The sequence below is a fragment of the Budorcas taxicolor genome, chromosome 16 (assembly GCF_023091745.1).
Source record: "Budorcas taxicolor isolate Tak-1 chromosome 16, Takin1.1, whole genome shotgun sequence".
Lineage (NCBI taxonomy): Eukaryota > Metazoa > Chordata > Mammalia > Artiodactyla > Bovidae > Budorcas > Budorcas taxicolor.
In genome coordinates, this window is record NC_068925.1 from 52089869 (window position 1) to 52200741 (window position 110873).

General features: G+C 58.7%; 8 protein-coding genes across 9 annotated transcripts; 5 read left to right on the top strand and 3 right to left on the bottom strand.

Moving 5' to 3' along the window:
- Window positions 1-626: 626 nt before the first annotated feature.
- On the bottom strand, window positions 627-5810 carry SCNN1D (sodium channel epithelial 1 subunit delta). The gene is made up of 11 exons (XM_052654085.1): window positions 5775-5810; window positions 3764-4143; window positions 3027-3234; window positions 2770-2951; window positions 2281-2605; window positions 2076-2174; window positions 1725-1842; window positions 1544-1622; window positions 1410-1467; window positions 1005-1247; window positions 627-923 (listed from the first exon to the last, which is right to left on the bottom strand). The coding sequence occupies exons 1-11, from the start codon at window positions 5808-5810 to the stop codon at window positions 627-629; spliced, it is 2025 nt and encodes a 674-aa protein (XP_052510045.1).
- A 3592-nt stretch (window positions 5811-9402) lies between these two features.
- On the top strand, window positions 9403-21224 carry UBE2J2 (ubiquitin conjugating enzyme E2 J2). The gene is made up of 7 exons (XM_052653720.1): window positions 9403-9545; window positions 13341-13471; window positions 15920-15960; window positions 19282-19384; window positions 19464-19602; window positions 19884-19964; window positions 20573-21224. The coding sequence occupies exons 2-7, from the start codon at window positions 13341-13343 to the stop codon at window positions 20855-20857; spliced, it is 780 nt and encodes a 259-aa protein (XP_052509680.1). The 5' UTR covers window positions 9403-9545; the 3' UTR covers window positions 20858-21224.
- Window positions 21225-24168: 2944 nt separating this feature from the next.
- Window positions 24169-27906, top strand: C1QTNF12 (C1q and TNF related 12). Its single transcript, XM_052654238.1, has 8 exons — window positions 24169-24336; window positions 26074-26190; window positions 26271-26355; window positions 26442-26593; window positions 26905-27013; window positions 27261-27351; window positions 27555-27633; window positions 27808-27906. The coding sequence occupies exons 1-8, from the start codon at window positions 24169-24171 to the stop codon at window positions 27904-27906; spliced, it is 900 nt and encodes a 299-aa protein (XP_052510198.1).
- An 8248-nt stretch (window positions 27907-36154) lies between these two features.
- On the bottom strand, window positions 36155-38507 carry B3GALT6 (beta-1,3-galactosyltransferase 6). The gene has a single exon (XM_052653928.1). The coding sequence runs from the start codon at window positions 38505-38507 to the stop codon at window positions 37518-37520; it is 990 nt and encodes a 329-aa protein (XP_052509888.1). The 3' UTR covers window positions 36155-37517.
- A 188-nt stretch (window positions 38508-38695) lies between these two features.
- On the top strand, window positions 38696-51767 carry SDF4 (stromal cell derived factor 4). Of its 2 annotated transcripts, none has more exons than XM_052653732.1 (7): window positions 38696-38802; window positions 41663-42015; window positions 43949-44085; window positions 44380-44493; window positions 49960-50118; window positions 50319-50494; window positions 51226-51767. In XM_052653732.1, exons 2-7 carry the CDS (start codon window positions 41711-41713, stop codon window positions 51400-51402), a joined length of 1068 nt encoding a protein of 355 aa, XP_052509692.1. In that variant the 5' UTR covers window positions 38696-38802; window positions 41663-41710; the 3' UTR covers window positions 51403-51767. The 2 variants fall into 2 exon arrangements, with proteins under 2 accessions (XP_052509692.1, XP_052509694.1); XM_052653734.1 differs by having other exon boundaries at window positions 38763-38784.
- A 2880-nt stretch (window positions 51768-54647) lies between these two features.
- TNFRSF4 (TNF receptor superfamily member 4) lies at window positions 54648-57234 on the top strand. The gene is made up of 7 exons (XM_052653735.1): window positions 54648-54789; window positions 55045-55167; window positions 55579-55686; window positions 55941-56007; window positions 56577-56773; window positions 56943-57071; window positions 57164-57234. Exons 1-7 carry the CDS (start codon window positions 54648-54650, stop codon window positions 57232-57234), a joined length of 837 nt encoding a protein of 278 aa, XP_052509695.1.
- Window positions 57235-62190: 4956 nt separating this feature from the next.
- Window positions 62191-64886, top strand: TNFRSF18 (TNF receptor superfamily member 18). Its single transcript, XM_052654191.1, has 5 exons — window positions 62191-62344; window positions 63213-63335; window positions 64237-64324; window positions 64496-64698; window positions 64762-64886. Exons 1-5 carry the CDS (start codon window positions 62191-62193, stop codon window positions 64884-64886), a joined length of 693 nt encoding a protein of 230 aa, XP_052510151.1.
- Window positions 64887-70460: 5574 nt separating this feature from the next.
- TTLL10 (tubulin tyrosine ligase like 10) lies at window positions 70461-85144 on the bottom strand. The gene is given in 11 exon segments (XM_052654122.1): window positions 70461-71144; window positions 71511-71627; window positions 79820-79960; window positions 80495-80666; window positions 81577-81748; window positions 82090-82175; window positions 83339-83468; window positions 83549-83667; window positions 83773-83905; window positions 83985-84065; window positions 84571-85144. Coding segments are annotated over 11 exon segments (2409 nt in total).
- Between the last annotated feature and the right edge of the window lie 25729 nt (window positions 85145-110873).

A 110873-nucleotide genomic window follows, 5' to 3' on the forward strand; every position in this document is an offset into this window, starting at 1 on the left:
GGGGAGGGCAGCAGAAAACACCCTAGCCACCAGGTGAAATCATTTTATTGCAAAGTGGCCCCAGGTCACTGAGTGCCTGGCCCTGGCCCTGCCCTTCCTCCCATTGGCCCCAAGCTGAGTGAGGCTCTGCCTGATGCCTGCACACACCTACATGTAGGTGCAGACAGACCTGCTGACACAGAAACATGCGGACATATGACACTGGCACCAAATAGACACACTCCCATGTGGAGCGCCCCGCCACACATGGGCACATACTCCTCCACTTGGGCAGATGCTCCATCACAACCAGAACACGGGAATCCAGAGTGGTGGGGATGCTCCCTTATTCCCCGCCTGCCCTGCACCTCCTTGAGACCTGTGAGGCCACCGCTGGGCAGGGCAGGGTGGCTTGGCTAACGAGAAGCCCTTCTGTGCCCTGTGCTTGGCGGTGAGCACCCCTGAGCTCTGGTGCTGCTGCTTCCTGGGCCCCAGGTTTGGCTTGGTTGGCCCAGGAAGCCCCATGGGGCTTGACCGGCCCGCCCTAGGCAGTCAGGAGAGCCCACCGCTGTCACTGCTCCCAGGATCAGGCCAGGTTCAGACTGGTTCAGGTGTCAGGGGTCTCTGGGGCCCATGCTTGGCTGAACTCAGCCGAGACTCCTGCTGAAGTCCCGGCAGCATCGTGGGAGGTGAAGGCAGCTGGGCCCCAGGGCATTCGACGTTGTGCCTGCAGCCACTGGTCCACTGGCTGGCCTCTGGCTTGGAGGGGGCACCCTTGTGGCCGCCCTGGGCTGGCCCTGAGACCCGCGGAGCCAGCGGCAGCACAGCAGTAGGGCGAGGGCCATGGCGTCCAGCAGCAGCTCTAGCACCTCCACGACCGAGAGGACCGAGGAGCCGAACCACAGGCTCCAGAGGCTGCCCATGGCTGAGAGCAGCTGTGGCACCTGCAGGTATAGGCAGTGGTGAGCAGAGGCCTGGGTGCTGGCCCTGCCCCTCTCCCGGCCCTGGCCCAGGAGGCAGCTCACCGAGTAGACCGGCGTCTCATCCACCGTGCGGTAGTTGAGCTCCTGATAGAAAATGTTCACCTTGGCCAGGCTGATCCTGGGGCAGGGTGCAGGTGAGAGGGGCTGAGCCCCAGACCTGCGGGTGGGGCCCTCTGTGCAGGCCCTGGAGGGCGAGGGCAGGGACAGCGGCCAGGATTTGATAGAGGCAGAAGGTGGCCATGGGTTCCATCGGCTCGGCTCACCCAGCACAGCCAGGACCCAGTCCTGCACACACAAAACTTGCTGTGGCCGCGGCTCCTCCTGGCCCTCGGGCGCTGCAGGGTGGTGTGAGGGCAGGACTGTGGGGACAGAGGCCAGTCCCGGGAGGGCTATCTGCCCACGATCTCCCTACTTGTCCATCCCTCACCTCCCCCTTTGGAGACTCACGGCTGATGTGGAGGAAGGCCATCTGGAGGTCCCGGCAGAAAGCTTGTACGAAGACTCTCTGGGAGAGACAGCCCCGTCACATCCCTGTGTGCTGGCCCCGGGCAGACCAAACGGAGCCCAGCACATCCCCTCACCTGCAAGGCCGCGGGCATCGGGTGGTGCAGGGAAGCTGGTGGGTCTTCAGTTTCTGGTAGAGGCGATGGAAGCAGTGACCTGGGGAGACAGTCACGGGTGAACCTATGAGAAGCGACCCATGGGCGGTGGGGAGGTCTGCTGTTGTCCAAACAGGCTGGTAGGGCAGGGTGGGGAGCTCACCCCAGGCTGGGTGCCGCATGTAGCTGCAGTACTCGGCCCCCACCGGCAGAGGGTAGAAGAAGTAGCCGCAGGAGCAGGTCTCCACCATCAGATGCTGAAAGCAGGAGGCCAGACATGCCTAGGGGGACAGTGGGGGCCGAAGCTGGGGGTCTGGCGCAGCCGCCCCTCTCCCTGGCCTGCCTGCCTCCCCTCCTTCCCACTGGCCGGTTCCCCCACCCACTGCCAGCGTCCCTTGGGGTCTCCTTGCCTTAGCCTCCCCACCCACTCCCCAGCCCCCTCTCTGGGCCCCTGCCCCGCCTCCCCACCCTCCACGCCCAGACTCGCCTCCCCACCCTCCACGCCCAGACTCACCTGCCTGGTGTAGGAGGTGTTGTACAGTAGCTGCACGTCCATGCTGCCTGTACTGTCCATGCACTGCCCATAGGGGCTCCCGAGCCGGTGCACCTCGTCCTGGGGGAAGGGGGGGCTACTCAGTCCTGCTGCCTCGAGCTGGAGGTCCTGCATGCCCCCAGGGTTGGAAACAGAGGCCGAGAGCCTGGAGGCAGGGACGGCCCACCTCACGGATGTCAATGGTGGTCTCCGTCCCTGGCCGGATGCTGAAGCCCTGGTGCTCCAGGAAGGGTGTGTGGTCTTGTGGGTGGATCATGACCTTGATGCCGGCCTTCGTGGACAGCAGAGGGAGGTGGTCCTGCTGCTCAGCCCTGAGGACCAGGCTGATCCCTGGGGGAGGCCAGGGGTGAGGCCAGGTCGGCCTGGACACCCCACCCGCACCCAGTCCCGGCTGGCACTCACTGTGGGTGACGCCCGGCCGTTGTGCGGCCCAGACACCGTTGAAGGTGTAGCAGCTGCCGTAGGTGGGGTGGTGGGATGTCTGGAAGTGCCTGGAACCAGGGGCCATGCTCAGACAAGCACACACCCTCCACCCATCACCCTGGGGTTGGGTGTGTGGCCTGGGGTTGTGGGGAGGGGAGCACAGCTGGAGGAAGCCACGGGGCCGGCAGACCACTGGGTGGGGTGGGGGGAGCAGACACTGGTCTGTACTCACCGGGCATGGCAGTCCCGGTCGTCGTAGCGGCAGGAGAAGACAAAGTGGCTGCCGTGGCTGTCCTCGTGAGCAGCGGGCAGCAGGGCCAGGATGTTTATGTAGTGGAAGCGGTACCACTCCTGGGCGGCCACCACACCGGAGGAGAAGGCCCGCTGAACACAGTCGCCGCCAGTGCTGTTACACTGTGGGGCATGGGGTCAGTGTGGGTGCAACTGGCCTGCCCGAGTCCCAGGCAGACCCCCGGGCTGGACACTCACCAGTTCGAAGCCCACTCTGTTCTGGCCGTCCAAGGGCCTCAGCCTCTGGAGGTGGATCCTACGGTCCAGCTGGAAGGCAGGCTCTGGACCTGGGACCTCGGCCCCCGGGGCATCCCTGCTGTCGCTAAAGTTGAACCGATACAGGGAGTAGATGTTCTCCCGGGCAAAGTCATCCAGAACCCGCAGATGGTGGCGGGCTAAGTGTGGCCTGGGGGCAGGGCGAGGGGGCTCAGAGTCAGAGCCAGGCCCCCTTAGCACAGGCACTTTGGAGAGAGTCAAGCTGGCCCCAGGCACTGACCCCGAAGTTGCAGACAGGATAGGAGCCCCCCACCCCCTGCCATCCTCAGAAGCCTAGTAGGCGGTTCTGAATACAGAGCTGGGGCTGCAGAGGGAAGTCAGACCCCTGGCCTGGCCTGCCTCCCACCCCCAGGACCCCATCCTCCTCTGGCTCACTCACAGCCCTTCCCTGTCTTTGCTCCGCTGACTCCACACTGCAGTGTTACCCTGCTTCCGTCTCCTGGGCACCTGCTCTCCTGGAAAGCCTCTGGCTCTCCTCCCCTCCCCTTCCTGGGCTGCCTAACTCCTGAAGGTCCTTCCAGCCTGGCACTGGTCACAGTAACACTCAGCTTATTCTTCTTGTCCTTTAGCCCTGCCTCTGGGGCACAGAGCAGAAAGAGGTGGGTTGTCCTGCTGTGACCGCACCAGGGGAGGGGCCCCCAGGCTGGACCAGCCCTCACCGGTGTGGGTTCATGTCACACAGAGTGACCGATGGGAAGAGCTTGCGCTCCGAGTGCACGGACACCGTCATGATGACCGGGTAACGCCAGTACTGCTCGAAGAGGAGTGCGAACTGCCAGTAGAGCACGCCCAGGGCTCCTGCCAGCAGCAGCCCCCAGGAGGCTGTCTTGAGGCGGTTCTGGCTGGAGCAAACAAGGCGGATGGTGCCGTGGATAGTGGAGTTGGTGCAGAAGAAGGTGACCAGCTCCCTGAAGGAGGTGTGCAGTTCTACCAGCCTCTCTCCATGTTCCTCCTCAGGCAGTGTCGGTGGGGATGCCTGGGGGCACGTCCAGGTTCCTGGCCCCTCTCCCACTGTTTGGCCCGTGCCTTCAGCCTGCATCTGAGAAGCGAGACTCAGTGGGGCTCCAGCCCGCCACCTGGCCTGACCCCACCCAGGTCTCCCCACCCGGGCCATCAGCCTTCCATTCTCCATGACTGGGAATTCCCGGAATTGTCACATCCCTCAGCCACCAGTGGCCTAGCCTGGCTTGCTGACACTTGAGAAAAACCCAATCAGAAGCTGGTCCATAACTTGGGACCAACTCTGTTGCCCCCACTCCCATGGCAACAAGCGGGACACCAGGCAGCCTCCACAGGCGTGTCTCATGGCCAGAGCCGAGCCTGGGTGGCGGCGCAGGGACAGCAGGGGACATAGGCTCTAGGCTGCGCCAGGCCTTGTTTGAAGGTGGCTCGAGGCTGGAGGCTTGGGTGGGTCTCTGCTGCCATCTGCCAAGTGGGGCAGGGGCCTCTGGTGAGGGACAACCAGGTGACCTGCTCTGAGTGGGCCTAGGGCCCAGCATTGGGGGTTGACTGAACCCTGGGCCCCAACAGCTTCCAACAACCCTCCGTGGCCAGCATGGCCATGCTGGATTGGGGCCAATGGAGCCACACAAGTCCAGCCACATCTGAGCCAAGGCTCAGGCTTGTAGCCTGTTGGGCACTGTGGGCCTGTGTGGGGGTGTTGTCCACGGAGCTGAGTCTGGGGATGCTCCGTTTGTGGGCCTTGGGCTCCCAGAAAGTAGGCAGCAGTCTGGCCAGACATGGTGGGGACCTGAGGCCTGCCTGGCCCTACTCCCACCTGGAGGCTCTAGCATCCTGGGACCTTGGTCCCTCAGTGCACAGGGCCGTGGGGCCCTGACCAGGTCAGGCAGGCTGGCTGGCCCGGGACATGCACTGAGTCACTGCCTGGGCTTCCTACAGACTTTCCAGAGTGTCCCCATCTTGGTCTGAATCATTAGGCCTCTCGCACCTGGGGTGTAGCCTCCTGGGTTCTGGCCCCTCTAGGCAACTGGGCCTGGGCCGATGCCTGGGGAGGGCCTGAGCCAAGAAAGGGCCTGGTGTGTCTCAGCCAGCACATGCTGGCCTGGACCCCCAGTGCCCACCAGCTGCCTGGGGCCCAGGTAGGAGGTGGGGGTGGTCAGCCCAGGCCTCAGGTTTGTGGAGGCGGCCAGGCCAGGAGAATGTGCCAGCATGGGTGCTGCTGGTGGGCCCCCTGTGGCACAGAGTGCTGCCCACACAGGTGTCCTGTGACCACATGGAACCCTCACAGGGCAGCAGGACCTTCAGCTTCGTGATACAGGCGAGGGAAAAGGGTGTCCAGAAGGTTCTTTCCAACTCCAGTAACCATGTTTCCAGACTGGCCACCTCCCACCCTGGCTGGGACTGCCAGGCAGGAGGAGGGTGGCTTCCTGAGATGGGGGGGGGGTTCCCTGACACCTGAGAGCCACGGCAGGAGTGGGGGTGCACCACTCCTTCACGCAGTACACGCACGCACACAGCTGTGCACAGACACACACACTCCTCCTCTCACACACAGCAAGCCCTCTGTCAGTGGGGGTGCATGACAAAGGCATGGATGGGAGCCTCTGCCCTTGCCCCACCTGTGCCTGTGCTCCAGACGACATGGGGGACACGGCCCCTCCACCTCAAGCCAGGGAGACCCCGGTGATGGCCCGCCCTGATGCCCGGTACCTCGAGGCTGCACCCTCCCTGTGCGTGGGCATCCATCCTCTGGTGCTGGCAGCTGCAACAGCGGTGACTGTGGCAGTTCTAGCCCGTGACAAAGTGGGCTGTGGCCCGAGGCTGGCCAAGCAGCCTCCTGTTTATAACAGGCTGGGCGTGGGGCGAGGTAGTGGGGTGGAGCCTGCCAGGGAAAGCCACATCTGCTCTGGTCCCGGAAGGGGAAGCCTTTGGGGCAGGGATGGGGGTCCTTCACCTCAGTGAGGCTCTCTTGCCCACGTTCCTGGAAGTGAGGTCTGGGGGCCTGGCCCTGGCAGCGGTTGAGGGGCTCCAGGTTTCTGGAAGGTGAGGAGGGACCCCACTCTGGTAGACCCTGGGGTGCCTGGGCCCCCTCCCCTGTCCACTCTCCTCCTGCCTGGCCTGGGAGAATGCTTGCTCCCCTCCACCTGCCCAGCTCTAACCACAGGTGTTTGTGGCCAGGGGTCCCTGGGCAGGGACCTCCACTCCCAGAATACGGGTGTCCCCTGGTGCTGGCTGCCCAGCCCCTGGGACAGGCACCTACTGTGGGAGTGAGTGCCTCTCCCGGGAGGCACAGAGACCCTGCGCCAGCCACACACCACACTCAGGGTCCAAGTCCACCACCTCATGGCTGAAATCCTCTGCCCCAGAGTGGTTGCCTGAGGCCAGACAGTGTGTGAAAGGCTGGAGAGCCCCCATGAGGAATCCAACAGGGCTCCATGAGGCCAGAGGCCTCGGCATCCCAAATGACCAGACCTTCCGCTTGGCCCTCTGCCCCTCCCACACAGGCTCTGGGTTCCTGACGGCCCACCCCAAATGGGTGCTGAGATGAGGGAGGAAGCCCCCACCCTCGCTAGGCTCTTCTGGTGGGGGCTTGGCTCTGAGGAGGGGTGAGGTCATCAGCCTCCTGCCTTTTGAAGGGGCAGATGGCAGCCGGGGACCTCTGGGAGAGGGAAGTCACGCTCAGGGAAGAGCTGGCCCTGGACTCATCTAGGTGTGAGTGCGAATCACAGCTTCCTCAGTCATAGGCTGTATGACGTTGAACAAATTACTCAACCTCTCTGAGCCCGTTTCCTCAAGCACAAAGTGAGGCTGAGTTTCCTCTTGAGGCTCGAGACTCAAAGGTGAGTCCAACCGATGCCATGGGGCCAGCGTCAGAGCCCCATCTTCCTGCTTCTGAGGAGGCTGCCCCAAAACCCACCTTTGGGAGGCCAGAGACACAGAGACTGTGTCCAGCGGCAGCAAGGCCAGCAGCCCCCTCCTCCCTTCCCTGCCTGACCCCTCTCCTGCCTCCCCAGGCTCTTCCAGTGACTGGAGGAACAGAAGGCACTGTCTGGGACCAGACAGGGCATCTCCAGCTCCTCACACAACAGGGGCTCATGTGGCTGCTCCTTAACAGCTGTGTGTTGAGAGAATTAGAGAAATTATTTAGGGCCCTATGTCCCCCACCCTCTCTCCAGAGGGATGGCTGGCCCCAGCCTGCTGAGCATGGCCCCATTGAGGCTTCAAGCGGCGGCTTTCCCTGAAGCTGGACCTAGGGATATCAATGTGCCTCCTTCCAGACTGTGGGCACTCAGCACTTCATGGGACCCCTGGGCTCCACTTTCACACCCATGGTTGTCTCCACCCTGAGAGACAGCTAAGAGTTGTTCCTGGAAGGATTCTGGTGCAGCAGCCATGAAGTCTGAGCCAATGGGCTCTGCATGTGTGCCAGATTCTGGGGGCCAGGAGCATCCTCCCCAGCCTGGGGGGCTGGACCATCTGGAGTCCCTGCCCACGGGCAAGTAGGAGGCCTCCTCGGTGCTATTGCAGCGCCTCCCTGTCCCCCAGGTGCTGACTGCAGTGTCAAGCAGGGATTCCGGCCACCACGGAGGGGGCTTCTTGAGGTACTGGCCACTGGAGATGGGCCGAGTGTGAGATGTTGCCCATGTGGGGCTCAGGGTCTGGTCTTGTGTCTATCTCACACCTGTGCTTGAAACACCCAGCGCCTCAGGGCAGCCTCCCTTACATAACTCTCCTCGAGCTAAAAACAGCTGGGCCCGCCCTGCGTGGGGATGGCAGAGCCCGGAGGAGGCAGAGGAGAGAAGGAAGCTTGAGATGTTTTCTGGGTGTGGCAGCAGGAGGTGGGGCCTGGGACTGTCAGCCTCCTCATGAGGAAGGAGGGCCAGGGCCAGCGAAGCTCACTCGCGGCAGGAGGAGGTAGCAGGCTGCTTCCCCCTGGCTGGCTGGCCTGGTGCTGGCCTGAGGGGCGATGGGCACTTCTGTTTCTGCCCCTGGGCCTGCGCCAACACTGCAGTGACTGCTAATATCTTGTCTGAGGTGCCCCGGGTGGGCCAGATTCAGTGGCGATCATGGCCCCCTGTCTGCCCTCTGCCAGTGGCCATGGCTGGACCCGTCGGAGCTTGGAGTCCACTGTCAATCGTCATGTGGTTAGTAACCCCACTGACTGGTGGTGTATACTGAGAGGCAGTCAGGGTTGTGGTCAAGGGTGAGACTTTGGGGTTTGAACCCCAGATCTGCCTAGCGACAGCCTCTCTGGATTAGTCCCAGCTGACGACCAAGGCCTGTCTCACAGTCAGTGCAGCGTCTGCCCTGGCACAGCCCTGTGGGGGCACACCCCAGACCCCACTCACCAGGAAGGGTAGTGAGGAGAGTGCTGGCCCGCCCGCTGCCCAGCCCTCCCTTACCCAGACCCCCACCCGAATGCCATCCTCACCTGCTCCGAAGTGTTCCCCCAGTGCTGTCCCAGAGACTCTGTGCTCCCCAGTGACTTCCCTGGGCTCCCCACCTCCCTGCTCTGCCTCCCCCTCCCCCAGGGCCTGGGAGGGGACCGTGGGAGCAGAAAGTGAGCCTCAGTGCAGCGGCCACTGCTGCATAATGACCCTATTCATGGGCTAGGCGGAAAATTCAGCCGGGAAACAGTGCAACTCTTTTTATGAGGACAGCTCTCCCCCTGGGCAGGGGCTGGGCAGGATTCCTACGCCGGACCCCACCTGGCACAGGTTCCAGTGGGGCTCCTGGCTCCACAATCACTGCGGTCACACAAGGTCACCCAGGATTCGATTCTCAGGAACCCGGGTGGTTCGGTCACCGGGGACGCGGACTGCCTCCAGCGCTTCCCTGTTGAGTGGGCATAAGAACTGGGTCCTCCAGGCGGGACTGGGCCGATTCTTTGGAAGGGGGCGGTGGGAGGGTCAAGGTACCAGGGAACTTGGGCGGGGCTCATCCCGGCACCTCGGGGGTTACCCTCTAACTGGGCCTGTTTTCCCGCGGAAGGCAGGGGATCATGAGGAGGGGAACGTGCAAGGTGGGGGGACCGGGAGCTCTGCGGCCGCTGACAGCGATGTGGCCGAGGGACCAACAGGAGGGCCAGCCGTGGCTGATTGGACCAAAAACCTGCCTGAGCTCGTTCTCCGCCCCTCGAAGCTGTCTGTCAGTGCGCATGCGCCGACTGCTTCTGCCTCCCGGGAAGGGAGGCGACAGCGAGATGCAGGCAACCTCCGCCTGGCCGTCTAGAGCGGCCGCCTCAGCTAACCGCGCCCCGGAACTGGAAGCGCGACTTGCCCCGCCCCGTGGGCGGCCATCTTGGAAGCTGAGGCGGCAGCCGAAGCGGTGGCGGCGGCGGCGGTAGCGGCTGCGGTCGGGTGGGCTCGCTCCCGGCGCGGTGCAGCTCTGCGGCGCGGGCCGCACTCTCCGCTCCCTGCTCCGGCCTCGACCACGGCGAGCCTGAGCGCGGCGGCGGCCCACGCGCGGCGACGGGGAGAGGTGAGCGTGCGCCGCGGGCCTCCGCCGGGGCCTCTTCCTCGCGTCCGCCCCGCCGGAGCCGGCCCGAGCGGGGACCGCGGGGCCGCCGCACGGCCCGTCCTCGCCGCGTCCGCGCTCGCGAGGCCTGGCCTGGAGCTTCTATGCGCGGAACCCGAGGTCGGTTACAGCGGGACGCCCGGGGCTCCGGGCCGGGTCGTCCCCCCTCCGGCCAACTTGGGGATTCGGGTGGCCACACGGCTGACGTCCCATGGAAAGGCTCCCGTTAGTGGCACACTTGCGGGCGCCGCCAGGACGAGCCGGCGTAGAGCTTGGTTTGTAAACGTATCTTGGGAATCGGTGTCGGGGTGGGCTGGCTGCCGTTGAGCCCGCCGCCGCCGCCGCCGCTTCATCTCGATCAGTTAGGACCACAGACCGCCTCTTAAGTCCCCCGAGCCATGAACATCTGGGGTGGAAACAAAATTCGGGCGGTCAGACTGGGAAGCTCCATGCTGGGTGGCTGGAGAGGGCCCTGGGCCGGCTTCTCGCCTATGCCTGCCTGCTCTCCCCGTCTGCCAGTTACCTGTCCCGATCCACTCCTGGCCAGGTGTACGCTTCTCGCCCCCTTCCCAGTTAACACCACTTATCTGGACTATGTTTAGTTCACATCCATTCTCAAACTCACGCCGGGCCCAGCCTGAAAATGCTTAAGAGAGGTCCCCGGGCAGCCCCCGGGGAGTTAATGAGGGCCTGAGAGTTCTCTGGGCAGTGGTCAGGGTTCTGTTCTCTCTGGGTGAGGGGCCCTCGGTGTAACTTTAGGGTCTTGCTTACTTGAAAAGCCCAGCCTCTCTGCAGGTACTGTTGGATGCCAGTGCCTAGAGCTAGCACTCTGTCATCTGCACACCTTAGCCGAGCCGAACTCTGTGCAGGTGCGGGAGTGGCACGTGCGGTGGCCCCCGACAGCTGCGGGCCTCCATCCAGCCTGTGAAGCAATCCCACTGGTGAAGGGAGAGACTTCCGTGGGAGTCCTGGGCACAGGGGTGTCACGTGCGCTCTGGTGGGTCAGACCAAGGTCTCTGGGCGGAGAGAAAGGAGCCAGAGGAGCCGGGCGGGCAGTGCTGGATGAGGGGCGAGTCTGTGTCCACGTGGTACTGAAGGGACTCTTGCTGGGATGTTGGTTCAGGCTACTGGCCTTCAGGCTGTCTGCCCTGAAATTTTGTATGTGGACTGTGCTTCTTGTTTTGTTTTTGAGTGTCTCCTGTGACACTTGTCCTCTGTCTGTGGGGACATGGCCTGAAGGGACCTTGAGATGCACTTTGGGGTCTGTGGAGGCACCCGATATGCACCCTGTGTGCTTGGGGAAGACGGAGAAACTGACTCACCTGTCATCCGGAGGGCCCTGAGGGCACTGCTCTGAGTGAGGCTGAGAGAACCCTTTCCTTTAATAAACGGAGCAGTTGAATTGTAAGTGGGCTTCTAAAGATTATGACTTCGAAAGCAAAAGGGAGAGGAAAGTTCATTTGTGAGGAGCCAGGCAGAATCTATTTTGTTTTGTGTGGCTGTCCTCTAACTTTCGTGAAGCATTGAAGTCGGCCACTTAATTGAGTTCAAGCACAAGTGTGTTTGAATTTGCCGGTGAATTGGTATGTGTGTGGCAGAATGTCAGACTTAAGGTGCACAGTTAAAGGAAACAAGTCCTGGGTGATGGTCTTGCCTTTGACTTGTCATGGTGTTTGTTACTAGATGTTGTCCATGGCGAACCACCTTGGCCCCCTTGCCGTCTCTGGCTGGAGCTTAGGGGTGGTGCCAGGGGAGCACTCCCCTCTCAGGCTAGACCCTAACCACCCGCAGTGGGCACCCCAGCCAGCAGTGTCTGCTGGGGCCTGGTGGCACCTGTGCGATATGCAGCTGGGTGGCAGGAAGGCCAGCAAAGGGCAGAATGTGGAGGCACTTGACCAGGGGAGTCAGGCACTGGGCTGGGCAGGGGTGTGGCCACGTGGTTGGGGCTCTGAGGAGGGGTTGGCTCAGGCTGTGGGAGTGTCGGGGCCTGTGGAGTCCGAATCGGGATAGAGGGCGGCCTGGGGCTGAGGACTTGGCAGGTGGCAGAGGGGTTGACATATATTTGTTCAGTTCTGGGTGAGTCCTGAAGGTTGTGATCTGAACTGTGTGATGAGAAGGGTCAGTTGACTTCAGTGAACAGGATGGACTGAAATGGGGGGAGACTGGAAGCCAGAGGCTGGTCGGACGTCTCGTGATAACTGATGGGCAGTGTAGTGGGCCCTGCATCGGGGGTGTGTGGTGGGATGGAGAGAGTGGGAGCATATGGGTATCTAAGGTTTAGAGACCCCAGAGCAGGAAGCAAGGCTGGGCATGTGGAGGGACTACTGCTGCACCCTGGGGGTGCAGAGTGAGACAGCAAGCCCTGGTCGTCATCTGGCTGGGTGGGTGCTCTGAGGCGGATCCCATGGGAACAGGGCAGGAGTCCATAGCCTCTAATGAGGCACCGTGGGCAGAGACTGATGGGAGGAAAGGTGCAAGTGAGGTGAGGAGGGTCCAGCCTGGTGCAGGGAGCAGTGCCAAGTGGGTACTGGCTGGGAGGTCTGCGTGGAGGTTTGGCTGCTAATATCCTGTGCTGTGGTGGGACAGGTTGGGAACACAGGTTGGGCAGAGTGATTCCTCACTTGCTGCCCTCTCTAGTCAGCCTCCCCCCTCTTCTTTCCATCCTTTGCTGCATACGCTGTGTAGCCTCCATCTCCACCGTGTTTTACACCAGTGGCTTTCTTGCTTTATTTTTAGCAGCAAAACTTTTTTGCTTATGCACCTAATTTCCATCTATGAGGTGTTCTAGTTTCTTAAGTAGATGGAGCTGGAGCTGTTCTGGTGCCCCTGAGAGTGGGGAGCCCGTCTTCCACTTCCCCATCCCGCCCTCCTACCTCTGGAGCAGAGCTGAGGTGTCCCAGGTCCCCTGATCAGGCCAGGTCTCATCTCTTGAATGATGGCTGCTCCCTGCCTCCCATCCCAGCCTTCAGTACTGTCCTGTGCCATCCTGTCCCTCTTGTGCCATCTTGTCTGTCCTAGTCTGTCCCAGTCATCCTCTGCTGGGCCTCCAGAGTGCCCTTTCTGATCGAAGATCTGATTTGACTTAATACTTGGGCTTAAAAACTTTCTGGGGTGCCGCCTGATGGCCTGGCCTCGAGTCCCTGGTCGGCCTCGTCAGCTGCCATTCACAGTGCTTCGGCTCCTGCTGTGGCCCAGTGTTGTGCCCTGGACACAGCACACTTCCTTACCTTTGCCTGTCCAGCTGCTCCTGCTTCCTCTTCTGTACTGGATGTGTGTCTGGGTCTCTCCGGGGTCCCCTCGCTCTCTCCAGTCCCAGAAAGAGGCTCTTCCTCTATTCCCTTGTTCTCCCACCCACCTGTGGTCAGTGGTAAACGTGCTGGAAAATGTTTAACAAGGAGTTCTGGGAGGGGCATGGCACCCAGTGCAGTGCTGGGGGAGACACGCACATGGCTGGTGGTTGGGGCTGGCTTTAGCTCGCCTCCACTCAAGACCGGCGAATTCAAGGGCTCTCTCCCTCTGAAGCTTCTTCAAGGACACAGGTGAGTCTGCAGGGTCTCTCTTAACCTTTGTATCTGACGAAAGTCACATTGGCGAAGGACCTGCTGGGACAGGCGGGAAAGGAGACTCTGCAAGGCTCATGAGTGTCTGAGAGGGTGGGCAAGTTGGAGCGGCCCAGGGGCCTTGATTCCGGGTGACAGAGGTGTGGGCAATGGGGGTTGCCTTGCTCTGTCCCGTGTCAGTGTAGACTTGTCTCCACAGATGAGCAGCAACAGTGGTAAGAGAGCACCGACGACAGCGACCCAGCGCCTGAAGCAGGACTATCTCCGGATTAAGAAAGACCCTGTGCCTTACATCTGTGCCGAGCCCCTCCCTTCCAACATCCTTGAGTGGTAAGGCTCTGCCGCCCCCTTCCCTGCACCACCTGCCACCTGGCTTCTCCCTGATGGGCTTAGGGCCAGAGGGGCCCTCTTAGTGTGGGAAGGGGGTTCCTGTACGCTCGTCAGGCGTGAGTGGACCATGAAGCCTGCAGATCCTCTCTGGTTGTCTTCACAATGGATAGCAACCCGGGATGTGGCAGGCTGTCTTTGAGCTCTGCACACGGGCCAGAGAGAGGATCCTTCCTAGGGGTGACTTTGGGGCCTGCAGACTCACGCCTGTTGGAGAAGCTGCTTGTCTTGACTCTCCTTCTCTGCTCTTTGCTTCTTGATGCTGTGAGGTGGCCTGTCCTACGTTGGCAAGTTTGTGATGGGGGATGATGGGTCCTGAACCCCGCTGTGTGCCTGTGGACGTGCGTTTCATGGGAACTTGCCACGCCACAGAAGTGCTGCCCTTATCAGGTGTGCTGGTGATTTTGTGAGAAACAGTGTAGGGCTGAAACATTAAGGAGCATTTTCTCTGTTTGGAAGGTATTTAATGTTTTATGTTTTGATCTTAAATACTGTAAAAAAATTTTTTAGATCTAGAAGAAAGAGATCTGAGTTAAAGAAAAGTCTTTTCCAGATTGGACAGGTGTTCAAGGATTTTGGATCCACATTCCTTGGCTTGCAGAGAAGGGTCAGCGCTGGCAGGTGGGCAGAAGGTCTCAGGGAGTCCAGCCTTGGTGTATAGGGGAGACATCAGTGTCACAACTCGCCCTGCCCCCAGGATGTAGCTAGCAAATGGACAAACGGGCTCTGTGGCAGTCTAGGGGACATCCTGGTCGTGTGGGGGCCCCTCCTGAGTGGGGGTCAGGTCCCAGGTCTACTGTTAACTAGGAAGACCCACTGCAGAGGGAGAGGTGTGAGGCAGCGTCCATTGGAGGCCAGACACAGGCTCCCCTCCTCGCCACAAGCTGCGACAAGCTGTATGCTGGCGGGTTGTCCTTAGGGAAGCTCCTTTGGGACTGAGCACCAGAGATTTCAAGGGGAGTGGGTCACAGGAACCTCTGCCTGGAGCCCCCCAGTATTCCAGACTCCCAGAAGGACAGCAGGCTTTCTTTCAGCACTGACCACATTTTTGCCCAAACAGTCGAGGTGCCGTTAAGGTTATGAGACCCCCTGGCATCCACTTCCAGACACCAGCTGAGGACGGCCGTGTTGGGCCTGCTGTGTGGGCTCTTCCCAGCCAGGGTGTCTGTCCCCGCCACTGGAGAAGAGAGTAGTCTTCTGGAGAGGTCTGTACTCTAGGCCTTCCTCACTCTGCTGCCCTGGGGCTGTCAGGCACTCTCAGAGCACTGCTTGCCCAGCCCTTCCTGATGTCCTCAGATTGGACACAGAAATTGGGAGCAGTGACAGATTAAGGCCACGTTCCCCAATTTAAGGCTACCTTTCCCAGTTTGTTCCTGGTCTGCTGACATAGGATGATGATATTTTTTGGCTCTGACCTATCAGCCAGTAGAGAGCAGGGGTTGTCAGTGTCCTGGTGGGAAGTAGTGTTTGGAGAGGTGATACTCGTGTGTGCACAGTTGTGTCTGGTCTTGTGTTTCTGGTTAGTTCTATATTCTTCTTTGTGCTTTTCTGTTTTCTTTGAAAATTTATAAGTTCAGGGCTTCTTTGGTGGTCCAGTGGTTAGGACTCAGCTCTCACTGCCAAGGGCCTTGATTTCATCCCTGGTCAGGGAACTAAGATCCCATCAACCACACAGAGCAGCCAAAAAAAAAAAAAATCGAGCAGTTCCAATGCTTCTTGCCATAGAGATGAAGTGTTGTTTATTTGTGTGGAGAGCAGAGTCCATGGGGCTGTGGCCCTCTGTGTGAGGCCTTTGGTGACCATCACGAACTGTCCCTGTCCCTCCTGCGGGAAGATAGCTGCTCTCGAGGTCACGTCTGAGTCTTCCAGGGTGGCAGGGCCAGGGCACAGTCTCTGCGGGTCTCCAGCTATTCCTGGTGAGCTACTGCATGATATTTGGGCACACTGAAAAGCATCAGATTTCAAGTATGTCTCAACTATAAATTGTGAATCTTTGTTTTTTTGTTTGTTTTTTTCCTCCACACTGCATGACATGTGGGATTTTAGTTCCCTAACCAGGGATTGAAACCTGCACCCCCTACATTGGAAGTGCCGAGTCTTAACCTCTGGACCTCCAGGGGAGTGAAGTGAATTTTTAAATTGTCAGTTGATGTTAATGGTCAAAGAGGGTTAGCTTTTTGCGTACTGTGTTGTGGATTCAGAGGCACTTTGCAGAAAACTTGGAGGGCACGGCCTCTCTGATCCTGTTGGAGAGGCAGGGAGCTGTGTAGCTGGTCAAGTTTAGTCACCTGCTGAATGTCTATGAGTGTATTAGTTTCGGGTGGGCCCTAAAAACCCCAGCCTTGGAGTGATGCCATCCCCAAAGCCAACTCATTTTCTCTCCTCCCTCAGGCACTATGTGGTCCGAGGCCCTGAGATGACTCCCTATGAAGGTAAGTCTTTGCTCTGAGTTAGATGAACAAGAGGCAGCGTCTGTGTTCCAAAGAGACCTTACCCGAGAAACTCCGTCCGTTTGTCAGTAATGCTCTTTCTGGTTTGGGGAGGTAGACTGCGCACATTTGGAGCTTGTTCTGGTTTCCTCCAAGTCCTAGATGTGTTTGCTCAGCGTTTGGTTTTGCTGATACGTCTCCAGCTTCAGGTTCAATCCCTGGGTTGGGAAGATCCCCTGGAGAAAGGAAAGGATACGCACTCCAGTATTGTGGCCTGGAGAATTCCATGGACTGTGTGGTCCATGGGGTTGCAGAGTCAGACACGACTGAGCGACTTTCACTTCACTTCACTTCACCTCTCTGTCTTCAGGGACTGCTAAAGTATCAAGTTTGCTCAGCCTCCTATCTCAGTGGAGTCAGACCTGGGAGAACAGACAGGGAAGAGGAAGACCAGAGTGTGTGTCGTTGAGGGAAAGGAAGTCATTTCCCGAGTGCTCGCTCTGTGCGGTGTCCTCTGAGCTCCGGAGCGGCACATTGTGTTGGTGGGGCACAAAACGTGGGGGCCCGCAGGGCTTGCCAAGGGCGGGTGCTGCCACCCAGTGGCCTCCGGTGTTTGTGAATAGACCTTGGAGCTGTCAGTCAGTCTCCAGGTGAAGCCAGAGCCCAGGGGAGAACTGTGGCCAGACAGGCCACTCTCTAGGCCTGGGTCCTGACTTTTGGTTGCTGGAGCAGCCCGCTTGCTTCTTCCTGCCATGGGGTTCTGTGTGCGATTTCCCTAGAGGGTTTGTGCTGCTGGGAGGAAGGGTGGGGTGACCCACAAGCCACTCATGAGCCTTATGGGTAGGCTGGCAGAAATGTCAGTAGCCTCATGGGACTCTGCTGGCTTGGGAATCCCCTGTCCTGAGGAAATAGTGTAGAAGGCACTTGGGTGGCATGTCATTTTTGCCACAGGGTATCAGGCTTGGTGATGGCTTTGCGTGGGGTTCCAGACCACAGGGCAGAAGATGGGCTGCAGGACAGCCTGTGTGGATCGTACTTATCAAATACATGCTGTGTTTTTAACAAACTTGAAGAGACACTAAGAACGAGCAGTGTTCTTTCGCAAGTAGGGCTATGCCTGGTTTTAAAGGTTTTTTATTTTTTGTGGGTTTAGTGTTTTCCATATAAGAGGGGTGAGGGGCTGGACTGCAGGAACCTCCCCATCCCCCAGCCTCTCTGACCGATGATAACAGTCTCTTCTTCCCCAGCCCAGCCCCATGACTCTGCTCGCCTGGGTCTGGTCTGCTCTCCTGTGTGTCCTGCTGTTCCTGGTCCTCGGGCTGGGACAGTCCACCTCCTTGGGAGGGTTCCTTCAGAGACCAGGGCTTTTTCTGCTGCCCACCTTGCCACTACCCCCCCCCACCACTTCCCCTTAGCACTTGTTGCTGTGCCCCTCCTGATGCCTGTCCCCGCCTCAGCTCAGGGCCCTGCTGCCCACAGTGCCACCCTCCAATGACTGCTCCATCAGGGTCTCCCAGGGACCCTCAGCTGCCGCACCTGGTGGACGGCTCTTGGGCCTCAGTGTCTGGGCCTGTGTGGATTCTGATGCGTAGACTCTGGCTCCCTCCTCGTTTGCTCCTCTGACTTGTGGGTGTTCTGACCCTTCCCTCGCAGTCTCCTTAGCCACTCTCCCACGTCCACATCTATCTGGTTCCATGTCGGCTGCCCGCTGACCCCATCTTTGCTCTGAGCTCTGTCAGTGCTGCTCCAGACCTGCGAGGCTCACAGTTCAAGTGGGCTTCCTGACACACGAGTGTTGATTTGTGTCTAGAGGTTTTATTTTATTCCTTTAAAACCCTAGGAGAGTGTTCTATAGACGTACACAGGCTTATTCTAAAAATTGGTTCTAAAACTTACATGAAAAGTGAGGGACTCAGAGAAGCTTAAATGGTTTTTTAAAATCATAAAGTGGAAGCAGTCGCTGTGCCTGGTTCTGAGACTTGTGGTGGTGTCGCGTTGACTGGACGGTGTGCTGGCCCTGGAGGGAGGTGCGGTTCAGCTCCCCGACAGTGGGTTGGGGGCAGCACTGCCGTGGCTCCCAGTGTGCTTCTCCTAGGCCTCCCTCCTCTGGAGCCAGGCGCTCTCAGTGGTGTCTGTCCTAGGGCTTGGCCGGGACATTTGGAATGAAGCCAGAGGAGAGACCCCTCCCTCCCGCTGCCCCCCACCCCCACCCCCAGCCTCTCACACCCTCAGATGCACTACCCCCCAGGCCTGTGACAGATGCTCTGCGGTAGAGAGCGGGCATCTGGGTCCCAGGGAAACTGCAGGCCCTGCTCGTGGCTCTGCCTCAGCCCCTCAGTGTGTGTGACTGCGTGCGGAGGCCTTCCTGCCGGGGACCAGCGGCTGCAGGTGCTGCTGACGGTCCTCTCTGGATTGGCCAGGCAGGTTGGCCACCCTGCGCACACCCCGCACCGCCCCTCCACTAAGTGGCCTCCACTAATGTGTGTGGGTGCTCCTGCTCCTCTGGGCCGAGCCCCTGTTTCCATCTCCTGCGCTTTTTCCAGTTTGGCTTTTCTCAGTGCTTGTGGTGCAGGCGTGCTCCAGCGTCATCTCTAGAGTTAATCCCTCGCTGGCTGACTTGTCTACATGCAGAGGTGGCCTCAGGTGGCACTTGCCCGTCACCGCCCCCCCCCCTTACTCTTCTGCCTCCATCACTCCTTCACCATGGGAGACTGGCCCAGGCAGTCAGAGAGTTGGGCAGAGACCTGTGGGGCTGGAGGCCAGCAGGGAGCCCAGTGGAAAGATGGCAGCTCTGTCAAGCCTCATTGTACATGCACACACTTACACAGACACGTGCATGTCGCTGGAAGTCCTGTCAAGTAACGTTCTTCTGCCTTGCCAGTCTGGGTGGGCCTGAGGTTCTCCAGAGGAGGGAGCAGCTCACAGGGCTTGGTGGGGATAGGGGTCAGCGTTGCATTGTTTACTCATTTTTAGTGGGGGAATGATAGCGATTCACCTGTTGCTGGGTGTGGTTTGGTGGAGAATGGGAGGCAAGACGTGCAGGAATGAGGGGACCAGAATATGGGGGTAGGGCCAGTGAGGAGCCTGTGCAGATTCTGTCTTGATGCTCTGCTATCGGGAAGAGAGGTGTGCAATGAGGGAAGAGGGGCTTGGGGTCGGCATGGGGTGAGGTGGGTGGTAAGGCCTCTCTAGGTTGGTGGTGTGAGCCGCAGTGAGATGGCCAGCATGACGTGTGCATTCCAGGGCTTGTAGGCAGGAGCCTGAAGGCTGTGAGGGCTGCGCCCACTGTGGCGATGACAAGGCTGCTTCTCTCTTCTGTTGCAGGTGGCTATTATCACGGAAAACTAATTTTTCCCAGAGAATTTCCTTTTAAACCTCCTAGTATTTATATGATAACTCCCAATGGAAGATTTAAGTGCAATACAAGGTAAGGTGTCCCTGTGCGCTTGGATGCGGGACTGGAGTCCTGAGGAACCTGTGCCCCGTTGACTGGGTCCTTTTTTCAGGTTGTGTCTTTCTATCACGGATTTCCACCCAGACACGTGGAACCCGGCCTGGTCCGTCTCCACCATCCTGACGGGGCTCCTGAGCTTTATGGTGGAGAAGGGCCCCACCCTGGGCAGCATCGAGACATCGGACTTCACGGTGAGCTTGGGGGTAGTGAGGAGGATGCTTGGTCTCCCCAGCCCAGTTAGGACAGGGACTTCTCCGTTATCAGTTGGCATCAGGTCTAAGATCAGTTGATGATAAAGAAAGGTAAACGGCCTTTGGAGACCCCATGTCAGTCTTTCCTGAGGAGCATGCCTGTGGGCTGCTTTCCACAACACAAAGACACCAGTCGTTCAGCTGTCACTTAGTCTGTTTCTGGAACATGAAGGAACTGAAAGTAGCCATCAGGCTGACATTTTCCTTCTTTTTCTTTCTAGAAAAGACAACTGGCTGCACAAAGTTTAGTGTTTAATTTAAAAGACAAAGTGTTTTGTGAATTATTTCCTGAAGTTGTGGAGGTAAGAAAGTGAAAGTTTGCCATCGGTTTTGCTTTCCCCAAGTCAGGAACACTTTGATTCTGTTTTTCCCAAGAGAATGTATACCTGTGTGTTCTTGTGCTACAAACATGGAGAGGGAAACTGAGGTGCAGACAGGCAGGTGCTGCAGACCTGCCCCTCTCCTCAGGGCACCTCGGGGCTGGAGGGTGAGTCGGAGATGGGGGCAGGTCAGGGAAAGGGTGGTGGGCTTGCTGAGTTCGCAGGTGGCCAGGAGTGAGGGGCGGGCATACTCCCTGGTCTTGGTGCTGGAGCAGAGAATGTGGCTGTGAGCAGGGGAGGCTGGGCCTCATGGAGGCTGGGGCCCTGGTGGGTCAGAGCAGATCGGACCTGGCTCAGTCCCGGTCCCTGAGGCACAGGCATGGTGGTTCTGACTGTTCCCACAGGCCCTTGCGTCTGTTACATAGGATTAGCAGCAGCTCAGCCTTCACAGGCAGTTGTTAGGATGAAATGTGTGCAGCTGGTGACCACTGACCCTGCGGGGTCTCCGTGGTATACCACAACCCCCTCCTAGGCCCTGAAGGAACTGGCTTGTTTAAACCAACCCTTGTTTCCTGCTGTTTTTCTCTTAGGAAATTAAGCAAAAACAGAAAGCACAAGACGAACTCAGTAGCAGACCCCAGGCTCTCCCCTTACCGGACGTGGTTCCAGACGGGGAGACGCACCACGGCCAGCACGGGCTCCCGCTCCTCAATGGGCACGCGCCGGGGGCCGGGCCGCACCTGGCGGGGCTCCAGCAGGCCAACCGGCACCATGGACTCCTGGGCGGGGCCCTGGCGAACTTGTTTGTTATAGTTGGGTTTGCGGCCTTCGCCTACACGGTCAAGTACGTGCTGAGGAGCATAGCGCAGGAGTGAGCTGCCACCACGACCAGCAGAGGGGTCGGACACACAGGATGCTGGGCCTGAGCTCGACGTGGGCTGGCTGGACGTGCTGCTGAGCACGCGGGCCTGGCTGACTCCTGGGGTTAGCTTTTTAAAAACCTTTAAAAGGAAAACAAGAACCAAAGCATGTAGTTTGGATTTGGAGGAAACGTGAGATCCCCAGCCCCCATGCTCGCCCTGGGATCTGGCAGGGGCTGAGGGGCTCCATGTCCACGAGGAGGCCTCACGCTTTGGTTTTATAGCTTATCTCCCATATTGTCTTTTGGACCTGTTTTAGTAACCTGTTTTTCATTTTATTAGATTTGGTCACTTAAAAATATAAAACTCGATGCCTATCCAACACTCTGCGTGTGTTCTTAGTGCAGAACTCTGACCCGGCAGGCAGGGCCGGGGCCTGGCAGGTGGCCAGGGGTGGGTCGGGGGTGTGGGCTCTGTCTGGCCTTAGTGTTTAAGACATGCTTTTGTTCACTAGAAACGAGCAGGTTTCTCTTGGGGAGCACACGGGCTCTTGTGCTGAAGTTGAAAATCTGCTTTCTCATTGAGGCTGAGCTCTGTGTGTTGCCTGGTCACACTGCCCGCTTCCCTTCACGCCTGCAGCCTTCCCTGTGCTGCGCTGGTGGCAGGAGGAAACCCTCAGCGGCTCCCTGGGTCCCACCTGCTCCACAGCCTCCGCATTTGTGGTCCAGACCTTTGTTTGCCCTGGAGACAGGCTCCCAAAGATCCTTTCACAGCAGATCCATGTCTGGTTCCTAGAGGCTGGCTGTCTGGGAAGGAGGGATGGACGGCTGGGTTCGGGGCAGGGCTGGTGGGCGCCCTCTCAGGCTTGGGATCTGTGACTCCCTGGATCGCCAGTGTCTTCCTCCTCTGTGTCTCTGCTTACGTCGCCTGCACAGTGTTTAGTGTTTGGAAGGTGCTGTGCCTGGGGGCTACCAGACAGCAGCTGATGACTTCACTGCGTGCAGGCAGGCATTGATGCGTCTTCAGCGTTCTTTGTTTTTTGATCAACTTAAAATTGCTTTTTGATTTACCACTTCTGTGTATTTGACCCACTCCTGTGAAAAAAATCCTTTTGTCTTCGTTCCTAAATTTTGTGCTCTTGGTGTCTGTGAACCACAAGTCCATCTCCACCCAGTGCTGAGGTAGCCTGTGGGGCCAGAGCTGCCGCGTGTGCCGAGGAGCTGGGCGTCCTGTGACCAACAGTGGACCTGTTGCCTGTGCTCACTGCAGAGCCTGGCCGCTGGCGTGTGTGGCTCTGCTGGGCCTCCCTCCATCCACTGCCAGCACGAGGACGTGTCTGTGGAGGTCTTTACCCCTTCCAGGTGTGCCATGTTGCCTGAGGGCCTCAGGAGGCAGAACGTTTAGCAGATGCATCTTTTCTGTGTGTGAAATCTTAACTTTGAAAATCCCTCAGCCAACGGTGGGAACAGGTCCATGCTGTACAGACTCCCCAGCGCCCATGGCAGCTTGCTGTCTGATGTGACCCTGAATTAAAGATGACTTTGTCCTCTCATTGGTTTGAGAGGGTGGGACACCTCCCCTGGGCAGTGGGTGGGCAACCCGATGGGGGCTGTAATGGGGGCTCCCAAGGTCCTGTCCTGTGTGGAGTTGTGTCCACTGTTGGGTCAAGGTCAGCTGACCTGAGCCTCTTCCAGGGGGCAGTTGGTGGCTGTGGCCAGGAGGCGTGGACAACTCAAGAGCAGGCTCCCTCTGGTCTGGCCTCAGCCAGGAGGGCTGGGGCCTGTGGGGACTGCCAGAGGCTGGCACAGCTGGCGCGTCCACATGTTCCGGGCCAGCAGGACGCAGGTGCTCAGCCTAGAGAGGAGGAGTCTGTCTGGCAGTCCCTTCCTGCTGGGCCTTGGCCAAGGGCACATGGAGGCTTTAACTGGGCAGGTGCAGAGGGGCTTCTGTGGCGTGACCTCCTTGAGACCGGGCTCGCCAGCTGGACACTTGAGAGAGCTAAGGCCCCACTGGCGAGCTCAGGATTCACTGAGACTGGCTGCTGTTGTCTTGGGAGGTGAACACCTCTACCTGAGTAAGGAGCAGGACAGGTGTCCTTGGGTGGACACTCCTCACATCGTCCCCACCCAGCTTGTCTCTGAGGTGGTTTCTGCCTGAAGCTGCCAACCCTGCATGTGGCCCAGAGCTGGCTGTCTCCTGCCCACATTGTTCGTGCTGGACTTCTGCCAGCGGGTGCGGGGCGGGGCGAGGTCTGGAGGGGTCTTCCGTACTGCCCCTGGGACAGGGAACCCCACCCTTTTCAAGTCTGGGTTGCAAGCAGCAGATTAGCCACAGCTCTGGCCACACTCAGCCCCAGGCGGCACTAGCCAAGGGGCAGCTGGTGAAGGGGGATGGTCCTGGCTTAGGTGTTGAGCCCCCACCAGGGCCTTGTCGACACCACTTGGCCACAACTTCATGCTGCCTGCAGCTCATAGGAAGGTAAGGAGGGACCCCAGCTCTCCCTGGGGACCTGCCCACTGTCACTTACTCTCCACTGCCAGAGTGGCTCGTCTGGCAGGGTACCGCCACTGGGGGCTCAGCTTTCTGCTGACCTCCATTGGGGGGATAGGCCTGGAGACTGGAGGGCCCAAGGGGCACAGCTGGGTGAAGGCAACCCCTCAGTGAGGGTTGGGCAGGCCCAAGAGGAGGGGCAGATGTGGGCCATGCCTTTGCTTAGAGGTTGACTGGTCTCTTCCGTGCTACCCCCACTGGTCCTTGGTGGAGGAACCCCCAGGGTTACCTAGGCTGGGACCAGCTGGGAGCCCTCCCACGAGCAGGGCCACGGCCTAGGGCAGCAGGGCCGGAGGGACAAGGCTGTGAGGTCATAGGAAGGGGCTATGAACCCCGACGGAGTGTGTCCCCGCCTGGGGTCACTGGGCCCCACCCTGAAGTGGCTGGGTTGGGGAGTGCACAACCTCTGCCCTTGGGCAGCAGCTGTGCGGGGAAGTGGGTGGTCTGTTGGTGGGGTTCCGCCCCCATCCACGCCCCCTGGCCAGCCCTGAAGCCTGGGAGGCTGAGGTTCTTCCCTTGTGAGCCCGCCCCCTTGGAGCCCGCCAGCCTTGAGGAGGAGGGGAGCGCGGGCGGGCAGGGCACCGCTCACAAGGGAGTCTGCAGGGTCGGGGGCGCGTCCCTCACTAGCCCAGCTCATCCTGTGCAGACATGCACCAGTGGCAGTCAGGCGTCCCTCGGGGCTGCGCCCCCACGCTCAGACTCTGAGTGCCTCTGGTTGCCTGGGCTCAGCAGCATTGAGCCGCTGCGGGCTCCGGACCCGGCAGCTAGCAGCCAACATGCGCTGGGCCTGGGTGGCGGCCACAGTCCTCCTCTGGCCACAGCTCGCGTTCCTCGGGGGCAGCGGGGCCCGGCGGGAGCCCAAGAGGCCTCGGCAGTCCAGCCAGCGCCCCATAGCCCCCAGCGCCACCACACTGGGCAGCGAGGGGCTACTGGGCTTCCCCAAGGTATGCATGATCTGTTACGGGCCCACGTGGGCCATCCTCCAGCCCGCCTCCCCTGTCAGAGTCGGGTGGGACTTTGGGCAGGAACCATAACAGTATGGATCAGGGGACCCTCTCTGGGCCTGGGGAAGGAGTAGGGGGTAGAGGGGCTTCTGTGGGGGCTACATTGAACCCACATAAGCCTAAGGACTGTCATGCCCTGAGTAACCTGCTGCCCTGAGGTGAGACTGCAAACTGGGGAGGTGCTTTGGGCAGCTGGCTCAGACCGCCTGGTGGGATCTGGTGCTCCAACTCTGGCTTCTGGGGTGGCCAAGGCTAGCCCTGCCCTGACCCACTGCTGAGTACCCAGCACCCCTAATGGCCTCTGGCACGGGGAGGGAGACCAGGTCCTGGCTCCAGCCTACCCCCTGGCATCCCCTCTAAGAGAGCCTCTCATACCTACTTCAGCCTTCAGTCTCCACCCTCTTGGGCTGGGGCTCCCTGAGGGGGTCTCGGAGCTGACCCCATCAGCAAGGGCCTGATGGCTGCTGGACTTGAAGTGAAGCAGCGGTTGCTAGCCCAGGCCCCCTGCCAGCCCTTGAGCCTTTGATCCTGGCCTTCGCCTCCCTCGGGCGTCTCTATGGCAGCCAGCCCGGCTCCTCTCGGCCTACGCGCCCCATTGGAGCCTAAGGCCCCATATTCCGGCTGGGCAGGCTGAGGAGAGCAAGTACTCTGGCCCTGTTGCCAGGGGAATGGGCTGCCAACAAGCTCTGGGAGAGCTGCTTGGGGAAGGATCCTTGGGGGCAGTTCCTGCTCTGCCTTGCCCCACCTGCCTGGGCTGCCCCTCCGGAGCCATGGCAAGGCAGTCGGGGGACAGACAAGGGCTGTCCCTGACCATGGCACCCCCACCCCAGGACAGCCTTCCGCAGGCATCAGGAGATCCGCTCTTCCTGCTGAGAGTGGGCTCCTGCTCCACCTGCCCCCCAGGTCACCCACCATGGCTCAGGTCTAAGGTGACCGGAGGAACAGGTGGACTGCAGAAGGGAGAAACCCTGGCCCTCCCAGCCCCCCACACCTGGTCACGACCCCTTGGCCTGTCTGCCTGGACAGCTGGCTCTCCAGGAGTGGCCGGGGCTCCACTGGCCTCGTGGCAGTAGCTCTCCCCTGCCAGACCAGTATCTGTTGCGCTCCTGGTCACTTTGTGGACCTCCCGTGTGAGACCTGGATACAGAGAGGGACCAACCCCCAGCTCGCACCCCCTCACTCAGCCCTGACTTTGGGGCTGGGTGTGCTCCTATCCCTCCCACTGCCCTGGTGCAGAAATGGTGTATGAGAAATGTCTGGAGGGTCTGATCCTGGGCCGCCAGCTTGCACACCCAGCGCCCACTCTCCCCAGCCTCGCACGACTCTGGAAGACACTCCTGTCCACCATTGCCTGCCTCAGCCAGGCCGGACCTCTGTCGGGACAGGCAGGGCTGGCTCCATGTGCACACAGCTGTGCCCGTCTGCCTGGGCACAGGAAGCAGCAGGAGGGGCCATGTGGGTCCCAACACAGCAGCAGACCGCAGGCTTCTGGACATGGGTCCCTGGCCTGAGCCCCAGGGGAGCCCTGCGGTGCCCCGTTGCCATATTTCCTGTGTCTGCACTGAGTCCCACCCCAGCAGCCTGGGCCCTAAGATTCCTGTTGTTCTCTGAGGGTAGTGGGGCAGGACCCAGCAGGGCCTGGTGGTCAGTGTACAGCCTTGTCCTCTGACTCTTCAGCTGCCCGAGGCCTCAGGGCCTGAGTTCACAGATGCCCATGTGACATGGCTGAACTTTGTCCGGCGCCCTGATCATGGGCCCTCAAAGAAGCGGTGCCGAGGCCAGGACAAGAAATCGGTGAGCCCCAGGATCCGAGCCCAGGTTGGGGTGGCTATGAGTGCCCCCTCGGGAGCCTCATTTTCTCCTGCCTCCCCCAGCGAGGCCTCTCTGGCCCCCCCGGCCACCCCGGTGTGGAGATCCCCCAGGAGTCTGCACTGCGGGAGTTCCAGGACATGCTGAAGGGTAGGCCCCCTCCACGCCCTCTCCTCCTGGGTTTGAGAGAGAGCCCCATGCTGCCGCGAGCCACACCTGCACCGTTGTCCCCACAGAGGCCACCGAGCATCGGTCCTTGGGGCTGCTGGGCCCTGTGTTGCCTGAGGGGATAGGCAGGCAGCTGGTGGCCGAGGCCTTCCACTGTCGGCTGAGGGGCCCGGTGCTGGTGGACAAGAAGACGCTGGTGGAACTGCAGGGCTTCCAGGCCGTGAGTGGGCATGGCGGGCGGGCCCCACAGGACAGCAGGCCACAGTGGCCCCGGGGCAACCCTGGGCCTCCACACAGCGCCGAGGCTTGGGGTAGGGTGCGAGGAAGCCAGGGCAGAGGTGCCTTCCCTTGTGGGGCTTCTTGGGGCCCAGAGTCCTGGTGGGGACAGATGCACGGGTCACCCTTCTGTCCCGCCCACCTGGGGTCTGCTTGAGCTGAGGGCTGTTGGTTGTAGGCGCCCCCCTGCCCCAGGCTGGGTGTGGGATGTGAGGCTCCAGACTGCAGCTGCGTCCCCCTGCTGTCCCACTCCAGCCTGCGGCCCAGGGTGCCTTCCTGCGGGGGTCTGGCCTGAGCCTGGCCTCCGGTCGGTTCACAGCCCCGGTGACTGCCATCTTCCAGTTTTCCGCCAGCCTGCATGTGGGTGAGTGGATCTGGCCAGGGTGTGGGTGGTGGGGAGGGGCTGGCCCTCCAGGTGGGCCCCAATGTCACAGACCTCAGGCCTCAGTCCCATTGCAGGGACACCTCCTGTCTCAACCCTGCACCCACTGGGGACTGGACAGCCCTCATGCCCACCCTCCCCAGCCCACAGTGTGCCCCGAAGGCCCCCAGCCCCCTCCCCTCTGCTCCGTCCTCCTTGTGGGCACTGCAGACCCGGCCTGTCTCCCCAGATCCCAGGGAGCTGCAGGGCAGGGTCCGGCTGAGGGCCCAGGACACAGTGCGGGTGCTGGTCTGCATTGAGTCCCTGTGCCATCGCTACATGTGAGTGGGCCCCCCGGGGGTCACTGGGGTGTCCTGAGGGGCAGGGGACTGCCTCCTGCCTTGCCCACAGAGCGGGGCTGCCCCGAACACAAAGTACTGTGGTGAGCCCTGAGGAGGGAGCATGCAGGTCTCTGGGCATCGACAGGGGTGCTCCCCCCACGGCCACTGTGTCCTGGCCCCTCATCCCTGGACCCCACGTTCAGGTCCCTGGAGGCCATCTCCAGCCTGGAGAGCAGTGGCAGTGTCTTCTCGATGCATGTGCAGGGGCTGCTGCAGCTGCAGGTGAGGCGGGGCCACTGGGGCGGGGGTCAGAGGACCATGGGCTGTGGGGTCCTGGACCTCTAAGCCTCAGCCTGGGCACTGCAAGTCCTGGGGAGGGGCCACCTGGTGGGCTGGGTGTCGACCGGAGAGCGGCTGGGCACCATGGGTGGTGACGTCCACTGTGGGTGTCTACAGGCTGGACAGTACACCTCCGTCTTCGTGGACAATGGCTCTGGGGCAGCTCTCACTGTGCAGAGCAGCTCCAGCTTCTCTGGCTTGCTCCTGGGCCCATGAGGGATGGACAGGGCCTCAGAGAAGTCATCCTGCCACCCCCACCCCTCTGCCCGCTGGTAGACCTGTGATCATAGCAATAAATAAAGGTCCCCCAGCCCCCACCGTCGCCTGGTCACTGGGACATCATGGGGAAGAGGCAGGGGACGGGGGGCAGAGTGGCCATGGGTATGGGTGAGGGCTTGGCCAGGGAGGTGGAGGCTCTGGCTATTCACCCTGGCAGCATGGGTGTGGCCCCCACAGCCCCTGCTTCTGTTAAGGGCCACGTTTACTCTGAGGACAAGGACAGTTGTCCATTCAAGCCGCCACTTGGCCCTGCCCATGACCTGGGGCTGCCCCTCAGCCAGCCCGGGCCAGTCCCACCTCAGAGGGCAGCAGTCTGTGGACATTCGCAGGGCCATGGAGGACTCAAGGTTGGGGTGCAGGATGGTGCATGTCGGGGCATGCAGGGTGAGGCAAGGTGCTCCAGGGGGGCCTGGGGGCCTGTGGGTGAACAGGGCCGCCAGCCCCCCATATGAACCCCAGGGTCCTCAAATCCCCTCATTCCCTAAGAGAGCTGACTTCTCACCACCTTCTTGGCGGCTGCCACCCTGAGGTCTGGCCCCCACCACTCACGGCCCCAGCAAACTCAGACTGAAGAATGTAAATTGTAGTGAGTCATTCAGGCCTCTACAGAGCTACTGAGATACCATCTCTGCTTGGGCCCTGGGCCCCCAGCGGGTGGCCCCACGTGACCCGTCTGTATAAGCCTGGAGGGTGGGGGTGAGGGGGTGCTCAGCTCTGGAGTAGTGGGGCCCAGAGACCCATTTCCAAGGCTGCAGGGAAGAGTAGGGGCTCAGGGGCAGGGGTGGGGGGTGGGAGGATAGTGGGCAGGTTACCAGCTGCTCCCCCGACCCTCCTGCCGCCCGCTGGGTAATGAGGCAGGAAAGCTCTGGTGCCGGGCAGGCGCCAGTCCCTGCAGCCATGGGCTTGGCCTCTGACCTGTCCCCCCGCCTCCCACCCAGTGGCAACAGGAGCCAGGGGTCTGGGGGTGGTTATCAGCCTCATGGTGGCATGATCTGAGACGAGTGTATCCACCCCTGCAAGGGGGATGCGTGAGTGCCAAGCTGGGGTCTCTCTGCTGGGCGGGGGAGGAAAAGGGGGGAGGCCAGGACCACTGCTCCACATCACTGAGGGCCTGTGTGGGCTCCAGAGCCCAGGCTTCCTGCGGCTGCCATCCGTCTGGAGTTCGGCTTGGCTGCAAGAACAGTCAGTGTTGCTGCCTGTGTACGGGGGACACTGAGGCTGTGCCTGGCAGGATGCACGGCCAGACTCCTCCCTGTTCCCAGGGCTCTGCTGATAGTCCTTTGGCAGCAAGCTGCCCTTGACCATCCTGCCTGGCCCTGAGGCTCAGGCTGTCCCTAAGTTTCTGGGGACCGGCATGTCTCCCAGTCAGATTAGAGCCTGCTCCCTGCACCCTCCACTGTTATCTGGTTGGAGTGCAGACAGGAGATGGGCCTCTGGCTCCGGAGGCCTCTCAGATCCCTCACCCGACCTGGCCTGAGAGGGGGCAGGAATCGCCTCCTCACTTGGTCCTGTCATGGAGTTGTGACGACAAGGGTCGGCCCAGGCTCCGCTGGGGTGACAGGTGGGAGACAGGAGATGAAGAGAAGAGAGACAGACAAGACAGATGAGCCAGCTGCCCGGGCTCCCTTGGGCAGGTGGCCAGGGCTGGCGCCCGACTCCACCGCCTCCCGGTCTGTCTCGTCTTCCTCCCGGCTTCTGCCCCTAATGGGAGGTCATTAACCACTTAGCTGTAATTCCCCCGGAATGTGCGGTCTCCAGCTGAGCCCCCAGCATGGCGCTGGGGGTGCAGGAGCAAAGAAATGGGGGGCTGGTGTGGGCAGCAGTGGCTGTTATAGGCGGGTCTAGGCGCCTGAATGCGGAGGCAGGGGGTTCAGGCCCGCACTGGCACTTAAGGACGTACGCTGACCCCCCAGTGCAGATAAGGGGCCAGTTCAGGGTAAAGCCCCCATGAGACTCCACCCTGGACCCAGCTGCATCATCTGGTCTCAGCTCCACCATCTCCTGGAGCCAGACCCAAACTGGGGTGTTTGCTAAGCCTCCGAGCCTTGAAGGGGTTTGCAGGACCCTGGGCCCTGGGCCCTTTGGGTCACACCCACCCAGCCTGAACAGGGGCTCCTCAGGTGTGTTGCAGGAGCTGTTGCTACTCAGGGTAGGGGGCTCACTGGGGTCTAGGGTCTGGGGTGGGGGGCCGGGGGACAGGGCTCGTTTCTGGCCCAGACTGTGGTTTCCAAGCTGGGCTTTGGGATGGCCAGCACTGCACTGGGCAGCCTCAGCTTGAGCCCTGATCAAGCCCTGATCTAGAGCTGCAGGAGGTGCTGGGCTGACCTTGCTGGCCTTTCTAGGGCTCACTGCCCTCAATCTCCGCTGATCTGCCTGCAGCCAGAGCTGGGGACTGGCCTTGCCAGGCTCCTGGGAGGGAGGACACTCCCTGAGCCCTGGGCCTAGGGCTGTAGCCAGCTTCCCTTGACCATCCCTCCTGGCCCTGAGGCTGAGGCTGTCCCTGAGGTTCTGGGGGCCAGTATGTCTCCCAGTCGGGTCAGAGCCTGCTCCCAGCACCCTCTGCTGTTATCTATCTGGCTGGAGAGCAGACAGGAAATGGGCCTCTGGCTTAGTCAAGTAGCAAGTTCTCTTGGGGGCTGGGAATAGTTGTGGCAGGAACTGGGAAAGACAGGGGTGGGCAGGCTAAGTGTTCCAGGCCCCACCCTCATGGTCCCCTCTGGGGGCTGCAGATGGGCCAGGGTAGGGGTGAGGCCTGTCCAAGAGCCGCCCAACTGCCCGGGCCAGGGCTCCAGGCAGGGTGTGGCCCTTAGGGTGCAGCCAGGACACACTGGCCCCTTGGGGCTCTTTGTGGCCAGGGGCCCACCATGGGTATGACATCTTCCCCTCAGGTTGGGCCTGGGCTGGGAGGGGGGCCTGTTCCAAGGGCCTCTTGGACTGCCTCTCCTGACCAGGGCTCCCGTCCTCAGCCAGACTGGACCGCTGACTCCTGTGACCCCGGCCAAGGATCCAGAGTGCCCTGAGGGTGTGGGGGAGCTTCTTGGGGCCTGGGTGGATGTGTCCTCTGGGGAGCCCTGAACTTCCTCCTGGCCTGTGTGTACCTCGGCCTCCCAGGTTGACCCCAAATGTCCCAGTGCTGATCGTGACGGTGACTCTGTGGTCGAAGTGGAGCCCTGCCAAAGTCCCTGGTGTCTTTGTGGTGTGTCTGGGGGTCTCTGTGTGTCCCTCATCTCCGCTCAGGGTCCCCAATGTCTTTGTGGTGTGTCTGGGGGTCTCTGTGTGTCCCCCATCTCTGCCCAGGGTCCCCGCTGTCTGTGTGGTGTGTCTGGAGGTCTCTGTGTGTCCCCCATCTCCGCCCAGGGTCCCCGCTGTCTGTGTGGTGTGTCTGGGGGTCTCTGTGTGTCCTATATCTCTGCCCTGGGGCTTAGGCTTTCTTGCCTGAGCTGGAATCACTGGGCCCCCAGGGGTGAATGCAGAGTTGGTATCCAGGCGCCGGTGGCCTGAGCCCCTGGCCAGGCAGTCCCTGGGCTCAGGTCGTCGGTGCAGTCCCTGGGCTCAGGTCGTTGGTACAGTCAGGGTTCTTGGCACTGGGAGAACTACTGGCATTGTCCAGCTCTGGAGGCTGTTGTTCTGACACTTGGGCTGGTGACCACACCATCATTGATCCCGGGTGGGGAGGGATCAGTTTCCTGGAACCTGAACCTGGACTCCCTGGATGAATAGGGACTCTGGGTGAAGGGAGAGGGGTTCCAGACCCCCAACCTGGGGCAGAAGCTCTTCAGGGGCTGTAGGGAGCCTTATCTCATCTGAGGTCCCAAGCTGGCACTCAGTGGTCTGACCTGGGACCTGGCTGTGCCCCCAGGCCCTTGCTCAGTGGGTGCTGGGGGGCTGTGTTCACTGACTGGGCTTGGCCACGTGCCTTCTGGGCTCCACGTTCAGGCCACTCCAACCCCACCCTAGGTCCTGGAGGTGCTCAGTCTTGACCTGACTGATCCAGGAGCTGATACAGAAGCTGAGGCCTCCAGCAGCCTGGGGTCTCCCCCAGTTCAGCCCTTGGAGCTGGGTCAAGATAGGCTGGGGAGCCCACCTGGCTGGCTACTGGGCACACCCTCCCCCTTGACCCATGTCCACGTCTATGCCCACCACCTCGATCAGCATGCCTGCCCCTTGGTGCATCTGAGGGTGTGTCAGATAGCGCCCATGGTGTTGGGGCTGGGGGCTGAGGGCCTCTGAGGGTGCGTCTGATGGTGCACACAATGTATGGGGGGATGGGAGGGTGGGGGCACGGGGACAAAAGACCTTTGTTCTGGAGGATTTGGATGCAACCTGCTCTAAGGCAGTGACTCACAGGCTCTTCTGGTGTGACAACATTGGTATTGCAACAGCTGGCATGTCACACACACGTGGGGTGGTGGCCAGGCCAGCCTAGATGGCCACCTGTGCCCACACCCCTCCAAGGGCCTGGGTGTGTGAGATCAGAACTGAACAGGAATGGGTGCTACCTGAAGCGAAGTGGCCCTGCTCCAGGCCCTGCAGCGGGATCAGCCTGGCCTTCACTCTGGAGGCTGCCGGTCCCTCCTCTGGGGCCTGAGGGGCAGACTGGGATCTGTCTGGGACTCTGCGAGGCACCACATGGGCAGTGGTGGCAGGGGTGCAGCAGCCCCTTGGGGATTGGGCTGCTGAGACCCTCAGACGCCACTGGAGGGAGGGGCAGAGCTCAGGTTTCTTTCTTCTTGGATCACCAGGCTGGGTCAGGCCCTGGGTCAGCAGGAGGTGGGCGCTGGACCGAGACCTGCCCTGGCGCCCGTCCTGTGGGCAGGGCCATAGAGGTTTAGTGTTTAAGGGACAGAGTCAACCCCCGTCTAGGCTCCCACGGCCACCATGGCTCCGGGTTCCTCCCCAGCCTTGAGCATCGCCCAGCAGAGCCCTGTCTGGTGGACACTGCCAACCCCAGGGGCTGTGGGCAGGGGAAGTGCCAGGACCTGGGGTCAGGGGCGATGGGGCACCAGCTGTGAGCCCAGGGCACGGTGTGGTGAGGAGGGTCCCTCTGCCCCTCAGCCAAGGCTGGCTCTCCTGGGGGCAGCAAGGGCAAATCTCGTGAGTCAGTGGGGCTCAGTGGACCCGGCCATGCCTGCCAGTGCTTGGACTGGGGGGTGTACCTATGTGCAGTCTTCTGACCTGGGTGACTAAGGCTGACATCCAGAGGGAGGTCGGGCCCTAGCCCAGGTCGGAGTGTCCTTGGGGTCCCTGCCCCAGCCTCATAGGAACTGTTTACCTTTCCTGATTTCACTCATTCCCTGAGTCCTGTTCAGGGACCCCAGCAGCTGGGAGGGGCATCAGTGGAGATTCAGCTATTGGCTGATTTCCGCCAGAGCTGGGCCCTGGGCAGAGCTGGTGCTACAGCCACGGTTCATGGGATGGGCATGAGGCCACGAGCAGGGTCTCACTGGTCACTGTGGCCTGAGCAGGGGCCTGGGCTGGCAGTCTCCCCCTCGCCTCCCGCTCTCTTCCCGTCACCCTTCTGGTGGGCTCCACGACTGGGGAGGCTCAGGGTCATCAGTAAGGGTGGGGAAAGTTCCAGGGATCCCTGGCAGAGGAGGGAACCTGGGGACCCCAGTCGGGGGGTGGCCGGCGTCAGGGCTGACGAGGGGTCTCCTGGCTGCAGTGTGGCGGTGGTGAGTAGTACCTCCTCTGCTGGGGGTAAGGCTCTGTAAGGGTGGGAGCGTCTGGGCGGGTGGGGAGTGGAGGGCTTGGAGCCAGTACTGTCATCCACAAATGGAGGAGGGTGCTGGGGGCCAGTTGGGGGAGGGGACAGGGAGAGCTGGGGGGCGTGGAGGGGGGGTTGATGCACACTTTCTGTGAGAGCAGAACAGAGGGTGCGGTCTGGGGGGCCCAGGCTGGCCTTGGTGGGTGCCTGCAGAGGCCAGGTGATAGGTGAGCAGTCTTCCAGCTCCCAGGGCTGTGGGGACCGTGACCCCCAGGGGAGACCCAGGCCTAGGAGGCGGGGTGGATGGTGGCTTTTCACCTGCTTCTTGGACTCAGAGTGGAAGAGAGATGTCGGCTTAGCCCAGAGTGTGTTTCTCAGGAGGGAAACCAGCCCACACCCCTCGTCATGCCCCTGGACCAGAGTGCAAGCATCAAGCAGCAACTGGATGCGGTCTTGACTCTGGGTTCTCTGATGTTGGAGGCCCCTTGGGGGACTGGGAACCTGCTGCGCTTTAGGCCTGTCTGCAGCAGCTGCTGTGGGCTCCCTGGGCCCTGGATAGGCAAGAGTCAGTGGTTTCATGATGTGAATGTGTGCTTGGGGTGGAGGGCCTGAGACAAGGGTTGGCTGCCCCTGTGAGACCTGTAGATACTGGGTAGGGGACCAAGGGATGCAGGGAATGTGGGCCCAGGCAGAAGAGGCGCAGTCCATGGGGACCCCAGTGTGGTTGCCGTAGGCCACGTGCTCCCACCCTGGAGCCTGGATGTTGGAAGCCTGCCCCCAGATGGCTGGGTCTGTGCTGAGCCCTGGGAGGTGGTGAGATTGGGCCCAGCCAGCAGCTGAGCGGTCTCAGGTGTCTGTCCTGGAGTGCGCAGATGAAATCCAGGGCTCAGCAGACTCTGCGACTAGCGGTGGCGCTCCTGGCAGCCTCCTTGGACTCTGCCTTCTCCTCCCGGAGCCTCTGCTTCCTCTTCCTATGAGGACACAGTTGTTCTGCAGTAGGCCCCCTGCCGCCCTCACCTTGGTTACACTTGCCAAGACCCTACTTCCCACTCAGGCCACTCCCAGGTCCTTGGGCTGGGACCTGAACCCATCTTCTGCGAATGCAGTGCAGCCAAGCGTGGGATCATCCCCCCGCCACCCACCACACACTGAAGCGGACGGGTGAAGGTCTGAGGGGGCGGGACACATCCTAGGAAGACCACTGGGGAGGCCAGGGTATCCACCCAGGCCCCTCCCAAGGACCCAGCGTGCCCGGCAGCACCAGCTCTGCCTCTCTGCTGATGTCTTTCGAACAGTAGGGCCCAGCACACAGTAGGTGAAGAGCTCCTGGTTCCCAGGATGGCTCACTCCTGGGACAGCTCACTCCCAGGATGGCCAGGGAAGGCTTGAGACCAGTGGGAGCAGTTGTTGGTGGTCTCGACAGCAACCCTCACCCGGCCCCAACCGAGGATGAGGAAGTGACATTCAAGTGAACCAGGGCTGGCGGGGGCTTGGGGCAGGAGTGAGCCTGGTGTGGAGGGTGGAGGAGGCTGCAGCCAGGAGCCCAGGAAAGGGGCCTGAGTGTGGGGTTGCTGAGGGACAGGCAGCAGGGCCAAGCACAGCCCTGATGTGCTAGCTCAGGCTGCAGGGCAGTGGCCGTGGGTCCCCAGGTGCCCTGCTGGCTTCTCCTATCACAGATTTTTTTTTCCACTTGCTGGGTGCACAGCACAGTGTGCAGGATCTTAGTTTCCCTACTGGTGGTGGAACCTGAGCCCCCTGCAGTGGAAGCGCAGTCTTAACACTGGACCAGGGAAGTCCCAGTGCTGGCTTCTCCTACTCCAAGTGCAGGCTGGGCTGGTCCTACACTCTGGACAGGCCCCCGGCAGCCCCACAGCCCAGTGGCTGGCTGGAGATGGTGAAGTGGGGGGAGGACCCCCACCCCACACAATGTCAGCATCTTGGGGTTGGCTGCATTGCCCCCTCCCCACATCTCCCTCCCAGGCTTCCAGCAAGGGGGCACAGACTTCCAGGGTTGCAGCTCTTGAACCAGGGATCTTTGAATCTATTTTCATCATGTGCACACGAGACTGAGGGACGTTCCCAAGGCCAGAGCTTACTGGCTACTCCTGGTATATCCAGCAACACTGGGATGAGTCAGGGGCTAGCCAAGCTCACCGCAGAAAGAAAGCGTCACCAGAACCTGACCATGCTGGCACCCGATTGCAGAATCCCAGCCTTCAGAGCCATGAGACAGCCACCCACACTGTGTGCTGCCTGGGCCAAGACACACTTAAAATCCACAGCCTGAGAATGGCAGCCAAGAGGCGTGTCAGAGGCATGTGCCTTCTCTCCAGTCCCCAGTGCCCCAGAGTAGGTTGCAGGTAGGGGGCAGCAGGGTCCGGTTACCAGACAGAAAATGCAGAATCCAGCCAGCTGGGGAGGGGCCTCCATTGCCACTTTATTTGACTTCGGCCATGACTATAGAGCTCACTCTCCATGTTTAAGGAGGAACAGAGCTGACTCATTGGAAAAGACCCTGATGCTGGGAAAGATTGAAGGCGGGAGAAGAAAGGGATGACAGAGGATGAGATGGTTGGATGGCATCGCCAGCTCGATGGACATGGGTTTGAGCAAGCTTTGGGAGTTGGTGATGGAGATGGAAGCCTGGCATGCAGCAGTCCACAGGGTCGCAAAGTCAGATACAACTGAGCAACTGCAAAACAACCTTCAGGTATATGCAAAGGGGCTGCGAACACCTGCTGCCCTCAAGGGGATGTACCCCAGCAGGGCTGTGTCAAGACTGACTTTGGGAAACCCTGTCAGTGCTTCCAGAAACACCTGTCCTGTGCAGCCACGAGGAAGGCTGAAAGAGAAGTGTTTTTAGAGAGAGGCAGTGGGGTCACCTTCCATGAAAACGGAAGAGAGATAGATACTTTTGAATTCTTCCATGTTTCAACACTCAAGCAGCAAGGGGTCTACAACTCAAGCTGGAAAAATAGATTAATCCATAAATTCCAAGTTCTGATAGAAAAGTCTTTTCTTAAATAACTTAAAACATACAGACACCCATACACTCCCAACTTAAAACTATTCAAAAGTTACAAAATTTATAAATAAATCACAGGCAAGCTCTGCCCTACACATACCACGAATTCACTCCAGAGACAGACCAAGATACCATGAAAGCTGATTCACACGCGACGGACTTAAATACTAGATGACACGTGACCGACAATACCAGCAGGAGATGCAAGCGATGACCTAACCGCACAAGGTGAAGTAACTTCGATAAAAACTGTTGGGTTGCATCACACTTTGAGTCTCCAAGTGCCAGGGCCCAGTTTATGCGGTCTTGGCCCTTGGTGCAGGTGGACGGTCAGTACAGTGGCTTCAGGACATAACACTGTCCACTGCCCCAACGGGTTTGGGAAGTTTTCTTTGGAGTCAGGTCCTCCAAGTCCTTCCAGCTCCACCCTCTGGCTCCTTGGCCCCAGCTTGGGAGAGGAAGGTAAGTGAATAGGCCCCATGGGGCTGCCTGATGAGGACGCCCTCATCTGACCAAATACTTGAATCGAGAAACAGGACATTTCTGCCCGGACACGACGCTGGTTCCAGACCCAGAACAAGATGCTCTCGGGTGGGCATGGACTGGTTCCTGGGCTTAGGAGTCATCCACCGCTGCGAGGCATCTGCTCGGAAGCCCGTTGTCACCAGATAAACTGGGTCCTCTCGAGGGCCAGCCTCATGCTAAGAACCATGCAGAAGCTGTCAGCTTTGCTAGAGGAAGGCCGACGGGAGGCCTTGCAGCACCGCCTTGCGCGGTTGAGACCCTGGCGTCCTGTGGGCACGCGGGCCGGCTCGGCCATCAGGGGATGCCCTCTTTCCTCTGACAGCACTGTGAGGGCGGTGCCGACCAGTCATAGACGTAGGACAAGCGCAGCTGCACCTCGCGCTTGCACAGGCGGCCCTCGTGCGTCAGCGTCCGGTGTTTCTCCAGCATGTCCTCCAGGCTCTGCTTGTGTGTCACCAGGTACTGGTTGTTGCAGCCACGGGACTTGTACTCAGTGTCAAAGCGCGGGTCGTGCTCTCGCTGCACGTCCACTGGCGCCAGCCAGGCGCCCAACGACACGTCTTCGCTGTGCCAGGCACGCAGGTACTCGCGGCTGAGGCGCAGGTAGCGCACCAGGTCGGCAGAGAGAACGTAGCCGCCGCCAAGCGCGTAGGGTAGGTAGTAGTCGCACAGCTGCCAGGCGGCCTCACGCCAGCGGCCCCCGGGCCGGACACGGCCACGGCCAGAGAAGAAGCCCCAGTAGAGGCGGCGGCGGCGGGCAGGGTCACGGGCGCGCAGTTCGGCTAGTACCGCGTCCAGGCGTGCGAACGAGTCGTCGTCCGCCTTGAGCACGAACTCGAAGGCCACGTGCTCGTCTAGCCAGGCCAGCATGGCCAGCACCTTGGCCGTGAGGTTCTCGTACGCGTCACGCAGCCCAGGCAGCAGCAGCAGGTCGCCGTGCTGAGCCTGCTCCCGTTCCAGGGCACGCCGTTCCTCGTCGCCCAGCCCGCTGGTGCCCACGGCGAAGCGCGCCCACACGTCCCCGGGGCCGCCGCGCCGCGCCGCCAGCCACGTGCTGCGGACCACGCTGCGCCTCTCGGCCGCCCGCGGCGCGCTGGCCACCAGCACGGCCAGGAAGGCGGCGGCGCGCGCCGGGCGGACGGGCGCCGGTGCTGCGGGGCCGGAGAGCGCGGAGTCGGGAGGCGCGGCGCAGCGCGCCAGGTAGAGCAGCGCGACGCCGCCCAGTGCCAGGCCGCCCAGGCCCAGCGCCGTCCGGTGCCGCCACGCGCGCCGCAGCAGCTTCATTGCTCGGGGAGCGCCGCGGACAGAGGCCGCGCGTGGGGCCGCGCCGCGCCGCCGGGCAACGTGGATCCCCGCGCTGTTCTCATTGGCTGCCCCGGAGAGCTGTGAGGCCACTTCCGCCCAGGGAAAAGGTGGCTGCGCCGGCGTCGGCGTGGGGAGGTCGCGCCGCTCGCACCGCCCCCCACCCGACCCGCCTCTTCCCGGAAGAAAGATGGCTGCGGCCTAAACGGAGGCCCGTTGGAGGCGTAGCGGGCGCTCAGGCCGCGCTCGCGGATCCTGGGTGAGGGGAGGGAGGCCGGTGAGTGAGGGCCGCGGGGCGTGACAGCCCCCGCCCGGCCCCGGGGCGGCGGGAAGGGGGCGCGCAGGCCGACTGGGCCTCGGACGGCCCACAGCTACCGCCGACCGGGCCCCTCGGATGCCTGGGTCGGGGGGGTCGGTGGAGCGAGGTTAGGGGTCGCGCCCCCGCCGTGCTGGGGGTGGGGAGCATCCGATCCGCCTGAAGCCTGGGACACCCGGCTCGGCCTGGGCCAGTCGTTGCCAACGCCGTGTGCGACTCCTGAGGCCGGGGACGGATCTATTAAAAAACCGTTTGCGTTTTAACGACGATGGTCTTACCTGTTTCACAGAGTGGGCCCCAGGGGTGTTCAGGAACCCAGGGTGGGTCCCGCAGTCTGTAGGGCAGCCCCTGCTCTGAAATGCCTTCACCTGGGGCGGGAGAGAAGTGAGCGACTGACTCCTGTGCTCAACAAGGTGCAAAACAGGGTGTTGTGAACCAAGAGGAGGACGTCTACCTAATCTCCTGATGCCTATCTGGTCATTTACGCTTTGTGCAAAATATCAAGTAAATAACACCCCTTGTACGACCATCAAGACAAGTAGAGTCTGGGACTGACCGTTCTTTCCAGAAGTGAAGTCCAGTCAGTTTGGACAGGACACCTGTGTGTTTATGGCCATGAGTCACGAGGGCGGTGTTTAGGTCAGGAGGAAGTTGTCTTGGTTTGCTCGGGAATTCCGGAAATGTACAGATGGTGGTGGAGTGGAAAAGCCTGCTGCGTGGACAGTGCTCTCAGACGGGGACAAACCGGAGTTCCAGAAGACGTGGTGGAGGGGGTGGTGGCAGCACAGAGTGCATAGCTGGTAGGTTCTGCTGAGGAGGGTGCAGTTCCTCTCAAACATGGAAAGAAGGACGTAGGCTGCCTGTCCGTGAGACAGGTTCCCCTCCAAGGAATGAGCCAGCTGAGCCAGGAGAGCAGGATCTTGTCCAGGGATAACATGAAACCGACAGACACATCTTTAGTAAGTGGAGGTTCTTCTATCTGGCGCAGAAAGAATTCAGTAATCCCCAGGGTGACAGGTGAGGAAAGAGTTTATAGTGTAAGACGTTTATGAGAGATACAAGCAGGTAGGCAAGGGGACTCTGCCCCGAGAATTAAGCTACTACATTTTTATAGCCAAAGGACAGTGGGGAGGGAGAGGAAGACCATCTTTTTCCTCGTTCTTGAGTAGACGCCACTCCTCCACCATCAGCTCCTCCTCCATGTTGGGCGGGGACCTCCTTGTTCCTAGCTGGCGAAACTGTCTTATCCCTCCCTGTGTGGTTACGCTGTCCTGTCCCTGCATGGTCAAGCTGCCCTGTCCCCCATGGTCACGCTACCCTGTCCCCACATGTCAAACTGGGGCTGTCCTGGTGCAATGGGACTGAGTAAAAAGGTGGTAACTTAAATATGGCAAATCATCTCAGGTTTCAGTATAATGTGACCTTTTCCTTATATTTTTGTTTATAGTGAGCACAGAGGAGCTTGTCCTAGGAACCATTAACTTCTTGACTTTGCCAGGCAGGATGTGGGCCTTATTCCACCATTGTTTTATTGTTTTCAGGCATGTCTTGTGCTTCTGTTGCACGGTTTTGTTGCTGAGCAAGACTGCTTGGTTTTGTGGTTAGGCAGACCTGTTCTCTTGAGTGATCATTAACTTACAGGGGTCTCCCATACTTTTTCGTTTACTTATGATACCTTAGTGGGATTAACTATTCAATTACCTGCTTTATCTCTTTATTCTGTCCTCACCAGAGTGACGTGCAGAGGTGTCCCCCTGCCAGGGGAGATGTTAGCCAGGAGCACATAGGACAGAAAAGAGGCATCAGAGAATCAAGTGTCTGCCATGGGCCACAGGCTCTCCCTGGCCTCCGTCATGCTGAGGCCAGCACAGGGGTCTCCTTGATCTGGTGATGAGCACCGTGGTTCAGGAACCCTTTGTGCCTCAGCTTGGCTGCCAACGGCACCCTGGTTTGGGGAGCTTCCCTATGCTGCTCCCTTGCAGGCCTGCTGGAAGGGGCCTCTGAGGCACCTGGAAGGGCCAGAAGGTGTTTGCTTGGTGGACAGGCTCCAAGAGGAACACATTGAGGGGCATGGAGTCCTGCGGTGGGAGGGACCCTGGAGCAAGGACCTGTGTGTATTATGTGTGCGTATGAGCACATGTGGGTCTATGTGTGTAGGTATGTATATGTGTGCACATGTGTATATGGTCACAAGTGCACTTGTGCACGTCTCATGTGCATGCACATGCTGTGTTTACGTGTGAACGTGTGTGTACACGGAGATGGTGAGTGGGAGGGGCGGCTCTCTGCCTGGTGATTTGGGTTCTGTTGGCCCCAGGTGTCACAGAGCCTTGGGGCAGGAGCCTGAGGCTGAGGAGCTCTGGTGCCTTAGTTCTGGTCCCGGGGCTGGAGTGCTGAGCTGGCATCTGCAGTGTGAGTTGTGACTCTGGGGTCAGCTTCTTTGCCAGCAAGTTGAGACTGAGTGTGCTGGGCACTGAGCTGTAGGCCCGAGGAGGGAGAGGGCTAGCGATGCAGAGTGTACCTCGGGGAGGGAGTAGGAACTGAAGAAAAGGGAAAACAGGATATCCAGCACAGTCCCTGGAAATTGAGGACTTGTATTTCATGTTACCAAGTAAGCACCTCTTTAGCCAAGCATTTGCCGGGACGGGCTCTGGATCCTCCTGTAAACCTTTAAGGGATAGTCGGGGCCCGGCTGCCTCAGCCTGTTGGCTGCGGGCAGCTGTGCTGGACGAGCCGCAGGGCCTCCTGCAGTGCCTGACGTGGTAGGTGGCTGTGGTCACCACCTCCCCGCTTCCTCACCCACCCGCCTCTCTCTCTGCAGCTCCTGGCCACATTTGCAGCCTGTCCCGCACCGCAGACCCTGGCGGCCATGGCCTCCAGGCAGGCTCCCCTCTGTGGCCTGGCTCCTTGCTGCCTCTGGCTCCTGGGTGTTGTCCTTCTGATGAATGCATCCGCCCGGCCTGCCAACCACTCATCTGCTCGAGAGAGAGCAGGTAATAGGGAGGAAAACGAGATCCTGCCTCCGGACCACCTGAACGGGGTGAAGCTGGAGATGGATGGGCACCTCAACAAAGATTTCCACCAGGAGGTCTTCCTGGGCAAGGACATGGATGACTTTGAGGAGGACGCAGAGCCTCGGAAGAGCCGGAGGAAGCTGATGGTCATCTTCTCCAAGTAGGTGTCACTGGGAGCTGTGGGGGGCATGGGAGTGGCTGGCCTCCGCCCCTCTGTTGGTCCTGCCCTGGTTTTGCACCAAGTCCCCGCTTGGTGCCATGTTGTGGAGGTGGAGCCCTAACACGTGCTCTTGGGAAGTTGGCAGCATTTCAACCATGGATGTGCAGCCCTGAGCTGCGCACTGTGCCCACTCAGGGGTGGGAGTGGGGTTCAGGTCATGGGGAACCCCCCCAGGTTGTGGGGAAATGCAGAAACTAGCCTCCAAGGGACTGGATGTCCTGGGGCTGACCAGATGTGCTCCAGCCCCGCCCATCCACACTGTACATTTTTGTTATACATCCTGTGTCTGGCAGGGTTGTTGTGGGGCAAGGGGGTGTTTAGCCTGCATTTACCTTCTTGCTGACTCCCCACACACCCGTCTCTCCCACGTGGGGCCCCATGTTTTTGCCACATGTGAACTGCTGTTTCCTTGCCTGCCCCGCCCGGACCAGAGCAAACAAGAAGCCTCAGGACATAGTTTCGAGCAAGCAGAAGTAATGTTGCCACAGCACTTCTTAAGCGAGGTTTTTATTTTGGGAGCAGTTTTAGATTTACAGAAAAGTTGCAAACCGAGGCACATTTGTGGAAACTAAAACATGGTAGCGCTCCGTTACTGTTCCCGCTACTCCAGGCTTCAGGTCACATGCTGCCCTAGCGTCCTCTTTCTGCCCTGGATCCCATCCAGGATCCTACCTTTTCGTGGCCTTGACAGCTACGAGGAGGACTCCTCAGGTGTTTTTAGCGTGTTCCTGATTTGGGGTTTGTCTGCCGTGTTTTCTCCTGGTTGGACAGGGGTTGTGGGTTTTTGGAAAGAAGACCCCAGAAGTGAGGTGGCCCTCTTGTCACATCACATCAGGGCACCTGATGTTTGCATGACATCATGGGGGCTGTATGCCTGGTCACATGGCTCAGGTGGTGTCTGCCAAGGAGAGCTGCAGTCTCTTTGGCAGTCTCCAGTCTTTGGCAGCCACTCAGGGAGAGGCAGCCCACCCTGCTGGGGGTGGGAGCTAAGCTCAGGGAAGACCCACCGTGTAGTCTGGAATTCCATGAGTTGGACGGACTTGTGGGTGTGTGTCTGCACTCTGGACGGGACCCAGCTCTGTGCTGTTTGTCTGGCTACTTCCCTGTTCCAGCCTTGGCTGTTCATCCGTTCCCATCCTTGGCCACCAGGACATCATCAACCCCCAGCTCCTTGTTTTAAGCACTTCTTCCCTTCCTCGCACTGCCAGCCACTCCAGCTTCACTTTCTCATGTAATGTTCCTGCCGCAGTTCTCCAAGAAGCGCTAGTTTATTTCATTGGAGAGTGAGATTTAGAGATGAAGAACCAGGCAGTGGGTGTGGGCATTGCTGCTGGGGTGTCATTGCTTGTAGTCCTCTCCATGGACTTGATAACATATCTGCATGCTAACCTGTGTGTACATTTGTGTGCACCAAGTCACACATGCGTGTGTGTTCTGACCCACATCCATGGGTGTGCATTAGCCATGTACACACTCACATGGGCACACCTCTCAACACACCTGCATCTACAGCTGTTTCTTTGTCTTGCTGGCTGTATTTGTGTGTCAACTTGCCTTTCCCCTGGTGTCTGAAATCCAGTCCTGTTAATGGGGCTCATTGGGCTTGCGTCCCAAGTGTGTGGTCCGAAGAACTGGGTTGATGATGCACCCCATCCTGTAGCAAGGTGGTCCCAAGACTGATGGTGTAGGGCCAGGCACACTGCCCAGCGTGCTCCCTGATTCCCCCGTATCTACTCAGCTTTTCCTGTGTGCCCTTCGGGTGGGATGTGTTACTGTTGGTGGTGGTTTCATTCTTCCTGTGGAGCCCCTTTGGCCATCCTTCTGTCTGTCGGGGTCCTGGAGGCCTCGTCTGACACAGCCTGTGGGCCCACAGGGTGGATTTGAACACCGACAGGAGGATCAGCGCCAAGGAGATGCAGAAATGGATCATGCAGAAAACAGCTGAGCACTTCCAGGAGGCTGTTGCAGAGAGCAGGGCACACTTCCGAGCTGTGGACCCCGATGGTGACGGTATGGCCAGCCCATGACCTGACCCTGAGGGGCCTGAGGCTGCCGGCAGAGGACAGCTCATGGGCAGGAGTAGGGCTCCAGGATGAGGGAGGGTGGGGGGTGCCACTGGCTGTGCAGATGAGGATCTGCACGGCTGGGCTCAGGGATGAAACTTGAAGCTGGTGCTTTGCTGCTTCTGCCTCTATAGCTGCCCGTGGCACAAAGATTTTTGACCGATGGCTTAAAATAACTAAAATTCTCTTTTTAAAAAAGGTTCCTTGTTAAAGCTCCTAACAGGTTGGTCTGCTCTTTTAGGCCACGTGTCTTGGGATGAGTACAAGGTGAAGTTTTTGGCAACCAAAGGCCACAATGAGAGAGAAGTTGCTGAAAAGATAAAGAATAAGTGGGACCTGAACATCGATGAGGAGAGTGAGTGCTTGGCTCCCACGGCTGGCATAGCGCCGAGACAGTGCAGGTGCCGGGCGGGGCATGAGTGAGACGTGGCCACAGCCTGTGTTCCTGCAGGCCCTTGAGACAGAGCCTCCAGGACCCTCAGGCACGTTGCAGGGGAGGCGCAGGGACAAACGGCAGCCTCTAGTGGCTTGAGCTCTGGGGAGGAGGTGGCAGATGGTACCAGAGCACTGGGAAGCGGGTCTCGGCTGGGACTGGTCCTCAACCCTGGACGAGGTCTGATCCTGAGAGTCAGTGAGGTTGTGGGGGCGCTTGCCGAAGGTGCCTGGCGACCGTGCTACTGAGTGTGGCGACAGATGTAATTCTCCCCTTAGCTTTTCAGAGAAGTTCCTCTAAAAACCTGTCTCACTGATACACAATTTGATGCCTGTTAGCTGAGTTCTGAAGCATCACTGAAGCGTTGTTAGGACGTTTAGTGATTGCTGTCTTCAGCTCTGCCCTCCCATCCCTCCCTCGGGGTTTGTTCTCAGGCCAGGTGTGGGGTTCGGCTCGATGGGCATTGTCAGAGCGTAGCACGCCATCTGTGGTCTTCCGTTCGGTCTTTCCTTGGCATGTCATCCCCGCCGTTGTCATCAGTGTGTTGTCATCTCTTGATGGACTTGCTCCAGCTGTTCCTGAGGCATTCCCCGTTTGTCTCGTGCCCGCCTGGCCATCGGGATTGAGTGCATCGTGGCCTCCTGCGGGTGCCCATGGCCCTGCCTGCCTCTGCGTTGGGAGGGCCAGTGCTGCTGTATTCGGTATTTGTAGATGCACTGTGGGCACCACTGTTCTTTGTCGGGGTTGGTGTTTCTAGGACTGGACTCCCTTCTTTGCCACTGAGTGTGTGATCCATGCCTTCTTTCTGTTTGCACTTGCTCTTTTTTTTTTTTTTTTAAAGGTTTATCGTTATTATTTTAAAATACTTATTTGGCTGTGCTGGGTCTTGGTTGCAGCACATGGGGGTCTTTGATCTTTGCTGTGACTTGCAAGATCTTTTGTTGTAGCATCTGGGATCTGGTTCCCCCACCAGAGATCAATCCCAGGCCCCCTGCATTGGGAACACAGAGCTGTAGCCACTGGACCAGGGAAGTTCCTCTTTAGCTTCTAATTCCCAGTTCCACTTGTTCTTGCTGGTGTGCAGGAAAGTGACTGGCTTCTCTATGTCTGCCTTCTATCCTGCAGCCTTGCTATACTTGCTCAGTGGTTCCAGGAGTTTCTTGTCTATTTTGGGGGGTTTTCTTCACAGGCAGTTGTAACATTGTTGAACAAAGATAGTGTATTTCCTCTTTGCCAATCATTGTCCCTTTTATTCCTTTTCTTGTCCTAATGCATCAGGACTTCCAGTACAATGTTGAAAAGCAGTGGTGAGAAGAACCATCCTTGCCTTAAATCTGATTTTAGTGGGAAAGCTTTGAGTTTCTCACCATCAATTATTAGTATGATCTTAGCTGTGGAGTTTTTGTGGATGTTCTTTATGAAGGTGATGAGTCCCCTCTGTTCCTAGTCTACTGAGAGTGTTCATGAATGGATTTTGTCAGATGCTTTTTGCATTGTCATTGTTGTTCAGTTGCTAAGTCGTGTCTGACTCTTTGCGACCCCATAGATTGGTGCACACCAGGCTTCCCTGTGCTTCGCTATCTCCCAGAGCTTGCTTAAACTCATGTCCATAGGGTCCATGACGCCATCCAACCAACTCATCCTCTGTCACCCTCCTTCTTCTCTTGCCCTCAGTCTTTCCCAGCATTAGGGTCTTTCCCAATGTGTCAGCTCTTTGCATCAAGTGGCCAAAGTATTGGAGCTTCAGCATCAGTCCTTCCAGTGAATTTTGAGGGTTAATATCCTTTAGGATTGACTGGTTTGATCTGCTTGCTGTCCAAGGGACTGTCAAGAGTCTTCTCCAACACCATAATTCAAAAGCATCAATTCTTTGGCGCTCAGCCTTCTTTATGGTCCAGCTCTCACATCCATACATGACTACTGGAAAAACCATAGCTTTGACTATACGGACCTTTGTTGGCAAAGTAATGTTTCTGCTTTTTAATATGCTGTCTAGGTTTGTCATAGTTTTTCTTCCAAGGAGCAAGCGTCTTTTAATTTTGTGGCTACAGTCACTGTCCACAGTGATTTTGGACTCCAGGAAAACAAAATCTGCCACTGTTTCCACTTTTTCCCCAGCTATTTGCCATGAAGTGATGGGACTGGATGCCAGGATCTTAGCTTTTTGAATGTTGACTTTTAAGCCAGTTTTTTCACTCTCCTCTTTCACTCTCCCCAAGAGGCTCTTCAGTTCCTTTTTACTTTCTGCCCTTAGAGTGGTATCATCTGCATATCAGAGGTTGTTGATATTTCTTTTGGCAGTCTTGATTCCAGCTTGTGATTCATCCAGCCTGGCATTTCTCATGATGTATCTTGCATAGAAGTTAAATAAGCAGGGTGACAATATACAGCCTTGACGTACTCCTTTCCCAATTTGGAACCAGTCTGTTGTTCCATGTCCGGTTCTAACTGTTGGTTTTTGATATGTGTACAGGTTTCTCAGCAGTCAGGTAAGGTGGTCTGGTATTCCCATCTTTATAAGAATTTTCCAGTTTATTGTGATCCACATAGTCAAAGGCTTTGGTGTAGTCAGTGAAGCAGAAGTAGATATAGCTCTGGAATTCTTTTGGTTTTTCTATGATCCAGCGGCTGTTGGCAATTTGATCTCTGGTTCTTTTGCCTTTTTAAAATTTAGCTTGTACACCTGGAAGTTCTTAGTTCACATACTGTTGAAGCCTAGCTTGAAGGATTGCGAGCATTACATTGCTAGCATGTGAAATGAGTGTAATTGTGCAGTAGTTTGAACACTCTTTGGCATTGCCCTTCATTGGGATTGGAATGGAAACTGACCTTTTCCAGTCCTGTGGCCACTGCTGAGTTTTCCAAATTTGCTGGCATCTATTGATAGGATCCGGAGAAGGCAATGGCATCCCACTCCAGTACTCTTGCCTGGAAAATCCCGTGGATGGAGGAGCCTGGTGGGCTGCAGTCCATGGGGTCGCTAAGAGTTGGACACGACTGAGTGAATTCACTTTCACTTTTCACTTTCATGCATTGGAGAAGGAAATGGCAACCCACTCCAGTGTTCTTGCCTGGAGAATCCCAGGGACGGGGGAGCCTGGTCTATGGGGTCGCACAGAGTCAGACACGACTGAAGTGACTTAGCAGCAGCAGCAGCATTGATAGGATCGGAGAAGGCAATGGCAACCCACTCCAGTACTCTTGCCTGGAAAATCCCGTGGACAGAGGAGCCTGGTAGGCTGCAGTTCATGGGATCACTAAGAGTCGGATACGACTGAGTGACTTCACTTTCACTTTTCACTTTCCTGCATTGGAGAAGGAAATGGCAACCTACTCTAGTGTTCTTGCCTGGAGAATCCCAGGGACGGGGGAGCCTGGTGGGCTGCTGTCTTTGGGATCACACAGAGTCAGACACAACTGAAGCGACTTAGCAGCAGCAGCAGCATTGATAGGATCATGTGATTTTTCTTCATTAGCCTGTTGATGTGAATATTGAGTTTCAGATGTTGAACCAACCTTGCCTATCTGGGATAAATCCAACTGGGATTGTAATCTTTGTGTATGTTGTGTGGTTTGATCTGCTAATATTTTGTTGAGTGTTTTGCATTTGTATTGATGTGAAATCTGGTCTGTAGATTTCTTTTCTTGTTGTGTGCTTTCTACATTTGTTGTTAGGACCTCATAGAGTGAATCAAGAAGTGTTCCCTCTGCTCTCTTTTGGAAGAGGTTGTGGAGATTGATGTGGCCTCCTCCTCACATGTTTTGTAGAATTCACCTGTGAACTGCCCTTGAGGCTTGGTCTTTCCAAAGCATTTTATTATTTCATGGGCTACATGAAGTTTAGCTTTATTTTGTGAGCCAGTCTGTCTTTGTAATACATGAGATAAGCTCATTACTGTTTCTGTTTCTTTTTTTCCCTTTCATCTTTCCCTCTGCTGATGTGGGGTTTAGAGACCTCGCTTTCCTTTTCTCAGCGGTCACATGACCCCACATGGCTGCCTGACAGGTGTGAAGAAGGTGCCCGGCTTTGCAGGTGTGCCCATGAGGGCTGCTTGTTGTGGGCAGGGGTTTGTATCTTATAGCTTTACTTTTTCCTGTTCATATGGATGACACCCGTTTAACTTAACAGAGTACAAGTTGAGAGCGTTTCAGTCTGTTCCTGGGCGGAATAGATGCCCCCTTCCTGTGCAGGTGATGCCACCCAGGGTTTTGGTTCTGCTGTTTTTTTAAACCTATTTTCTTCCTATTTTTATATGTTTCCATTTTGTGTTTCCATTGTTTTCCTGTGGTTCAGACAGTCCCCTGAAGGTGTCCTGCAGAGGTGGCTGGGGGCCTGGTTCTCCTGTTAGCATTGGAGATTTGGTGCTGGCTTCTCAGGCAGCTGCCAGTCATCTCTGCCTGGTTGTCTTCAGCGCCCTTTCCCTGAGGTGTGTGTGGGTCAGGATGTGTCCTTCCTGTATCTAGAGGTTGTGGAGTCTCTGTCTGCACAGCCCTCAGCTGACTCCTCTGTGCTTGTGCATCTGGGCGGGGGTGTGCAGATTTGGGGATCAGAAGTGAAGAGCAGTGTCGGGGTGCCCAGAGACCCTAGAGTGCATCGGGGGAGGGCTGGCTGGTGAGCCCCTGTGGGTACCCAAGGCCGCTGTCCCAGTGTACCCAGACAGGCTCCCTCCAGGCCTCTAGCCGGTGCTGCCAGGTCCCCGCTCCTGGCCACTGCGCTCCAGTCTCTGTCTCCTGCACGAGGATACCTGAGCTGAGGGCCCACCTGAATCCCAGTGGTCTCACCTTAAGACCTTTCACCAATTATATCGGGAAAGACCTTTCCAAATCAGGTCTCGTTTGCAGGCTTTGGGTGTACTGCGCTTGCTTTTCCCCCTCCCCCGCTGGACACGCAGATCATTGCCGACCACTGGCCTCCAGGGTCCCCGCTCCCTGCATTGGGCCTTCTCATGGCAGGGGGAGTGAGTGTCACGTGGGGGACACATGACTCATCTCTGGAGACTGGGTTTTCCTTCAGAGCACTGCCCAGTGAACGGGAGGAAACAGGAAGGAATCAAGCTGTGCCTTGGTTCCTGCAGAGCTGGTGGCCTGCCGCAGTTTTCCCACTGCCCAGGAGCGAGTAGGGGTGGGGCTGCATTGGGGTGGAGGGGTCTGTGTCTGAAGGGGTCTATGTCCGGGTTGGGGGCCTCTTTAGTTGAGAGTTTGCGTCTGCGTCTTGGGGGCCTGGGCATCTGTTCTCTGGGGGCTGAGTTCCCCTCTGAGGGCCGAGTCCTTGTCCCGGCACCTCTGTGTCCCGACCTGCCCCCTTCTCTTGGGCTGTGCGTCTCAAAACTTTCCAGATGTCTGCAGTGGTCCTGTGTGCCTGGGTCCTCACGGACACACCTCTCTCAGCACAGGAAGTCCTGGAGAACCTCAAAGACCGCTGGTATCAGGCGGACAATCCGCCCCCGGACCTGCTGCTGACAGAGAGCGAGTTCCTATCATTCCTGCACCCTGAGCACAGCCGCGGCATGCTGCAGTTCATGGTCAAGGAGATCATCCGGGACCTGGGTGAGGCCTGGCCGCGGAGGTCAGCCTGGGCTGGTCCTAGACTGGGTGGCTTGGGGGACTGTGTGCTCGCTGCTCTCAGTCACACTGAGACCACACAGATTGAAAACCTGATGGCAAAGCCCCATTGGCTGAGTTTCTCCCGAGTGGCCTTGGTGGTCCTGTGCCCACTGGATTCTGACATCTGCCCTCCTGTCCCACAGACCAGGATGGTGACAAGAAGCTCTCGCTGTCTGAGTTCATCTCTCTGCCCGTGGGCACCGTGGAGAACCAGCAGGGCCAGGATGTTGATGACGGCTGGGTGCGGGACAGGAAGAGAGAGTTCGAGGAGCTGATTGACGCCAACCACGATGGGATTGTGACCATGGCAGAGCTGGAGGTGGGTGTGGGGCCATCCTGTGCTGGGAGGCAGAGTTGATCTGGCTGTGGCTGGGCACTGGTCAGGGGAACTGGAGCCTCCGAGCTGGGCCGTGTAGCTGATGTCATGGGCTCCCCTTCTTGGGCCCAGGTGTGCTGTCCCCCATGGGCAGTCTGGCCAGACTCTGGGGCGGGAGGGCTGTGCACAGGCTGGACCCACTTCCTGCCTGTCAGTGTCTTCCCTGGCGTCGTGTGTAGGTGCTGCATGGCCTTGTTTCCTCCCGTGGCTGGATGAGTCATTGCATTTTATTCCAGAATCCCCTGACCCCTGCTCATAGCTGGCAGGATGTCTGGTTTGGGAACTCCTGCCTGTCAGCACTGCCGTCCTGGCAGTTGGTGTGCATGTGCCCCGCTTTGGGGCCTCCCTTCGCCCTGCCCTTCTGTGGCTGGACACCCTGATATGAGCAGGGAGGTGCCCACACAGGTGGAGGCTGCCTGGCCCTGAGCCACTTCCAGCCTGGTGCCCGCCTTCCAGAACAGGCCCACCTCCTGGCTCCACAGCTTCTGTCCTACCAGCCGATGGGTATTACAGACCAGGCTCCACCTGCTGTAGCCAAGGCGTAGGTGCCCCATGAGTGCAGGGTGTCCTCAGGGGGGTCTTGGTTGCATAGCTGGGTGTGGCCTGAACCTGAGGAGATGCCCCTGGCCCAGAGGGGTTTGGGGTGCGTCGGGGCTGAGCCGCTGCCCTTGCAGGACTACATGGACCCCATGAATGAGTTCAGCGCCCTCAATGAGGCCAAGCAGATGATTGCTATCGCTGACGAGAACCAGAATCACTACCTGGAGCCCGAGGAGGTGCTCAAGTACAGTGAGTTCTTCACGGGCAGCAAGCTGGTGGACTACGCCCGCAGCGTGCATGAGGAGTTCTGAGCCGCCACCGCACCCCCGCCCCCTTCCTGCCCCCGCAGCACCCCGCGGGCTGCCCGCACCCTGATTCCAGTGTAATCGCTGCATCTCGCTTCTGAGAACTCAGAGCCCCGCTGCCGGAGGCACTGACCACATCAGGGCGGTGGGCTCCCCCACCGTGGGAAACGACGAAGCTCCTGCCATTCCCTTGAAAACTGAAAGGTGAAACTTTGCTGGAAACCGGCAGCCAGTGGCCGGGGTGGGGCAGGGTGCTGGGTGGGGCTGTGAGAGCCACCGGCCCGTGGCCGTCAGTCTCTGAGGAGCATGAATATTGGTGACAGGAATCACATTAATTTACTTCAAAATATAGTTGCCTTTTTCTCTCAGCTTCATTGTTCTGGTGGGGAAAAAAACCACGTAGACGATTACTTGGGATGTTTGTGGCCAGGCGGCTTCCCCTTGAAGTTTTGCGGTGGGCGGTTTGGTTAGAACCCGGGGCTTCCTAGCGTTGACATTCACCTGTGATCGGGTGGGGCCTCAGCTGCCAATTTAAAGTCAGGAGCGAGAGTCCAGGCCTGGGTGAGGCCACCTGGGAGGGACCAGGAGGAAATGGGACTTTAGGACGGAGGGGAGCTCTGAGGATGAGCGCTCCCAGGGATGGGGGTAGAGAACTAGGGGCACTCACAGAGTTTGGAAAGCACAGGAGTCCTGGCCTGGGGCTCCTTGCCAGAGATGGGGAGGAGCAGTCCCGGGGTCTGTGGTGAGGCTGGGGAGTTGGGAGCCTGCAGTGGGGGAGATGAGGCGACAGGTCCTCTACTGGCTCCTTCCCAGGGTCTGCTGTGCCTGGTGCGTGGCTGGCGTGTGGGGTGGAGGAGATAACACACTGGGGGTCAGATGACTGAGGGAGGGTCACCCATCAAGCTCGCTGCCTCCCAGCTGGCCCCTGCCGGGCACTGTCGGAGGCCTGAGCCCACGAGGCCTCAGTGGATGGCTCACCTGGCCAGATGGTGTATGTGGGCCTTGGCTGGGGCGGGGGCTCTGGCCGAGTGGGCATCGGGGCCAGCCTGAGCTGCCCACGTGACCTGCTTCCGAGCAGTGTGGGGAGGGGCTGCCCCAGAGGAGCAGGGCGCGGCGACAGAGCTGGTTTCCAGACAAACAAGAGGAAAGAATGTTTTCAGAACTGAGACAGAATGCGGGGCCATGGCGGTGGCTGAGGCTGAGCGTGTAGGCGGGCAGCCGCCAGCAGGTGTAACTTAGCTGGGACAGAGATATCAGTCAGCCAGGTCCATGGGTTGCCACATGTGGACCCTGTGTGCGGCAGGTGTTAGGGCTTCGGGCAGAGGGCGGGGTGGTCCTATAAGGAGTAGGGTGCTGCCAGGCCCGGAGTTACTGCTATCTCAGAAGCTATAGTTCGTCTTAAAAATGTTTTTCTTACCTTCAGTGGGAGAGGTGTACAATACTTGCATGCACACGTGTGTATAGCAGACTGCCTAGGTGCTCTACCCCTCCCATGTGGACCCTCCCTCTCTGGAGGGCTGGGGCAGGGACCTGCGGTGGCCCCTGCCTGCGGGCAGAGCCAACTGGTGGAATTTCCTGCAGGTGGGGAGGGAGCCCCACTTCTTACCTGTGCCCGTCACCACCAGGAGGAGGGGGATTTCCAGCCCCTGCGGGAGGCTCCCCGCCCAAAGCTTCAGGTTAGCTGTTAAGCAGAGAATCCTGTCTCTTGGTTCAGATTTTAAAGGCACCGAAGACACAGAACAGCCTCTGCCTTGGGGCACCAGGATGAGAGCTCTGTGTGGGAGGAAGCATGTGCACATGTGTGCACGCGTGCCCGTGCTCGTCTCCCCTCACGCCCCACAGTGCCGGCATACCAGCTGTCCTTCTGTCCCAGGGGCCCCCGGGGCTTGTCTTTCTTGTCTCCCCCAAACCCGGGTGGCTGTGGGGTCAGGGAGAGCCTGGCACGGCCTCCAGAGTGTTGGGAGAGGCAGTGCTCGTCCAGCCAGGGGGCAGAGCAGAGGGGCTGTCCTCATGGGCCACCCCTTCTAGACACAAGCCCAGGGCTTCACGAGGGCAGCACACACATGTCCAGGCACGTGGGGCTAGCACCACACATGCGTGCCACACATGTGGCTGACACACGCTCCCGGGCACACATCACACCCAGGACACCTGGGTGCTTGACCAGCAGTGCATGTTGGGTCTGCGTGGGTGGCTCATCCTCTTCCAGTCCTGGAGGCTGGACATCGGAGACCCAGGTGTGGGCATGGCCAGTGTTGCTGTGTAGACAGCTGTTTTCTCTGGGTCCTCATGTGGTCAGCTTCTGTGCATGTCTGTGCCCTGACCACCTCTTATGTGGGCACAAGGCACACGGGATCAGGCCCACCTGTGACCCCACCCCGCCATCATTGCCCCCTAAGAGGCCCCTTCTTCCAGCATAGCCGCATGAGGGTCGGGCTTCCATGTGTGGGTCGTGGCTCTAATGTAAATTCAGCCCCTGGCGCCTCCTGCTGTGCTCAGGGACATGCAGCTGCTTTCTCACACCTGCACACGCCTGCATACACTTGCCCAGGCTGGCACTCACTGTGGGCACTGGTCAGGAGGTGCCCAATCCACCAGAACTGCTGGCATTGGTCTGGGCTACTTTTGGACACTTGGGCCAGTGACCGTGCTCCGGAGCCCCCAGTACCACCTCCCCTCCCCCATAGTGGATGCCTGACTCTGTGTGCTGCCCTAGCTCACCCAGTGACTCTGGGCACCCTTTGGCGGAGCGGAGGGGAGGATTGGCATCAGTGCAGCTCCCCCATTTCTTCTGAGGGTTCAGCCCTGCAGAGAGAGTGGGAGTCTAGAAGCAGCGAGCCAGGTGAAGGTGTCCCAAGACCATTCTGGTCAGGGCAGCCAAGATGCCTGGCCGAAGGGGCTCCGGCTCTACTTCACCGTGAGACAGGAGTGGGAGTGTCCTGTGGTGGGTGCAGACCAGCTGGGCTGGAGATCTGGCCTGGCCCTAGTAGGGCTGGGGGAGCTGCGGGTCCCCCCTCGGGCCCTGGGTCTGCCGGCTGGGCTGAGCTGAGGCCTGTGGGCCCCGGGCCAGAAGAGAAGGCTGGGAGTAGGCTTCCCAGACTAGCTGCCTTCCAGCACTTCCTGGGGCCCTCCTAGTCCCCTCCTGGTCCCCTCCTCCTGCCCTCCCCACCCCTCCCCCGCAGCCCTTATAGCCACATCCTGCAAGGAAAAACCCCAGACTCCCAGAGCCTCGGAGCTGAGAGGAGCTGAGAATGTGCGTGGGGACCCAGCCGCCCAGGGCACCGGGCTCAGCCCTCCTGCTCCTTGGGCTCGTGCTGAGTGCTGCGGCCCAGCCCCACTGTACTGGGGACACCTACCCCAGTGGCAACAGGTGCTGCAAAGAGTGCCAGCCAGGTGAGTGGCCTGGACATGGAGTGGGGGAGGGGTGCCTGCAGGGACCTAGGACCAGGAGACAGGGTCGGAGGACACAGATGGGGCGGCAGGGACCTGCAGATGGGGTCACGCACTGCAGGTGTCATGAGGCAAGTGGAGTTGGGTTAGTGGGTGATCTGGAGCCACGCCTGGGATGACGGGCCAGCCAGAGGTCGGGTGGGGCTCCTGGGGGAGCGCTGGGCTGTGCAGGGCTCTGACCCCGGCCTCCCTCAGCAGGTTATGGGATGGAAAGCCGCTGTATCCACAACCGGGACACAGTGTGCAGCCCGTGTAAGCCCGGCTACTACAACGAGGCCGTCAACTATGAGCCCTGCAAGCCCTGCACCCAGTGCAGCCAGAGTGAGCACCACGGGTGCCCGGCACCCACGTCAAGACTCGACCGTGGCGGGGGCCTGCCCTGCCCCCCGGGGCCCCACAGCCAGCTGAAACAACCCACAGGGCACCTCCCCTTCCTAGGGGCCTAGGACCACGTGGCTTTTGCGGGGTGGCGGGGTGAGACCCAGAGTCAAGGGCTGCAGATGGTCCTGAGCAGACTGGAGGGTGTTAGAAGGGTGGTCAGAGCTGCCGCGGGTGACCCTTGGGGCCGTGTGACCAGGAGGGATGTGGCGTGCGTGGTGAGAGAGAACCAGAAGCTGCCCAGCTGTGAGGGGCTGCTGGTCGGGAAGGTGGCTGTGGACCCTTGACCCCCATCCTCAGCCTGCTCTGCCGCTCTGGCCTCCCCACTGACCACCCACCCCACCCAACCCCCAGGAAGTGGGAGTGAACCCAAGCAGAGATGCACACCCACCAGAGACACGGTCTGTGGCTGCAGGCCGGGCAGCCAGCCCCAGGACAGCTACGGCTACAAACGTGGAGTTGGTGAGGGGGCCTTGGGAGCTATGTGGAAGGAGCATGTCCCTCACACGCTGTCACTGCTCCTCCCAGAGCCCCCACCCCAGCCCCAGCTGAATGCCCCTTTCTCAGCAGATCACACTAAGATGGGGGTGGGGGTCTCCCAGGTCAGGGCCCATGGGTGGCATGCACATGGGGAGGGGCTCTCGGAGACCCTGGGGAATGAGTCTCTGGGCACCCCAGGGGTGGCAGATGGGCAGAGCCTGCTGACTCTGTTGCAGACTGTGCCCCGTGCCCACCAGGACATTTCTCCCCGGGCAATGACCAGGCCTGCCAGCCCTGGACCAAGTGAGTGTCCCTGTGGCCGGAGGGGTTGGGTGGCCTGGAGTCTGGGAGCCAGGGGTCAGTTCTGGGAGTAGGAAGCTGCTGGTTGGGAGCTCCTGGGCCTGAATCCCTGTAACCCTTGCCCCGCCCCACTCCGTGATGGTCCGTGCCCCCCCCATAACCCCTGCTCAGCCCTGGCCCAGCCTCCCACTGGCCTTCCTGCTGGGTCAGAATAGGGAGCCTGTGAGACCCCAGCCCAGGCCCTGGGAGTGTGAGAGCCTCACTCACTCACAGCGGAAAGGTTCCTTTCCTTGTCGGGGTGAGCCAGAGCAAGCAGGAAGAGAGTAGACGGGGGTTTGGGAGAGGAAAGTGCAAGTGGGAGCAGGCTAAGCGCAGGAGGGCCCGGCAGAGTCTGCGGCCCCTCTCCTCGCCACCTTTGGCCTGGACTCTGATGCTGCCTGAGTGACCCCTGCCAGTGTGGACCCCTGTTGCTTCCCACATCTCCCTGGTACTGCCCCAGTTCTGGGTTCATCCCACTGATGGGGGAGGAGAAGGGGGACTCTGGCCTGATCAACACCCTTGCCTGCCCTCAGCTGCACCTTGTTAGGAAAGCGAACATTGCGGGCGGCCAATAGCAGCTCGGACGCCATCTGTGAGGACAGGAGCCCCCCGGCCACACCACCGTGGGAGACCCAAGGCCCTCCAGTCCAGTCCACTACTGCCAAGCCCACCACCTCCTGGTCTAAGGCCTCACAGGGGTCCTCCATGCCCCACACAGAGCCCCCCAAGGGTAAGGGGACCTGGCCTTGCCCCAGCAGGGCCCTCCCCCCAGCCCAAAAGGGGAGTGCAGTGGGTGGGGAGGATAGGAGTAGAGACTCCCTCTGGGCTCGGTGGGGCCCTCCCTACTGTGGGTCCCTTCCCCTGGCAGACCCCACCCAGCAGGCCCTGCCTCCTTGCAGCCCCTGAGCTGTCCGCTGTCCTGGGCCTCGGCTTGGGCCTGGGCCTCCTTGCCCCTGTGGCTGCCATGCTGGCCCTGCTCCTCCACCACAGGGCCTGGAGGCTGCTGACCAACACCCCCAAACCCCCAGGTGAGTGCTTGTGGCGGGCCCCAGACCAGAGGGCCTCCCAAGGTGCAGGACCCCTGCCCACCTCTCACCTCTTGCCCATACCTCCTCCCCAGGGGGAAACAGCTTCCGGACCCCTATCCAAGAGGAGCACACTGATGCCAACTCCAGCCTGGCCAAGATCTGAACAACGTCTGCTGGGGTGGGAGCCGGTGACCCCTCCCCAGGATGGGGCCCCCGAGGGGCAGGGGGGCCCCCAGGTGCAGGTTGCCCCCCTGTCACCCCTGTGCGTGGCACCCTGACCCCTGCCCTGTGCCGTTTTAGGTGCTCCTGGGCTGGCCCTGGGCTCTGCTACGTATGCTGTGCATACTCCCCGCCCAGGGTGGGCCCCCAATAAATGACGTTGGCAGATGTGGGCCTCTGACTGGGCTGCCTAGGGCTGGGGGGTGGGCAGGGGCTCCCCTGGATCCCTCACAGATCCCAGGGCTGCTGTCCTGTTCCCTGGGCACATCCCACCACCTGTAGGGGGTTGGGGAGCCAAAATAAGTGCCCTGGGGAGTCAGTGCTGCACCTGTCAGCCACATGAGACCCTGACCCGGGGACCTTCCCTGGGCCACTTGGGAGGGGCTGGCAGGAGCTGGCCCCAAAGGTCATCCAGGACCACTCCTTGGGTTGCTGGGGCTCCTCCCAGGAGAGGGCACAAGTGTCTGTTTCTTCTCAAACCCCATGCCCTGCTAGACCCAAGTGTATGGTGACCCTATGACCCCCATGACACCTGCAGGGCCCCCGAGTCCCCTGAGACCAGATCCATGCCCTCGGGGAAACTGGGTGCTTCTGACAGGGCTGACCCTTCATCCACCCTGGGCGGGAACAGAACGGGCACCGTTATGCGAAAAGGTTCCCAGGTGGGAAACTTGTGTCCATGGACAGCAGAATGGGCTGTAAAAGCCCGCATGGTCAGACCATCCTGCTGGTCAGCACTGGGGGCGGCCCTGGCTTGGGCAGAGGTGTGGACTTGGGGTGAGTGGCCAAGGGCTTACTCGAGGTGTGCAGGTTAAACAGCTCAGGGAGCCCAGGTCAGTGTGGAAATGCTCTGCAGCCGATAGACATTTGTGCCCCGGGTGTTCAGGCAGATTGCAGAGCTACACTGAACCGAAATAAAAGACTCCCAAGCTGCTGTTGGGGGGGGGGGGGGTGTGGAGCAGAGAAAATCCGGGCAAAAGCCCAAGGCCTCACCTGGTGCACTTGGCAAATGAGCGCCTGGCTTGCTCTCACACCTTTCCCCGCCTGGTGGCCAGGACCCAGGCATCGCTGCACCAAGAGGGACCTCCAGCAGCTGAAGATCCTCCTGCCACATGTGTCAGGCTGCCTTCCTGCCCCCTGCCCCAAGTTTCTTGGGCTGGCTTTCTCCCCAGAGCTGTCCTGGAGGCCCATCCATCTCTCCTCAAACCTCTGACCTCTGGTGGCCTCTTGGGGAAAAGGAACAATGGGACCATCATATGTTCTTGGAAGGCTCTCAGGATGCAGCAGTGAATACACACAGCCTGTGCCCTTAGAACGGGCAGCAAATTGGCACCACCGGTCAGGGGCCTGTGGCCCCTGGGCAGTGCAGAGACTGTGCAGAGAGGCTACGGAACAAGCCAGAGGGGCCTAAGGGAGAGCCCAGGGCCTTAGGGCCTGAAGGTCGAAGGTCAAGGGAAGGGGCTTCCTCCCCAAACCTCCCAGCTGCTTCTCAGCCATGAGCCCCCCACCTGACCCCTTGCCTGGCGGCTCCACCTCTGAACAGCTGACAGATGGACGGACAGAGGTTGATCACTTTCAGTTTGCTTTCATGTGGCCGCTAAGCACACTCTCCACTCCTGTCTCTGCTGACAAGCCTCCTAAACCCTGTTGAGCTACCCCCTGGGCCCACAGACACCCACCCTGATATGCCCACACTGGGCCCTCCCCGCTCCAGGGCCCCCACCTGGCTCCCCATCCTCCTCCCTCAGCCCTCCTGATTAACACCTGGACCCCGTGTGGGACCCTCTGCCCCATGAATGAGCATCACTTGTGTGAGCTGAGACAAATGAAAAATGTGATGAGCTGCTCAAAAAGTATTGGAAAATACAGCTGGCAGATAGAGATCTCCCCCGCAGTGCCAGGTCACAGAAACTCCGCAGCTTGCAGCTGCGTGGGAGGGCCCTTCCGGAGCCTTGGGGACCAGAGGGCGACACAGGTCCCCACCCCCAACGTCAGTCTTGCTTCTTGTCACACACGACCCTCCCTCTGGTTTCCTGCTGCTGCAGGTGGCAGTCCCCTTTGCACAGACAGCTGCCCCCTGGTGCCTGCTGTGCTGGTCAGCTTCCAGAAGGGCCAATAGAGAGAACCTGGTTGAACAAGCATCATTTTAGGGGATTTATCATTTTTTCTTAGGCTCTTACCAGAATTGGGGTGACACCAACCTGGTACAGACCTAACTGTTCAGGCCTTTAAAATGAGCAGTGGCAGAAGGTCCAGAACTGCCCAGTTTTCCATTCCGCACCTTGCCCTGGGATCCAGCGATTGCTCAGACCATCCTCCAGTCTAGGAGCTGAGCTGTAATCTGGTGATCCAGAGAGAGGGCCAGTCCTAGGGGCCTCACCTTGCCCTCTAGGAACCAGAGCCACAGCCCCCGCAGAGACCCTCCCTTTTCTGCAGGGCCCAATTGCTTCTCTGAGGAGGGCCTTGCACATGCTGGGACCTGAGTCACAAACCCTCTCATTCTCAAACCAAGTTTCATGGGTCTGCCCTGGTCACCAGGTCATGACCCTCAACATACCTATGGGTGCCACCAAAATCACACTCCTGGGACCCCCACTGCCCACCCTACAGCATTCCCAGGGATCTCTGCCCATTTCCCCTGTATCAAGCTTCCACTGGAGGGCCAAGCAATCTGGGGAGGCTTCTTGAAGGAGGCAGGGCCCCAGAAACTAAGGTGAAGAAACTAAGGTTCATAGAGACAAGGGACAGTCTCATGGCGAACTGTAGCCTGGACAGCCCCTCCTCCCCACTTCAGGGTTCACTTGCTGTTTCTGGAGGCTGAGTTCTCAGCCTGAAGAGTTCAAGTGCTCCATCAGGGACCAGCACATCCACGGGCTGATGGGATTCCTGTGGAGAGAGCTAGGTTGAAGTCTGCAGGGCAGTCAGGGCTGCAGCCTGGAAAGCCCCTCCTCTCAACTCTGCAGGGTTCAGCCAATGATTGGTCTCTCCTTTCTGGCTCCTCCTCTCAGGTGTCAGCACAGCTGTAGCCTCCAGTGTATGTGATGTCTGGAGCCTGGCCAGGCCCACTTGGCCAAGCTGAGGAGCGGGGGGAGACTTGTCCTAATTTCCCAAAGTGGGGGGCTTGTTCTAATCCTCAGAAAGCAGGGACTTGTTCTGATCCCTGGATGGGTTCTGAGGCTGCTCAGTGCTGGCAATCCAGGACTTCTGGGAGGTTGTGGGGTCCCTGGCCTGGAGGCTTCAGAGGATGAGGGATTTCATCCCACCCGCTCTGGGTATTGGAGGGGCCTCACAGCGCCCCCCTGGGGAAGCTGGAGGTGGAGAGGGGGTCAGCCAGGAGCCAAGGGGCACAGTGAGGAAGCAGTCTTTGTTGAGGGTTGTCCCACCCCTAATGACTCAGGATGCTGTCTGCCACCCTGCATCCGGCGCCCACCCACACTCCAGTTCCTTCAGGCCTGGTGGCCTCAGGTTTTACATAGAAAACATTTCTGACCACCCCCCGCCCGCCCTCCTGTGATGTGGCTGGGGGTACGTGTGGTGTTTCCCCTGACAAGGCACACACATTTAGGTCACATTTAGTTCCCGGAAAAGAATTCCTGGCCCAAAGGGCAAGATCACTTAGGAATCCCCCAAGGTCACCTTCACACAGGGGTCTTTCAGGTGTTTGGTCCTCTGCGGTCAGTTGCTCTGCAGCCTACGATGGGACCTGCTCTCTTGGGGTCCCTTTGGGACGACCCCTTGAATTGTTTTTTTCTTTCTTTCGGTTGCACACAACTTGTGAGATCGTAGTTCCCTGATCAGAGATTGAACCCTAACCCTAACCCTGCCTAAGGCAGTGAAAGTACTGAGTCCTATTAACTGGACTTCCAGGGAATTCCCATCCCTTGAATTTTTTTTTGTTTTTTAAACTATTTTTTATAGCAGTTTTAGGTTCTCAGCAAGTGAGGGGGAACCTTCCCCTCATCAATACCCCCTCTTCGCTCAGTTGTGTCTGACTTTTTGTGACCCTGTGGCCTGCAGCACGCCTGGCTTCCCTATCCATCACCAACTCCTGGAGCTTGCTCAAACTAATGTCCATGGTTGGTGTGGCCATCCAACTATCTCATCCTCCGTCATCCCCTTCTCCTGTCGTCAATCTTTCCCAGTATTAGTGTCTTTTCCAATGAATCAGCTCTTCACATCAAAGTACTGGAGCTTCAGCTTCAGCATCAGTCCTTCCAATGAACATTCAGGGTTGATTTCCTTTAGGATGGACTGGTTGGATCTCCTTGCAGTCCAAGGGACTCTAAAGAGCCTTCTACAACACCACTGTTCGAAAGCATCAATTCTTCAGTGCTCAGCTTTCTTCATGGTCCAACTCTCACATCCATACGTGACTACTGGAAAAACCATAGCTTTGGGGGCTAAGATGGACCTTTATCAGCAAAGTAATGTCTCTGCTTTTTAATATACCGTCTAGGTTTGTCATAGCTTTTCTTCCAAGGAGCAAGCTCTATATCAGCAAAAACAAGACAGGGAGCTGACTGTGGCTCAGATCATGAACTCCTTATTGCAAAATTCAATAACCCTGAGGACAGTGCATTTGTTACAAAAGACAAACCTGCACTGACAATTCATCCTAACCCAGAGTCGGTAGGTCACGTCCGGTGGCTCGTCCTGTGCTCTGGACAGACGTGTGATGACGCGTCCTCGCCGCTGAAGTTTCCAGAGCAGCCTCACTGCCCCAAACCTCGGCCCACGCCTTGGATTTTGAGTCGCAGGGTCTCGGGGGTCCCGCATGGAAACAGTCCCTCGGGCCTCTTTGGGGCGTGGCCGAGGCGGAGCCGCACGCGGGGCGGGATCTGGGCGTGTCCGGGAGGGGCCTGCTTCCTAAAACCGCCGGGCGCGCGGCCAGGGGGACGCCATGGGGGCGAGGGGCGCGCGAGTGGCCCTGTGTGGTGTCGCGCTGCTCTGCGCGCTGGGCCTGGGCCAGCGCCCCCTCGGCGATCTGAGCTGCAGCCCTGGCCAAGTTCTGCATGGGACGGGGACAGACGCACGCTGCTGCCGCTGCGCCCCAGGTAAGGCAGGCGGGAGCCCCGGCGCGGAGGGCAGCAGCGCGGCGAGCCTCCCCGTGCTCAGGGCAAGCTTTCTGGGTCCAAAGCCCTGATCCCAGCGCAACCCGGGGGAGGCAGAAGTGGCTTGGGGATTAGGGATTGGGGGTTGGGGGATGGTGGTCGGGAGGTGGGGCAGGGGCAGGGGCAGGGGGTGTGGGAACCTTCCCCAAGCCAGGTCAGGGGTCCCAGTGTAGAGGAGGGCTGCCCCTGTTCCTTCTGAGTGGGTAGTGAGTGAGCCCTTGGCCATCACTCAGGCTCAGTTTGGGGTTGCACCCCTCTTTCTGCCAGCTCCCTGCCTCGGACCTGCATATCTGGGTGGGAGGAAAGTGGAATGGGTCAGTTTGGGGACAAATATTCTGGGGAAAACACCCAGGGTGTCACCCTGCCAGGACCTGGGGGGTGATAAGGGGCTCTTAGAGTTTAGGTCTCAGTGTCGTGGACACTGTGGACAGCAGTCGGGGAGGGATGGGCAGGCTGCCTGGAGGGTCCTGGCAGCTGAGGGCCATGCAGGATGGAGAGGGGGCCGGGAGTAGATCTCCCAGGTGACCCCCTTGTCTGTTGGGATGGCTCCGAGTCACATTGAGTCATGGTTACCCTGGGTGAGAACAACTTCAGGGCAATGGGGGATGCAACCAGGCCAGGTGGGTGAAGGAGCTGGGTGCCCAGGAGGGAGGGGCACAGCTGGACCAAGCCAGGATCCTGCCTCCCAGACAGTACTCTGCCCAGCTGAGGTAGCCCTGCCCTGCCCCCCATTCCCCTGGGGGGCAAGAGGGGGTGCCCTGGGGAGGGGACTCCCCCCAGCTGCTGAGAGAGCTGCTTGTTCCCTACCCAGATAAGGGGACCTGTCCTGAACCGGACTGCCAGTGTATCCAGCCTGAGTTCCACTGTGGAGACCCACAGTGTAAGAGCTGCAAGTACCACTCCTGTCCGCCTGGCCAGGGAGTGCAGCCTGAAGGTAAGTGGTTGGTGGGGGTGGCCCATGCAGGCCAGGGGCATTGACAGGGCCCAGCCAGAGCTCATAGCAGCTGGTGTGGAAGAAAGCTTGCTTGCAAGTAGGGGTACAGACACCCTCTGGGCAGATGGGTGCCAGTGTGGGGTCCTATGGAACCCTGGTGGGCAGGCAGTTCTCTTGTTCTGGCATCTCAGCCCTTGCTGGAGGCACAGCATCTGCTGTGTGTGTGGCTCTCTTGGCCTAGGTGTCTTCGTCCAGAAATGATGCCCTTAGGGCTGGTTGTGAGGAACAGAGGGGTGTCCAGGACTGTCTGGCCCTTAGGCCCTGGCTCAGACTATGTCCAGGTCTATACCCACCCTGACCCTCCAGGTAGAGCCCAGTCTGGAGTTCAGCCCCTTATCTGGAAGGAGCCTCTCATCCTCTTAGGGAGCTCTTTACCTGGGGGGCGGGGCCTGCCTGAGCACGTGGGGCCTGGGGGAGTGAGGGCAACAGGGGGCTGTGTGAGGTTTTGGGGCAGGGAAGCCTAGGGTGACTGGGACACAGCCTTACCCCAATCTCCAGGGCCCTCACCAGCCTTCCGCCCCCCAGCCTCCTGGAGCAAGCAAAGGCCCAAGCTGGCTCTTGCCAGGCTTTAACCCCGCCCCGCTCCATCATTTGCAAGCAGATACCTCCCCTCCCCCATATCCCTTCAGGGACCCTCCACTCAGTCCTGAGTCACAGCCTGCCCTGGAAAGGGGCACACTGGGGACCTGATTTATCCCAGGCCCAGGTCCTGTAGGCACCAGAGGCTCCTGTCAAATGGATGAGGTACGGGGAGGGGGGTGTCCTTCTGCTGGGGACCTGGACACCAGCAGGATCCCACCCCAGCCACCCCTGCAGCCACTGTATGTTTGTCTGTCTCCAGGCAACTTCAAATTCGGCTTTGAGTGTGTTGACTGTGCCGTGGGGACCTTCTCTGGGGGCCACGAGGGTCGCTGCAAACCTTGGGCAGAGTGAGTGCTGGTGGGGCCTTCTGGTGGCTGGGCGGTCCAGGCAGGCTTGAAGGTGGGGCCTCTGCTGTCCTTTCTGGTGCAGTGACCCCCAACAGCTCAGAGGACTGCAGCAGTGCGGAGGAGTGCTCGGGTCGCCGAGGGCTTACCGAGGGCTCTGTCCGTGTGTCCCAGCTGCATCCAGCTTGGGTTTCCCACCCTGTTTCCTGGAAACAAGACGCACAATGCTGTGTGCAGCCTGGGGCTGCCGCCCACTGAACCACCCAGCCCGCTGACCATCGTCATCCTTGCCCTGGCTGCCTGCATCCTGGCCCTGACTGTGACCCAGCTAAGCCTGCACATCTGGCAGCTGAGGCGGCAAAGAGTGTGGCCCCCAGGTCAGTTGTGCCTTGGGGAGGGGGGGGTCCCCTGCCTGCCTGCTGATCGCAGCCCCTCTGCAGAGACCCAGCTCCTGGAGGCCCCGCCACCCCAACCCGAGGACGCCTGCAGTTGCCAGTTCCCTGAGGAGGAGCGGGGTGAGCGGCTGTCAGAGAACAAGGGCCGCCAGGAGGACCTTTGGGTGTGAAGTGCAGAGGGCCCATGCCAGGCCCTCCCTGGAGCTGGCCCAGGCTGGCCCTCAGGAGCAAGGGCTCTGGGTCCCGCGGTGGGGCCCCAGCTCTGGGCCCGGCCCTGCTCCCCTCGATGGTGGAAGCAGGTGAGGGGTGATGACAGTGACCAGTGCCCTGGATCATGCTGAAGAGGCGGCAGCTATGGCTGGACCCCATGGAAGACACAGACGCACAGTGGCTGCCTCCCTCTCTTGCTGCCCCACTGGGGCCGCATCTGTGGGCCCCTGGTTCCCAGGACAGGAGGCCAAGGACCTGACTACAGGCAGCACTCAATAAACGCTTGTGCAGTGACCTAAGTGGATGTGTGCAGGGGGAGAAGGGACAGGTTCTGGATTCTTCCCCTGCCAATGCTCACAGTCCCTTCCTAGCCAAGGTGGGAGTGGGGGTAGGGCTGAAGTGGGACCATTACAGTCCTCAGCACAAGCCCTCAGCTGGGACCACAGGGGAGGCATGTTTTGCTGGACCCCTGCCCTCTGTGCCTCTTGGCTGCCCTGTCCAAATCCATTCTCCAGTGGTTGGCCAGGCAGTTGCTCGGGCAGCCGGGTCCTTGGTGTGTGTCCTTGGTCTCTGTGTCATGGGTGCTCCAGACTCTGGTTCTGGGCTGGCTGCACATCCTGCTGCTCCCTGTGGGGCACCTGCCCTTGAGTCATTGGGCCCCAATCTGGGGCAAGGTAAGTTTCCACCCACACTTCCTGGTGGATGTGGGCAGCCTCAGAGTGGCCTGGTTCTAGCCCTCTGTCCAAGCCCTTCTGTTGGCCTCCACCACCTCACAGGGCCCTCGCTCCTGGGGCACTGTCCTGGGGTCTTACCCAGCGAAGGCGAGCAGTGTTTTTCAGCCTCTTGACAGCACAACCCCTGGGGAGTCTGATAAGGTCTCCCAGGCATCCAGGGCGCGGCTGGCGGGCTAGTGGAGACCGGTCTTGGCAGCGGCCCTCTCCAGCTGTCTCCACCTGGCCCCCCTGCTGTCTGTGGCCCCAAGTGTTCTAGCCCCGTCCCCTTCTCCCCTGCTCACCGTGCCCTCACCCCACACCTGCACGAGGCCCAGGAGAGCCCCTTGATTCACTGGTCCCCACCCCCACTTAGTTCCAGGGAGGCAGGTGGACCCAGCTCAGAGCAGGAAGTGGAGGGGAGAGGGGCTCTGCACCCTGCATTCCATCCCTTGTGGGGCACAGCCTGCTTCCGCCTGGAAAGAGGGGCATGGCCGGCTCTTGACCATTCACACAGGGAGAACAATCCCCTCAGCTGCTTCTCTCTGCCTGCCCCTCGGGTCCTAGCTCTGGGGGCCCAGGAGCCAACCAGCTGCCACACCCTTAGGCTCCTCCTCTGCCCCCAAGCCAGATCTCCTGTCCCCGGCCAACCCTCGCCCACCCACCTCCAGGAAGGCCCTCCTCATCTCCGTCACCTGGGTCCCTTGACTGCCCCTCCCCCACCTGTGGGGAAGGGGTCCCCACCCTGGCTCAGCCCCTTGCTGATGCCAGGAGTCAGGTCCTAGACAGCCTCGAGGGCAGGAGCGCGTTCCGCTGACTCAGTGCGGAAAGTCCTCGCGGGCGGCTGGCGTGGGAGGAGTGCCCGGAAAGTCAGCCCGTGGGCGGTGGAGTGACGCCAGGTTGGGTGACGTGGAGCAAGCGGGGGATTCCTGCTCCACAGCAGGCAGGGGACAGGGGGACTTGCCCAGCCCAGCACAGGGACTGGAAGAGGGAGGCCAGTCTTTTTTTGGGGGGGTGGGCAGTGAGGATGACTCAGGGAGCTCCTGCCACTGGACTGGGCCCTCCCTCCATGCTCCCCTCCTCCCTGCAGAGCGCCTCTGCCCCACCAGGCCTGCCCACTACTGGTCACCCCAGCTCCCTCTGCTCACTCCCTGTTCTCCCCACTCCTGGACTCACGTCCCTCCCTGGCAGCCTCCTGGGAGCTGATAGCAAGCTGGACCTGAGCTGAACTGAGGCGCCCCAGCTGAAATCCCACAGAGCAAGAAGGGGCATGGAGGGGCTAGGTTGAGAGGAGGTAGGAGGCTCAGGTGGGTTGTCCAGGGCCGGGTGTGCACGGGCTCCCGCTAGTCAGAGCCCAGTCACTTTCCAAGGGAAGCCTGAGCAAGTCCAAGTTGGGAGGAGGGAGGCCCTGGGTGGGCCTGGGATGCAGAGCTCAGGGTAGTGGGAGGCACAGGAGACTCAAGAGTGCTGATATGTGGGGAACGGAGGGGGCTGGTATGTTGAGGGGCTCCCACCCACTCCCACTCAGCCCAGTGTGCTGGGATGGGCACAGGTATAGGTCACGGAGCCCAAGAATGACCCGAAGATGAGATTCTGCCCAGGCCAGCTCCAGCCCCTTGCTGCTCCGCACCGCCCCCCCCACCCTAGCCCCCACAGGGGAACTCCCCAACCCCAACCAGAGAGGCTCTCCAGCTGCTTAGCTCCTTCCCGCTCCTCCTCCCCGTCAGGCTCCAGGGTGTGTTCAGCCTGATAAGGGCCCAGAGGCCATCCTCTGTTCCCAGAAGTGCTTCCAGCCACAGCAGCGTCCCACCCAGCCATAGCACCTCACCTTGCTTGAAAAGGCCCCTGACCCCCGCTTCACTGAGGTCTGGTCTCAGCCAATGTGGGACACCCTCCCAAGCGGACAGACACGCCCATAGTGGGCATAGGAAGGGAACTCTCCCTAGACAGAACCAGATGTCTGCCCTCCCCCAGCCCCAGCCCTAGGGCAGCTTCAGGGGGCTGTCCAAAGGCAGGTGGCCCCTGCCTGCCCCCTCACCAATCAGATAGGTCCGTGGTGCTAAGTCTGGCCATTCAAGGGCCCTGACCAGGAATCGGGGCCATCACTCCCCCAAGTCCCACGATGGTTTCAGCACCATGGCCACTTCTCTGCAACTGGGCTGAGCTCTAGCTCTGCAGTGGTTTTCAGGGCCCCAAACCCCCACTTCCCAATAAGAAGTGGCCATGCCTTGTGGAGAGGAGTCTTTCCAGAGACACTGATTTGGGCCATGGCTGTTCCGACCCCTCTATTTGGAGACACATTGCAGGGAAGAAGGGTTTGAGGGGGGTCCTCTGAGTCCTGTGGGCCCTTTAATGGAAACAGACTCCTGACTGCCAGGGACTGTAGGAGGATCCAGATGGGGGGCAAGGGTGCGGCCATCACCTCTGGGGATGAACGAGCAGCAGGAGAACCTCCTTTATTGTTACCCAGTTTCTCCAAGTACCAGGGGCCCAAGAGCTACAGACAGTCCAGGGTTTGGGGTTGCCCAGGGATGGGGGCCTAGTCAGGATGTGCACGTCTCATCCCACCGTGGTCCCTGGCGGCCACTGCACCCACTTGGGGCCCAGGGACAATGGAGGCCTCAGACCAGCTTCCCCTCGAGTGTTGGGTCACCTCTGCAGATACTGCCTTGACCAGCTGGGGATCAGTCTTGCTGGAGGAGAGCTGGAGCATCCAGGGGCACCACTGTTCTACCATGGGCCAATTCATGAGCCCCAGGACAGCGTGGGCGAAGGCCCTGTGGGCAGGATGTGAGGAAGGGGCAGGAGAGGCCTGGAGGCTGAGACATGGGGTGTAGAGGCCCCTGAGGGGCGACCAGGAGCTGAGCCTGTGGTGACATGGCTGTGCAGTGACCTTTACCCCAGTCAGGAAAGACTGGTAGAGACCCTGAAGACACTGATGTGGGTGCACTCTGCCCACCCAGGGGACCACCTCTCCCTGATGGAGACTGGTTTTCACCCTCCCCAGCGTCCGGGTGCAGAGCTGGCCATCAGGCTGCAGAAGTGGCAGTGCTGAGCTTGATGCCTCATGGAGAGCCCACCAGACACGCTGGTTGGGGGGAGGTGCACTCAGGGCTCCTGGACCCTTGTCATACGGTGACAAGTGTGCTTCTGGCCTGGTGACCCTACACTCCTTGCCACAGCAGCAGGACGAGGAGGGAGTGCAGTGGTGGGGATGCGTGGGTGAGGGTGGGGATGCAGATGGTGGGGATGTGGTCCTGGCTTGGGCCCTCACTGGCTCTGTGACCTGGGAGGACTGTCTCTATCTCTCTGAGCCCCAGGTTTCATTTGGCTCTTCTCTCCCTGACTCCCTGCCTGACTGCACATCTCCGTGGACTGGCCAGTGGCTCCGCGGCCCATGCTGCCCTCTAGTGTGCTCTGGCCCTTGCACCCCTGGGAAAGGAGAGGGAGGGGAATGGGGGAGGGGAAGACAAGCCCCATTGCCCCTTAGGTCCCACCTGCACTCGGAGAAGACAATGGCACCCCACTCCAGTACTCTTGCCTGGAAAATCCCATGGATGGAGGAGCCTGGTAGGCTGCAGTCCATGGGGTCACTAAGAGTCGGACACGACTGGGCGACTTCACCTTCACTTTTCACTTTCCTGCATTGGAGAAGGAAATGGCAACCCACTCCAGTGTTCTTGCCTGGAGAATCCCACAGATGGGGGAGCCTGGTGGGCTGCCATCTATGGGATCGCACAGAGTCGGACACAACTGAAGTGACTTAGCAGCAGCAGCAGCACTCCAATGCAGAGCAGAACAAGGGTCCCAGCAGCCCCTCCCACCTGTGGTGGAGCCTGCTGGGGTCATGAGGGAGGGTTGGCAGGACAAGAGGAGGGCATGTGACTTGGTGGTAACTGATGGGAGAGGTGAGGGTGGGGTATGTGAAAGGCAGTGCAGGAGGAGGGGTGCCAGCTGCAGTGGGCCTAGGGGTGGGTCTGGACTGGGGTTGGTGTGGGATGGTGGGTGTGGAGAGGGGATTATGGCTGGTCCAGGATGCTTGGTGGTAGTGGGTTTCTCCCAACAGCCTCGGGGTTGGGGTCAGAAGGAATATGGGGACATGCTGGCTCGGCACACCCCTCAGGGCTCCGTCCTGCATGACCATGCACCTGTTGCCCACAGCCTGGGTCCTTGGGGCCTCGCAATGCTCTGCCTGCTGTATAGCTCCCACCGTGGCACCGTTGGGGAGCTCAGGGCCGTGGTGCTCTGAAGCCCCAGAAAGGAGCTGAGCCTGGGCAGGGTGGGGCCTGGTGTAAAGAACCACTCCTGTGGGGATCTGGAGGGGGCTGTGGGGACCCACACCCTTGCCTGGGAGACACTGGCTGCCTTTCCCAGGGACCGCAGACTAGGCAGCCGGGGTAGGTGACCTGTGAGGCTGCAGCGACCCAGGGTCCTGATGGAGGCAGGCTATAGGTGATGCGTGGGGGCCCAGAAACTGGAGAGCTTCACCGGATAGAAGCAGCCCATGATGGGCAAAGTCAGGGGTTCGGATTCCGCGGCTCAACCCTAGACCCCCATGTTCCCCCAAGAATGGGTCCCAGCAGTGAAGTAGCGGCTCGCAGGGTTCAGGGAGGCTGCCAGCGGGGGTCTTGGGGCCGGGTATGCGGGGCAGAGGCCGCGCTTGTAACAAAGTAGCTTTTATAGGTCCCTGGGAGAGAGACGGCTAGGAGCCTCGATGGCCCGCGTTCTTGCGCTCCTCTTCTGCCGGCCCCGGGGAAAGCTCCCGTGCCCGGTCCGCGTCGCCCGCTCGTGGCTGCCCACCTTCCTGGGCCTCGGGGTCTCCACTCAGGGCGCCGTCCGGGGCGGGGACGGGAGGCCGGGGGCGCCGGTGCGCGGAGGAGGGCCGCACTGGCGCGCCGCCGAGGCCCCGGTGTGGCACGGGCCTGCGCGCGCCCGGCCGGTCGGTGGCGCGGAGCAGGGATGGCTCGAGGGGCGCGGCGTCGCAGGTGAGCCGAAGTGGGGGCAGCGGCGGGCGGGGGACGTTGCGGGAGCCCCCCAGGCACGGCCACAGGTCCGTCTCGCCGTTGTGCAGGAGCACGAAGCGGCGCTGGGACAGCAGCGGTAGCATCTTCTCGCTGCGCAGGCTCTTTTGGAAGGTCTCCAGCGCCAGGTCTGGGGAGGAGTCGTGGGTGAACTGGACGCGGAGCGGGGAAGGGCGGTGCGGGGGGAGGGGGACCTCCCACCCCGTCTGGAGGTGACAGGGTGGTGAGGGGTGGGATGGCACCACGCTGGCAGGGAGGTGGGGGCATGAGCAGAGGCTGGGGTTGCCACGCAGCCCTCGGGGTGCTGGAGAACTGGGTTTGTGGGCGTCTGAACTTACAGAGAGCATGTGCAGGCAGAGGGGGGCAGTTTGAGGGTCCTGGGGGGTGGCTCACCCAGGGTCTCCATGACCACGCCGGGAATCACTTCTTTCAGGACTTCACAGTTGGTGTGCAGGGCGGGGTTGGAGTTCATTTCCAGCAGCCACACCTGGGCCCAACACTGCTCAGCATCCCACCCCACCTACCACTTGGCCAGGAGAAGGTTGAGACTCTGGCCCCCATTAAGCCACGTGACCATCAGGTCACTTCTTTTCCATGACCTCACTCCCCCAATTGCCCAAGGGGCTGAGACTCTTGAGGGTCTGAGAGTCTGGCCTTAGGAGCCACCCCAGCGGTAGGAGTGAAACCTTATGGACACATCACCTCCAGGGCTAGGGAGGGCGCCTGACTGCCCACCCCAGGGGCCTGCCTGAGTGGTCAGGTGTGCACGGAGGGCCACTGCCTCCTGCACCTGCCTGCCAGCAGCCCCCCCCCCCCCCCCCCACCGCCCCCTGCCAGAAAGCCTCATCAGCACCTTGAAATTTTCATCGATCAAGAAGTCACAGCCGATGAGGTCAAAGTAGCCCAGCTTGCACTCCAGCTTGGCTTTGACGGCCAGGAAGCAGTGGGCCATGATCTGCTGCATCCGCTTCTGTGGGCAGGGCGGGGTAGGGGAGACAGGACGTCAACTGTGGGCCTTGATTACACCCTCCAGGCCTGAGCAGCCACAGCCCATCCCTCACCTGTGCTCCCACCGTGACCATACTGTCACATTTTCAGGGTCACAGGCTCACAGCCAGAAACTCCTTCACTCTCATTTTATTCATCCAACAAATGTATGGCCCTCCTATTGTGTGACAGGTACTGATGTGGCAGGAGAGTGGAGAGAGCTTCTGAGGAGTCTCTGCCCTTGAGCAGTTCACTCATAGGAGAGAGACAAAAACTTGATGTGTAAATCATTATGCACTTTGTATGGTGCACAAAGCCTCACATGCTAAACAGGAGAAGCTAAGGCAGGGTGAGAGGTGGGGGCTTTGGGGTGGTGTGGAAAGGGGTATGATCCAGGTGGGCCTCATTGAGAAGAGAGTGAGTACCAGGTGAAGATGGAAGGGGGGAGCTGTGGGATGGGGATGGGACACCTGGTGGGAGCAACAGCTGTAAGTTTGAGCATGCCCAAGGTGTCAGAGGACCAGGGTGATGCTGCTGTGGCTGGAGCAAGCTAGAGAGCAGCAGGAGATGAGACCAGAGTGGCACCAGTCACTTCTCAGGGTGTGGGAAGACCTCGTCTTTCACCCTGAGATCAGAGCTATGGAGAGTGGTGCACAGGAGGGCGTATCTGACCTGTGCCCTCACAGGGTCCTCTAGCTGCTATGCTGAGAGAGACTGAAGGGGCCTGTTGCAAGGATCTAGGTGAGAAATATGCTGACTTGTAGAAGCCAAGGTAGTGGGATGGATGCTGGGTCTATTTTGGGGTAAAGCCAGTGCAACTGATGAAAGCATGTGAGCTGTAAACAAGAATGAAGGGTTATCCCTAGATGTTTGGTCTGAGACTCTGGGAGGATGGAGCCCTCATCAACTGAGAAGGAGAGGAAACCCTGGAGGCTGAGACCTCTGTGAGCTTGCAAATGGGGTGCTGATAGGCTTTGGGTCAAGATCAGGGGAGTGGTCAGGGTCCATGTTTAATGTGGAATCTTAAGCACATAGATGGAATTTAAAGTCAGGGGATGTCTGAGAAGGAGAAATGTCATATGACATCCCTTATATAAGCATTGATACAGATGAACTTACAAAACAGAGAGAGACCCACAGACTTAGAGAACAAACTTATGGTTGCTGGTGGAACGGATAGGGGAAGGGATAGTTAGGGCGTTTGGGATGGTCATGTACACTCTGTTATATTTAAAATGGAAAACCAACAAGGACCTACTGTATAGCACGAAGAACTCTGCCCAATATTATGTGGCAGCATGGATGGGAGGTGAGTTTGGGGGAGAATGGATACATGTATATATACAGCTGAATTCCTTTGCTATTCACCGGAAACTATCACAGCATTGTTTGTTAATTGGCTTTATCCCAATACAAAATAAGAAGTTAAAAAAAAAAATGTCTGGTGATATCTGATAAAGACAAAGAGTAGATAAGAGCAGATAAAGAGTAGGGCCAGGCTGGACACTGGGCTCCAGAGAGCCATGGTGGGGAGCCCAGGGACCTGTGCAGGGGGCTAAGAGGAAGTGAGCAAGGTCCTGGAAGCCATGGGGAGTGAGGAGCTATGTCCAAAGTTGGCTGACCGGTCAGGGAGAAGAGGACCAGGGCTGATCCCTGAGTCTGACAACATGGAAATCACTCTGGTGAGCATTTCAGTGAGACAACAGGGAGAAGCCTTGCTGAGCAGGATCAAGAGAGACGAGAGCATCACAAAACGGGCAGAGGAAGGGGTCCAGAGATAAGCCATTCCATAAAAACAGCCAAAATGGGCCAAATTTGTCAAAATTAACCTTCTTAGAATGCTGGAAATTAACCAAAAGTGTTCAGCAACCTGAAGAGTGTTTATTCAAATAGAATCTTGAATCTTGACAGGAACAGCAAGTTTTGTAGTATTTTAACCTGGTCTAGTATTATTCCCTGCATCCCAGCTCAATGCCTTGAAAAAAGCCTACATTCTTGGTACTGGAGATAGCAGGATTAATCTGTTTGGCAGAGTAGTGTAGTCATTTGTCGTGATGTCTAATGTTTCCTTGGAAGACCTCACTTGAACTAAAGGCAAATACAGGAACAATGTCTTACCAAATAGAGAATATTGGTGAAGAGACAGAAATTATAAAGGAGAGCTGAACAGAAATTCTGGAGTTGAAAAGTATAATAATAACAAGACATTTGAGTTTGCAGACAGATCAGTTGAGATTATCCAGTCTAAGGAACAGAAAGGCAAAGGAATGAAGAAAGATGAAGTTACAGAGATCTATGGAAGGAGATCTAGAAAGAGAGTGAAGGAAGAGGCAGGAAGAATATTCAAAGAAATAATGGTAGTGGGATTCTCAAATTTGATGAAAAAGAATTTACACATTTGAGGCCAATGAGCTCCAAGTAGGATAAGCTCAACAAGATCCATCATATTGTATGCAAACTTTTAAAAGACAAAAACAAACAGAGGATGTTGAAATCAGCAAAGAGAAGTGACTTATAAGGGCTTCTCAATAAGACCAGCAACCAATTTCCCATTAAAAACCATGGAGTCCAGAAGGCAGTGGGTTGACATATTCAAAATACTGATAGAAAAATAAAACTGTCAACCAAGAATTGTATATACAGCAAAATTATCCTTCAAAAATAAAAAAGAAATTAAGACCTTCCCAAATTTAAAAAACAGATTATCAGTAGTAGAACATTTCTACAGTCCTTCAGACTGAAATGAGAGGACACTAGACAATAATTTGAATTCACATTAAGAAATTAAGAGCATCCATGAAGTAATTACATCAGTTCAGTTCAGTCGCTCAGTTGTGTCCGACTCTGCAGCTCCATGGACTGCCTGCAGCATGCCAGGCTTCCCTGTCCATCACCAACTCCTGGAGCTTGCTCAAACTCATGTCCATCAAATCAGTGATGCCATCCAACCATCTCATCCTCTGTTGTCCCGTTCTCCTCTTGCCTTCAATCTTTCCCAGCATCAGTGTCTTTTCCGATGAGTCCGTTCTTCACATCAGGTGGCCAAAGTGTTGGAGGTTCAGCTTCAGCATCAGTCCTTCCAATGAATATTCAGGACAGATTTCTTTTAGGATTGACTAGTTGGATCTCCTTGCAGTCCAAGGGACTCTGAAGAGTCTTCTCCAACACCACAGTTCAAAAGCATCAATTCTTTGGTGCTCAGCTTTCTTTATGGTCCAACTCTCAAATCCATACACAACTACTGGAAAAACCATAGCTTTGACTAGATGGACCTTTGTCAGCAAAGTAATGTCTCTCCTCTTTAACATACTGTCTAGTTTGGTCATAGCTTTTCTTCTAAGGAGTAAGCATCTTTTAATTTCATGGCTGCAGTCACCATCTGCAGTGATTTTGGAGCCCAAGAAAATAAAGTCTGTCACTGTTTCCATTGTTTTATAAGTACATAGTTAAATATAAAAGACATTACACATTCATTTTTTTGGTAATTGCCTTTTTCCTTCTGTTTTATTTAAAAGACAATTGCATAAAGCAATAACTATGAATCTATGCTGATGGACACACAATTTAAGGAGTTGTAATTTGTGACAGTAATAGCATAAATGAAGAGATAGAGCTATACAGGAAAAAATTAAAAAAAAAAACTATTGAAATTAACTTGGTTTGAATCCAAACTAGATAGTTTTAAATTAAGATGTTAATGGTAATCCCAAGGGCACCAATAAGAAAATAAGTCAAAAATGTATAGTAAAAGAAATACACTAGAAGTACACTAGAAAATATTTAACACAAAAGTAGGCAGTAATGGAGAAACAAACAAAAAGATATAAGATATATAGAAAATAGCAAAAGAGCAGATATAAATCCTAACTTATCAGTAATTAAATTAAATGTAAATGGATTAAGCTTTCCAATAAAAGACAAAGATTCGTAGAATGCATCCCCCCACCCCCCATATGCTTTCTATGAGACTCACCTTAGATTCAAAGACAAAGATAGGTTGAAAGTCAAAGAATAAAAAAAAGATATATCAGGCAAAAAGTAACCAAAAGGGAGCTGGAACATCTGTACAAATATCAGAGAAAATAGAGTTTAACATGAAAATTGAAGACATTAAGAAAAAAGAGAATATTTTCTAATGATAAATCAAGAATATGTAATAATTATACATGCACCTAACAACAGAGCCTAAAAATATATGAAGCAAAAACTGTCAGAATTGAAAGAAATAGACAATTCAATAATAATAGTTGGAGGCTTCATTATGCCATTTTCAATGATAGAACAGCTATACAGAAGATCAATAAGTAAATACAAGATTTGAGCAATCACCTACCCTGAAAGATATCTATAGAACACTCCACTTAACAGCAGGCTACACATTCTTCTCCAGTGTGCATGGAACATTTTTTAGGATAGACAGTATGTTGAAACATAAAATAGGGACTTCGAAAAAAATATATATATAGGGACTTTGCTGGTGGTCCAGTGGTTAAGAATCCATCTGCCAAAGCAGAGGACATGGGTTGGATCTCTGAACCAGGAAGATCCCACATGCCAACAGGCAACTAAATCTATTCACCACAGCTACTGAGTCTGTGCCCTAGAGCCTGTACTCTGCAACAAGGGAAGTCACCACAATGAAAAGCTTTTGCATCACAACAAAAAGTAGCCCCCACTCGCTGCAAGCAGAGAAAGTCCTCACTCAGCAATGAAGACTCAGTGCAGCTAAAACAAAAAACATGAAACAAGTTTCAATACTTTTTAAAGGGTTGAAATCATGCAAAGTATGTTTTCTGAGCACAATGGAAAAAAATTAGATATCAATAGGAGAAAGAAAATTTAAAAATTCACAAATGTGTGGAAGATAACACTCTTAAGCAACAAATGAAAGCAGAATGCACGAAATCTTATGGGATGCAGTAAAAGCAGTGCTCAGAGGGAAATTTATGACTGTAAATGCCTACATTAAACAGGAAGAAAGATCTCAAATCAAATCAATAACTCAATCTTCAACCCTAAGAAAAAAAAGAAAAGTAATACTCAAAGCAAGTAGAAGGAAGGAAATAGTAAAAATCAGAGTAGATATAAGTGGAATTAGAGAATAGAAAGCAATGGCGAAAATCAATGAAACCAAAAACTGGCTCTTTGAAAAAATCAACAAAACTGACAAACCCTTGGCTAAACTGACCAAGAAAAAGAGGAAAGAAGACTTAAATTACTAAAATCCAGAAAGAAAGACCTTGGGGCTTTCCTGGTAGTGCAGTGGTTAAGACTCTATGCTGCCAGTGCAGGGGGCATGGGTTTGATACCTGGCCCTGGTGGCTCAGACGGTGGTCTGCCCTCAATGCAGGAGACCCAGGTTCGATCCCTGGCTCGGAAAGATCCCCTGGAGAAAGACATGGCAACCCACTCCAGTATTCTTGCCTGGAAAATTCCATGGACAGAGGAGCCTGGTGGGCTATAGTCCATGGGTTTTCGAAGAGTTGGACATGAGTGAGTGACTAACACTTACACTTTCAGTGTCAGGGAACTATGATATAATACGCCATGTGGTGTGGCCAAAAGAGTAAAAAAAAATTTTTTTTAAGAAAGACTTTACATAAAGATGAGAATGATTATGAAAAGGATTATAATTGTTCGTAAAATACGAGTGACCTATATTCCAAACAAATTAGGTAACTTAGAAGAAATGGAAAAATTCCTGGAAAGACAAACTGATAAACTTGACCCAGGAAGAAATAATCTTAGTTACCTCTAACAAATAAAGGTTGAGTTAGTAATAATAATATAAATAATCCTTCCCACAAAAAAAGTCCACAATAGGTGGCCTTACTGGTGAATTCTTCCAAATATTTAAGGGCTCCCTGGTGGTTCAGATGGTGAAGAATCTGCCTGTAAAGCAAGAGACCTGGGTTTGATCCTTGGATCAGGAATATCTCCTGGAGAAGAGGATGGCTACTAACTCCAGTATTCTTGCCTGGAGAATTCCATGGACAGAGGATCTTGGTGGGCTACAGTCCATGGGATTGCAAAGAGTCAGACACAACTGAGCAACTAGCACAACATGCTTCGCAAACTACAAATATAGAATAGAAGGGAACATGTTCAAAACCAAATAGACAATAATGCTGTGGACCAATATTGCTTATGAGGGTACACACAAATGCTAAACGAAGTACTCGGAAACCCAATTCAGGAGCATATATAAAGGACAATAGGCTATGTCTGAGTGAGATCTATCCCAGAAATGCAAGAATGATTCAGTCAACACATGAGGGACTTCCTGGAGGTCCAGTGGTTAAGACTCCCAAGTTTCCAATGCTGGGGGCATAGGTTTGATCCTTTGTCAGGGAAGTAGGATTCCTGCGTGCCTCATAGCACAGCCCCGCCCCCCGCCCCCCCCCCCCAAAAAAAAAGAGAAACAGAATGAAGCTACAGCAATTCAAACAGTATGGTGCTGGCTTAAAGACAGACATACACATCAATAAAAATAGACTTAAGAGTCTGGAAATAAACACATATGTATCTGGTCAATTGATTTTCAAAACTTTGCCAAGAACAGTCTGACAGATGGTCCTGGGACAATGGAGTAGCTACACACAAGAGACTGAAGCTGGACACTTAGCTCACACCATACACAATAATTAACTCAGTTGAAACATAGGACTTTTAGAAGAAGCTGCAGATGTATCTTTACAACTTGGATTTGGCAGTGGATTCTTAAATATGACACCAAAGCATGAATAACCAAAGAAAAATAGATAAATTGCACTTCACACAAATTTAAAACTTTTGTGCAAAAAAGGACCTTATCAGGAATCCCCTGGTGGTCTGGTGGCTGAGATTCTGTACTTCCATTGCTGAGGGCATGGGTTAAACTTTTAGTTTGGGAACTAAGATCCTGCAAGTTGTGAAACAAATGAAAAAGGACATTATCAAGAAAGTGAAAAGAGAACTCACAGGAGAAAATATTTGCAAATCACAATCTGATAAGGGTCTAGCAATCAATATATAAAGAGCTCTACAGCCTAACAGGGACTCCCCAGGTGGTGCTAGTGGTAAAGAATCTGCCTGCCAATGCAGAAGATGCAAAAGATATGGGTTTGATCCCTCAGTCAGGAAGACCCCTTGGAGGAGGGCGCAGCAACCCACTCCAGTATTCTTGCCTGGAGAATCCCATGGACAGAGGACCCTGGTGGGCTACAGTCCACAGGGTTGCAAAAAGTCAGATATGACTGACGTGACTAGACAAGCATGCATGCACAGCCTAACAAAGAAAGAGTGGACAACGGAGGTAACAAAGTTTTCTAAAGAAGATACAGAAATGGCTAAGTACACGAAAAGATGCTCAATATCATTATCATTAGAAAAATGCAAGTCAACCCCTTAATGAGATAATACTCCTGTATACCCACCGGCCAACTATTAGAAAGATAGTAAGTATGGGCAAGGATACAGAGAAAGTGGAACCATCAGACATTGCTGGTGGGAGTGGGAGCAATTGCAGCCACTGTGGGAAATGTTGGCAGTTCCTCAAAAAGGTCAACATAAGAGGGACCATGCGACCATGCAATTCCCTTCCTAGACCTGTATCCAAGAGAACTGAAATACCTGTTCATGTATGTGAATACTCATAGCAGCGTTACTCATGACTGACAAAAAATAGAAACAACCCAAATGTCTATCAACTGATGAACGTTTACCCAAACAAATCATGGTCCATTTACACAGTGAAATATTGTTCAGTCATAAAAAGGAATCTTGAAAATGTTTATGCTCAGCGAAAGAAGCCAGGAAAACCCACATGTTGTTTGATCCCGTTGACGTGACATGTCCAGAACAGGGAGATGCGTGGGGACAGAGAGTGGACTAGTGGTTGCCAGGGGCTGGGGAGGGCAGTGGGAGATGACAGTGTTCTGGAATCAGAAGGTGGTGATCATCATTCAACTCTATGAATCCACTGAAAACCACTGAACTGTGCACTTTCACAGGGTGACCTTTGTTTTGCGTGAATGATCCATCTGAGAAAGGGACAGGAGAGGACTCTTAGAGCCAACTGCTGTGGGCACACCCAGAGGCAGCCCCGCCCAGGGACCTGCCTGTGGCCCAGCACCCCCTACCCCAGTCCTGACCCGCATCCCCTCCTCTCACCGAGTGGGCGGGGCACACACAAACCGTGAAGGTGGTGAAGACCCAGTCTCGGGGGAGGCCCTTGGTCTTGTGGAACTTGTTGTTGATGTAACGGTTGAGGTGCTCCATGCTCCACACCGTGTCCTCCTTGAGCAGCACATACAGGGGACTTTTCTTCTGCATGAACTGGGGAGGAAGGGCAGCGCCTGAAGGCCCGTCCCCCACAGAGGCCCCGATGGAGAGCATCACCCTGATGCTGCCACACCCCCAAAGGGGGCCTGCTTCTCCTAGACGCCCTGGGCTGGCTGTGCTGCCTAAGACCCTCCCCCAGCAATTCCTACCCTTGAGAAGCCCCCCCCAGATCCCCTGGGGGGCCGCTGCCCAGACACATCCCATTGATATCCTTCCTTGGAGACTGCTGCCCTTAAGCATCTCTGCACTGAGGTCCTCACCAAGACCCTCATCCTCTGTTCCCACCCCTGCGGTGCCTGTTCCACCCCCAGAGATGCCTGATCCACACCCAAAGGGAGACAAGCTGGGGTAGGGGGTGGCGCATGGCTCTCAGTCCTTTCACAGGGTGCCCGCTGTAGCTGAAGGTAAGAGGCATTGCTGACCGCAGGCAGGGCCACCTCCAAGCCTGGGCCGTGTCTACAGCTGGGTTCTTGGCTGCATTCTTGAACAGCGATTTTGTCCAAGGCTGCATCTGTGCAGCACATCTACCTGGTTGGTTAAATGGCCACTGAGGTCGCTGGAATGGGGATCATAAAGGCCGAGGGTGAGGCGAGCATAGCCGTGGCCGAAGAAGACCATGTAGGGCATGGCGCAGGCGATGAGCAGGTAGGAGCGCACATCAAACTTCTTCCCATCCAGCAGCAGCGGGTTCTTAATGTACCTGGGAAGGTGCGGTCAGCCTGGCCCAGGCCCCCACCTGGACCTCTTAGTTCCCCAGCACCCCTGCCACCTGCCTCAGCTGTGAGCTCTGGGTCCCCTATTCCAGTTGAGTGTAATGTCCCCTCATCAGGGGACATTTCTGAGCCTGAACAGGTCAGGGAACTGGGGAGGAGGGCCTGGCTCCTAGAGCTCAGCTTGCCGATGTATAACTGGGGTACCCCAGGAGTTGGGGAGGCAGAAGCTGGTTGGCCCCATGGTCAGGGAAGACTGTCTGGAGGAGGAGGCAGGGATGACCTTGGGCTTTAAAGGGCAGGTGCTTTTGGAGCGACAAGGAGGGATATCCCAGTGGAGAGCTCTGAGGTCTGGAGACCCAGAGGCTGGAAGCACTGCTTACAGTGACTGAGAGCAGTTGTGGCAGAAATGAAGTCCCACTGGTGGAGAGGGAAGTCCAAAGGGAACTTTCTGAGGCTGGACTGTGCCCCGGGTGTGAGGCTGAGGGTCTGGACCTCACCCAGAGGCAGAGGGAGCCCAGGAGGGGGGTCAGCTCTGCCCGAGGGCCTGAAGGCTGCAGCTGGCTCAGGGGGAATGGGGGAGAGGCTGGGCTTACTGCAGCTCAGTGTGCAGGATCCAGGTCAGGGCACAGCTGACCGAGCGCCCCCTGCTCCGCACTGTCCAGGGGCCTGTGGTGTGTGTTGTCGGGGGTGGTGTGTGCAGGACATTTTCTTCCAGCCCTGACAGCAGGAGAAACCCCACCCTTCCTAGCTACACAGAAGCCCAGCTTGGGGCACTGAACCTTCTACTTCGAAGAACTCCTCTGTGGGCCCTGCGACCCCCACGGACCCTCACAGGCACCAGTGGGCTTGGGTCAGCCCCACCCAATCAATGCCCCTCATGGGGCCCATGAGCAAAACCTCTGCACGACCCGCGCCTGGGGCGCCCGGAATGGCATCTTGCGGTAGATGGGGTCATCCTCGATGCTCTGGGTCTTGGCCTGGAGGGTGGTGACTTCCTCTTGGTTCCGGAGCAGAAAGATGCCTTTGCCCTGGTTGGAGGCTGTGGGCTTGCAGATCCACATTTGGGTTTCTGCAGAGAGAGCCATCTGAGCCTTCAGGCCAGACCCTGCCCTGCCCCACCCCTCCCAGCCCTGACTGCTCTCCCAGTCACAGCCCTGCCCACACTCCTCCTAGCCATAGCCTGGAGCCTGCCAGGCTTTAACCTCCACTAAGGTCCAGCCATGACACCTCCCTGGCATCACCTTAGTACTAGCCCTGTCCTCACCCAGGTTGGCTCCACCCTTCCCCTCCCTGACTATGCCCCCACCTCAATCTCTCCAGGACCTTGGCCCTGCCCTAATCACATTCCCGTCTTGGTCCAGCCCTGCACTGGTCTCCCCAGAGTGGGCCTGGCATCCAGTGACTTCTCACCATCAAAGAGGGTGAAGAAAGCCTCCCTCTCATCCCTGATGTCCAGACGGTACGTCTCTGGGAAAAAGTCTTCCATTTTCAGGACCCTGGGGAAGAAGGGGGTGGGGAAGTCACTGGGAGGGTTGTCCCCTCCCCACAGCTTGGCTGACCATTCCAGGGGCCTGATCTGGGTGGGGGGAGGGGTGGTTTGGAGGGAGAGTTTCCAGTGGGACTGGGCTCCAGGCACCCCTGCAGCTTTTGGCGTCCTCTAGCACATATCTGCCACCCCAGCTCTTCCCTCTGCAGAACCTTTGCACCTTCTGTTCCCTAGCCAACTTGGGCACACCGGGCTTCTCTGCAGGCTGCCTCACCTGCCTCCGACCCCTCCCACCTCCCAGCTCTTAGGCCTTCGGGAGTGGTCAGTTCAGAGCTGGGTGTCCAGGCCAGGACAGTGACCAGCTTGCAGTGAGTGGTCGGCACGGATCCCCTGGCCTGGGATGCCTTTCAGCCCTTTCATGGACCTCCAGGCCGACCTTCAGTTTAGGGCAGAGTGGCTGAGTGTCTACCTCTATGGCCCCAGGTGTCCTGAGCTGGTCCACAGGAGCTGTTCCAGGGCGGGTATCATGTCCTTTCCAGATCTACACCCCCGGGGGACACAGGACCTGACTTGAGTGGCTGCTCCGTGTGTGGAGAATGGATGGGGATGTCGAGAGGTGGGGCGTGGGTGGGGGTAGCCTGGTGGTGTGTGTGGTGTGGTGGATAGACAGATGCCTACAGGGCAATGGTCCAGGGCTGCTGACAGAAATGGTGGAGGTGGACAGCTGGACATGAGGATGTAAAGATGGCCTTGATGACCAGATGGTGGCTGGTTGTTTGGATGAGTGGGCAGACTTGTTAGTGGCTGGGCAGTGAGTGGGTGTGGAGTGGACAAGTGAGTGACAATTTGGGCACATGGCATGGGTAGGCCATGGGGCAGGAATGGCTGTGCGGTGGACAGCCAGGGTGTGGCGGGCAGTGGAGACAGTATAGGATGCCAGTGGGTGGCTCTGTGGCGGGCATGTGAGGACCGCTGAGGCCATGGGGTGGATAGGTGGGATGCTGGTAGGTGTTGGGGGGGAGACAGATTAGCTGGGTCAATGGGAAAGCAGATGGGCGGATAGACTAAGTGGAGGGTGGTCAGGACCAGCGACTGACCCATCGAGTGGGGGTGTGCAGCTGGGTGAGTGGGTGCCAGGGGTGGGGGGCAGGGGTGGGGGGCAGGGTGGCTCACTTGGTCTGTGCGCAGGGGGCTGGCTTGCTGGTCTTGCTCAGGACTCTCGAGTGCTCCCTCAGGGCGCTGAGCAGCCCAATCTTGGTGGTGAGGAGCTTGTTGTTGGGGAGCTGGTACAACAGCTGCTTGCCTGGCAGAACAGAGCCTGGGCAGCACGCGGTGGCACCCCCGTGTTTGAGGGCTGCCCGGTGAGCCCGGCCCTACCCCTACCTTCCCGGAAGTTGCAGTAGGTGTCTCTGCACTTAACCTCACACCACTTGAGCTTGTAGTCTTCCCGCCGGCTATCCTGGATGCGCCGCCAGCCCTTGCTCTTGCAGTAGGAGCTGATTCTGTAGGGAAGGGTCAGTGCTTACCTGGGGGCCGCGGAGCCAGGGAGCAAGGCTGGGTAGAGCCTGGGGGCGGTGGGACAGGGCCTGGATTGAGGCCCCACTCACATGGAGGCCCCGTTGGTCCCTCCGATGTAGAAGAAGGGGCCCTGCCCAGTACTGGGAGGCTGCTTCTCCCCCTCCAGAAAGTGCTTCTCCAGGAGGGTGGCCTGGGGCCTGATGGCTTCAGAGTTGTCCAGCTCTGTGGGCAGGTGGGAAGTCAGAGCCTCTGGCCCACCTGGCAGCTTTCCTGCCCCCTGATGAGCCTTGCCCGAGCCCACCTGCATCTTGGTCCTGCTGGCTTAGCTGATGCAGGAGCCCCTCCTCTCCGTGGCTCCCCATGGGTCTCTCATGGGCCCAGCCTGTGAACAATATAGGTTCAAATGGAGCGGAGAGCATTCACTCAGAATCTGGCCGGAGCCCCTGGGCAGTCCCCCAGCCATCTCGGCCCATCTCTGCCCATCTCAGGCCCAGAGGGCCTCCCAGGAAATGGGGGAGAGTCACCATCATCAAGAGCCACCTCTGGAGTGGGCAGTGTCCCTCCTTACCAACAGGGCAGGGGGCAGAGGCTGAGGTTGAGGCTGGAGCTGGGGGTACACGTGACGCAGGGGCATGCCCAGGAGGGTGGGGGTCACAATGTCCATCATGATGTCAGGGGTGACCCAGGTCAGTCAGGGTAGACCCCTCTTTATGCCTGTTCAGACCCTGACTCTGCTGGCCTCTGCCCTACTTGGCCAGCCTGGATCCCATACCCCACACGTGACTTCCTCCCAGCCCCTCTCCCAGGACAGAGCTGTGTTGTCCCCTGTGAGAAGGCCTTTTTGGGGATGGCGTGCCTGTCCCCAGGAAGGTTCTGGCTGCATTCACCTGGTGTCCGGGTGTGGCCCCACCGGATCCCTGCCATCCTTGACCGCTTGCCTCTCTTTGTGCTGACTTGGGTCCGAGGGGGTGGTCCTCGGCGGTGGAGAAAGTGGGTGTGGCTGCGGGCCACAGATGCTGGGGTACCTGGGCAGGGGTACCTCTGGGATGACACGGCTCCCACACCTCTGCGGGCCCTGCGGGCAACCTGTGGTCCTAGCCCTTGAACTGGGCACCCGGTCAGGCCCGCCCTGTGCGGGGAGGGCTGCTGCCTGGAGTGCTGAACTCCGGTCTGGTTCCGGTCTCTGTGGTGACTGTTGGGCTGGGTGCCCCTTGAGGGCAGGGCCTTCTCTGCATCCTGTCTGTCTGGGGTGAGTCCTCCCCTGCAGGGATGGTTCGTCGGAGGTCGGCGTCTCTGTACTCGGCCGCGGGGGCGGCTGTAAGGAGGGCTGCTGTCAGGCCTGTGGGGCTGGGGGGGAACGGCCTTCAGCGGGCCCCTCCCAGGGTCAGTGGGGCTGTGGGCCCTGCCCCTAGAACGATGCCTCCCTGGGGCACCTTTCTTGAGTGGCTGAGATGGGAACATTTTAGGGAATTTTAGCTATTCCTTGACAGGTCCTTCCCAGTTTGGGGGCTGCTCGGGAGGCTAGGGTTTTCCGAAACTGAAGAGCCACAAGCAGTGGAAAGGCCAGCAGCCTGGAGTGTGGGCAGGCACAGAGAGGCTCCTCCGAAAAGGACAGTCGCTTTGCAAACAAACCAACTGGTCACCCTAGAGATGCTGACCAAGACCTTTGTCCCCATTTAGGACAGAAGAGGGTAAACTGGAAACAGCTGTCAACCTAGTGATGGGGGCTGGGCAGTGGCTGGATGCAGGGAGGGTCTCGGCCTTTGGCCAAGCCGTGTGGACAACCTTGAGCCCCCTTCCCAGCCCTGCCCCACCCAGAATGAGAGGTCTCCTTAGTGGGGCTGACCCCGCCCAGCATGACTGGGGTGGGGAGTGGTGCCTGCTGAGAGCAGGGAGGGTGCTTGTGGTGTGTACGTGTCCCCACGTTGCCTGAGACCCAAACCTTCTGGTGATAGAGGCCCCCAAGAGGATGACGGGCAGTACTACCCCCCAGCACTCCCACCTGAGCAGCTACTGGGTCAACGGACACCTGAGCAGGAGGTTGACACATAGAAATAGCAGCTGCACAGTCAGGCTCAGAGGAGAGGAGAGGGTGGCTGGGTGGTGAGGGTGGGCAGAAGGCACAGGGACGTGGCCCTAGAGACATGCCAGGGTAGGACTGCCATCCTCACCCGAGAAGAGGGCTGGACGGTTAGCACAAGAGGACAGACAAGGTGGAGCAGCTCATAAGAATTAAAAACGCGGTACAGCCTTGTGGGAAGATCAAGGCAGGGGAGTGGGTTGGAAAGAAGAATACAAGGAAAGAGCCTTGAGAAGTCTCAAATCAGGAGGTAAGGCTCTGCAGCCAGCCCAGTGTGGCTGGAGGTCTGGGGACAAGATGCTGGTGCTCTCTGGGCTGTTGCTCTGTGCCTCGGTTTCCCCACCTGAGAGAGAGTTGAGGGGGTTGCTGTGAAGACAGTTCCTACACGTGACATGTGCAGATACCTGCCTCGTCCTCCGTGTTCCAGGAGGGCCTGCCTGATGACAGTGAGGATGGGAACGCCAGGCTGGTGCCAGCAGTGGCCACCCCCAGGGAGTATTGCTGGGAGTTATCGTGTGAACATGGGGGTGTGGAGGGAGCCCCCGGCCCCACAGCCCAGCACTGGCCAACTTCTGCGTGTCATCTGGATGCAGCAGTGGGCGCTGCCAGAAACAGGAGCCCGGAATTGGGCATGAAGGCATGGGTTTCAGAACAAGCCTTGTAAGCCTGGACCTCTGGCCTGTCTTCACTCTGTATATTTTATTTCTTCTGCAAAGAATTAAACAGGCCACAAATTACAGTTTCTTGTCATTCAAATGAACAAAGATTAAGAAGAACCCCTACCCTGGACATGCACACATGTGATGACTGTGGTGTCCCTGGGCTACAAGGACATGGCTGGTGGGGTTGTGGGCGGGGTCAGGGGGTCACAGCTCCAGCTCCCAGAGCCTTTGTTGAGCAATTACCCCCCCCCCCTTTTTTTTTTTGGCCTTACTGCACAGCATGCGAGATCTTAGTTCCTGGACCAGGAATCAAACCCACAACTCTTGGGTTGGTAGGGGAAACCTTAACCACTGGACCACTGGGGGATGTCCCCACAATCACCTTTCTCAGAATCTCTCTAACAGACTCATTCTAAATAGAAAGCTTTTGCTGGAAGATGTTCAGGGAATGTTATCACTGGCGATGCAGCTTGGGCAGCCGCGGCCCCACAGGCAGGATGGCAACAGGGCTCCCAAGACGGCTGCAGCAGAGCAGGGACCGTCAGTGGAAACCCAACTTTATAATGAACTTTTAAAGAAGCCATTTACCTGGTCAGGTAAAAAGACCAGCAGGAAACGGCACCCTGGTGTGACGAGTGGAAGACCTTGGTGAATGAAGCTGAAGGAAACGTCCAAGAAATGAGATGCTACCATGTCCTACTGGGCCCATCCCCAGATATACACTTGGCCACATGGGCGCTTGGGAGTGCTGACTTTGCTCATCCGGCTGGTGCTTCCTGGCCAGGGCTAAGCTGTTTGGGGGGATGTGGGTCCCTGTGGATTTTAGGAGGCCATCCTTTTGGGGTTTGGTCCAGGGAGACAGACCTGGTCTTGAGCAAAGCAGCTGGTCCTAAGGGGCTGCCACCCCCGGGAGGCCTGCCCTGCTCAGCCTGGCCTGGGTGTCTCTGTTCCTCTCCCTATGGCCCTGGGTGCTTGGGCCCTCTTCAGAGGGGGCTCTGCCCAGCCAGGCCCCTCCTCCCCTCTTCTCCCTCCCCTCCCTTATACTCCTGGACAGAGTCTTAGAGGACCCACAGGGCTCCTGGGGGCTGCGGGGCCAGGTAGGGGCCACAGCACAGCTGGCTCCAGGCTTCATGCCCAGCCAGGACCCCGCTGTGGCCTGCCTGTCCCTCTTGCCTGCCCCATAAGGTGGTGTGAGCCCTCTGCCCGGAAAACAACAGTGGTGACCAGGCAACTGTCTCCCAGCAACCACGACCCAGTGGCCCAGAGGTGAGCAGGTGGATGGGGAGGGGCTGGAGGCCGGCCTGGGGGTGGGGGCAGGGAATGACTGAGGTTGGAAGAGGGGCATTACATGCACAGCCGTCATCTGGGTCCTCCATCCTCCAGGGTCATTCCTGAGTCTTCTCAAGATCCCCAAGTCTATGCCCAGACCACAGGCCTGACCCACTGTGCTTCAGCTGCTACCCTTCACTTCCCCTCACCACAGCCTCAGCACGTGGAGCTCTCACTTAACAAAATGGAAAGTGGGGCTCTGCAGACCCATGCCTCCGCAAAGGTAGATGGGGCTGACAGCCAGGTCTGGGAGTCCAGGGGCGGTGGGAGGGCCTCTGGCTGCCCTGCACGGCCTCTTCCTCCACCCTGCAGAGCCTTGCGTGGGTCACCAGGGCGTCTCCCCTTAGAGTGCCTTCACTTGCTTCCTGTAGGGTGGACGGCAGCCCCCTGCAGTGTGTGTCCACGTCCTAAGGCCCAGAACCTAGGGATGTGACCTCACTTGGAGAAATGGTCTTGGCAGATGTGATTATCTGATGGGCCCTAAATCCAGCAACCAATGTCCTCGTGAGAGGGAGGCAGGGAGCAGGAGACACAGAGGGGAGAAGCCAGTGGAAGGTGGGCAGTGGCCAGAGGGCCACAAGCCCTGTGGCCACAAGCCTGGGGACATCTGGAGCCCCAGAGGCCAGAAGAGGCAGGAGGGACCCTGCTCATACCTGGACTTCTGACTTCCGGCCTCTAGGACCGTGAGAGAAGTCACTTCCGTTGTTTTAAGCTACCAAGTTTGTGTAGTTTGCTGTGGCCACCCCAGGAAATTAATGTGCCCAAGTCCCTCCTCCTGACTCCTCTCAGAGACTGATGCGCCCTCAGCTGTGTGCTGCCTGTGCCAGGCACTGGTGGCCTCAGGGCTCAGTTCTGCTGGACTGTGGTCTGAAATCCCTTTGCCCGAGAGTTAGTCTGTGGGAGTGGGGAGAGCTCCCCTAGCTGAGCTATTGTCTGAGGGGCATCCTGACCTCAAGGTGGTGGGCCCCTGCCTGGGCCTGCAGGGGACAAGTACCCTTGGGTGTGCAGGGGGGCCCCTGATCACCTGCAGTCCGCTCAGTCTTCCCACTGGCCCGAGCAAAGACTTTTGGAAGTCTGTCCTCCCCAGGAGCCCATGCCCCCATCCCTTCATTTCTAGAGACCCAGACTCTAGGGGCTGGGCCAGCCCACCTCCCTGCTCCTCTGGTGGCTCCTCATGGGTTCTCAGGAGGCAGCCCCCTGCCCATGTGGTGACACCAAGAGCTCAGACTCAAAAACTGCCTTGTAACTTGAAGCTGGTGAGGGAGCCAGCCTGGCGGCAGCCTTTCCCACAACAGCCCAGGGCTGGGCCATTGGTCACATCTACAACCTGGAGCAAGGCAGCCCAGCATGAACTGGCTAGCCTTGCAGGGCAGATATCTCTCCCCTCTCCTCAGGCCTGGCTGTGCTTGGGCTGAGTACCCTGAGGGCTGAGTACCCTGAGGACAGTAGGGGACAGTCAGCCCCTCTCTGGGACAAGGCCCAGTGCCCCTCCTGCTGCGGTAGTTGAGGGTCTTCCCGGCCTCCTCCAGGGAACTGGCACCTTTGCCGGGGCTGGAAATCCTTAGTGGCCCCCATGCAGCCTCTGGCCTCTGGGTCCCTCTGCTCAGAGAGGACTTCCTGAGCACCCTCACCCACCCCACCCCTGCTGCACCCCCACCCCTTACCCCCCCACCCCTGCAGCCCCTCCACCCTGCCCGCCCGTCCCTGCTGTACCCCCATTTCCGCCTCCCCCACCTCCACCTCTGCAGCCCCTCCACCCTGCCCCCCCGCCCCTGCTGTACCCCCACTTCCGCCTCCCCCACCCCAACCCCTGCAGCCCCTCTACTTCTCCAGCTGCTGCAGCACCAGCAGCCCTGCAGACCACATGCCCTGCCCAGAGCCTTCTTGCTATCTGTGGCTCCTTCTCAGGGACACTCCTCCCCCATCCCCAGTGTGTCTGGAGCTGCACTGGCTTTCCGAGGGCACTCAGGAAAGAGTGGTCACTGAGGAGGGAGGGAGGGACAGAGAGAAGGGCCCTTCTACCCTGACTCTGGCTGCAGAGCCTGAGTCAGAGGCATCAGCCATGGACTGGGACCCTAGGGCCTGCTTAGAATTTTCAGGGAAGGAAGAGGCTCTGGGGGCACAGCCATGAGGCTGCTAGTGGGACTGGCAAACACTGTAGACAGACGATGTCTGGATGTGGAGCAGAGGGGAGGGGGCAGGACCACCAGGCCTTCCAGCGGTACCTGGGTTTTGGGTGCGATGGCCTGGTACCTTGAGAGGCCTTCGACCACCCAAGAACCAAGTCAGGCCTATGGGGACCCAGGGGAGGAAGGCCAGCACCCTCAGGATCCTGGTGCCACCTGGGGTTGGGGAGAGGGCAGCCTGGGGTGTCTCTAGGGGCACAGGGAGTTGGGGTTGCTTCTATCCTGTACTCCTCATCCCCCACCACTGCCTGGCATAGCGATTAGGGTGCCTCCCTGGAGAGCCTCCTGTGGGGCTCCAGGGATGTGGCTGCTGCAGCCCAGGTCTCTCATGGCCCAGTGGCAGCGCCAGCAGTATAAGCCTATCGCCAGTGCACCTGAGCTGAACAGGAGCCCCCATGCTTTATTACACCAACAGTCCATTGTGTCTGTGACAGAAAGCCCTCTGGGGGTCCCAGGGCTGGGGCGTCAGGTGTGGCCTGGGCCTGGGCGGAAGTGTAGCACTGCTGGGACCCATGGCTCCTGGCCCCCCCTCCACCCAGCATTGGTGAGGGACCTCCTGTGGCGGTGATGAGGCCGGGGATGGACGGCATTACCAGACAGTATTAGACAGAAGGACCAGATCTAACCGTGTCTGGTAAGACGCCCATCGGCAGGCTTTGGTGCAGGCAGTCTCGTCCGGTGGCCCTTCTGGGAGGGGCTGGGCTTCGCCCACTACCGGCCCTGCGGCACCTTGAGAAAGCAGGATTCAGCTGGATGGCAGGACCCCTGGAGCCTCCTAGTCTGTGGAGCAGCCCCAGGAGGCCCGGTGGCCCAGCCCAGGATCACCCCGAGGAGAGCTTTCCTGAAGTCTTCAGAGTGGCCCTGCAGGCACACATGTTTGAGAGCACAGCTGGGGAGCAGTCTGGCTTCCCTGCTCTGGATCCCAGGTCAAGGTGGCTGTGGCACCCTGCGGCTTCCTGAACGGCTCTCAGCCAGTTAATGAATAACAGCAGGGCTGGGCAGACCCTCCTCCCCTGTGAGAGCCACTGGGGTCCAGAGCAGAAGGGCTGCCACAGTGCCTGTGCTGAGTGGGTCTGGGGTGGGTGTCCTGGCTTCAGATCAGAATGATAAAATAAAGGGCCATCCTGGCCTCAGCAGTTTGGGACAATGTTCCCAGTCTCGCCTACGAGGCTGCGGGGGTTGTGGGGGAGAGCAGCACGGAATGTCCACTGCACTGTGTGCCCGGATGCATCCTGTGCTCCCTGCGGCCCCAGGGGCCTGAGGGAGTGTGGCCTCCTTTGTGGAGCAAGAGGCCACCGCCCACAGCCCCAGCTGCCTGGGACCTCTGAGGGCAGGGCCTGGATAGTGGCGATGTGTTGAGGGCCCTGGACACCTGTAGTGGACATCTGACTCTGTGTGGTAGATGGGCCAGGCTGGGAAGGGAAGGTGAGGGCTGCCAGCTCTGTACCATCCAGAAGGCCATTTCCTTGTGTGGCCATTGACGTGCCTGCTGGCCGCTCTGTGAAAAGAACCTAGGCTCAGCCACAGCCTATGTGTGGCGAGAGGCCAGGACTCCCCAAGGCCCCCTGCGGGCTGGTGGCCCTTCCCAGGTCCAAGTGTCCTGGGTTTCTTGGGGAGCCCTGAAGGCCCCAATGTGGCAGAACCGGCCCTGCACCTGGACTTGACAGCAGTCTCCCTGGTTGGGCCGGCCTGCAGAGTTGAGACAGGCTGTTTGCCTGCCCCTGGTTGACCAGGCCTCAGCCCAGCTCTGGGGTCCAGGAGCTCAGGACCACGTGTCCTCGGGCCACTTCCCGGCGGGTGGTGGGTCACCTTTGAACATCGTTACCAGACAGTGTTAGAGTCGAGCCGAGAAATCCAGCACTGTCCGGTAAGATGTCCACAGAGGCCCCGGTGCGCCTCGGCCCGAGGACGTGGGACGGATGTGGGTGCCTCACCCCCTGCAGGCAGGGCCCAGTGGAGGTGGGGAGGCCTGCCTGCTGTCCCTCACTTTCCCAAGACCCAGGGCCAAGACTGGAGGTGTTGCTGGTCTGCAGGGTGGCCCACCCAGCTGGGCCCAAAGCCTTTGTTGTGCTCTGTCCCACCCACACCTGCAGGTGTGGTGGCAGCAGCACCTGCTTGGGTGCCATGGGCAGGGCCCGGACACCCGCCTGTCCCACTGCTGATCACTGGGGGCGGGCCCGGTGCAGCTGCAGGAAGCCTTTGATTCTAGGGACCCAGCAGGGGCGCAGACACGTCTGGACCTGGGGGAGGGGCCTGCCCCAGGTCAACTTTCTGCCTTGGAGCTGCATCTGGAAGCCACTGGGCAGGACTGCGTGGGCCAGCTGACTGTGGGTGTCAGGGGCTGTGGCGGTGTGGGGCCTTGGGCAGAGAGGGTAGGGCGGGCCAAGCTGCGGGAGGGCGGCCCCGTCGCTGCGAGCAGGGCCCCAGCGTCATCATTACCAGGCAGTATTAGAGACCAGACACCATCCAATGCTGCCCAGTAAGATGGCGATGGCCACCCCGGATTGGGTCTTGGGGCCGCCCAGCTGGGATCAAGAGGAGACTCGATGAAAGGGCACCCAGCAGCCTGAGGTACAACCAGGGTTTCTTAATGCACTGAAGTGGGGAGGGGCCAGGATGGCCGGGGCTGGAGCAAGTGTGTACCCTGGGGCCAGAGCGCCAGGTGGTCCCCACACAGGGGAGGTGGGCCTGCAGTGCCTGGAAGCCCCCAGAGGCCAGGACCACAGGGTGATCTCCCTGCCCAGTCAGCCCTGGCTGGCCAAGTGGGACCACCAGCTCTGGGCATGGGGTGGGCAGCTTAGGGCGTCAGGGTGTCCTGCCAACAGACAGTGGGAGTTCAGGGGGCAGGAGCGGGGCAGGACCCTCCTTCCAGGTGATCCCAGGGAAAGGTCCAGCCCCTGGGGGTCCTGGATGAGCATGTGTCGGAGGCTCCCAAACACAATCTCCCATGCCCCTCCCCCTGCCTTTGTCAAGAGCGCAGATGAAGATTGGGGCCAGGATGGAGGGTGGCTCCCAAGACCTGGCCCTCCTCAGGCCCCATCACCGAGCAGAGCAGATGTTTCCGGGGCCTGGGGTCCCTCCACTCCCTGAGCAGCCTGTCACCAGCACCCTACTGTGGCATGGCCCTGGGGTTCTGGCCACTGCTGGCTCTGAGGTCCAGGATGAGGTGGTGCCAGGCTTGCAGGAGGGGTGCAGGAGGGGCAGCTTGTCCAAACTGCATGGCAGTCACTGTGGCTTGTGTGCCCAGAGCATGTGGAACAGTAGCCCCCAAACACAGAATACAGGGCAACAACCCCCAGGTACCTGCGGGGACTGAGCCAATCTTGAAGGCACCCCAGGATGTCTGTTCAGGGTGGGGGTCGAGGAAGTGGGCAGCTCTGGGGCCCCACCCTGCTCAGGGTCTGCATGTGGGACCCCTGCAGGGAGCTGAGAGACCCCCAGCACACTGCTCTGAGGCTCCGAAGGGTCCTATCCTCTCTCCTGTCACCACACAGGCGACACACTGGCCTGGAGAGCTGACCAGAACAGCTTCTGAAGTTTTCTGGCAACTTCTACCCATAGAGTTTGCAGGGAGAGGGCGTGAGCTCTGTGCTGATCCCCCCAACCCTGGGCTGACCACAACAAAGACTGCATCCACCTGGTCCCCGGCCTCAGCTGGGTTCACCTGGTTCTCTGGCTCCATGCTCCAGAAGGGCTGACATTTCTCAGAGGGCCTGACCAGACTTAGGCCTGGCCTTGAGGGACATGGGGCTTTCCTGGTGGCTCAGACAGTGAAGAATCCGCCTGCAATGCAGAAGACCCAGTTTGATCCCTGGGTCAGGAAGATCCCCTGGAGAAAGGAATGGCTACTCACTCCAATATTCTTGCCTGGAGAATCCCATGGACAGAGGAGCCTGGTGGGCTACAGTTCATGGGGTCACAAAGAGCTGGACACAACCGAGCGACTAACACTTTGCCTTTCTTTTGCCTTTGGGGGACACACACAGGGAAGGGGCTTCACAGGTGCCTGGACCCTCCAGGTGACCGTGTCCAGGCTCAGAGAGTGGTGCCCTTGGCCAGGATCTAGGCCTTCAACCTTCTGGCCCCAACCTTGCCTTTCATTGTCCATCCCTCAGACCTATAAAGTCAGTTCACTTTTTTCTGAGCTAAGTGAAGCCGTTTAGACTTCACCTTCAGAGCTGAGTTAAATTTCAGCTCCAATCCCAGTGGTCAGGCCTTGGGGGCTGGAACTGGGCCGAGCATCCCTCCTTGCAGCCATCACTTGTTCCAGGTGCCTCCACTGCCTGACCTCCAGTGCCCTTGGCTGCTCACAGCCAACCCTGCTAGGGGACCAGTAAGGGCCTGGGAGACCCCACAGGCCCTGGCCAGCCCACCTACGAGAGGATGGATGAGCTACTCCCATTGTCTGCCCCCTACCAGCACATTGATTGTTACATTTTCACTAGGAGGCAGAGATGGGGGGCTGGTGGGCAGCAGAGTGCTCCCTTCTGAGCCCCAGGACAGAATCTCACTCTCCTCCTAAACTCAGAACCTGAATTCCACAAAGAAAGACTGACGCCCTGGCCTGGGCCTCACTGTGGCTCTCATATGGGCCGAGGGCCTGGATTGCTGCGCACCTGGCTTGGTGCAGGCCGGTGAGTCTTACTGGCTGACATGAAAAGTGAAAATAAATGTTCCCTGCTTCCAAGTGCCCCCAGTGATGCTTTCTTGGCCAGTAGTTGGTAGGAATGAAGCCAGCGTGCGGTCCCTGGGTATGGGGTCACCATTCCGATGCGGCTCAGCTGAGGACATCTAGGAATCAGAGCATCTCCTGTTTGCAGAGCAAATAGCCCACCTGGAGGGCACCCAGCCTGCCCAGTCTGGCGGGTCCCACCTGCACAGGACAGGGTGGGGTGGGGAACACGATCCCAGCGTGAAAAACCAGCAGGCTGGTTAACCTGCCCGACGGGCCTTAATCAATGGTGAGGCCGCGCAGAGAACAAAGCACAGAAACCCAACCCCTCTGCGCGGCCGGATCAGCCAGCTGGGCAGGGAGGCTGGGGCGGGGGTGGCCCGAAGCTGGCCCATCTGCACGCAGGTATGGCTGGAGCTGTGCGTCTGAGGCCTGGCTGCCATCCCCCCTGAGTCCTTTGGGGTGCCCTCCCCACACCAGAGGACAGACCAGCTTCTGTGGGCCAGCAGCTTCTGTGGGCTCTTTTACCTACTCCTAAATCCACCAGATTTTGCAAGTAAGGTATTTGCAGATGACCAACATGCCTGAAAATGCACAGCAGACTGCATCCATTTTCATGAATACAAAACTTATTTTACCTAATTCAATCCGCTGCCAATGGCTCCAACTTTGAAGCATTTCATCTGAGTTACTAGGAAAAAAAGAAAACGAAACCAACCCGACCTATTTTTACAGATGCTCAGCCTAAAAGGGCCTAAAGTTCTCCCGTTGGATTAAACAGCCTGTGCTTCTGCCCTAGAAGTTTCATTCGTCAGGAACAGCGAACTCTATACTATGCCTCAGAGATGGTTAACCTCTGTCACGTCAACGTTTCATTTCCTAAACTTCAAGACTTCCCACGAAGGCCAATGCCTGGGCTGTGAAGGAGGATCTCAGGCCAGCTTGCTCAGGGCCAGTGTGTGGGGCCGAGGCGCTGTGGCCTCACTGCTGGACAGGGTGTTTGTGGGGGTGCAACCGAGGGTGCTACTTCGAGTTTAGGTAGAGAATCTTTAGGACAGACTTTGGACCTGACCCCATAGCGCGACGCTGGCAAGCCGGCCTGCACCTCCTCTGAGGTGGTTCCGGCTCTACTGGCGCCTCCGACAGGGGTGGGTAGGAAACAGCAGCGAATCCGGGCCAGACTGGCTCCAGCCCAGTGTGGCCACTGGCAAAACTGAGCTCTACCCAGGAGCAAAGCCCAGAGACCCAGAAACGGCTTAGAGCTGCCGGCGTCTCAGGCCTCCTTGGCACCAGCTCTGGGTGAAAAGACAGCTTAGAACCGGCACTTCAGTGGCCAACTCAGCAAAGGGCTTTCCAGAAGGTCTCGTGGCCCTCTGGTTGGGAGGGAAGACCCCCACCACCCGGTACTGGTCCCCTGGACCTGGCCTGTGTACGCTGACCGCCCTGGGCTGTGGGGTGGCTCCAGGCCCCCCAACCCTGCTCTCCCGACCCCTGAGGCCCACCTTCTCCTCAGAGAGGAAGGGCCACCCTTCCCCGAGTCATGGCCCCACTGGACTCTGTGGCCAACCGGCTGTCGCCACCATCACACCGTCCTCCCCAGGTCGCTGGTGAGGGCCCCGAGGGAGGCTCTCGGCCCAGGGTGCCTGCCTCCAGCTCCTCCACCTCCCGCACCAACCTGCCCCAACAGGTTCCGGGCCTGGAGGAGTAGGGTAGGAGCCCCTCCCGCCTCTGCCCACAGCCTGAGCCTTGCTGGGCCCCGGTATCTGGGACCCACCAGGCCTCTGCATGAACGCCAGGGACGCCTTGGCGCCAGTCTCCCCGAGTACCTGTCAGCCCCTGGTCCGTGGCCCCGGCACCCAGGTCTGGCTTCGGCCCCACCGAGAGCTGCCTGCCTCCTGGGCAGACCTGAGGCCCACCGCCCTCGGTGGAGGCTCCGCACAAAGGAACCCGAGGTCCACGCGTGTGCAGTGGACGGCTTGCTGGGCCTTGGGGGAAGTTCTGAGAGCGACTGGGAACAATGGAGGCGGCGCCGGGTAGGGCTGGGAAGAGGCGGCGAGGCCCCGGCTCGCCTTACATGTAGGGCCACCCCCCCTCCCCACGCAGGTGCCTGCTCCAGGCCGACCAATCTCCACTCCCGGCAGCCGACAGGTGTGTCCCCCGGGCTCCCATAGGCCGGGAGGGAGGCAGCGAGTGACGCAGCGGCCGGGCGGGCTCGGGGCCTGCACACATTCCTGCCCCCGCCTCGCCCAACTCACCCGCCGGCCAGGTTGAACAAAAACCAGGGCAAGAAGCTTCGGCAGGGACTGCACTGGAGCGTGTGAGCCGGCGGCCAGGGCAGCTGGGCAGCAGCTCCTGTCCAGGCGCTGGGGCTGCCTTGCCAAACCAGGGAGGGAGCAGAGGGGGATCATGCTCCACATCCCTGCTTTTCCCCAGGTGGCTCCGGTGATGCCTCTGACCCTTGGGGCGGTGGCCTCCCACTGACCAAGGGCAGAGACTGGACCTGACCACTTTGTTCCAGGCCCACACCCCCAGCTGTGGCAGAAGCGGAGGTTCTGCTTTGTGTGGGTCTCTCAAAACCCTTCTCCTGTTTGCCCCTAGCCCACCTCTATGGTCAGGTGGCCTGGATCAGGCCGCATGTCATACTGGCCCACATGCTAGGGGAGCCAGGCTGCTGAGAAGGGTGGGGGGTCTGCCTGGTGACCAAGGCCTTGGCAGCCCCCGGAGCCTACGTTTTAGACCCCTAGACTGGGGTGCAAGGTTTTGTGTTGGGGTTCACAGGGTGGGAGAGACAGGGCCCCAGTCCAGCTGGACTTCATGCTTGCTGTGTGCCCCCAGGGAAGGGCCTGTAATGAAGGGACAGTCATTCCAGTAATTAGCCCAACAGTAGAGAGATCCCAAAGGCCCAGCTACTCTCCATAATGAACCTAGTAGCCGTGCTGGAAACTCATGTGACAGGGCTGTCCCTGGGCTGCTGGCCCTGGCCTTACTCCACCCCGGGAGGGGCTCTGTGGCCCAGAGGCTGTCCTCCAGGGATGGATGAGGCCAGATCACTGGGTCACCCCGAGAGGGCTCCCTGGCAGCTGCATAACTGCAAGGGGTGCTGTGCCCACACCTGGGGGATGCAGGGGAGGGTATGGCCCCCAGAGTCAATCGTGGGGTCACGGTGGGGGATCCAGAGATTTGCCATGGGCCCCTTGAGTGTGGTTCTGAGTTCACTGCCACCTGGACACCCCAGGCCACTCCACTCCCTGACTCTGGAGGGGGAGTGGCCTGGAGCTGGTCTGGCCGCATGGGCCTCGTATGGGGTGTCTGGAAGGCAGTCCTGGGAGCAGCAGTGACCTCTAATCCTCGACCCTTGGGCTCCAGCCCCTCCTTGGGATTGTCAGGATGCCCACCCACCCTGATGCCCACTCAGGTGTCTGCGTTTGTGTAGGGGTGAGGCAGAACACAGACGTCCCATGGGTACCATCTTTTGAGGAGATTGAGGCACTGTCAGTGGACAGAAGTGGGAGGAGGGGCTGTTCGAACTGACCTCCTCCTCAGTCTCACACCCTGCCCTCCCCGGTGCTGCCTGCCAGCGGGGAGGGCCTCTCCGCTAAGCCCTGAGGGCCAGGATGTGGTGGGGACCAAGGGCCTGCTCAGTTCTGCCAGGAAGGAGCACAGAGTTAGGTCTAGGAAGGGAGACAGTCATGGGAGGAGCCTCTGCCCCTGGAAGGGAGCATCTGAGGGTCGCTTGGCCTGAGAAGAGGCAGAAGTAAACCTCCTCTTAGTTTCTGGCCTGCCGGGAGGCTCTGATCCTGTCATCACCAAGCGGGGACCCTTTCCTGCCAACTCAGAGGCTCCTGCAGACTCAGAGACACCTGGGCACATTCACATGGCTTCCTGAAGCTGCTCTACTGGGCAGCTGCCCTGGGGCAAGGCGACCCCCTACCATGGAGGCTACCCTAGCTGGCCACAGTGGTGCCACTGAGGCCTGATTTTAGCCCAGGGTCAGAAAGCAGCTCAGCTATTCCTGTGGCCCAGGAGCCAGGCCTGCCCCCGCCACGGTGAAACCACTTGGAACATCCCCTAGTGCATCATTTTGAAGAGAGCTATTCTGGTCTGGCTGACTGCCCACCCTTGACCTTGCAGTGACCGTTCAGTGCTCTCCTTGCCTATACTGCCTAAGTCTTGAGAAGGAAAAATGACCCGAGACTGGGCCCTGTGCTGGCAAGAGGACCGAGGAGGTCTTGGCAAGTTTGCAAGCATATTATCCCTCAGTTTTCAACAAAAGTTCAGTTGAGATGTTTCCGTTGCCCCTACAGGGTTTGCAGGCAACCCTAGCCAGCCCAAGTGGGGGTCCCAGGACACTCTGGCACCTCTGAACTCTGCTGATGGCCACCTCAAGGCCTGAGCTGGGGTCATCACTCCTAGTGGAGCAGCAGTTGGCTCCTCCCTGTGCAGAGGCCCTGGTCCCTCTAGGGCAGCAATTCCCTGCCGGCCAGGATACATATCCAGGGAGTAAGGGTGGGCGGGCCCTGGGCAGGCCCAGAGCCTCTGGCCTCCTCCAAGGGGAGAGCAAGAGCCAGGTGGCCAGGCCCTGAAGGGTCAGCAGGGTGCCGCCCCATATCACACCAGGCTCATGTTGTCCCAGCCTGTGGGCAGCAGCTAAACTGGGTGCTGGGATCCCTGGAGAAACCAGTGGCCATCAGACAAAGGTTCTGGCCCAGCCTACCTGCTGGGTGCAGATGTTGCCATGGCAGCAGGAGGGGGCGGGGCCAGCAAGACAGGCTCTTCAGGGACTGGGAAGACTGACACGGGAGGGGTGACAACCCCCCCCCCCCCCCCGCCCCAGCTTGGGGACACAATCGGGCTGATGGCAGAGCTAGTGGTGAGCTGGCCCCCAGCCCCTCAGCCCTCTCTGTGGGGCTGAGGCCTCACGGGGCGGGGCAGGCAGGACAAAGGGCCATTGTGCTGTGGCTGCGGCTACTTCCTGCATGGCAGCCAGCCACAGATGGCTGCAGGCTCCCTGTGCCCCCCAGGGCTCAGCCTCAGCCTGGAAGCCAGGCCCAAGAGGGTCCTACCTCGGGGGCCGAAGGATGGCCTTCCCACTGTGACTGTGTTGGGGCAAGGGCAGGGCCCTGGAGCCCCTGAGCCTTGGACTTGGGAACGGGACCTTTCTCAGCTTTTAGCCAGCTCTGGGCTCCCCAGGGGACACCTTACTGAGTCGCCTTACCAGTCCCTGCACTTCCGGTTGGGATGGGCCATTTCTCCTCTGCAAGCTCCTCTGACTCACCTCCTCACCTCAGCAGAGCAAATACCTGGGGCAGGTGTGGGTAGATACTAGGGGCCGCCAAGCAGCCCTGTGTGGGCCCACTTGGCCAGCTGTCCCTGGGGTCAGCACCTCCACAGAGCGGGCAAGCTCTGTCACTCACTCTTCCCTGGCCCTCCACCAAGTCAGTGGTGTTGACCTGGATTAGGGAGGGGCTGTGGCTAACTTTGCTTTCAGCCACTGCAACCGGTACTGCCTTGGAAGACAGGCAGCTTGGCTCCAGGAACTGGGAGAAAGGTCTAGTTGCTGGTCCAGTAGGGCAGGTGCTAGTGTCTGGGTCTGGGCTTGGAGGTTCTGCCCAGGAACAGGGCTCCCCGTGGGACATGGCCCGGCCACCTCCTCCCACCCAGAGCTATCTGAAGCTATCTGAAGCATGGAGACCCCGTCCCAGGAAGGCCAGGCTGGGGTAGGGGTGCTCCAGGTGCTCCAGGTGCTCCAGGATAGGGGTGGGGCTGCAGTGCCTGCACCCCTGGACCTGCTCTCCGAAGCCTTCCTGTCCCTAATCCGTGGGGCCAGGTGTTCCCCGCAGAGGCCGCTTCCTCCCACCATGCTGACAGGTGAGCGCAGGAGGCTGGGCCCTGCCGTAATCAACTGCTGCACTGAGAGGGGACCCTCTTTCTTCCATCTTTTGATCTACCTTTCCACTCCTTTCGGCCTCAGCTACTCCCACCTAGCCCAAGGACCTAGGACCTGTTGGCTGTCCCCAGCTCAGGGCCGAAGGGTTCAAGCCAGAAAGCTCAGCAACTATCACTCCAGGTCCCTCACGGCCCCACATGCTGCCCTGAAGGCCTGCTGGTGCCCATGGGCAGGCTAGGGTTACTCCAGTGCTGGGACTTCTCTCTGGCCCTCCTGGGTGAGTCCTGACCGCTTCGTCCCTGCCTTCCTGCCTTGGGCCATGCTGTCAGACCCCATTGTTCCGGCAGGGCCTGGTGGCAACACCCGCAGGCTGTGCCAGTGCTGCAATGTGTTCCTGCAGCGTGACTCAGCCTTGACCTTGACCCCGTGCCTGAGATCCAGAAGCACCTATGTTGTCTCAAGCCCGTCTCCCTGAGGCCCACACCTGGTCATGGTGTCTAGAAAACACTGGGCCGGAAGTCTGAAACCCTCTGTCCATCAGTCTTAGACAAATTGAGGCCCCCAGTGGCCTCTAGGGCGCCAAATCCAGGGCCAAAGGTCAGCCCTCTGGGCTTCTGGGCTCAGCATGTAGGCAGCTGGTCACTCTGCTTGCAGAGCCTCTGCCCAACCAGGCTACCAGAGACCACGGTACCCTGGCCCTTCCCATCTCTAAGAGCCCGTGGGTCGGGTTCTGGTGTTGTGGGGATGGAGGGGCAGGGGTCGACCCTGTCGGGGTCGGTAGCTGGGGAGCACCCAGAACTGTGGAGTTCAAAATATTTGAAATAAAAAAGGTCCCACTGGTGGTGTGAGAACAGGTGCCCCAGTGTGATGTGATGAGCAGGGAGCAGCCCGGTGGCTCCTCCCAAGCCCCTGCCCCAGCCTAAGTGTGAGAAAAACATTAGACAAAGCCCAGCAGAGGGGCACATGATGGACATGACAGGCACATACCTGGCCAGATCTCCTGCACAGGTCAAGGTCACAGAAACAAGGGGGGATCTGGGGCCTGTCACAGCCAGAGGAGCCCAGGCATACGTCACGGCTGATGTCATGTGGGGTCCCGGGTGGGAAATGAGGAAGCCGGGTGAGGTGGGACGGTAGCCCATGGAAACGTGCTGCGCTGGCAGCACTGGCCTGAGAGCAGGGGAAACTGGCTGTGGGCCTGGGAACTCGCGACGGCTCTGCAGTCTCAAACTATCAGATAGAAGCTCATTTAAGTATATCTGCAAGAGTCCCACAATAACTCTGGCAGATGTCCTGGGGGCATCAGGGGACAGAGCAGGTGGCTGTGGGCAGAGATGCCAGGGGAAGCTGAGGACAGAGGCATTGGTGAAGCCGAGGCGGGGGCCTCTGGCTCCCATCTGAGGCCATGAGGGGGGCTGTGTTCCAGGTCCCTCTGGCCTCCACCCCCACCCCGTCCTGTGCTTGGGCTTGGTGGGGCGCCTAGAGCTTGGGGATCACTGAGGCCTCTTGTCTGGTCTGGTCTGAACGTTCCTGGTGGAACTCTGGACACTTGAAGCCTGATGGGGCCAGCTGCCTCTGGGCTCCCCTGCACCCCCTGCCCAGAGGCTCTGAGCAAAGACTGGCTCAGGGTCTTTGTCCTGGGACAGCGGTCCACAGAGCTAGGGCCTCATCTGAAGCCCCTGGAGGACATGGCGAGGGGCATCTACCCCACTTCCCTCACAGCCCCACAGTTTGGGATCCCAGGAGCCCCCAGGCCAGAGTTCACGCTGACACCAGGAACCTGGCTGGGACACCCTGTCCTCTCCTGCCGTGTAAGGCCCACACTTGTCCTGTCCTGTCCTGGGGTCCAGCACTCATGGGGCGGGGCAGGTCCAGTGACTCGGCAGCCCCTCAGGAAGACACAAAGATCCTGGGGGCAGCAGGGGCCTTGGTGCTGAGGCTGGAGTGATCTGGGGATCTGCACTGGCAGCCTGTCTGGTGGGGTGCCAGCCTGGGGCCATACCCTTGTGCCAGGAGACCAGATGCTCAGCCCTACCGCCCCTCTGGTTCCACCTTTGGCCAAAGTCAGAGATTTGCAAGGTCTCCATCTCCCAAAGAGCCTGCTTCCAGGGGCATCAGCCCCAAACCCAGCACTCAAGAAAGGAGGGTAGCCCTTGCCTCTCAGCCCCTCCCCAGGGTCTAACTGAAATAAAAACCATCTGTGGGGTGCAACAGGGACCTCAGATCCATAGGCCAGCCTGGCTGGGGAGCCCCAGCCTCCACTCTTGTTCCCCAGCCAGCCCTGAAGAAATCCTCTGAAACAGGGCCATAGTCCCCCCACTCAGGGCAGATCCACTGAGCCCCATTTCGCCACCATTCAGCAAGGCCTGGAGCAGGATGCTGGTGCAGTAAGGGGTGGGAGGTGGGGGTGGGGGAGGCTCTCACAGCCTCAGCTGTATTGCCAGCCATCCAACACTCACTAGTCCCCTTTGTGATCTCAGACCAGGCCCCAGGCCTTATCTGCACCCAGAAAGGGGGGGTGCCAGATGCCTTGTCACAGTCATGGAGCCTCTGCGTCCTCAAATCAATATCTTTACTCTTTTATACGGTACCTCAGACCTCTGGCCATCACCAGCCTGACTGCCCCTGGCCAGGGTAATCTGGCACCCTAGCCCCCAAGGCCCTCTCCTACCTGGCCTCCCCCTACCCCCACTGCAATCCCTTGGGCTTCTGGGGGCCTCCTTGGGTCACACCCACCCTGGATCTCTAGGAACCTGTAGCCCAGACTCAGCATCACGCTCTGCAAGGCCACCAGTCTCAGTTCTCAGATGATGTCAGTGCCGCCTCTCCACTCCCTGCTTTGTGCCAGGGGCCCTGCTGCCTTCTTTGAGCAAGAGTGACCTTGGGGCCCCTGCACCCCCACTGCCTGCTGCCCTGGGCACTGCTGAGCCTGGGGAGGGTCCAGCACTCTTTGGGGCCTTGTTTTGTTCAGAATCTTTCCTCCATGGCATTTTCACCCCTTTTCTTTTGAAATAATCCAAACTTAGAGGAGAATGGCAGGGACAATATGAATCTGTCAGCTGGAGCAGCTGTAACAAATCACTACAGCCGAGGGCAGCATAGATAAGACGCTGTTCCCACAGAACTGGGTCTGGGAGGCCAAGATCCAGGCAGGTCTGGGTCTGGTGAGGCTCTTCCTGGTCTGCAGGTGGCCTCGCCTTGGTGTGTGAGCAGAGAGGTGATCCCTCAGTGTTCCTCTTGTGACAAGGGCACCACACCTCTCATGGGCCCTGCCTCACCCTGAGCACTCCTAAGGCTCCAGCTGCAGACACCAGCCCACGAGGGTCAGGGCTTCCCACCGAGGATCTGGGGACACAACTTAGCCCAGAGCAGACACCATTTCTTTCTTCAGGATATTTGAGAGTAACACTCTCACCTCAGGAGTGTCCACCAGGAGCCCTCTGGCCCCCTGGACTATGCAGCTCCAGGCTCAGGAGGGCTGGCCCATCATCTCTGACCACTGCCATCAGCCCCAGGTCGGTGCTGCAGCCCCCGCCCCTGCATATCTGCCCTCTCAGGCCACCGGCCCCTGTCCTCCACCAGCCTCCCCTCCCCCACAGCTTCTGGTGCCCACTCTGGGTGTCTCTGCCCCACGTGACCTCTCAGTGAAGCCTGGGCACCTGTGTCTAGAGCCCCGCCCGTGCCGCGCCCAGCTGCCGCGCCCAGACGTGCCCGTCAGTTATGCTCTTGTCTGGTTCATGGCTAACCAGGTCCGGGCATGGCCGCTCCTGCGGATGCAGGTATTGACTGAGAGAGTGCATGAGTGACACCGGAACTCCCACCACCGTGAGGGCACACGCAAAGTTGCCTAGGCCTGGCTTTGGGCCAGAACACATCAGATGGGAGGGTGGGCTTCTGTGTCCCTCTTGCTGGCACCAGCTGCCAAGGTAGCAGCAGCACTTCCCCATGAGAAGGTGAAGCAACAGCAAAGTGTCTGAGGTGAACTTCCAGCGGCACTGGCTTTACTAACAGTGAGCAGTGGACCTCCATCCTCTCCCACGGGCAGGGCTGCATGATGAAGGCCCCACAGGGTGGGTGGCGGGCAGCGGGCGGGAGGCAGAGTCCCCCTGAGGCAGGAAGGGACTAGGTGGGCACAGGGGAGTCCCAGGATCCTCAGGGACGCTTGCCCCTCCTGGTGCCCACACTCCAGTGGCCCCACCACCCAGAGGGGTGACTTTGCCTCCTGGGGAGCCTGAGCTGAGCAGAGCCCATCCCAATTCCCGCCTCCCACTCTGCTCTGCACCTGCCACTGGGCGGGCTGCACCCGGGCGAGGAGGCATCTGTGCAGCTGGTTCAGATTTGCGTCCCAAATCAGCTGTAGCCACTGCTGACATCAAATTTGCCTGAAAACTCAGATTCGGGGAGAGTGTGGGCTCCAGTGCCCACCAGATGCGGGGAGGGTGGTGGGCTCCTCAGGGATGTCCACTGCTCCCCTCACTGCTCTGAGTGGGGTCTGGCTTGCACAGGGTCTGCAGCCTCCTCTGTCTCCAGCCCCTCATCCTTGCCAGGCTCAGCCCTTGTGGCTGCCCACAGCCCAGGTCCCACCTCCTGCTGTGTCTGGCTCTACATGACCCTCAGCACTGGCTTGGCTCCATCCCAGCCACACCTTCTAGGGGCCTGCCTGGCATTGGACGCACTGCCCTTCCTCTGGAAGGGTCCCCTTCTCTATCCCTGTGACCCACCTCCATCCCTAGCCATGGTGGGAAGTGGGGGCTCAGAAATCCTGGTCAGAAATCCAGGGTCAGAAGGTCAGATGAGGTCGGTGATTAGGTCAGGAGAGGGTCAGAAAGGGGGTCAGGTGAAGTCAGCATTAAGGTCAGGAGGGGACCAGGAGGAAGTCAGGTGAGTTCAGCATGAGGTCAGAGGGGGTCAGGTAAGGTCAGTGAGAAGGTCAGAAGAGGGTCAGGGGGAGGTCATGTGAGGTCAGTGAAGTCAGGAGAGGGTCAGAGAGGGGGTCAGGTGAGGTCAACATGAGGTTAGGAGGGAGTAGGAGGAGGTCAGGTGAGGTCAGTGAGGTCAGGAGGGGGTCAGAGAGGGGGTCAAATGAGGTCAGGAGGGGTCAGAAGGAGGTCAGGTGAGGTCAGTGTGAAGGTCAGGAGGGGTCATCAGATCAGATGAGGTCAGTGAGATGAGAAGGGGTCAGCCATGAGGTCAGGCAGGATCAGCATGGGGCTCACTGGGTTTTGAAGACCCGGCCCTCCATCCTGTCCCTGAGTCCCCTTGGGGACACCCTACTTCGGCTCCCAGGAGCCCCTTGGCTGTTTCTGCCATGTTCTCCCTGCAGGGGCCTGTTTCACAGGGTCTCCTCTTAGAAGCCAGAATGGATAGAGCGGTGGGGCATGGGGAGGGGGGTAGACTAGATGAACAAGGTACACTTGTCCTGTACCTTGAGTCAGAGTCAGATGTGGTCGTGGGTGCAGGGGTATTAGGGGCCAATGTGAAAGGGGTGTAGGGTCAGATGAGGTGACCTCCAGGGAGAGGGGGCATGGAGCCTTGATATGCAGTGGTGTAAGCCCCCACTGAGCCTTCTGGGTGCCATGTGAACAGCTACCCTGAGCGGGGGAGGGTCTGGGGCCATGCCACCTGTGCCCACAAATGCCCATCTGTGGCCCTTTCTGCCTGGATGGGGACAGAGAGGAAGTGTCTTGGCCCATCAGAGTCAGGCCCTGGACAGTGCCTCTGAGGGGATAACTGGAAGCGAGGCCCTGCATTCTTCTTGCTTCTGGGCCCTGGACCCTGGGTCCTGTCACTGGAAGTTTGAGAGGCCTCCAAGGGGTCGGTGGCCATTTGGGAAATTGTACCAGAGCCAGCCTGTAGCTTGGCCCTGCCCCCAACTGAGTCTGAGCGGCTGCCTCACAGAGGACAGAAGGGGAACCATCCAGAAGCCCAGCATGTATCAGCTCAGGGAGAAAGTCTGCTGTGGGGACCCCAAGGAGGCAGAGGCGCGGCCACAAGTCAAGTCAGGGGTCCTCACTGCCCTGGACACCAGGCAGCTCTGGCCTGGTGTGCTGAGTGGGGCACATCTTTGCCTCAGGGCGACTGGGGCCTTGTGTGGTGGCCTTGTCTGATGCAACCAGGCTCTAGGAAAGGCAGGCAGCAGCTGGGCTGTTGCCACAGCAGGGAGGAGGCTCTGCAGCCCGGCACCGCTGGGCGTCCTCGGCCTCTAGTTGGGGGGCGGGGTGGCTCCTGCTGTCAGGGCCCCAAGCCCACTTGGGGGCTGGGTACAGCCAGGCTCCTCCTGCGCCTCCTGGCCCTTGGGGCTGGCAGAGCTGTGCATACGGGACCAAACGCCCTCACTGGGCCTCCTCCCTCAGAGGCAGTGAGTTAATGAGGCCACTGGGCCACTCATCCCCTCCACCTAGGTAATTGGTCTCCAAAGGCAGGAAAGTGTCACCGAGATGCCTGGGGCTGCCTCGGGGGATGGGACTGGAGAAAAATTACACCCCGTTTTTCCACTCGGTGGAGTCTAATTGTGCTCTGGGGCTGCCCACCTGGCGCTGAGCATGTTTGTTTGTCAGCTGCACAGGAGGGAAGACTGACTTCCTTGATTTCAGGGCAAAGGTGACCTTCCTCAGCCCAGGGCTTATTCAGGGCTCCCCAAATGTTGGTGGGAAGCCCCGTGGGGTGAGTGGTGGGAAGGGACCTGTGCAGCCCCTGGATCCTGATCCGATGGGACTGGATGAGGGTATGTTTTGCAAGGGAGTTTTGTTTTCTTAATCAAGGTGAAATTCATGTAAAATGAACCATTTTAGAATCAACAGTTCCATGACACTGTGTCTTTGCTGTACTGTGCAGCTACCACCTGTATTTAGTTCCAGAACATCTTTATCCCCTGAAGGAAAACCCACCAGGTAGCCCCCAGCCTAGGATCCACCTCTGTGCCTCTGCGTCCCAGACTCGCCATCTGCACACTTTCTATGGTCATCAATGGACCCCCCATGTGCCCACAGCTCAGTTTGGTTCCCCCACCCCCTTGCTGCTGAAAGCCCCAACAGGAAACCTCCGCCCGCCTGCCCTTTGAGCCAGATGACGGGCTATGTGGAGTCTGCTTGCTCATGGTCTGGGCCCTGACTCCTGTAGGAAGCAGAGGAGGCAGCGATAAGCTGGCAAGGGCTATGTTTGGGCCAGCAGGGCACTCGGGGAGTGAGGGGTCCCTGGGTGGGTGTGGTCAACTGGAGTGACTGAAAGGGGAGAGGGCAGGGTTGGGGGAACCGGGTCCCAGCTTTGGGCAAGTACGTGCAAGGTGATGGTGAGACACATCAGCTGGGGTCCAGGACAGGAACTGGGTCTGTGGGCCTGGAATCCAGGGGTGGCCTGCAAGGCTGTCTGGCCGACCCCAAGGTGTTAGTGACCAGAGGATCAGCTACCACGAGATTCATGGATATCAGAGCTAATTGCTGAAGAGTCTGTGCCTCTGGACAAGAGCACCCAGCCTCCTCCTCACTGGGCACGGGGAAGGGCACCAAAAGCTGAGGCCCTTAAAAGTGAGGACAGCAATTGGGAAAGAATCTGTTAGTTGATATTTTAAGAAAGATTCTGAGAAGTCTGATGAGAAGGATCAAGTCTGGCGAGCTTCCCTCCCTGGTGGATGCGACTCTGCTTAGAACTGTGGCCAGGGTCCCAGGGCAACGGGGGACAGGAGCCTGGCTGCACTAGGTCTGGGTCTGGCCTGACCAGACATGCAGGAACTCCATCCCAGGATTCTAGCATCCTGGTGGGCCTGGGTTAGGGACGTGGGAGCTGCAGAAGGAAGAGACCTGGTCAGAACAGGCAGCAATATAACTGGGGGATGGGGGAGGCAGAGATGGCCCAGGTGCAGAAGTAGGGGCAGCCAGAGGGCCCTGGCAGCATCTGAGAACAGCACCAAGAGGGAGGACAAAGCCAGGGCCAGGCCAGGAGGAGGAGGGAGGTCACCGTGGCCTTGAAGAGAGTGGGGCTGAGCAGCAGGAGGGAGGAGCCAGACAGGAGGAGGGAGGGGGTGTGGAGGGGAGGAGGAGGGGAAGTAGGACAGGAGCTAGAGGGGCCGCTGGGGTCAGGGCCGGTTTTGTTTAAAGATGACATGGTAGGAGAGTAAGGTCCCCAGGAGGCCTCCGAACAGGCCAGTGGGGCTCCCCTTGCAGGAGCAGGGCGTTCACCCGGAGGGATAGCTTGGGCCTGACCATGTTGAGAGGAGGCTGCCAAACGGGGTGTTTCCTGCAGCCACGGTCGGTCAACCGTGGGAGCTGAGGTGGTGCCCGGAGAAGCAGGCACAGGTGGGGCCTGGAGACCAGGGGCGAACCTGACAGAAGCCATGACAGGGAGGGGACCTCTGAGGGGCAGCCAAGGGCCTGCGCTCTGGAGGCTGAGGCCGTGGAGGGGAGCAGCACAGACTCACCCTGAGGGACAGTGAGCAGGGGGAAGCGGGGGGCTCCAAAGGTTGTAGCTCAGGAAGGCAGGCCTGGGGATGGGTGGGGAACTAGGGTCTGAGGGCCAGTGGAGAGGCTCCCATGGACATAATGAGCGGTGAAAGGGTGTGGGAAGGCCCCTTTGGACAGGGCTGGATGCTTGGCCCAGGGCGGTGGGGATGGGTGGAGGGCAAGTGGATGAGATAAGAGACGTTCAGGAGGAAAATTGTGTGGACAAGGGATGAGGAAGCAAGTGGGGGTCATCTACGGGTAGGGCCCCCAGGAATGGAGAGGCTGGGAGAGGCGATGTGCCAGCACTCAGCTCTGAATGTGGACCCCCACATCTGACCTGCCATTTGTGACCCCACATTTCTGCCACAGTTACAACACTCTCAGATTCAGGTGGGGGCTGGATCACAGCCCCAGGGGTGCAGGAGCCTCTGGAAGACCCTCCACCCACCCAGTTGGGTTATTTGCCAGCCCATGGAGGGGCCGTCCCTGGAGCCTCATGCCACAGGTGGGGTGGGGCAGTCAGGGGCGACCGGGCTGCAGAGAACAAAGCTGGGCGGGGGTCCTGCCTTTTGGGGGGTCTAGCGCCCCATGAGAAGAGAGCCCTACCAAGAGGGAGGAGGCTGCACCCCTATGCCCCCTCCCCATGGAGCACAGTGCCGCACAAACACAGTCTGCACCCTGTCATCATGCATCTGGGGAAAGGGTCCTCTCCTCCCCATCAGGGTCCTGCCCTCTGAGGGACAGGCTTTCACCCCAGGCTGCTGCTCCAGACCCTCGGGGAGTCGACCTCCTTCTTGTGTCTGGTCAGCCCCAGGGTCTTCATGTGCCAGGTGTGGGCACACACAGGATGCACTCTGGCCCTGAGTCCTGTGGATGGACCCAGAGGGCACCTGTGAGGGGCTTGTCTGGGTCCCAGACTCTGTGTTGACAGAACTCTGGATTGGGCTGCAGGCTGTGGGGCCAAGGCTCACACACACGTGTGCAACACAGGTGTATCAACTCAGTGAGGCACATGAGGGCAGGTGCATCCAGGGGTGTCCCCAGGGCACTGGAATGGCAAAGGAGAAGTGCGTGTTGGTGTTTGGGGTTGTGGGTTTGAGCTCGGCCCATCGGAGGTGCCCAGCAGAGGTGGGTCCACCTGGCATGAGCCTCCACATTCCTGTCCTGTTTGGAAAGTGACATGTTTCCTCAGGGGACCCAGAGGAGACAAGTTCAGGTGCCGGGGCCTTGGGCAGGGGTCTGCTGGGATTAAGGGGGTGTGGGCCCTGAGGGCTTCAGGAATGCCCTGGTCTGGGAGCTGTGTGGCGAGGAGTGGTGTGGAGATGAGGCTGTCGGGAGATGCATTCTGGAGGAGGGTCTGTGGACCCAGGATGGACCCCAAGGCCAGCTCCGGCGGGGTGGGGTGTAGAAGAAAGGACAGACGTCAGTTCCCCCTGCCCTGCTTCAGGCAGGACCCAGAGGTGCTGAGGCCCCTGCTGCCCAGCCTTGCTGAAACTTCCTTCCCTGACTCCTCCTTGTACCCCTTCCTCTGCCATTTGTCTTTTCAAAACCCGATCCCAGGAAAGGGCTGGAGCCAGAAGCAACAAGCAGCCCCAGTGAAGAGGGTTCACATCCTGAAAGCCCAGAGCTTTGGGTTTGGCCAAAGGCCTTTTGTTGTCATATAAGTTGGTGAATAGAAGCAAAACACATTTCAATTGAAAGACAAAGCACAATTCTAATTGGTGGTCCTGCCCTCTTAGATCATGCTGCATGAGCTGTCTTGACTTTAGGCCAGTGGCCACCACCCGGGGCCCCCTGGGCTCCTGGACGCAACTTCCCCAGGACCACCCTCCCAATGGCCACCCACACTTAGGACAGTGCTGTCCCAAAGCCAGAGACACCTTGAGGTCAGCTGGGCAATGCCTGGGCTTCCCGACCTGCAGGTCCCAGGCAAGGCCAC

Excerpts from the sequence above, each read along its gene's own strand:
- SCNN1D (XM_052654085.1), bottom strand. The coding sequence starts at position 5,810 with ATGGATGCCCACGCACAGGGAGGGTGCAGCCTCGAG. Across the intron at positions 3,235-3,763 it reads TGTGACATGAACCCACACCG|GCCACACTTAGCCCGCCACC; the intron begins GTGAGGGCTGGT and ends CCCTGCCCCCAG. Across the intron at positions 2,952-3,026 it reads ACAGAGTGGGCTTCGAACTG|TGTAACAGCACTGGCGGCGA; the intron begins GTGAGTGTCCAG and ends CATGCCCCACAG.
- UBE2J2 (XM_052653720.1), top strand. The coding sequence starts at position 13,341 with ATGAGCAGCAACAGTGGTAAGAGAGCACCGACGACAGCGACCCAGCGC. Across the intron at positions 19,603-19,883 it reads TCGAGACATCGGACTTCACG|AAAAGACAACTGGCTGCACA; the intron begins GTGAGCTTGGGG and ends TTTTCTTTCTAG. Across the intron at positions 19,965-20,572 it reads TATTTCCTGAAGTTGTGGAG|GAAATTAAGCAAAAACAGAA; the intron begins GTAAGAAAGTGA and ends TTTTTCTCTTAG.
- C1QTNF12 (XM_052654238.1), top strand. The coding sequence starts at position 24,169 with ATGCGCTGGGCCTGGGTGGCGGCCACAGTCCTCCTCTGGCCACAGCTC. Across the intron at positions 24,337-26,073 it reads GGCTACTGGGCTTCCCCAAG|CTGCCCGAGGCCTCAGGGCC; the intron begins GTATGCATGATC and ends CTGACTCTTCAG. Across the intron at positions 26,356-26,441 it reads GTTCCAGGACATGCTGAAGG|AGGCCACCGAGCATCGGTCC; the intron begins GTAGGCCCCCTC and ends TTGTCCCCACAG.
- B3GALT6 (XM_052653928.1), bottom strand. The coding sequence starts at position 38,507 with ATGAAGCTGCTGCGGCGCGCGTGGCGGCACCGGACGGCGCTGGGCCTG.
- SDF4 (XM_052653732.1), top strand. The coding sequence starts at position 41,711 with ATGGCCTCCAGGCAGGCTCCCCTCTGTGGCCTGGCTCCTTGCTGCCTC. Across the intron at positions 44,086-44,379 it reads TGTGGACCCCGATGGTGACG|GCCACGTGTCTTGGGATGAG; the intron begins GTATGGCCAGCC and ends CTGCTCTTTTAG. Across the intron at positions 50,119-50,318 it reads GGAGATCATCCGGGACCTGG|ACCAGGATGGTGACAAGAAG; the intron begins GTGAGGCCTGGC and ends CCTGTCCCACAG.
- TNFRSF4 (XM_052653735.1), top strand. The coding sequence starts at position 54,648 with ATGTGCGTGGGGACCCAGCCGCCCAGGGCACCGGGCTCAGCCCTCCTG. Across the intron at positions 55,168-55,578 it reads CTGCACCCAGTGCAGCCAGA|GAAGTGGGAGTGAACCCAAG; the intron begins GTGAGCACCACG and ends CCCAACCCCCAG. Across the intron at positions 55,687-55,940 it reads CGGCTACAAACGTGGAGTTG|ACTGTGCCCCGTGCCCACCA; the intron begins GTGAGGGGGCCT and ends ACTCTGTTGCAG.
- TNFRSF18 (XM_052654191.1), top strand. The coding sequence starts at position 62,191 with ATGGGGGCGAGGGGCGCGCGAGTGGCCCTGTGTGGTGTCGCGCTGCTC. Across the intron at positions 62,345-63,212 it reads CTGCTGCCGCTGCGCCCCAG|ATAAGGGGACCTGTCCTGAA; the intron begins GTAAGGCAGGCG and ends TTCCCTACCCAG. Across the intron at positions 64,699-64,761 it reads GCAAAGAGTGTGGCCCCCAG|AGACCCAGCTCCTGGAGGCC; the intron begins GTCAGTTGTGCC and ends GCCCCTCTGCAG.